General features: G+C 36.8%; 1 protein-coding gene across 1 annotated transcript; it reads left to right on the top strand.

The window, feature by feature from the left end:
- The first annotated feature begins 32,043 nt into the window (after positions 1–32,043).
- Positions 32,044–131,911, top strand: LOC131155228 (myosin-9). The gene is made up of 26 exons (XM_058108219.1): positions 32,044–32,061; positions 52,226–52,369; positions 52,492–52,637; positions 52,728–52,884; positions 54,374–54,432; positions 54,954–55,113; positions 55,229–55,378; positions 55,515–55,651; positions 55,732–55,878; positions 56,021–56,122; positions 56,227–56,284; positions 56,385–56,486; positions 78,389–78,426; positions 78,560–78,686; positions 78,769–78,939; positions 84,302–84,433; positions 84,548–84,657; positions 84,803–84,863; positions 85,138–85,315; positions 85,570–85,781; positions 85,875–85,994; positions 89,921–90,019; positions 99,537–99,755; positions 128,514–128,653; positions 131,056–131,297; positions 131,605–131,911. The coding sequence occupies exons 1-26, from the start codon at positions 32,059–32,061 to the stop codon at positions 131,655–131,657; spliced, it is 3,267 nt and encodes a 1,088-aa protein (XP_057964202.1). The 5' UTR covers positions 32,044–32,058; the 3' UTR covers positions 131,658–131,911.
- Positions 131,912–144,179: the final 12,268 nt, after the last annotated feature.

The following is a 144,179-nucleotide window of genomic DNA, read 5'->3' as shown; positions in this document are numbered from 1 at the left end:
CGAAGGAGTTGAAAGATACTCAGTTTATCAGAGGCTTTAAATAGCCAGAGGCACGATTCCGTTTCTAGTAAGGTACAGTGCAACCACACATGTGAATTAGTGTGGGTATCGAGATAGTCGGCTTGCAGGAGTGAATGGGGCCACTGGTGAAATAATGGACCAGGTGGGGCAATCGGACTATATATGTGATACTTGACAGTGCCTAGACGAACAGGGACCTATCAGAGTTATCAGTACACAACCCGTGCCATGGGGTAATTTGGCATATTACGGAAGTTTCAAAGCTGGTCATTGTCCTAAATTTTCATATACATTATTTAAAAACTGAAATGGGTAAACTCACAAGGTTAAGTATCGTGTGGAGGGAACCATACAGCGTATGAGCCTGTACCCTACCCTAACTTCGGGGACTGTCGCTTGTAATGATATTGTATTATGCTTATATATCTCTAATAGTATTGTACTGTGTATGTAATACTGTGCAACTATTTTTAACTGGAATAAACTCATATAGTCACGTGCTGTTGTAATATCTTCCACTTTACTGAGAAGTGTCTCACCCCAATCTTACAACCTTTGTTTCAGGTCCTACAGGACGTCGGACCTAGTTCTCCTAGAGGGACTTTGGTGCGTATAGTCTTGTCAGTGGACGTAAGTTTTTGTAATAGTACTGGGTTGTTAGCTTGGTAGAATATAGGAGGATGTAATGTGTTTATGTTTTAAACATGGATCTTATGTATTGAGAAATATAGTTAAAACTATGGTATATGTCTAATAGAACCCCATAGAATATTTATGTTTTCCATTGTGCATGAATACAAACATGTATGAGTTACACCCGTTTGTCCCTATTTAGGGTGGGTTGTTTATGTATGTTTATTAGATACATGTATTTCGTATATGTAGTAGCACTCTGGATTCGTATAACGGACTGAGGCGTTACAAAGGTCCTGTTTTGCGAATTCAAGATCAGAGGGTGGAGGAAAAAAAGAATGAAGATGTAAGTGGTCCTTTGAATGTGAATAAGAAAAATAAAGAAGTTGTGAATGAGGTTAGTGATACGGGACCACATAAAGTGGATGAAGTGAAGTCAGTAGAGAAGATTAGTGGAGAGAAATCCAAATTTTTTCAAGATCATAAGTCAAGGGTGTTAGGGGTGCAGATAGAATTGGGTGGTTGTTCTAGGGCTGCCTAGGAAATCAGAGTTTTTGATGAAGGGGGGGAGAAGTTGAAAATGATATGGATGGGGAGGCATTTATTTTGGAGGATGTGGATAAGAGAGAGAGGGAAGAGTAGGGTGTGGTGTGTAGGGATAATTATGATGTGTTATCTGAGGGAGATATGGAGGTTTGCATTGATACTCAAAAAGAATATTGTTCTTATCCAAGTAATGTGCCCGTGGGTGTATCAGAAGGAAGAAATAAAGAAGATGTGTGAGTGAGAAAGTCTAAGAGGGCTAAGGCAGTGCCTCAAAAATTGAACTTATGATTGACAAAGTTATGTTTTGGAATATAAGAGGGTTGGGCACGTCGAAGAGAAGATTAAAACAAATTGTGAAAGATCAGAAAGTTTTGATTTTGGTTGATTCTGAACCTTTCCAAGATGTGGAGAAGATACGAAGGTGGGTGGTGTATTTGCAATTTACTAATTTTTTTTCTAATGTAGAGGAAGGTGTGAAGATTTGGTTGTTCTAGAAAGATGATGTTTAAGTTGATTGGGTGGGTGCTTCAAATCATTGTTTGATAGTTTTGTTAACAGTTAAAGGCTCTTTGCTTTTTACCTTTGTGTATGCTAAATGTTATCATATTGAGAGAAGAGAATTATGGGAACAACTTCAGGGGATTTCGAATTTTTATATGACTTGAGTTGTTATGGGAGATTTTAATGTAATTCGGACAAATGAGGAAAGGGTGGGAGGTCGACCTCACTTGGGTTCGTCTATGGCTGAATTCAATGATTGTATTAATAGATGTGGTTTATTGGATATCAGATTCGAAGGAAGTCAATTTTCCTGGTGTAATGGCCATCAAGGATTGATGTGAAGTTTGGTGAAACTTAATAGGGTGCTGATTAATAATGGTTGTTTTATAAAATACAATGAAACTAAAACATCATTGTTGAAAAGAAATACTTCAGATCATTCTCCTATCATATTACGGTTGGGTGCGAGTATGGAGAGGCATGGGCCAGTGCCTTTTAGATTTCAAAACATGTGGACGTCGTATGGGGATTTTTTGAAAATGGTTGAAACATCTTAGAGAGAACATATAGTGGCGGATTCAGCGTTTTGTAAATTGGCAGGTAAATTGAAAAGGCTAAAACAAAGGCTTGGGGTGTGGAATAAATAAACTTTTGGTCGTGTTGGTGGTATCATACAAGAGTTGGAGGAAAGGGTGGAAAAATATAAGAATTTACTGTAGACAGAGCACTCAAAATCAGTTGAAAAAGAGTTCCTTGTTTCTAAGGCTGAATTGGAGGTATGGTATAGAAGGGAAGAGACAAGGCTAGCGTAGCAAACAAAGAAGAAATGGCTAACTGATGGTGACCAAAATTCAAAAGTTTTTCCATGCGGGGATTGTGCAAAGAAGGTGCAACTCTTGTATGAATTCAATGGTGCTTCCTGATGGTTTGGTGCTGGAAAATATGTAGATGGTTCATGATGAGGTTTTGAATTATTTTAAGCGATTCTTAGGGTAGAATAGTTCTGTGCAAAGGCCAAATCTAGAAAGTATTATCTAATCGGTGGTTTCTAAGGATTCTATAAGACAGCTAAAGGAAGAACCAGCTAAGGAGGAGGTATATGCAACTATTTCTTCTATTTTTGTGGACAGTAGCCCAAGACCATATGGTTTTGGGTCTTCTTTCTATCTTACCTTCTAGAAGATTATTAAAAATGATGTGATGGAAGCGGTAAGGGCGTTCTTCAAAGGTGATATGTTGCCTCGGTATTTTTGTTCCTCTTATATAGTTCTTATTCCAAAAGTAAAGGATCCTCGGTCTTTTGATAAATTTCGCCCGATAAGCCTTTGTAATGTAATCTATAAATTTTTCTCCAAAATCCTTGTTGGTAAGATATCATTGGTGATGGGTGATTTAATATCAGTTGAGCAATGTGTTTTTGTGAAAGGGAAGAGTATTTTTGAAAATATAATATTTGCTCAAAAGATGACAAAATTATTACATAGGCAGGTGAGAGGAGGTAATATGATGTTAAAACTTGACATGAGCAAAGCGTAAGATCGAGTAGAGTGGCAGGTGGTAAATCAGATTTTCCATGCTCTTGGTTTTCCAGATTGTTTTTGTAACTTGATTCAGAATTGTATTTCTACTCCATGGTTTTCTATTATGATGCATGACATTTACAGGGGTTTCTTCAAGTCAAAAAGGGGTTTGAGGCAAGGGGATCTGTTGTCTCCGTATATTTTCATCATCATGGAAGAAGTTTTTTTTAGATTAATTCAAAAAAAGATGACTGAGAAGCGGATTTTACCATTTGCGCATCCGAGTGGTGCTCTTATTATATCGCATTTAATGTACGCGAATGATGTTGTTATATTTGCTAATGCTGCTAAAAAATCTATTAGAAAGTTAATGGAGGTGTTCAAGGAGTATGAAAGGTGGATTGGCCAAAGGACGAATAAAGATAAATCAGTTATTTTTTTCTCAAAGAAGTTAGGTACTCAGAGGAAGGGAGAAATTCTACAAGAAACTGGTTTTATTGAAGGTAAATTTCCTTTTACGTGTTTGGGAGTGCCGATCGTAGATGGTAAATTGAAGGGCTATCATTTTGACCATTTTATTCAAAAATTAGTAAGAAAATTGAGGGTTAGAAAAGTAGACTGTTGTTTCAAGGAGGTCGTCTACTTTTGTTGAGACATTTACTTTCGAGCATGTCACTGCATCTATTAGCTGTTCAAAATGCCCCGAAGCTGGTGATAAAAAAGATACAAGGTATGTTTGCCTCTTTTTTCTGAGGATTTAAGGATGGGAAAGAAAAAATGAAATGGAGGGTTTGGAAGAAATTGTGTATTCTTGTGGATGAGGGGGGTATAGGAGTAAGGGACATTTCGGAGGTGCAACGGTCATTGTTTATGAAGTTTGGTTGGCAGTTATTAGCACAAAATTCTTTATGGGTTAGATTTTTTAAAACTAAATATGTTAAAGGATGACATATTGCGAAAATGACATCAAGTTTTTTGTTTATTGATTTGATTTTCAATTATGCTTGATATTTTCATTTTAACAACAAATTTAACTTGTACATGCCATGTGGAGAAACACTCCCCCTTGTACATGCCATGTGGAGAAACACTCCAACCCCCCCCCCCCCCAGGGGGCGGCGGGCACCCCCCAAAATAATAAAAGTGACTCAAGTACAATTGTTCACTGAGTTTCGACAAGAAAAGGGAGTGCTTCACTACAAAGTTTCACTGAGTTTCGACGAGAAAAGGGAGTGCTTCACTACAAAGTTGCCATGTTAGAAAATATGCATGTAAGGAAGAAGATGCGTACAAATAGAAATATGGATCATGTATTGTTATCTTTATTCATTAGAAATACGGATCATGTATTGTTATCTTTATTCATTTTTATAAAGTTTCAATTTAAGTATTGGTTCTAAAGAATGAGCATATGTTGAATTGTTTTTCTTTCTTCTTAATAGTTGTTGGCTAGTTAAAGAAGATAATGATCATTATGTTTAAATGTAATACTAGATAGTGTTATCTTTTAAACTTTAGTTAATGCACATATTTTTTTTACAAACCTCAACACAGTTCAAAGACTCATTGCGGTTGGGAGCAGCATTAATTTGAACGTTAAAATTGAATTTATGTTGATTTGCATGAAATTCAATTGAAATTTGACACCAAAAAAAATCTAAATTCAAGTTCTAAATCCCAAGTTTCCAAAACATTATGTTTTATGTTTAAATTCAATCTATTTTGCCTATAACTAAAATGACTTCTCTTTCTGATTTGGTTTCAATAGTAAGGAGTTTTTAGTTTTTAGAAATGCAGGTCTTACCTCAAATAGGTCCAACTTTTGGGGAAATTATAAGAGGAGTCGGCCCCTCCATGTGGAGCTGCGCCTCTCCTATAATATTTTGACATATGGCATGTGGGTTGTGTGAAAAAAAAAAATTTAGAAGAATGTTTTAGAATAGGAAAGCCCAGTCGTTACTCTTCTTCGCTGCTCTCTCCCATATCTCCCTCTTTCTTGGTTCTTCGCCGGTGAAGCAGATGCGACGACGTGGAGATGCGATGACGTGAAGCAGATGCGAGAACGTGGGGGTTGGAATTGGCGGCGAGATAGGCCGCCGGCGATCTAGGTTTGATGGCGAATGTTTATCTGCGTTCGAGGGCGAACAAAAGACCTTGTTCTTTTGAATTTTTTTTTTTTTCTGTTCTAATTTATGGGATTTGGGTTTGTAATCGAAGTGATTTCACCAAACAGGGTGTAATCGAAGTTATTTCTTCAATTCTAGTGTTGTCTCTACATCGTATTCCTAGAATTCAAGTCCAATGATCGATCACGCCAGACCGATGCAGAGTTCTTGATTTTCTTCAATTTGAAGCTGATTTGCTTTCTTCTTTCTCGCTTTCGGTTGAGTATTACTTCGTGTTTGGATCGAACTAAATTTGGAAGTTGTGGCTTTGATTTTTATTTTTTGGAATATTAAGGCAATCAAGTTTTGATTTCTTTGTGCTAACTCTTCGATGGAATAAATGATTTGACCTTTTGAAAATTTTGAAAATTTGGACGGTTCTGTAGTTTTTCTTTGTAATACTAGTTATCATTTCTTAAAGTCATGGTTGAAATTTTGGGTTGGATTTCCTTTTGTAATTGCAGCAACAAGTATGGGTGTGGAAAAAACAATTTCATGGAGGAGGAGACGCTGGCGGTCGGCATGGATAAGTTTTTCATTACGTTCATTGTCCTTCAAAATGTCTAGGTTTGTTTAGTGGCATTTGAAAATAAAAGGTGTGTAAATACAAATACCTATATTTTGGGGTCGAGATGCACGTTAAAATGGTTTGAAATTATTGACATGTTAATCAAGGGAACAAATCAAGTTGGAACAGGTTACAAACTTCGATTACAAACCCAAATCCCATAAATTAGAATAGAAAAAAAAATTTAGAAGAACAAGGTCTTCTGTTCGCCGTCGAACACAGGTAAACATTTGCCATTGAACCCAGATTGCCGGCAGCCTATCTCGCTGCCAATTCCGACCCCCACGTTGTCGCATCTCCCCGTCATCGCATCTGCTTCATCGGGCGCCAGTGCAAGCGAGGACCACCGTTGTCGCATCTACTTCACTGGCAAAGAACAGGGAAAAAGGGTGATATGGGAGAGAGCAGCGAAGAAGAAGAACCAACTGGGCTTTCCTATTCTAAAACATTCCTTTTTTTAAAATAAATTTCACACAAGCCACATGCCACGTGTCAAAATATTATAGGAGAGGCGCAGCTCCACATGGAGGGGCCGACTCCTCTTATAATTTCCCCAACTTTTGCTACAACTAGAATGCAACACTTTAGGTCTTCTCCTTGATATGTTTTAACAAGGAAATTATATTCTTCTTCTTCTTTCTTTTTTATTTTTCTTTTTTCATTTTTTATTTTTTATTTTTACAGAGTCAATAGACTCAATGGTCTTGTTCATTTATAAAAGATATTTTTTTGTTTATGTATTTTTAAAACTATTTAGATCTGCTATACAATAAATATTTATGTATTTTTTATATCTACAAACAATTAAAATAATTGGTTATAATTGAAAAAAAATATTTGGCTAATTAAGTTAAATATAGACATTTGTATTTTTTAATGCCTACAAACATATCAAAACATGCATTAGGTTTCATGTTTAGATCAAATCAAACCTTTGATCAAGCTAAAGCGCACTCGACAATGAGGCCCAGAGATATCTTTTATAAAATGTCATTGACACTTGGCAAAGATTGATTGCTCTTTCTAAAATGACAATAGAGAAACTCAATTAACAATGGTAATATTGAAAATATTGATCCAATGTAAATGTCAAGCTAGGCTAGTGGTGAAGAAACAAACCTTAGATTTTTTTTATTTTTTTGGCATGCTTACTTATCATTTCTAGGTTAGGACCTAATCTATCAATATTTAAAGGTTGCTAATCCGTCAAATAAGATTTAATTGCATGAGAAACATCAATATTAATCCGAAAAAGAAAATTTGAAGAAGGACAGTGTGTTTGTTCGAATTGCCTAGGTAAGATGAACTCAAACCCTTGAATGGATTCCTAGATAGGTTATGAGGGGGTTTGATATTTAAAGTTTGGCAATTCACTAATTAAGAATCTAATTGCATGAAAACATCGATAATTAATCTAAATATGATAATTTGAAGAAGGACACTCGTGTTTCTACAAATTGCTTAGGTGAGATGAAGCTCAAACTCTTGAACGGAATTCTAGATAAGGTGTGAAGGGATTCCGTATTTAAAGGTTGGCAATTCATTATTTATGAAGCTAAATGCATTAAAACATCGAATTAATCCGAATAGGGTAACTTGAAGAGGGCCAATTGTGTTTCTTCAGATTGTCTAGGTGAGACAAAGCTTATACCTTTGAACAAAATCCAAGTAAGACGTGGGTGGATTCAATATTTAAAGGTTGTTAATAACAATAATTAGGAGTTAATTTCATGTCATTTGGCTTGACTTGAAACAATTCAAGATTAATTTGGTACGTTTTGAAGAATGGGTTAGGGTGCACATACCTTTTCCTCGCTTACTACACTCCCAAACCTAGCTCTAGTAGCACATACCTTGTCTATCGGTTTTTTTGGACTTAGGTTTAACTTAGAGACCAACAAAGTTATAGTAATTAATTAGGTGTTCTAACCTCACCTAAGATGAAATAGGTTAGTAGCGACCCCATGGATTACGTATTGTACCCGAATCTCATTCCATTCTTTATTGTCTTTCCTATCAAGATTGCCACTCGGTTGAGACGACATAAGGATTCACCCCATCCTGTAGGAGATGGTCATTTTGGGCATTGCGATACCTTAAGCATAACACAGGCAATAAGGAATCATCTACGACTGCACTAGAAGTAAACAAAACATAATAGCACTTATCCTAAAACTTTCTAGAATGAACACAAGAAAATTACATTTGCCAATTAAACTATTTCTACATTTCGAATTCCAAATGTTAATATAATAGGACATTGTAATAAGGATGACAATCTCCAAAATAAAAAAATCTAATTTGCTTATTGTATGTAACTTATACTTCCTCATATACCATATGCTAACAAAAGAAGACTTCATACATCAAAGTTCAATTGTAATCATGGATTTGGACGTTAGTATAAATGGATTAGGATGTTGGTTTCATTTTCAATATAAGAGAATTAAATAAATACATTGAATCGTATAGAACACTTTGCAAAAAGGAAAAGAAATCACTCATTATTCACATGCTTCCATGGGAAAAGAAAACCACACAAAATCATTAAAGACAAAAATAAAAAGAAAGGAAAGCTTGGACTATGAAAATAGAAAAAATAAATGGTTAACTACCTTAACTACAATCAATCCTAGAAAGCACATTTTGTTAAAAAGACAACATCCATAAATGGTTCTAATTTTCCCATACATAAAGATTAAATAAAAGACTATTCTTGAGATAGAAAATACACAAATAATAGAGAAATTTGCTAAATTTAGTAAAACTATGATAATAACAAGAAGCTACAAGGGCTTAAACTAGATGTGACCAACTATAATGAGTTATAACTTACAATCTAATACATAGTAGATTTGACCATTATCAAAATTAAGATAATTAATTATATAATAGATCTAATGCACTCATGGTTCTTTGAAGTATAAAATTTCTTTTCTTTTATAGTGAAATTTAATTATCTTTTTTCCATGTCTAGACTTTGCATGATTACACTCCAAAGCCTATATTCAATACAAAATCGTTTATTCAAATAGGAGAAAAGGTTAGATGTCAATGTTGTGAAAATGAACTTGTTGACCTTATAGGTCACACCCAGTTTTGATAATGACATACTGATATTTGATGATTGACAAGTGCTTGTGCAGGTTCAAATTAATATTCCAAGGAATGAGACTTGAGGAAACAAGAAGACGTGAAGATTTGCAATTTGTAATTGAATCTGTAATAATATGAGTCTGTAATAGTAACTTAGGCATGTGGATGTATGCTTATCACATGTACATCATGCACACAAGATATAGTGTGAGCTCAACTAAAACCATAGCAAGACCCTAGGCTCCAACACTCACACACACATTGCATAAAATATGAGTGTGAAATAATTGTGCTGAAATTGATCATATCTAAGTAAGCTAAGAGGGGTCGGGCGACTGAACATTTGGAGTACAAAGCTCCTCGGGAGCCCGAACCTTGAGGGTCAAAATGTTGACCTACCCTCGGGTGACCGAACCTTAATTGTGCATATTTTCCTCAGGCACTCGAATGCCTCAAGTAGAACATCCCACCAACTCGGGCAATCGACCACCTCAGTTCAAAAAGTGGCTCGGGTGATCGAATGGCCTAGATCAGTTAACCAAACCCATGACCAAACACCCGAACCTAAGAACAAATGTTTCTAACTTTTGTTTGGGCTATCAAACCAAGACACGGGCGACCGAATTAGCTTAGAACACTTTCATTGTTGTGTCTGTTCAGGCGACCGAACCCCGGTTCAGCCTCTCAAAAATCCAGCCGATTAAAATAAATTAACCATTGTAAAACAGGGTTATTTCGGGCTAATTGAATTTTAATCTTTTGAGACTTTTTAATAATACCCATCATATCCCAAACGGTAATAATTTTTTACCTAGCTATAAATATGAGTCAATTTGCTCAATTAAGGAGTGATTTAAGAAAAGTGATTAGCAAAAATTCTCTCTCTCTTGAAAATCCATTTTGTGCCCTAACACTTTCAAACTTGCATCCCTTTGATAAAATCCGAGAGTGTGAGAGTTCCACCTTTGTTTATGTGATTGTTGCTCTGTGCTAATACTCCCATTGTTGTGTGTGCTTGAAATTCATTTTATTGGGAGCATGGCTTAGGTTTATCCCATGGATTTCTCATTTATAAATCTCGTGTAGGATTAAACCAAGAAAGTTTAGGATATTTGCATTCCATTGCAAGTGTCCAAGAGCTTTGTTTTTGGTGTGCAAAGAATTTTTCAAACAAGCAGGCAATTTTTCAAAGTAGCTTGTGCTTATTTCATTGAAGAAAACCATTCTGAAACTAGTTTGATTATCTACCTAGTATACTTGGAATATTGATGTTTTGTTCTGTTTAGATTCCAAGCCACTGCTTGTGTTGATTATTCTTGAGCATCATACTGATCGTATTGTGTTGAATACTCTTGAGCTTTATATTGATTGTATTGTGTTGAGTATTGATAGAACAAATCTTGCATCATTGAGCTTACACTATATCCATGCTATTGATGCGTATTTGAATTAGCGTATTATTTGGGTACAAATCTGCTTTACGTGAAAGCACTATTTCATTGTACCATTTGTTTGAAAATCTGAGTGTTTCCAGGTGTGGTCTGAGGGAGCGGTAATCCAGCCCGGTAAGAATTGTTGTAGAGGTTGAGGTTAGCCCTGTGCTAATTGACCTGATTTGTAGGCAATTGGCTGAACCTCGATAACATCTCTATGTGTCACCCTTACTTTACTGCTTTATGGTGCATGTTCGGTTGATTAAATTGCTTTATCTGCTTTCTGGTATACATTTACACTACTTGTACTAGATTAACCATAGGGTTGTGAATGCTGGTGTTAGGTGATTGACCTAGAGCTTAAAAATTAAAAATACCAATTTACCCCCCCTCTTAGGATCACGATAAAGCTAACAGAACTCACACATGTCCAAAACATTATTCCAAAAAATTCTTAACACACTAACAGACCAAAGATTCCATATACAAATTGAAGAATCACTACTTAAAGATTTAATAGATGATGCACAAGTAGAAACTGTTGGCCTTACAAGGCTTAGAATCTTATTCTGATGATAACAAACTAAAGGAACTTAACATATTTTTCTAAGATAAGTTTCAGTGCTCAAAAAGCTTTTATAAAGAGATCAAGCTCAAAAGTTCTTATAAAAGATCAAGTTCCTAAAAGATCAAACCCAAGTGGTTAAATAAGATCACATATGCTTACAGACATGGTTTATGATAAAGAAAAAGTCAATTGAAAGAAGAAGCTCAAGAGAGATACAAAGAATGGAAGCCAATACATGAAGACTTATTGCTTAGAAAGTTACAGTCTTTTAAGAAGTCTCATGTAAATACTTCAAACGATTTCAATATGGATGCTTTGAAGCTCATTAGGATTGATTATTGACTTAGAGGCCAAATTTTGAAAACCCCAAAAAAACATTTTCAAAAGTCTCAAAATAATTTGGGTAAAGTTTTTGGAAAACAAAATTAAAAGCATGATCTTTTACCTATCCAGGCGACTGACCCATTATGGTCAGGCGACTAACATTTATGCTGAAGCAATTTTGGAAGACAGAATAGGCCTAGTCAACTAACCCTTGTGAGTCCACGCGATTGACCCCATTCTGACTTTGATTTTTCGCTGATTTTCAAAGTCTAGGCGATTGACCCCGATAAGTACAGTTGACTGAACTTCGTAATGGCTATTTTTAAACAATGAAGAAAAACTTCCAAATTAGATTTCTTGGACCCCAAACTTTGTAACAACTTGGGAAACACTCCAAGCAACTTGGGGAACACAAAATAGAAGCTTTTTAACTTTATAAATACATGAAAAACCAAAAGATTTCATACACCAAGAATTATAATAAGCAAATCAAAGCTATATTGCTCTCACTTTTCAAAACCTCTCTTGCTCACATATTCTTGCTAAAGTATTACCAAGTTTCAGCTGATACAACCACACGATTTTTGTGCTCATACTAAAATTTTTCAATCCAAAGAAGAACTCAGTGATTAATTTCATAAGCTTCAAATTCATTCTTTATTGATATTTAAAATTGAAGTATATTAGTGTGCTTAATCCTGTACTAATCAACTATGTTAAGAGAGTGTCTTTGTAAACAAGAATTGTTCTTGTTCTTGTTCTTGTTGTTTTGACGGTCCAGGATTGTTGAATTGTTGGATTACCTAGCGTGGGGTATTGCTTTGAGAGGAGGGCTCCATCCTACTTAAAAGAGTGTGTAAACGATTTGCTCCACCCGATTAAAGGAGTGGTATAATGTAATCCTTGGGAGGTGTACCTAAGGTAAGGACATAGGCGAGTATAACCGAACCTCGTAAAAATCTCAGTGTCACTCTCTTCCCTATTCTCTTTAAATTTTAGCACATATAGACTGCGTGGATGCTTATTTAAATTGCTGGAAATTTTTTTGTGATTGGGAATTGCAGAAACCTTAAAAAAGGGGAGTATATTGATTGAATCTTATAGAAACCTTCTAATGGAGTACATTCATTATACAGGTCATTCATTAGCTACAGCTCAATATCAAAAGACTAAATCTTGGAAGCTTGCTGGAATTGTTATACTATTGTCAAGCTTATCTTGATTGATTGAATTGACTTATTGAGTTTTAATTTTGATTGTTGAAAGAAGCATTAAATTGCAAAGCATTAAAGTTCATTCATAAATTTTTAAGTTAAATTGTGTTTTGGCTGAACTTATGATTTAAAATCTAACCTACTAAAACTAAAAAGAGTTGAGAAAGCATTAATAAAAGGAGTTCAAAAAAAGTTTTAAAACCCAATTCACCCCCCTCTTGGGAGTACACTTTAACTTTTCAGAAACAAAGTATAAATTTGTATAATATTCTAATATAATAGAAAAAAATTTCAAAGCACAAAACTACATAAATATTAAAACAAAGCAACAACACAAAGAAAATATCATTTAAAGCATCAAATATTTGCTCTTTATGGATATATTTGAGAAAAAATATGACAATATTCGATCACACATGCACATACACACATAACAAGAGAGAGAGAGAGAGAGAGAGAGAGTAATGTTGGTGGAGAAGAATGATAGGTAGTTGGAGATGGTGAGCTACTAAAAAGTTGCATCATTGATGGAGGATGCATTGCACATGAGGGTGTGTCAAGGTAAAGGGGAAAATCAGAGCAAATATAACCAACATAGCCTAGCCAACGTTAGCCAATTGGAAAGGACTAGTTACCCCTATCTTATATAAATGGACTAAGACCATTTTTTGTCCAAACCTATTCTACTATAAGTTGCATCAAACAAGGGCTAAAAATACTTAGCCTAGCTAGCCATAGAATGAAACAGAGCCCAATGGCATGATGTGAGGATACTTTTGCAGGTGTAGCTTAAAACTAATTAATGTGCAAATTTACTCAATTATACCACTCTTAAAGAGTAGGGTAAACCTTTTGGTTGATGTCTCTTGTGTTTTGTGGCTTATATCTTTAAGTGGTGGATATACACAAAGGTGTTAGAAATGGTGTAGTCCCAAAAGGGGGGGTGAATTGGGTATTAAACAAATTTAAGCAAATACTTAAACAATTTTAACCACGGTTTCAGCAAGTGATTTAAATATGCAAATGCAATCAATATTCACAACAAATATGAACAAATATAAATATGCTCAAATTAAAGAGATTAGGGAAGAGAAAATAAAACCCATATTTTACAAAGTTCGGCTATACCCGCCTATGTCCTTGCCTCAAGAAAACCACTTGAAGATTCCACTATCCACTTCTTTAACAGGCAAAGCCACCTCCCTTATTCACTTGGCAAAGATGCCTTTACAACCCCTCCTTATAGGCATATATGCCTTTACAATCCCTTTTTATAGGCAGAGATACCTCTCCAAGCAATATCCCCTTGCTTGGCATGAATCACACCCAAACCGTGAAAGTAGAATGAAGATACAAATGGTGTACAAAGAATGCTCCTCAAATGAGTGAATAAGTACAACAATAATATCACACTAATACGCTCTCAAAAGATAGTGAATGACGCTCAAGAAGTATCTAGAAGGTGAGCACTTGAAAGGTAAGCAAGGAATTTGCAAAGTGCTTGAAAAAGATTTTCAACAAAAGATCAAAAACTTGGATTTTTATGATGGATGAGTATCTCTTTTATTCTTCTTGCTAAAACAAGTTAGAACCCTTGTATTTATAGGCAAAATGCTCTACTAGCCATTGTATGACCATTGTGGTTTGAAAATAATTAAATATTTTGAAAACTAGCCGTTTTATGGCTGTTACACCACTTTTCCCGAGAGTTTCGGTCACCCGACGCCAAGATTCGGTTGCCTGGATTCTTGGTATTTCGGCCACGAACACCTTTTTCTATTACAGGTATAAATTTTTCTATAAAACTCCATAGGGCGATCTTGGTATCAAAAGAAATCTAAGAGAAAATCCCACAACTTTTGTGTTACACCTTTTAATATGAGAAGTGATTGCTTGAGAAAATTGCTCATCAATGCAATGGCAAAAACATGAAGGGGACTTGCTTAGGAGTTTTTTCATTCAAAAAATGATTTTTACACTTGAAATAACTTTGCACATCTGTAAAATAATTTTCAACACTTTGAAACAATTTTTGGACAACTTAAAAATGATTTTCCATGAAATATAGAGCCCCTAGGGTCCAACTAAGGTCACCTATGAGTTTCTTCACATAATCAATATAAGTGTACTTACATAGGCCCTATTTACAAAATACATGAAATGGATTCATTAATCTTCAGGCTTGGATTTCATGAGCTCCATAAATATCTTCATAGTCTTCAAGCTTGATCTTAATATGCTCCATGTTCATAGCCAAATGTCATTGTCTTGTATGCTTCATGGCTTTCCAATTTGCATATGTTATTATGCTTAATACCTTAATACCCATGTACGCACTTAGTATCACAATTAGATGCCTTGATTTGTCATTATCAAAACGAGATGAAACCTAGAAAAGCTAACAATCTCCCTATTTTTTATGATGGCAAACAAAGAGCAAACTGAGGTAGCCTTGACAAGACCCCCCCTCACAATATGCATAAATATTAGAATAAATAATATAAAACAAGTTAGGCATATTGAGATTAATACTTAGAATTTTTCAAGTTGTTGACCTTATAGGTCATATCCGGTTTTGATAATGACAAATACTTAGGTATTTGATGGTTGTCAAGTGTTTGTATAGGCTTAAATGAGCATCTCAAGGAATAACACTTGAAGCAACATGAAGACCTTGAAGACTTTAATTTGTATTGCCAATTCAATTCATGTAATATGGGTCCGTAATAGTAACTTAGGAATATGCCCTGTATTACTTACCTGCATATCATGCATATAGGATATATGGTAAGTTCAGTAAGACCTTAATGAGACTTTAAGTCCCAACACTCTCGCATATATCATACAAAATTGAGGAGTGTTAAAAATGCACTTAAATTGAATATTATTAGGGAAATTGAGAGAGTTCGGACGAACGAACCCTAGGAGTTCAGAACTCCTCAGGTGCTCGAACCGTTGAGAAGCCAATAGTTGACTTAGGCTCTCGGGCGACCAAACATATTTGTACATACTGTCCACGAGCGCCCGAACCCTTTGAAAGGGGACGTTCCTCCAACTCGGGCTACAGAGAGATATAGTTCAAATAGAGCCCCGGCAACCGAACACACGAGTTCGGGCTACCGAACCTATGACTAGGCACCCAAAGTTACGAAGAAATCTTTCTGACTTTGTTTTGGGCCACCGAACTCAAACTCCAGCTGCCAAACTGAATTTAAAGACTTTTATTATTGTGTTTGTTCGGGCGACCGAACCACGGTTCAGCCACCCGAACCATGGCGGGTTAAAAATTATTTTAACTGTGGTAAAATTAGGTTAAGTTGGGTTAATGGTGTTTTAACTATTTGAAACTTTTTTAATAATTCCCAACAAGTCCCAAACGGTTATATTTTTTACCTTGCCTATAAATATAGGCTCATTTGTGAGGATTAGCAAGAATTAGCAATTTGATTAGCGAAAAAATCCTCTCTTTTCAAAATACACTCTTTGTCCAAATACTCTCAAATCTTTACTTAATATATTTTGAGATTATGAGAGCATACTTAGAGTGCTTGTGATTGCTACACTTTGCTAGAAACTCCCATTTGTGTGATTGATTGTGATATTATTTTTGGGGAGTTTAACTTAGGTTTATACCACAGATTTTCATATTACAAAATCTTGTGTTGGGATAAACTAAGTGAGCTTAGATATTTGCATTGTTATTGCAAGTGTCCAATAGCTTTGGGTTTTGTTGTGCAAAGATTTTTTTTTAACAAGCAAAATATTTTCAAACTAGTATTGTGCTTATTTCATTGAAGAAAATCTTCTTGAACAAGTTTGAATATCTTATTCATATATTTGGAATATTGATTTTCTACTGAACTTTGTCTTACTTAAATTCCAAGATATTGCTTGTATTGAACACTCGTGAGCATTTCACTGATTACACTATATTGAGTGTTGATAGCACGAATATTTGCATCACTGAGCTTACACTATATCCATATCATTGATGTGTATGTGATTGCGTGTATTGGGTACATATCTATTTTACATGAAAGCATAATCACTATACCATTTGATTGAGAGAATACTATTGTATTTTCAGGCGTGGCCTGAGGGGGCGGTAATCCAGTCCGGTAAGGATTGTGTAAAGGTTGAGGTCAGCCCTGTTCTAATTGACCTGGTTGCTTAGGTGCCGCTCCACCCATTTAAGTGAGCATTATAATGGTAATCTTTGTGTTTGTTAGCCAAGGCGGGGACGTAGGCAATTTGCCAAACTTCGATAACACATCTATGTGTCACTTCTCTTTACTGCTTTATGGTGTATGCTTAGTTAATTAAATTGCGTTATTTAAAATCTAGTACATATTACAATTGATTTACTTTACTTGCACTAGATTGACTTTAGGGTTGTGAATATACTACTGTTAAGATACTAACCTAGGGCATTAATTTTAAAAATACTAATTCACCCCCCCTCTTGGGATGACGATAAATCTAACAATTGGTATCAGAGACACGTAGAATAGACTAATAGTTATTTTGCAAAAGATCTTATATGGCTCATAGCTCTGTGACCCCTTTCCCTAAGGGACCATCTTCCACACGACCTCCGGTTTTCAGTGGTATTAATTACACCTTCTGGAAACAAAGGATGCGCATCTACCTTCAAAATATAGATTGGAAAGTGTGGAGGATCGTCTTTAAGGGAAATTATGTTCCTATGAAAACAGAGGGTACAATGAGAGTTCCTAAAACTAAGGAAGAATATGATGATGATGATATGAAAGCTGTTAGTTTGAATGCCACTACTATGAACATTCTGTATTGTAGTCTTAATGTGAATGAATTTAATGGGATAATGGCATGTGCTACTGCAAAGGAAATCTAGGATAAGTTAATAGTCACATATGAGGGTACTAGGGATGTAAAAGATAGTAGGATAGATATGCTAACTAGTGAATATAAGGCCTTTAGGATAAATGTAGGTGAGTTCATTCAGAGCATGTACACTAGATTCACACACATTGTAAACTCATTGCATATATTAGGTAAGACCTATCCCATATATGAGATGATTAGGAAGATCCTTAAAGGCTTACCTCCTATTTGGGAAGCTAAGGCTACGACAATTTCTGAGGGTAGAGACCTTAAGGCCATGACTCTAGATGAATTGATAGGTTCCCTGATCACATATGAATAGCCATAAATGAGAGAGTCAATGAATAGGGCGAAGAAAGTGACTGCATTGAAAACCTCCACTAACACATCTAGTGAATGCAGTGAACCTGACACTGATGATGATATTGCCACACTAACTAGAAAATTTAGCAAATTCTTCAGGAAGAATAGGGAGTCTGCGTCTGAGAAGGGAGAGTCTAGCAAAAGAAAAGAAAAATCAAATGTTCCCACGTGTTACAATGGCAACAAAGTTGGGCACATCAAGCCGAACTGCCCACTACTAAAAAAGGAGGCTAAGAAAAAGAAGAAAGCCATGAAAGTAGGCACTTCATGGGATAAATTAAGTAGCGGTGACTTAGAATCAGACTGCAGCGAATCAGAGGTTGCTAATATGTGCTTGATGGCACATGGTGATGAGGTATCGTCCTCTTGTTCTTTATCTTCATATACTCATCTGATGATTGTGATTCTAATTGCATGCCTACGTTTAGAGAATTACGTTTGAATTTATTCATGTATCTAAACTATTGAATAAAATGACCAAAGAAAATGATGATTTGAAAAAGAAATGTGAAAATTGGTCAAAATTGTTTGGAATTGCAAAAACCTCTCATGCTTCTATTTTAAAAGAAAAAGATGTGACTATTGCTGAACTTGAGAGGAAATTGGATGATAGCTCCAAAATTATTTGTAAATTCACCGGGGGCAAACACAATTTTGAAAAACTACTTGGTGCCCAAAGAAATTCTCTAAATAAAGAGGGTCTAGGTTTTAATGATGTTGAAAATGTTAGACGACCTAATCTTTACTTGGGACATTTCACACATGAATCAAAATCTCAAGTTCCACCTAAAGATCCTAAGTGTATAATGAAATGATTTAAATGCAAACAAATCGGTCATATTCAATTTGGTTGTCCACTTAGGAATAAGAATGCAAAAATTAGAAAAGTATGGGTAGTTAAGGGTGATCCAGCTACTAACCCCCGTGGACCCAACAAAATTTGGGGACCAGCATCAATTATTTAGTCTATTTTGTAGGTATGTTTATGATCGTTCTCCTCCAAGGATAGGTGGTACCTAGACAGCGGGTGCTCATGGCACATGACCAGCAACAAGGAAAATTTTGCCTCAATCATTTCCAATGATGGAGGATATGTGATGTTCGGCAACAACGCAAAGGGATGCATCATCAGCATAGGTAAGGTTGGTAAGGATCCTTCCCTTGTAATTGATAATGTTTTATTAGTTGATGGACTGAAGCATAATTTGTTGAGTATATGTCAATTGTGTGATAAAGGATATAAGGTATCATTTGAAAATGATAAATGCATAGTTGAGAGTAAAACAGATCATAAAGCTCTTTTTACTGCAGATCACCATGAAAATGTGTACACTACCACTTTTGATAACTTAGTTTCATAACAAGTAACTTGTTTTTCTGCAATAAATGAAGTTAGTTGGTTATGTCATTGGCGCTTAGGACCCGCTAACATGGACTTATTATCAAAACTAGTAAGAAAAGAATTAGTAAAAGGCTTGCCTAAAATGTCATTTGTAAAAGATAAAATTTGTGATGCATGTCAAATGAGTAAGCAAACAAAATCTAGTTTTAAGAAAAAAAAATTTATATCTACCTCTAGACCACTTGAAATGCTTCACTTGGATTTGATTGGTCCTAATTTTGTGTAAAGTCTTGGTTGTAAATCATATGCTTTTTTTTTTTATTGTTGATGACTTTTCTAGGTTCACATGGGTGCTATTTCTCTCACAGAAAAATGAATCATATGAACAATTTACTAAGCTTTGTAGGAGAATCCAAAATGAAAAGGCTATAAGATAACTCGTATAAGAAGTGATAGAGGCATTAAATTTAAAAATGAAGGTATAGAAAATTATTATGACCTAGAGGGCATATCACATAACTTTTCTGCACCTAAGACCCCTCAACAATAGTGTGGTAGAAAGAAAAAATAGGTCATTACAAGAAATGGGTAGAACTATGCTGAATGAACATAACTTACCTAAATATTTTTGGACCGAGGCCATAAATACTGCTTGTTATGTCATGAATATGGTGTTGATTAGACCGTCACTTAATAAAACCCCTTATGAATTGTGGAATAACCATAAACCTAATATTTCCTATTTTCATGTTTTTGGTTGTAAATGCTTTGTGCTTAGGGATAATGAACATCTAGGGAAAATTGACTCTAAATCTGATAAAGGCTTTTTCCTAGGCTATGCTATAAATAGTAAAGCATATAGGGTTTTCAATAAAAGAACATTGACTGTCATTAAATCTATCCATGTCATGTTTGATGAATCTAATCCATTTTCTAAGAAAGATGATGAAGATGATATTGACATTAGAAAATGCTCAGACAAGCTATCTATTGAAAACAATGCAAGTGAAAATTCAGAAGTGAATGATAAATCATCTGAAGATAATGACAATGAAAATGAAATTCAAAAGTTGCCTAGAGATTGGAAATTCATTAAGAACCATCATGTAGATCAAATCATAGGTGAACTATCCCGTGGTGTAGCCACGAGATCCTCCTTAAAGAACCTAGTGAGCCATTTTGCTTTCTTGTCCTAAGAAGAACCTAAAAATATTAAAGAAGCAATAGAGGATGAGTCTTGAGTGATGTCCATGCAAGAAGAACTTAATCAAATTGAAAGAAGTAGAGTATGGACCCTAGTTCCTAGGCCTAATAATCATACCATTATTGGAACTAAATGGGTATATAGAAATAAGAAAGATGAGAATGGGGTAGTAACTAGGAACAGGGCTAGACTAGTTGCCCAAAGTTATAATCAGGAAGATGGAATAGACTTTGATGAAACATATGCTCCTGTTGCTAGGTTAGAAGCCATTCATATGCTACTTGCTTATGCTGCTTTTAAAGATTTTAAATTGTTTCAAATGGAAGTTAAAAGCGCTTTTCTAAATGGCTATATTAATAAGGAAGTATATGTAGAACAACCACTTGGTTTTTAAAATCATAAATATCTAGATCATGTTTACCGGTTGTCTAAAACCTTGTATGGATTGAAACAAGTTCCTAGAGTTTGGTATGAGAGACTTAATGGTTTTCTGCTAGAAAATGGGTACCCATGGCAAGATTGACACTACACTTTTCATCAAATCCAAAAATGATGATATGCTCTTTGTTCAAATTTATGTTGACGATATCATTTTTGGAGCAACCAATGATGAGTTGTGTAATGAGTTTGCCAAATGCATGCAAAGTGAATTTGAAATAAGCATGATGGGTGAAGTTAGTTTCTTCTTAGGGTTGCAAATTAAATAAGCTGAATATGGAACTTTCATATGCCAATGTAAATATGTCAGGGACTTGCTAAAAAAATTTAATATGGAAGATTGTAAAATTCTTGGTACCCCTATAAGTTCTTCCATTAAATTTGATAAAGATGTGCAAGGGATCCCTGTTGACGTGAAATTGTATCATGGCATGATTGGGAGTCTTCTATATCTCACTACTAGTGGGTCTGATATTATGTTTAGTGTGTGCATATGTGCTAGGTTTCAGGCTGCTCCTAAGGGATCTCATCTAATAACAGTTAAACGAATTCATAGGTATCTAGTTGGAACTATAGAGTTAGGACTATGGTACCCTAAGCATACTACCTTTGAGATTGTGAGTTATACTAATGCTAACTTTTCCGGAAGTAAGGTTGATAGAAAGAGTACCGGCAGCACTTGTCACTATTTAGGACAATCTTTTGTTTCTTGGTTCTCCAAGAAACAAAACTCAGTTGCCTTATCCACAGCCAAAGCAGAATATATTGCGGCTGGAAGTTGTTGTGCTCAAAATCTTTATATGAAATAACAACTTATGGATATTGAATTGCACTATGATACAGTACCGATTAAATGTGATAATACTAGCGCAATCAACATCTCTAAAAATCATAGCTCACATTCACGAACTAAACACATTGAAATTAGACATCACTTCCTTTGTGATCATGTGCAGAAAGGAGATGTGGCTCTTGAGTTTGTATGCACTAATGAGCAGTGGGCGGACATTTTCACTAAACTACTTCCAGAAGATAGGTTTATGCAAATTAGACATGAATTAGGTCTCATGCATAGTAGAGATGCTTCTTAGATATTTCATAGTTTGCATAAATTTAGGGGGAGTATTCAAATAAATTTTAAAAGTCTAACATCTAATATAACTGTTGATATCTTTTATTGGTTTACACTTTGTGAAAATTGATTATGGTTTGCAATGCATAATTCTCATGTTTGCTACATGATGATGATTACACTTATGTTTTATATCTTGATCATACTGGAACTGTTTGAGTTGCCTAGTTGTGGATAAACTGTTAAGTCTTATAAACTCAAAACATGTCATTTTTATACAGGAATTTTTGGAAAATGTCTTATTTTCAAATGGCATGCTGTTGAAATTTTTCAAAAATTCTCAAACTTCTCTTGTATACTAATGATTCATACCCACTACCTAAGGTTATTACTTTCATGGCCCTTTTTGCTGTTGCCAAAAGGGGGGGATGGATAAGAGAGGGCAAAATTTGGGTTAACTTATTGAAAATTGGATTGACTGGAACTTACATGAAAAATTATTTAAATTTTTACATAATGCACATTGTTAGGAGGAGCCTTCTAAGGCTATACCAATTTTTGCATGATGTATTTGTCATCATCAAAAAAGGGAGAATGTTGACCTTATAAGTCACACCCGGTTTTGATAATGACAAATACTTAGGTATTTGATGGTTGTCAAGTGTTTGTGCAGGCTTAAATGAGCATCTCAAGGAATGACACTTGAAGCAACATGAAGACTCTGAAGACTTTAATTTGTATTGCCAATTCAATTCATGTAATATGGGTCTGTAATAGTAACTTAGGAATATGGTCTGTATTACTTACCTGCATATCATGCATATAGGATATATGGTAAGCTCAGTAAGACCTTAGTGAGACTTTAGGTCCCAACACTCTTGCATATATCATAAAAAATTGAGGAGTGTTAAAACTACACTTAAATTGAATATTATTAGGGAAATTAAGAGAGCTTGGGCGACCGAACCCCAGGAGTTCAGAACTCCTTGGGTGCCCGAACTGTTGAGAAGTCAACAGTTGACTTAGCCTCTCAGGCGACCGAACATATTTGTGCATACTGTCCACGGGCCCCGGACAACTGAACATATGAGTTCGAGCTACTGAACCTATGACTGAGCACCTGAAGTTACGAAGAAATCTTTCTGACTTTGTTTCAGGCCACTGAACTCAAACTCGGGCTGCTGAACTGAATTTAAAGACTTTTATTATTGTGTCTGTTCCGACAACCGAACCACTGTTCAGCCACCCGAACCTCGACAGGTTAAAATTATTTTAACTGTGGTAAAATTAGGTTAAGTTGGGTTAATGGTGTTTTAACTATTTGAAACTTTTTTAATAATTCCCAACAAGTCCCAAACGGTTATATTTTTTACCTTGCCTATAAATATAGGCTCATTTGTGAGGATTAGCAAGAATTAGAAATTTGATTAGCGAAAAAATCCCCTCTTTTCAAAATACACTTTGTCCAAATACTCTCAAATCTTCACTTCCTTAATATATTCTGAGATTGTGAGAGCATACTTAGAGTGCTTGTGATTGCTATACTTTGTTAGAAACTCCCATTTGTGTGATTGATAGTGATATTATTTTTGGGGAGTTTAGTTTAGGTTTATCCCAGAGATTTTCATATTATAAATCTTGTATTGGGATAAACTAAGTGAGTTTAGGATATTTGCATTGTTATTACTAGTGTCAAATTGCTTTGGTTTTTGTTGTACAAAGATTTTTTTTTTTAACAAGCAAAATATTTTCAAACTAGTATTGTGTTTATTTCATTGAAAAAAATCTTCTTGAACAAGTTTGAATATATGATTCATATCTTTGGAATATTGATTTGCTACTAAACTTTGCCTAACTTAAATTTCAAGATTTTGCTTGTATTGAACACTCGTGAGCATTTCACTGATTATACTATATTGAGTGTTGATAGAACAAATATTTGGATCACTGAGCTTACACTATATCCATATCATTGATGTATATGTGATTGTGCGTGTTTGGTACACATCTGCTTTACATGAAAACATAATCACTGTACCATTTGATTGAGAGAATACCGTTGTATTTTCAGGCGTGGCTTGAGGGTGCGGTAATCCAGCCCAGTAAGGATTGTGTAAAGGTTGAGGTCAATCCTGTGCTAATTGACCTGGTTGTTTAGGTGTCACTCTACCCGTTTAAGTGAGCATTATAGTGATAATTCTCGTACTTGTTAGCCAAGGCGGGGACGTAGGCAATTTGTCGAACCTTGATAACACTTTTGTGTGTCACTTCTCTTTATTGCTTTCTGATGCATGCTTAGTTAATTAAATTGCATTATTTAATTTATGGTCTATATTACAATTGATTTACTTTACTTGCACTAGATTGACTTTAGGGTTGTGAATATACTGCTGTTAGGATACTGACCTAGAACATTAATTTTAAAAATACCAATTTACCCCCCTTTTGGGATCACGGTAAAGCTAACACAAGTTATAGTTGTTTAAACTCAATTTTAACTAGCTTTCAAAATGTATTTTGCTCATAGTTCTCCCAAAAATTTAACCATTAAAAATTTAACCATATACTCATAATTTTCCCCTTTTTGATTTGGAATTTAAAAATATTTTTGCTCATGGTTCTTCTAAATTTAATCATATAATTATTTTACTCAAAATTCTCCCCCTTTTGACATCAACAAAAGGGGTCATCTAAACATGATATCTTCAAAAATTACAATATGACATTAGAAGAATTTTCAAATATTTCTTATATATTTAAACTATTGATTTTCCATCTTTCGATTAGAATTTTTCTTCTGACATAAATATAATCATTTTGTTCTAAGTTCTTTTCTTGCCATAAAATTTTCATTTTGTTTTATGCTCACTCAGGTTTTGATTTCAAAGCATATGATTTCAATTTTAATTACGTGATCTTCCAAAGATTATAATATTGTTCTAAAATAATTTTCAATCATGCTTTGGAGTAATGAAGTCATTTTCATTTAAAGATTTATTCATGCATTTTTCATCAATTCATAAACATGAATTTCATCCATCCAGTATAACCATGGATATAGAACATAAAATTCAATAATATGCCATATCTATAAGAAACTTAACAACAATCCATATATATTAGCTATATCCATAAAACAATTCTATCACAAGCCATATATATGATGCTTATGATTTTCAGAGTAACCTCAACACTCAAAACAAAACTAGTATAAAGCATATGAATCCATAAGTAATTCAATCTGAAGTTCTTGATCCTAGGATGGAGCTTATGCTCCCTTGTATATTTTCTTGCACACATATATTCATTTTCTATCAAGGATGAAGTTCATTTATTCATCCATCATTTAGCATCTTGCATAATATAACTCAACCAGCATGCATCAACCTATTCAACTATTCAACATGCAATTCCCATCATAATAGTATCCATTCAAATACTATCCATCTAGTATGTAATAGTTTTCATATGACTATCATTCAGGATATTGTAACTTGCATGTGATGCTATAACCATTATGCAATAGCTATCATGTCCATATTCAATTAGTATGCAATAACTATGTAGTAACCTGCATATCATTAACTATTCAGCATGCAATAACCATGTCGTAACCTGCATTAACTGTCCAGCATGCAATATTATCCATAAAAATGATCTGCATCCATCATGCAGTAACTGTAAGTATTCGATAGTGACAATATTCATACAATTGTTTGCATCCAGCATGCAGAAGCTTTCTTATACCTATCCAACCAGCATGCAGAGGCTTACATTAACTATTTAATCAGAATGTACTACTCATTAGGTAGCATCCATTAACATGCAATATTCAGAAAATTAATATCCCATTATTATGCAATATTTTTGCTATCAACCATATTCCATAAGCAATGCCATTCCTAGAATGTGTTAAACAAGTATAAAAAATATATACAATAATAGCATATTATTTTTTAGAACAACACATACAAACAACAATTTTCCCACTTTATATTAGTTATCCCTCAACCTAATCAGCATAACATTCCTAGTATACAAACATCAACTAACATAATTTTGTCAATATAAAAATAATTTTAGGAAAAAAAAAAAAAAAACGCTTAGGAATGATATTATGAATGTCCATTTTAGAGCATGTATTGATTGAGAATGTATACATAATTTTGATGACATATATGGGTGCTATATTATGATATGTTTTGTTTCATCATGAAATGACTCTGAATTATTATCTTATGTGCGCAAATGTTGAATATTTTACAAACCCTAAAAATATTTGATTAATCTGATGATGGATCCCCGAAGAATGTGTTGTTGTGCTTCGTGCTATTCTTGAGGTGAAGGAAGCCTTACAACACTGACAAGCTGCACAATGGTTGTAAAGTGGAACAATATTTAATGGCATGGTAAATAAACTCGCTACACACTCCTTTTTGATTATAGCCTTGTGTTATGTCATATGAATGTGATTGCGTGTACTTAGTATCAATTTGATATTAAACATGATGTGATGTGTCGTATAATCCATATGATAAAACTATATTTCCTGATGTCATAAAATTTAATTAATGAATTCGATGATAGATCTCTGAGGAATATGTTGTTCTTTGTGCAGTTCTTGGGTAAGGGAAGCTTTGCAACATTGATGGATTGCCTGGTGGTTATAAATTGGAACAATATTTAAAGGAAAGGTAACCTAACTAAATAAAGATTCAAAAACTGATCTTGGTTAATGTTTGAACATCTTGAACTTATCGTGGTCCCATTCGAAATGATGAGTGCGTAAGGAGTGTCTAATACCTTCCCATCACATAATTGAACTTTTGAACATAACTTTGAAACATAGACTAGAGACTTTTAGTTCCTTGGATCCTAAGATTAGTTAGAGACCAATTAATCAACAGTAATTAGGTGAACTTTACCATACCTAAGTAAAAAAGGGTTAGTGGTGATTCTGTGAATCTATATAATGCAAAAAAAAGTAATTTAACAACATTATTTGGACAACCATCACCTTTAAGGCATTAGATCTCGACTTGCATATGTTGACAAATGCTTTTTGTTGTTAAGTGGAGAGTAAATATGGACCAATGCAAATTTAGATAAGTAACAAATATATTAGCAACGTTCAAGTAGTGTAAGTTGATGTAATATTACCAAAAGGTCCTTGCTCTGATTTTGTAGTTTCAAGATCTTCTTCAAATATTTCACTTCAAATTCTAGTAGATACTCCAAGAAAACTCCACTAGGAAAAGGTATTGGTACACTGAATTTCTCCTCCAAAAATATGTACTAAATAATCAAAGATGAGTTTCTTCAAATCAACATCAAAATATCAAGGAGGAAAGCCTATTTGTCACAATAAAAATCTCGAAACACATCAGTTGGACCTCAATCTAGATGCTAGTAGACATTCAAAACTCTGAAATATGTGTTCACAATCCACTATCTCAAGTTAACTTCCCAATTTCTCAAGTCTCCAAAAAATAAAATCTTGCAAAATGCTACCAATGAAGTTTAAAACAGTGTTGATGCTAAAATTATCCTTCAAACTTTTAACTTTCCCTAGATCTTGAATTTTCATCAATCCCGCTTCATAATCTAAGGGAAAAACCCAATTTTATCATGACTATAAGCAATTTCTTATAAGCATGGAAGTAGGAAAAAACATAGGTAGTTTCCTACTTGCAAGTCACCGCGTGCATAGGGTGTGTGCGCTGCTAGGAATAGTTTCCAACTAATGGAAGATGAGGGGGTGGTGGTTTTAGTGATGGTTGTGGTGCATGAAGAACATATTGGCAAATCCGAGATTTAAGAAAGTGGTCAATCGGAACATCTTCAAGTGGCACGTGGGCCCATACCCCTCGTCGAGTGAAAGTGAAATTGTGGGAGAGGCCTTTTAATAGTGTTTGTTTGCCTATAATTTTTTGGGAAATTTATAGGTGAATAGTTCTTCAATTCTCTGAGGATTTCCTGCGACTTTTGATCCTTGAATGCTTTGTAGGGCTTATAGTTGTGAAAGAAATACTTATAACAATTGAAATTAAATCAAATTAACCATAAACTCTTTTGGTCTATGACAACAATGACAATGCTCTGTTCTTTGGTTTTGATGGCTACAAGGTTGTGGCTAGTCTGATTATGGCATGGTGATTTGTGGTTGGCTTTGATACCAATTTGCTGGAGGACAAGTTTTAGAATTTGGATATAGAGAGAATTGAAAGAATTAGAAGAAGAAGAGAAGCAACAACAATAGTAGCAAGGCAAAACATATAAAGAAGAGAAGGAAAATTAGAAAAGAACATAGTACATGTGAGAGAGGAAGAAGAAGAAAAAGGAAGTAGAATGCAAGAACCTATGAGAGAGAGAGAGAGAGAGAGAGAGAGAGAGAGAGAGAGAGGGGAACTATCTGAATTCAAATCAGTAACAGTAGAATAACTGACATAATCAACACTTATACTCACTACTAACTAAAACACATATTTACACAAAAGCCCAAATAAAATAAGAAATTAAAAAATAACCACAAAGTACTTAAATGCACAAAATAAACCTATATTGACTAAACTTCTAAAATAAAAAGAGTGTTCTCAAACTAAAATATAAAAAACTAAATACAATATTAAGATCTAAAATTCTCCGTTGGTGGTTCTTTATCACTATATTATTGGTTAACAATTTAAAATGAATACTTACACTGTCAACGTTCAATCAATCCCCACATGAACATCCCCTAGAAAATTTAAATGGAGGGTGGGATTACATACAATTTTTGGCCATTATACATTGATTCATCCAAAAAAACCCATAGATTTGAGGTCTTTTTGGAATGAGAATAGTTGAGGAACTCAATGCTTGGTTTCCCGTGTATGAGTTGGAAGTAAATGTGGCTTTTGTCCAAAAGCCCTGACCCTATATTTAGTTTGCAGAATGTTTATTCCTAAAAATAGATTAGTTATAATATTTCAGTTACAATTAGTCATATAAAAAATTTATGTTGATACAAAAAAGTTATAATGTGAAACTTTTAATGAATTCAGAACAATAAATATACAGGGAATAACTATTATCCAATTTCACAATGAGAATATTTATTTTCTACTTATTGCATGTTGGATGAAATAGTTAAGAAAATATAAGAAATTTTTATTTTTATTTTTTTACTATATCTCGTTTTATTCTAAGGAATAGGTATCTCGCGAACCAAATGATTTGTATTATGAGACTGATTGGAAACAAAATTAAAAGGTTAGAAATGACGGTATAAAAAACTAAATGCCACAACCAAACACTCCTTCCCCTAGGGACCTCCAAAGGCCAAAACCTAAAAGTCTCCTATGGATTTTCTACATGGGGCTAGCATAGACGTGAGGACAAAACCACCGTGGCGAAGCGGGGGTTCCATTCCAAACATAATTAATTTGCTTCCAATGACGCGGGCACCAAAGCACACACGAACCGAGCGCACGTACGGGAAGGCTAGAGTACTGAATAGTTTCCCGCCAACTCTCGCCGTCTCTGCGCCATAAGCGCGACAGAGAGAAATCGAGACAACCACATGAACATCCAACAAACATGCGAATTCCCAGAGTTCAACTGCCCGAGTCCCATGGGTCTTCAAACAATGTCATCATTCCCCACGAATCAAGGGAGAGAAGCACCATCTGCATCTGCACTCAATTCACAAACAGCTGCAACAATAACAACAACCAGATTGAGTCGGCTACGTGAATCATCTTCCGCCATTCCCTATGATCCAGGGAAGCATCCAATCCATCCGCAAGAAAACTTTTTTTTGGTGTGTCACAGCCTTTGTTTTCAGTCAAATCTCTGTCGATTCACGGCTTTTTCTCGCCAAATTCGTCATATCACATTCCAAGATTCAATGTCTATTCCACGATTCGCAGTTTCCATGCGAATTAATGCCTCTATGAAATTTCCTCCAATTGTTGATGAATTCTGTACAGGCTGGTCATTTATCCGAGATACTAGTCTTTGAATTTTCGAATTGGTATGGAACATAAGTCATTCTGCGCGAGCACGTAAAATTTAGAATGGTACGTGATATTGGGATAGTGGTTTACACTATATTTTTGCTTTTGTATTACTCTCCTGGTGTATAGTTTAGCTTCACAACGCATGCATTCTTTATTGACAATTTAGATTTACATATTTTATGGATATGATACGATGAAGTCTGTTGTCTGCCCATACAGTATGGAGCTTCATTTTATGTATATACCTTTACATACTGCATTGTTGTCATTAGAATCAGAGTGTACGAACTGGGATTTTTTTCTTTTTTGCGATGGATAATTTTTTTTCTATGGTACCTATATTAATTATCACAACGGGATTCCCTTTAGTTGGTTTATTTTTAACGTCAGCTTGCCCCTGTAACTGACCCTATAACCACTCCTCTTCTCTTTGAAAAAAAGAAGCCAACGAGGATACTACAGTTTATCTTTTTTAAACTAAAAAGAAGTCAGTTTGGGAGTCATGGAGCAGACACTTATTGTGCATTTGTCTTAGCAGTTTGATATTTTTCGTGGAGATTGCAGTTAGTATTTTAGTAGTTTGACTCTTTAGCATTTGGTTATCCTTGGAGTTATCAAGCACTAAACTTTGCTTTTCTCTAAGTGCGTGGCAATGTTCTAGCTTTCGAGGTTGGCAATTGTCAAAAGCTAATAAAATATAAAAATGACCTCTTGGAAAAAGCTCTAGTTGTAATTGTCCATAATAGCCTGCAAAATTGAAACCTTTCCATTGAAAGACCTTTTCTTCCTTTCCTTCCAACTGCTCAAAATATAGCAAGGGGAGTGAGGGAAAGGGCCCTCCTTTTGACCTTGTAGGAGCGGATCCTTTTCCAAGCCAAATTCTTGCCCTCTACTGGAGCTGCAATGACCCACTTCCAAGGAGGACATCTTAATAACATTGTCAAAAACAACCTAGAAATAAAATAAAATTGATATGCACAATGTATTGAAATGCCATGTTTGATTTCCAAAGAACTTGATTACAAAATTTATAATTTATATGCAAACAAAGTATCATTTGCTTGGTTTAAGAGAATAAATCCATTAGGGAGACAGAGAGGCAAAAAAGAAAATCAGCTATGTACCAGTATTTATTGTTGCTTGCAAAAAACGTATTGTAAATATAAATTCTACAACAACTTGGTTTTACTGCATCTTGTTCAACACCTCTAAAGATTTCCCTAGACATTATTTTATAAATAAAGTTACAATATGAACTATGTATTTATGTTTATTCCTAACGAGTTTTGGAATTTCATATTTTATTTCAATATTTTCATCTTAATTTTTTTTTAAAAGGTAAATATTAAAACAAGAATGGAAGAAGCAAAGATAGAAACTTAGAAAGAAAAATTATAAAAAGAGAAATTATATGATGATTTTGAGAGACATTTCATTTTTTTATCTCAAGATAATTTTACTTATCAAAATCATAAGTGATTCATTTGGCACTGTTGATTGTAGATTTTTCAAAATTTTAAATCATGCTAGGTCCCTAGCCCCAAAGTTCTCTTGCCACTGAGCAATGTCCAAGAAGGTGGTTTGCTAACTCCTCATCCTGCTTAAACATGCAGCGCCAGGTAAAAAGCATGTCTTCTCTTGATGAGGTTGTCAATAGTGAAAATTTTGCTGTGCGCATCCATCCAATTGTAAAGGACCCAACCAAAGCCCATTTCCAAACCAAAATATCATCCCCAATGCCACCACCAAGGCTTGAATAATACAACCCAAAATATGCATCTTTACTTCCAAATTCCAGTCATTTACACCTCTACGCAAATTGTGAATGGATCTTAATTGGCATTTAAGGCAATACCTGCAAGTTTTGTGGTTTGCTATAACTAAGAGCTAAAGTATGAATTTCTCTTGAGCTTCTTGCTTGTTGGATGTCTATATATTGTGCAGTCTATTGCAAGCATTAGTATATCCATGCCGATTCTTTTTCAATTGCCTTTAGAAATATACTTTCAATACACCAATTTCAGAGTATAAGCTCTGGAAAGTGAATTTCAACTGCTGCAGGGCACTCCAGCAAACATCATTGTAGAATCTCATGTTTGGGTTGAAGATTCAGCATTTTCTTGGATTGATGGAAAAGTATTAGAGGTCAATGGAGAGGAAGCCAAGATCCAAACCAGTGATGGGAGGATGGTAAATATAGCCTTTTGTTTTGTTGCACTTATTATTATTTATTGTTTTTTTATTTTAATATTTTTAAAATAGTGTGTTGTTTTGACTTTCATGCTTAATCCATTGTAATTTAGAGTCTTGCTTCTGTCTTTTGGTAGAGGATGCGTTTTTATCTTCAAGGAGCCAACCTAGGCTCCCCATGCATCACTCAGGGCCCCACCAATTTATGGGGTGGGTGTGAGTGGATGGCTCAACTTTAGAAAAGGATGTGTCATTAAAACAAAACACTTAAATTTAATGGTCCTGCAGTTTGTAATAGATTCAAATTATGATCCTTGATTGTTTTTTATTTTTATTTTTACTGGAACAGAAAAACATCCTTTTTGATAGTGTCGTCAAATTGTGATACTTGGTTGTTTTTTATTTTTTGTTTTTTCTTTTACTAGAGCAGCAAAACATCCTTTTGGATGGTTCCCAAAGTAGCCCTAACACTTCAGAATATGATCTATTTCTCCTCTGATACTTATCAATGTGTGTTAGATGCTTGGATGAGTGCTTGAAATAAGGTTCCCCCCCTCGCATTGCCATTTGTGGGAACATTGGACATATTGGGACAGCTAGAAATTATTTATTTTCAATACTGTAACTGTTTGACCTGTGTGCCTGGATCTTGGACTTGGCTCTAGGACGTGTGCTAGATAACTTTGAAGGACACATGTTAGAGAAGGAACAGATAACTTAAATTTACGGTTTGGGTTTCTTGTTTCCATGCTTTGAATTTGTATAATAGTTTGCATCAACCACTTTTTGACTTTCAAACTAGCATCATTTATGCTGAAATCTAAATTATCCAATACAACTTGAGAATTGAACTTTCAAATTCCAAGAATACTATAATTTCAAGTTGAACTTGGTTATTTTAACAACATCCTAATTTTGAAAACCAACTAGCTTTCATTTTGATTTCTAGTTCAAAGCATGCAAAGTCTATGTTTTCCAGTTGTCTTTTTTTACACCCTGGATTTTTTTAAAAACAAAAGCATATGCATATGCTTCGTGTCTAATTCTCAATACATGGCTACAAATTTTATTTACTAAATTTTATCTTTCTTTCATCAGTCGATACTTTGTCCTAAGTATCCCTACAGACAACCGGTCCCAAGCCCGGATAAAGGAGGAGGATTGTGTTAGGTAGCTGATAGCTAGTGTAAAACTTGCTAGTTCTTATGATATGAATCCTTACAAAAGGTTCATTGGGGGGGTCCTCTACGAGTGACGTGTTGCACTTATTCCACCCAAGTGTAGCAAAAAATGGACAAAAGTAGGCTAGGCCAAGCCATTCTAGACGGAAGAGGGTCAAGAAGGTAGCATAGGAAAACCAGGGTTAGATTAGCAACTTGGATCATAGGGACACTTACAGGAAAAAACATGTAGTTGATACAATGATTAGAAGAAAAACTAATGAAATTTGCCTCCAAGTGATTGATTAGGTAGGGGAGAAAGCTAGAGAAATTGGAAAATTAGGATTTAAACTTTGGTACTTGAAAGGAAAACATAACAATGGGGTGGGAATCATTGTAGAAAAAGACTGAAAAGATAATTTGCTAGATGTTAAAAGAATAGGGGATAGGATCATAAAAATCAAGGTAACTTTAGGCCATTAGATAATCAATGTAGTGCAGATGCTCTGGAAGATAAAGATTGTATTATACAAAGGATAATAGGATTTGAAAAAACATTCATTGCTGATTCGAATGGACATGTTGGAAAGGATAATGGTAAAACTCTTAAGGCTTTATTGTAGGGAAATTGGGAAAATTGAAAGGATGGAAAATAGATAGAGAAAATGAGGTTGATCACTTTGAGGGAATTTGCCTCCAAATCTACCAAAGGCTCTGAATTATGTTATTGCTCGAATGAAAGAGCCCCATAGAGTTATACATAGGGTAGGGAACCCTACTCATATTAAGAATGCAAAAAATCTCAATCCAAGTCCTTAATGGACTCAATCCTAATTAATTGGGAAATCCTAACACATTAAATAAAATTCCCAATTTATTTGGGAATCAATGAATCATAGAATTAAATAGAAATCCTAATTGATTTGGGAATCCTAACACATTTATCAGAAATCTCATTGGTTTTGGAAATTCTAACATTTATGCCTCCTTCAAATCAACCTTGTCTTCAAGGCTAAGTAGCAATAAACTCCAGGAATCTCTCCTCTAAGGATTGATAAGTGTCCCAAGTTGCGTCTTCAGCTAGTAATTGAAGCTAGTGAACTAAAACTTTTGTGATGTCTTGACTTCTATGTTTGACCACTTGACGATCTAAAATTGCTTGTGGCTACACGTCAACCTCACCAATAGGTGCAATATCTGGAAAGTGGCGTTGCACAGCAACTTGCTCCCCTTACTTCTTGAGGCAAGAGACATGAAAAATTGGATGTGCCTTAGAACTTGTTGGTCAGTCAAGACGATAAGCAACTAGGCCTATACATTCCAGGATCTTATAAGGCCCATGAACCGAGGAGAAAACTTCCTAAGGAACGAATAGTCATAGATATTTGTCTATAGGGTTGTAGCCTGAGAAAAACCCAATCTTCCATTGAGAATTCTCTTTCACTACGACAGTTATTAGCTTGCTGTTTGATACAAGCTTGAGCTACAACAAAATTTTTCCTTAGGAGTTGAATCACTTTGTCTCGATCATGTAACTCCTTGTCATTTTGATCAATTAAGGAGGATCCAGCTGAATATCTAGCAAAGGCAGGAGGAGCTTGACCATAAACAACCTTGAATGGAGTCAACTTGATAGAGGAATGACAAGTGGTATTATACCACCATTCAGCCCATGGAAGCCATTGCACCCTATCTTTTGGTTTGTCGCTAGAAAAGCAACGAAGATAAGTCTCCAAGCACCTGTTGACAACTTTAGTCTGCCCATCTGATTGTGGATGATATGCTTTACTCATATTCAATAGCATTCCATGCAAGCGGAAAAGCTCCTTCCAAATTTTTTTGGTAAAGACTTTATCACAATCACTAACAATAGACAGAGGAATTCCATGCAACTTGACAATGTTCTCTACGAAAGTATGAGCAATACTTCTAGCAGAATAAAGGTGAGTTATAGCACAAAAATATGCTTATTTTGTAAGACGGTTAACAAAAATAGTAGATTTACCATGAGAATATGGCAGTCCTTCAATGAAATCCGTGGAGATATTAGTCCAAGATTCTTATGGAATAGGAAGAGGCTGTAGAAGGCCTAGACTTGCCATTATTTCAATTTTTTTTTTCATTGACAAACATCACATGTTGCCACAAACTTCTTTATTTCAGCCTTCATTCCCTTCGAGTAAAACTCCTTAGAAATGCGCTTGTAGGTTTTAGCATATAAGAAATCCAGAGTAACCTGCAACCAGTGATTCGTGTAATTCTTGGAGTATGGTTTGCTTGTTGGCTGATTAGGCACTAATAAAATCCTTCCTTTATACGTTAAGTTTAAAGAGTCTCAAAAGTAAGGAGGGACTGTAGTTGGCTCTTCTTGTTGCCTTTGGATGATAACTCTAGTCTCCATATTTGCCACCATTCCTTCTTGATTTGGTCAAGAGTACATAAATAGCCACAAGTTCAACTTGCTCAGGAAGTCGTGAGAGTGCATTTGCCACAAGGCCACCACATTTTCGGTCCCTTTCTTGTAAATAATCAGTCATGGCCTAACAACTTTGTGATCCACTTCTATTGTTCCATGAAAGAGATTCGTTGCTCCAAAAAACACTTGAGACTCTTGGGATTAGTTTGGATTTGGAAATGCTGGCCAATTAAATATGGTCCCTACTTTGTAACTACATACACAATGGCTAGCATCTCTTTGTTATAAACATACTTGTTGATGTGAGATGGAGAAAGAGCCTTATTTGTAAAAGCAATGGGGCGTCTGTCTTGCATTGAACTGCACCAATGCCAACTCCCGACGCATCGAACTCAATGATGAACACCTTGTTGAAATATGGCGAGTCAAGAATTGATGTGGTGGAGACTATGTAACGATTTGAAAATTATGCTATATATTTTTTTACATATAAAATAAGTCTGCTCTAAAATCACAACTGTAGTGCTCTGAACTCAGTGGAGCTCAGAGTGCTAATATTCCGTAGATAATTTAAACATACAACCAACGAAAGCAAACTATACTTTTACAACCATGCATACCAGAGTACTACCTCTCAACCTTAATATAAACATCTCCCTAAAAACATATTACAACCCCGGTTAACCAAAACAACTAGATATAAACAAAATATTGTCCCAACACTACTCACTCTCAGCTAGCTCATTTAGGTCCCGCCCTGAAGCTCCTAGACTTGGTTTCCTAAAGGTCCTAAAAAATTTGTATATTTAAAGGGGTGAGACACTTCTTAGTAAGACGGAATAGATTATTGTCAGTGTGTGGCTAATATGAGTTCTCATGAATTTAAACACATTCTTTAATTTAATTTATTTGACAGATATGACATTTGTACAATATAACTCACACCTATATAGTTGAAAATACACATTTCTTTCAGAATATAAAACAGTTCGTTTAAATAACCTCATTTACATAAATTCACATATATGCGTAGAAGAAACCCCCTTTTGGACATTCAACATCATCATGTATAAACCCCCATGATTAGGTTGTGCGGTCTGAAGACTGAACCTAGTTCTGGCTGGCCTACCACCAAGCTAAGTCAAACCTCATGTCTGCAAGTCCGATTTGCCTACCCAGCCTGGTCTAGACTCTAGGGGGTACGCACCCCTTCCGTGGGCAAATCGACTTTTCATTACCAACACTTTATCCAGAACAGTGTGGTTGCACTATCTCAAATACTAGCTACGGTACTGTGCTCTCATCACAACTGGTCCTCAGGGTTCTTAAATCATATAATGCAATTTAAGTAATAAAACTATAATAAAATTCTCATTTTCGTATTTCAGTATAACTGTCAAATCAAACCTGGCACTCAACCGTTATATCAAACCCGGCTCTCAGCCATCATATCAAACTCGACTCTCAGCCGTTATATCTCATTTCACAAATTCCACCACATTTCCAATATTTCCATCAAATAGTCCAAATCACATTTTTATGATAATACCATAAAAATACTCAGATTCAAATATGCAGTAAAATATAATTAAATCTCATACCACACGATTTATTCAATAATTATAATTTCACCAATTACTTGTAGAATTTTCAATATGTATAATTGGTAAATTTAATTATAACATAGGTATGATCAATTCCCCATTTTTAAATTTAATCCCCAATATATTTTAAAAACTCGAATATGATCGAATCCCCGCAATTTAATTTAATTCCAAAATATTCCTAAAAAATCTGATTTGATCAAATCCCTGGAGTTTAACTTAATTAGAATATATTCCCAAAAATCCCGATCTGATCAAAATCCCGTAGTTTAATTTAATTAAAATTTATTCCTCAAAACATACGTATAATAATTCAAAATTACCATTCCCATAAGCCTAAATACTCAGAAAATCATGTATATTATTCTTGAAACCAATTACTACAATTTAATCGGGAATATTTTCAAAATAAACTGACATAATCTATTCCCCTTACCTCACCCCAGGAGTGGTGTCTACGACAAATCCCTCCGGTTAAAAATGTTGGTGGTTGAGATAGGAACCCAGTGACATTTTTTGTTTTTCAATCGGCGCACTTATCGCCGAGAAATTGAGGAGAGAGAGTTGGCGAGAGAGAGAAGGGGGGCGTTCTCTGAATCAGGAAAACATTTCTTGAAGCTTAAGGAAGCTTCAGATTATGTTTATATAAATATATATATATATATAATATTATTATATTATATATATTATATTATTAAGTTAATAATAAATATTATTTATTTATTATTTTATTTTTGGAATCACTACATTCTCCCCTTTTTATAAAAAATTTCCTCGAAATTTGCTAATCAACATTCTTTCCATTTAAAAACCAAGCGCTTACCTAAACAGTTAGACTCATTTGACTAGTGTTGGGCCTCGTTAGATAGGTGTGGGTACCTCTGACATATTTCCTTTTCTAATATCTCGAATGATCTAATATATCTACGGCTCAGTTTACCTTTCTTCCCAAATCTTATAACTCCTTTCATCGGCGCAATTTTCAAGAATACGTTATCTTCTACACCAAACTCCAGCTTCTGACGGCGGGTATCTGCATAGGTTTTTTGTCTACTCTAAGCTGCCTTGATTCTACCTCAAATCAGCTTGATTTTCTCAAATGTTTCTTGAATCAATTCTGGCCCCAAAATCTTTCGTTCTCCAACCTCGTCCCAATGCAGCAGAGTTCGGCACCTTCGACCATATAACGCTTCATATGGTGCCATCTTGATACTAGTCTAACAATTATTATTGTAGGCGAATCCCACTAGTGGCAAAAATCGGATCCAGCTACCTTCGAAATCCAGCACACAAGCCCTCAGCATATCCTCTAAGATCTGAATCGTTTGCTTCGACTGTCCGTCAGCCTATCGGTGAAATGCAGTACTACAAATTAGTTGAGATCCCAAAGCTTCCTGCAAACTCTTCCAGAATCGAGAGGTGAATCATGGATCTCGATCTAAAACAATGGACACAGGCACGCCGTGGAGTCTAACTATCTCCTGAACATAAAGTTTTGCTAGCTTATTTAATGGAGTAACTGACTCTGATCGGAACAAAATGTGTATTCTTTGTTAGCCAATCCACAATTACCCAGATGGCGTTCTGTCCATACAATGCTAACAGTAACCCCGTGACAAAGTTCATGGAGATGTGCTCCCACTTCCACTCAAGAATGTAAATTGGTTGCAGTCGTCCCGCTGGTCTCTGATGTTCTGCTTTCACTCGTTGGCATATTAGACATTGTTCCACAAATCAGGCAATCTCCCTTTTCATATTGCTCTACCAGAAGGATTCTCGCAGATCTCTATATATCTTTGTACTCCTAGGATGTACGGTATAAAGAGAGCGATGAGCTTCCTCCAGAATTGCCCTTTTTATCTCTGCGTCGCTAGGTACACATAGTCTGGTGTGAAATTTGAGAACCCCATCATTTGAGATATTGAAATCTGTTTGTTGCCCACTTCGTACTTTCTCCACAATTTTCACCAATTTTGCATTTTTCATTTGAGTAGCTTTAATCCTTTCCTACAAGGTCGGCTGGATTACCAGACTTGCGATAAACATCGAGTGATTCCCTTCCACCATTTCCATGCCAAACCTCTCCAGGACCATCTTGATCTGGTGTTGGGCCACTACTGCCGAAACTGATGCATCCACTGACTTTCGATTCAAAGCATCAGCTACCACATTAGCTTTTCCTGGGTGATAATTGATGGTGCAGTCATAGTCTTTTATGAGTTCAAGCCATCCTCTCTATCTCATATTCAACTCCTTTTTGTGTGAAAATATACTTAAGGCTTTTATGATTTGTGAAAATTTCACACCTTTCACCGTACAAATAGTGCCTCCAGACTTTTAGTGTAAAGACCACCGCTACCAACTCCAAGTTGTGTGTAGGATAATTCTTCTTGTACTCCTTGAGTTGTCGAGAAGCATATGCAATAACCTTTCCTCGTTGCATCAGTATGCACCTGAGCCCCTTTCGAGACGCATCGCTGTAGATTACAAAACCCCATTCTCCTGAAGGGATTGTCAGCACTGGCGCAGTGATCAGTCACTGCTTTAACTCTTGAAAACTCTGCTCACACTTATCTGTCCACTCATATCTCATATTCTTCCTGATCAATTTTGTCAGAGGACCTGATAACTTGGAGAAACCCTCCACGAATCGGCGGCAGTATCCTGCCAATCCCAAGAAACTCCTGACCTTGTGGAAGTTTTTTGGTCTTGCCCAGTCCACTACAACCTCTATCTTGCTCGGATTCACAGAAATACCATCCTTGGATATCACGTGCCCCAGGAATGCCACCTGTTCCAGTCAGAGCTCACATTTCTTGAATTTAGCATGCAACCTTCTCTCCCTCAACACCTAAAGTACTATTCTCAAATGATCCTCGTGCTCTTTGGGACTCTTTGAATACACCAATATGTCGTCAGTAAATACCACTACGAACTGATCCAGATACTGATGGAAGACCCTATTCATCAGGTCCATGAATACAGCAGGAGCATTGGTAAGTCCGAATGGCATAACCAAAAATTCATAATGGCCATACCTGGTTCGGAAAGCGGTCTTCGGTACATCCTATGATTTAACTATCACCTGATGATACCCGGACTGGAGATCGATTTTTGAGAAAACTTGCGTTCCCTGAAGTTGGTCAAATAGATCATCGATACTGGGTAGTGGGTACTTATTCTTTATCATCATTATTTATCTCCCGATAGTCGATGCACATCCTCATCAACTCATCTTTCTTTTTAATAAATAAAACCGGTGTGCCCCACGGAGATACACTTGGCCTGATGAACCCCTTATCCAACAACTTCTGTAATTGCTCCTTTAATTCTTTCAACTCGGCTGGAGTCATTCTGTATGGAGCCTTAGAGATCGGCGTTGTTCCCGGTGATAGATAAATAGCGAACTCCACCTCACGCTCAGGAGGTAACCCTGGCAAATCCTCCAAAAATACGTCAGGAAACTCTTTTACTATCGGAATATCCTCCAGCTTAATTTTCCCCTCTGGTTTATCCTTTACCTAAGCTAGGTACCCCTGACACCCATTCAGGAGTAACCTTTTAGCTCGCATGGCTAACAAAATCGATGGCGAGGCGCGCACATGCGACCCCACAAATCTAAACTCCTACTCTCTTAGAGGTCTAAACACCACCTCTTTCTTGTAGCAATCGATACTGGCATATCCGGAAGCTAGCCAGTCCATCCCCAAAATCACCTCAAATCCGTGCATGTTGAGAACTATAAGATTAGTAGGCAACGTCTTCCCCTGAATACTAATCGGAAAATTTTCAAGTATCCTCCTACACATTACTACGGTCCCTGTCTGTGTAGTCACTGATAAATCGACTCCTAGTGGCTAAGCCTCTATCCCACACAATTTAATGAACTCCCAAGCCACGAATGAATGTGTCGCCCTTGAATCAAACAACACAACAGTTTTATGCGACAAAAATAAAATAGTACCTGTCACCACGTCACTGGTGTCCTTTGCATCTCTCGGCGTAAGCGAATACACCCACGCTTGAGCAGTGCCCCTCTGGTGGCCACCTCGGGGTGCCTGATTATGTTTGTGGAACTGATGAGGTGCGGGCGCATCACTGAATGGTGCATGACAGTCTCGTGCTATGTGGCCGGGTCTACCACATTAGTAATAGCCAGCTGATCTACCTAGGCACTCGCCCCAATGCCTTTGATGACACCTGGGGCAAGGAGGACGTGACTGAGTTCCCTGAGGAGCTCAGGGTCCCACCTCATGTTGCTGACCCGCGTAATCACCAGGCCTCTTCCATGCACTCCGACTGGTGCCGGTCTGAAACCCATGAGGCATGGATCTCTTCCTTTTGTTCACTACCCCCTCACACTCCTGTATACTAGCCTCCACTACCATGTCCTTGTCCACTAGTTCAGAGAAACTCTGCGCCTGCAACGCCACCACCTCCGCGCGTATTCCCGGCCTCAGATCTCTCTCAAACCTTTGGACCTTCTTCGTCTCATTCGGGACCATGTAAGGGGCGACACGAACTTGGCCACGTATTGCTGTATGGTCAAGTGCCCCTGTGTTAGATTCATAAACTCCTCCACCACCTTAACTTCCCTGATGAAAGCGGGGAAATATTTGTCGAAGAAGATCCCCCGAAAACGGCTCTAGGTGATAGTGGCAAGTCCTGGGCTTTGTTCCTCCATCAGCCTTACTGTTCTCCACCATTGTTTAGCCTCTCCTATCAATTTGAAAGTGGTGTACTACACCCTCTGCTCATTGGTGCAATGTAAAATAGCCAGAAGCTCCTCAATCTCTTGAACCCAATCCTCAGCCGCGAGTGGGTCCGCTCTTTCTGCAAATGTTGGTGGACTCATACGGGTGAATTGCTCGATCGTGTAGCCTCGATCTACCCACGGGTGATTCTGACCTATGGGGTCCCGCCGAATTTCCTTCCTAACTTGCTGGGCTAAACCTCGCAGCGCCACCGAGGTATCTACATCTTCCTCGCTAGAAGTATCCACATAATTATTACCTCCAGCGTCTACGCCCTTATCCCTGGGATCCATCCTGAAAACAGAGCAAAGAATAGTTTCTTAGAATCCTATTGCTGGGACTCGACCAGTACAATAAATTAGGTAAAACTATAGAATTCCCTACATTCTCGTACTGAAATACTTAGACTTCCCTGATGCACTTTTCTCGCACAAATAAATAATCTAACTTCCAACTCTCCAATTCAAGGGTTAGCCTTACCGCTTAGAAATAAAATTGTCGATGGTTTGCCATGATTTTTCTGAGACCGTCGCCTTAGGGAAACCATAGAAGACCGTCAAGGGAATTCTACCTCCAAGCTACAAGACAAACCCCAACATCTCAGGTACTCTGATCCACTATCTACTCTATACCTGACCCACTTTACCTTACGTAGGCTACCCCTTTCCTACTCTTATCACCACTCATTCCACTACTCTGGTAGTATAATTCCTCTAAAGTCTGCAGAACCTAGCAACATAGGCTCTGATACCACAATTGTAATGACTCGAAAATTATGCTATATATTTTTTTACATATAAAATAAGTCTGCATTGAAATCACAATTGTAGTGTCCTAAACTTAGTGGGGCCTGGAGTGCTCATATTCTGTAGATAATTTAAACATACAACCAACGGAAGCAAAATATAATTTTACAACCATGCATACCAGAGTACTACCTCTCAACCTTAATATCAACATCTACCCAAAAACATATTACAACCCCAAATGATCAAAACAACTAGATATAAACAAAATATTGTCCCAACACTACTCACTCTCAGCTAGCTTGTCTAGGTCCCGCCCTGAAGCTCCTAGACTCGGTTTCCTGAAGGTCCTGAAAAATTTATCTATTTAATAGGGTGAGACACTTCTCAGTAAGATGGAATAGATTATTGTCAGTGTGTGACTAATATGAGTTCTCGTGAATTTAAATACATTCTTTTATTTAATTTATTTGACATATGGAATTTGTACAACAAAACTCACACCTATACAGTTGAAAATACACATTTCTTTCAGAATATAAAACAGTTCGTTTAAATAACCCCATTTATATAAATTCACATATATGCATAGAAGAAACCCCCTTTTGGACATACAACATCATCATATATAAACCCCCATGATCGGGTTGTGCAGTCCGAAGACTAGACCTAGCCCTCGCTGGCCTACCACCAGGTTAAGTCAAACTTCATGTCTGCAAGTTCGATTTGTCTACCCAGCCTAGTCTAGACTCCAAGGGGTATACAACCCTTCCGTGGCCAAATCGACTTTTCATTACCAACACTTTATCCAGAACAGTGTGGTTGCACTATCTCAAATACTAGCTACGGTACCGTGCTCTCATCACAACTGATCCTCAGGGTTCTTAAATCATATAATGCAATTTAAGTAATAAAATTGTAATAAAATTCTCATTTTCGTATTTCAGTATAATTGTCAAATCAAACTCGGCACTCAACCGTCATTTCAAATCCGGCTCTCAGCTGTCATATCAAACTCGACTCTCAACCATCATATCAAATCCGGCTCTCGGCCATCATATCAAACTTGGCTCTCAGCAGTCATATCTCATTTCACAAATTCCACCACATTTCCAGTATTTCCATCAAATAGTCGAAATCACATTTTTACGATAATACCACAAAAATACTCAGATTCAAATATGCAGTAAAATATAATTAAATCTCATGCCACACGATTTATTCAATAATTATAATTTCACCAGTTGCCTACAGAATTTTCAAAATATATAATTGGTAAATTTAATTATAACGTAGGTATGATCAAATCCTCATTTTTAAATTTAATCCCCAATATATTTTGAAAACCCGAATATGATCAAATCTCTGCAATTTAATTTAACTCCAAAATATTCCCAAAAAATTTGATTTGATCAAATCCTTGGAGTTTAACTTAATTAGAATATATTCCCAAAAATCCTGATCTGATCAAAACCCTGCAGTTTAATTTAATTAAAATTTATTCCCCAAAACATGCATATAATAATTCAAAATTACCATTCTCGTAAGCCTATATACTTAGAAAATCATGTATATTATTCTTGAAACCAATTACTACAATTTAATCGGGAATATTTTTAAAATAAACTGACATAATCTATTCCCCTTACCTCACCTGAGGAGTGGTGCGTACGACGTTCTTACGACAAATCCACTCTGGTTAAAAATGTTGGTGGCCGGGATAGGAACTCTGTGGTATTTTTTGTTTTTTAATTGACACACTTATAGGTGAGAAATTAAGGAGAGAGAGAGAGAGTGAGGAGAGAGAGTTGGCGAGAGAGAGAAGGGGGGCGTTCTCTAGATCGGGAAAACATTTCCTAAAGCTTCCTTATGTGTGTATATATATATATATAGATAATATTATATTATTATATTATATTATATTAATATATTATTATATTATATTATATTATTAAATTAATAATAATAATTTAATTAATTATTGTTATTATTTATTTTAGAATCACTACAGACTATGTGCTTAAGCTTGACAAAGGCTTGTTCAGCTGCCTTATTTGAATGCATCCTTTTTTAGTAGAGTGGTTAATGGAGCACTAATATTTCCATAATCCTTGACAAACTTGCCATAGTAACTAGTCAACCCCAAAAGTCCTCGCAACATCTTGACTATTTGTGGAATAGGCTAGTTTGTCATCGCTTGTATTTTAGAAGGATCAACTGAAACACCTTCTTGGGAAAAAATATGCCCAAGGTATTCCACATGCGGTTCAGCAAAGCTGCATTTATATTTCTTGACAAAAATATGATGCTCATGAAGAGTGGTGAGTACAATTAGCAAATGACATAAATGATCTTCGAGAGATGAGCTGTATTTTAGGATATCATAAATAAAATATGAGAAAAAAATTTCATAGGTAAGGTTGGGAAATGTCATTTATGGGACAGTAGGTGAAAGGCGCATTAGTTAACCCAAAAGGCATAACCAAAAACTCTTAAATTACCATCATGAGTTCCGAACATTGTCTTCTGAATGTCATTGTTATGTACCCGAATTCGGTGATAGCATGACCTCAAGTCGAGTTTGGTGAAATATTGGGCACCTCCCAACTCATCAAACAATTTATCCACAATAGGAATAAGATATTTATCCTTCACATTGCTGTTGTTTGGTGCTTGATAGTCAACACACATCTGCCAAGAACCATCCTTCTTTACCAATAGGACAAAAGAGGAATATGGATTGACACTTTGTTGACTTATGCCAACATCTAACATTTCTTTCACTATCTTTTCTATTTTTGCTTTCTGAAAATAGGGATAGGGATAAGGACAAATATTATTAGGGACGCTACTTGGCAATAAAGGAATGCAGTGATCATGTGTTTGCTGGGATGGCAATCCCTAGGACTCCATAAACAAGTTTGAAAATTTTGAAATAAGAGATTCTAGCCCTTCATCCTGGCTAGAATCATATTGTAACTCCTTTGGTGCTCAAAGTTGTTCTAGGAAGTCATATCGCTCCTTTTTAAGGAGCTTCTCCAAACGATGGCTTGAAAATGTTGTGCCATTACCACAATGTTTGCCTTTAAGGGTCACTCTTTGGTCGTTCATGATGAACTTTATAATGAGTTTAGGAAAATTCCAAGCTATATCACCAAAAGTCTGTAACCGTTCAATAGCCAAAACCACTTAATAATCTTCTAGTGGCAATGGAAAGAAATCAACATACAACTTATAATTTTGCATAGTAAGTTTAACCTTTAGACACTTGCTTCGGCATGTCAAAGTCCTTCCATCTGCAACCTTCACATCAAAATTTTCACATTGCTCCATAGGATAGGCTAGTCATTTAGCAATTTTAGTATTCATGAAATTATTAGTGCTACTCGTATCAATTAAGATAGTGACATGTTGGAGTTTTAGGAAGCCATTTATTTTCATGGTTTGAGGATTAGCATTCCCAGCTAAAGCATGAACTAAAGAAGTTATAGATTCATCATTATTATTAGATTCTATACCTTCTTAATTTGAATCAACACAATCATCCTTAACCTCTTCTAGCTTCTCTATTGGTTCAATCATCAAGAGTCGTCCTATTTTGCAATTGCAACAATGTCCCTTATGCCACTTCTCTTCACAATGTCCTCACAAACCCTTTGTCATTCGCTTTTTAGGTATCTCTTGAGTCAATCATTTGGTAGGAGGATTGCGAGTATGTGGTGTGATAGTGTTGTTGACATTTGGTTGCTAATGGTTTTTGTTGGAGTAATGTCATTCTTTTCCCAACTTATCTCCTTTTAATCATGCAAAGGAAATTGCAGCGGTCATAGTTCGTGGCTAACGCACTTTGACCTCACGCCGAATGTCAGGTAGGCGACCTTTAATAAAAGTATTGACGAGTTGGCTTTCATTCCAATCTTTAGTTCTGTTTGATAGCTGCTTAAATCGTGTTTGCTACCCCAGGACAGTGCTAGTTTGGTGTGTTTTGGCAATCTCTCTATCAATTTTCTCATATCTAGTGGGCTCAAATTGGACAAGTGATCTAGAAAAAAAATTCACCCTATGAAGGCATTCCAAAACAAGCTTCAACCAATCACCCCATTGAATAGCAAACCCAACTAGTAGGATCATCACTATCTCACTGAGGAAATACCACCTTCATATGGGAAGGACCACGATCACACTCTTTTTGGTAACCTCCTTCGTGCATGTATGGCTGCTCCTTGCAATTAGTTGACTTAGCGGAATTATCTTCTCTCTCTTTATGAGATAATGCACTGAGTAGTTTAAAGAGGGATGGTTGGATCTCTTTAATTGAGTCTTATATGTATTGCTAAGTTCAACCTTTAGCATAGCTTCCATTTGGGTCTTTGCTAAATTTTTTGAGGCCATTGCATACAAGTGAAGATCAATAATTCCAAGATCTTGCTTTTTTCAATAGGTTTAATGGCATCCAAAAGAATGTCTACTCTGGTACCAAATGATAAAAACCCTAGGGTTTTATCATAGGGAATTAGGGAAATTGAAAAGATGGAAAATCTAAAGAGAAAATAGGGTTGATCTCTTTGAGGGGATCTACCTCCAAGTTGGGCAAAGGCTCTGAATTACGTAAGTGCTTGAATGCTAAAAGCCCCATAGGATTCCATTTATAGGGTAGGGAACCCTACTCATATTAGACAACAAAACCAAGCCTTAGTCCCACTAAGTGGGGTCGGCTATATGAATCCTTTTCCGCCAATTTATGCGATCATGGATCAAACCCTACTCATATTAGGAATGCAAAAAAATCCCAATCCAAGTCCTTAATGGACTTAATCCTAATTGATGTGGGAATCTGAACACATTAATAAAAATCCTTATTGATTTGGGAATCATAACACTAAATAGAAATCTCAATTGATTTGAGAATCCTAACACATCAATTAGAAATTCTAATTGATTTGGGAATCCTCTAACGAATAATAAAGGTTATGAGAGGATACATGGAGGCCATGGATGGAGATAAAAATGAGTTTGGTGATCTGATTTTAGATTTTGGCATGTCAATTTTTTTTTTTTGGTTGTAATAAAAGAGATTTTTGCATCTCATTCAATCTCGTTATAATGAATACATTCTTTAAGGAAAGAAAAGAGCACTTTATCACCTTCAAGAGTGGATAAAATAAAAGCCAAATAGATTTTTTCTTAACTAGGAGGGGAGATTGTTTATCTTGTAAGGATTGTAAAGTTTTCCAAGGGGAAAGCTTGACTACACAACCTCTAGTTTTAGTATTAGATATTTGTACAAAGAATTGGAAGAGAAAGAGCAGCATGGATTAATGTAAGATGATTAGGTCATGGTGTTTGAAGGGAGAAAATATGGTAAAATTTGAAGATAAAATTATCAAAGAGGGTGATTGGACAATAGGGGATAAAGTAGATGTAGACACTTTATAGGATATAATGGCTAGCTCTATTAAAAGGGTAGCAAAAGAGGTTTTAGATGAATCCAAAGGAAGACTCTTGAGCAGCAAAGAAAGCTGGTGGAGGGATCAAGATGTCCAAGTTGCTGTAAAGACAAGAAGAATTTGATATAGAACATGGCAAAATTGTAGATATATAGAAATTTTTGAATAGTATAAAGATGCAAGAAAAGAGACAAAAAAGGCCACTAATGAAGCTAAACATAAAGCTTATGATATTTTATATGCTACATAGATACCAAAGAAGAGGAAAGATACATATATAAAGTAGCTAGAGCTAGAGAAAGAAAGTGCAAAGATTTAGGTAATGTAAAATGTATAAAGGATGAGAATGATAAAGTCTACGCAAAAGAAGAAGACATAAAAAAAAAAAAAAGGTGGTATAGATACTTTATAAGTTGTTTAATGAAAACCAAATTGAAAGCTTAAACCTAGAAGTGGCAAATGAGGAAAAGACTAAAAATCTGAGATTTATTAAAATTAGAGTCACTGAAGTTAAGATGACCTTAAAAAAGATGAAAAGTGGGAAATCTATAGGATAAGATAACATCCCAATTGAAGTTTGGAAATATCTAGGAAATAAAGGAAGTATATGGTTAACTAATTTAGTCAACACTATTTTAAAAAATAAAGACCAAGAAAATGTTAGAGGATTGGAGAAAGAGCATGTTAATACCTATATACAAAAACAAAGGTGATATTCAAAATTATAAGAACTATCACGAAATTAAACTTATTAGTTATACGATGAAATTGTAGGAAAGGTTATTGAACAAAGAATTAGAATAGTAATGAGGGTCTTAGAGAATTAATTTGGTTTTATGCCTAGGATATCAACTACAAAAGATATTTATCTTCTAAGAAGTTTAATCGAAAGTTTAGGGAAAAGAAGAGGGACTTGCATATGGTTTTTGTTGACTTGAAAAAAGCATATGATAAAGTACTTAGGAAAATTCTATAGTGGCTTCAAGAAAAGAAGGGATGCAGTAGATATATTGATGCCATTAAGGATATGTATAATAGAGCAACGATTGGCGTTGGGATTGTAGGAGGAGAGTCTAGTGAATTTCCAATCACACTAGGTGTACCCCAAGGATCTACTTTGAGCCCCTATTTGTTTGATTTAATGACTGATGAACTTACTAGGAATATCTAGAATGAGGTCCCATGGTGTGTGTTGTTTGCAAATAATATTGTTTTGATTGATGAAAGTAGGAGTAGGGTAGAATCTAAGTTAGAACTATGGAGAACATCCTTAGAGTCTAGAGCTTTTAGGAAAAGTAAAAATAAAATAGAATATATGAAATGTAATTTAAGCCATGCAAAGAGGAATTTTGAAGATAAGACTAAACTTGATAATCAAGAAATCAACAACACTAGTAGATTTCAATATCTTGGTTCTAGTATGCAAGCAGAAGGAGAAATTGAAGAGGATGTAGTGCATAGAGTTAAAATTGGGACGTTGGGTAAAGTAGAGGAGTGCGTCCGGTGTCCTATGTGATTGTAGAATACCATTAAAATTAAAAGGAAAGTTCTATAGGACGAGTATAAGACGAGCCATGCTATATGTTAATGTTGGGCAACTAAGAAACAACAAAAAAGTAAAAGTTGTCAAAATGCAAAGACTAAGATGGATGAGTGGTATAACATTAAAGGATAAATTAAGGAATGAACATATTCGCAATAAATTAGGCATTGAATAGATAGAAGATAAGCTAAGGGAGGGGTGGCTTTGATGGTTTGGGCTTTTGAAACTTAGTCCAAGTAGTGTGGTAGCGAGGAGGAGCTAGCTAGTTATTGTAATGGTGCTAGAAGAGGTAGGGGTAGACCTTAATTAGGCATTGAATAGATAGAAGATAAGCTAAGGGAGGGGTGGCTTTGATGGTTTGGGCATTTGAAACTTAGTCCAAGTAGTGTGGTAGCGAGGAGGAGCTAGCTAGTTATTGTAATGGTGCTAGAAGAGGTAGGGGTAGACCTTAAATAACTTGGAATGAGGTTGTGAGGAAGGATTTAATAGCTCTTAAGTTAGTCAAGGAAAATGCCCTTGATCTTGTGAATTGGTGGAAAATGATTCATATAGCTGACCCCACATAGTGGGACTCAAGGCTTGTTTTTTTGTTGTTGTACTGAATAGTGTTGACTGTCTTGAATTCCCATCCTCATGCACATAGATATGGGTCCTTTCCCTACCAAGGTGGAGCCTCTATCTACAAATTTGAATTGACTTGGCAATTCATTTTTGTATATGCAGGTCACACATATGAATGTTATGTTTATAGTGTTTGAAATAGTTCTTTGATCATCTATGTGGGTTGGGTGTATATGAGTTTAGGGTGAGCATTTAGAGATTTTTTATCTCTTTTGGTACCTCCATTTTTATTCATGCTGAAACTTTCGTCCCTCGCCTTGTGGATATAGACTTCAAAGGTGAACCTCTTCAATCTTGGTGTTTGTTTTGTGTTGTTCTTAGTTTTTCTTTGTTTACAAATCTCATAGTTTGCATTTGATTTGGGTTTGTTCATAACAAATTTCATTGTAAAAAAATTTGAAAGAATTTTCTCTTAACTATGTGCAAATGTGCAATGCATATTGTAAAATAAAAGATGCTGTAAATTGAGGGCTTTGATAAGTGGTGGTAGGAGGATGAGGGAGGGTTGGAGAAGGAACAGTAGTTCTTGTTATCTAGAAGAAGTTTTACTGTATAACTAGTAGTAGTAGCTGCCATGTCTGCGTCTGTAGGTGGTAGCAGCTGTAATGATAAAAGAGGATGATGGGGGGCAGGAGGAGGAAAATATCATTATATGAATGGATTTGTAATTAAATACTTCAAATAAAAATGTATTATGTGGCTGTAATTAGAAATGTGTAATAGCTTGTGGCCTTACCTATGTCCTATATTGTAATGGAAATAAGTAAATATGTTGTTATTTTCTTTCATTTTTATAAATATTATATATAGTTTTGTTTTCCTTTGATAAGATGAATAGAGTTTTAAATATGTACTCTATATTCATTCTTTTCTCTGATCATCAAAACAAATAAATTGTATTGTTTAAATTAACTAGTCCTTGAGTTGTAAAACATGGACTTTTGCAGGCAATGCAGAGTTGGGTTTGGCTTCAAAAGTTAAATGACCCTCTGAATATGATTATTTCCAGCTCATTTATTTCATTAACAATCTCAAGAAAGCTTCTATGCCAGCAGATCTTGAGCCAAGTTCCAGCATCTTATTTTGTCTTTACTGCTTTGTTGAGGATGCTAACCAAACTATGGTTTAAGTATACCCCCTTAACTTGATGTTAATGATTCTTTGCAATAATTGAAACACACTTAGAAGCAAAAATCCCGCTTTATCAGGCATAGCTGAAATCTATGAATTATGGTCATGTTATGTCAAATGTCCAATCATTTGTTAAGTATTATATGTTTGTTACACTTTTTCACAGATAGAATTTTATTATTTGGCTGTAAAGTGTTTTCAAGATTTTGAATACACTTAGTTCTGTAATTACAGTGTTACACTTACCTTTTCCCCTTTTCTTTAGCATAAACACTAGAAATGAGTCAAACCTAGAATGGGTGCCCTATGGCTCCAAGCCTTTGTAATTGAAGTCCTCCACCTTCCTTCTTGTATGTTTTTGCTGTTTTTGAAGGCTCCTGCCTTCCCTCTTGTATTTTTTCTTGTTCTAATAAATTTTTCTTGCCTTTTTTGAAAAAAAAAAGAAAAAAATAAAAATGCTGCTCTAATTGGCACAGCTGAAATCTCTGACTTGTGCTGATGTTGTGTGAAATATCCACTTGTTTGTTGTGAATTATTATTAATGTTACTCTTTTTTCATACAGGTTAGTTTATTAGTTGGCTGTAAAGTGTTTTTTTTTTTTTTTTATTAAAATTTTGAATGCACTTGGGTAATTAGATGTGGCTTCTTTTTTCCCCCTTTTCTTTGTTTGGTTGGTGAGGTGAGGGAGTAGTTTGGAGATTTTCTACCAGTTGAGATGTTAACTACATTTATACTGACCAGGTTGTTGCAAATTTATCAAAAATATATCCCAAGGATATGGAGGCTCCTATTGGTGGAGTAGATGACATGACCAACCTATCATATTTGCATGAGCCCAGTGTTTTACAGAATTTGGCAACTAGATATGAGCTTAATGATATATATGTGAGTTTATCTCTACACTCAACTTAAATTTGTCCATTAATATTCACCCTGGTGAGAGTAAATCGCCAAGCCACTGGTAGCTCTGTTATAATAAGGATTCACATTCCTTGGATTAACTGCAGACATATACTGGAAGCATTCTTATTGCCATCAATCCATTCCAAAATTTGTCTCATCTGTATGATGCTGACATGATGGAGCAATACAAAGGGGCACAATTTGGGAAGCTCGGGCCTCATGTTTTTGCAATCGCTGATGTTGCTTATAGGTGATCAGCCTTACTATGTTCTGGAAATAAATGTTTCTTTCTCAAAAAAATTGCATTCATAGGTTATTGAATTGCTTAAATTTGAATCAGGGCAATGGTCAATGAAGGGAAAAGCAACTCCATTCTGGTCAGCGGTGAAAGTGGGGCTGGTAAGACTGAAACCACGAAGATGCTTATGCGATACCTTGTCTATTTGGCTGGCCATACTGCCATCGAAGGACGGTCAGTGGAACAGCAAGTTCTTGAAGTAAGATGATTGTCTGACTCCTGTTCTATATCAACCAATCTTTTGGATGTGTGATGGCTAAAGATGACGTTTAAGTAAATGCTTTGAGGGTCAGCAGTTAAGGCTCTAAATTTTACTGCTCTAACAAGCTGAGTAAACAGGACATATACAGGTGCAGGTGTGACATGTAGGTATTTTTTTTTTTTACCTGGAGATGTAGGGCTCCTATATTTGAGGATTAACTATCAAGGGACACAAAAGGATACTTTTACAAAAATTATGGCTACAACCAAGTAATTGATATCTGGAGCTCTTCAAAATTTAGATAAATGAAACCACTATGGCATGGATACCATTTGAATAGATAGTCTTAACTGCAAAATTGTTGAGTGCTTTATATTTTCTTATAAAATTTCCCCCACTTAAATTCTTTGAAAGGGACAGTCAAATGGAAAGAAGAGAAATTTTCTGACAAACATGATCCTTGGCACCCATTTCCTACAAAGTTATCTCCCTGATGTATCTGTGATAAGGTTATCTGGAAACTACTCATAACCTTGGTCCAAATGAAGGGCTACAAATTGGGAGATGGTTGAGAGATTTGGGATCTGCCCTTCATAAACACACTTGTTGGTGGTTGTTTGTGTACCCCAAAAAAAAAAGGTGATCCACTATAGATTTTACTTTCCCTTTCTCAAGTCCACTATCCAGAGGCCATTTTGAGGCCAGAGGCCCTATTTAATATTAGGACATGTTCAAATCAGAAACTGACAGAATTTAAAGATGTTTATTTATAAGTTGATTTTCCCAGATGTTCTTCGACTTATCAATAAACCTTTATGCTATTTTGTTGAATCACCCATTAAGTCCTTCTGTGATAAGACAGTCAAATGGAAAGAAGAGAAATTTTCTGACAAACATGATCCTTGGCACCCATTTCCTACAAAGTTATCTCCCTGATGTATCTGTGATAAGGTTATCTGGAAACTACTCATAACCTTGGTCCAAATGAAGGGCTACAAATTGGGAGATGGTTGAGAGATTTGGGATCTGCCTTTCATAAACACACTTGTTGGTGGTTGTTTGTGTACCCCAAAAAAAAAAAGGTGATCCACTATAGATTTTACTTTCCCTTTCTCAAGTCCACTATCCAGAGGCCATTTTGAGGCCAGAGGCCCTATTTAATATTAGGAAATTTTCAAATCAGAAACTGACAGAATTTAAAGATGTTTATTTGTAAGTTGATTTTCCCAGATGTTCTTCGAATTATCAATAAACCTTTATGCTATTTTGTTGAATCACCCATTAAGTCCTTCTATGATAAGATGAGCCCCTGTATCACTCCAAATTTGTAGAAGCTGTAATTTAAGATGCATGCTTCATTGGCCCCTCACTTTTTTTTCCCAGGCCTATTTCATTGCTTTTTATTTTTATTTTTTTTTTGTAATTTTTTTTTTATAACTTGAACCAGTCTGAATTTCTTTTTGGGTACTAACTGATGTGAATGCAGTCAAATCCTGTTCTTGAAGCATTTGGCAATGCAAAGACGGTTCGAAATAACAATTCTAGGTGAGAAACTGCTATATTCATGCAATGAGTATACTGTGGTGTCTTTGTTCATTTTCTGCATCCCCCTCTGGACCTCATATTGCGCATCTGATTTGCGTGAATGGGAACTGTTACCTCCTTCCAATTACACCTAGTATTTTTGTGGGACCTTTCAGCGTTAATTTGCAACTCCATACTACTTTGAGTTGTAGGGGTTATTTTCAAAGGATGGATTCACACCAAATAAATGCGGGATGTTTGTATTGTTACAATCTGTCGTAATTCTAGGATTACTAGTTAGGTTGCTGCACATTTGCTAAATATGTTAAATTGTTTATGTTTTTGGAGATTGGAGATGGAGACTGGGGATATCTTGTAGTATAAATTTTCACCACTGATAGAAACATTGATTTGACACAATATCTAACCTGCTCACTTGTATATGTTCAAATAGTGCATACCTTAACTCAAAAAAATAGTGCGTAGCTAAAAATTTTTGTTGGTCTGTCTTCATTTATATTCTTTTGAATTTATTAGCACAGCCGTTTTGGTAAATTTGTGGAGATTCAATTTGATAAGCATGGAAGGATATCAGGAGCTGCTATTAGAACTTATCTTCTTGAGAGATCTCGTGTTTGCCAAGTTTCAGATCCTGAGCGCAACTATCACTGTTTTTATCTTCTTTGTGCAGCACCACCAGAGGTAGGTATCTGAATTTATCTCCTGTTTTTGTACTGCATACGCTCTGATTGAGAATTGAGATTGGACAAAAGTTTTATCTAGAGAGTGTTATTTAGAAGTTTACAAATCTTATCAGGAAATTGAGAAATATAAGTTGGGAAATCCTAAATCGTTTCATTATCTCAATCAATCAAGTTGCTATGAATTGGCTGGTGTGAATGATGCCTACGATTATCTTGCGACTAGGAGAGCTATGGATATTGTTGGAATAAGTGAGAATGAACAGGTATAGCCTTATCCATTGGTCTATTTTATTTTTCTAGTTCTTTTTGATCTGACAGTGTGATCTCTGAAAAAATCAATATCATTACACAGAAACTGGTGGTAACCATTTCATTCACTTTGTTCTCTCTCTTTTTCAGGATGCAATTTTCAGAGTTGTTGCTGCAATTCTTCATCTTGGTAATATTGATTTTGATACAGGGGAAGAAATTGATTCATCAGTACTAAAAGATGACCAATCCAAATTTCATCTTCAAATGACCGCTGAACTTCTTATGTGAGACTTTTTAATCTGTTTATTTATTGATACCTTTTAATTTGTTTGTCATGGTATTAGTTGATTTAATTTTATTTCAGGTGTGATCCTCATGCATTAGAGGATGCACTTTGTAAGCGTGTGATGATCACCCCAGAGGAAGTTATCAAGAGGAGTCTTAATCCTGTTGCTGCAACAGTTAGTCGAGATGGTTTAGCTAAGACAATTTATTCACGGTTATTTGACTGGTATGGTGTTAGATTCTGAGTCAATTTTTCACTATGCATCATGATTTACTGTAAACCATGTGGTGTCTTATTTTCCTTAATAACAGAGAATAAACTTAGTTGTGCATATGATACTTAGGGTGCATGATTTTTTTGTAAACAGGTTGGTTGATAAAATCAATGTCTCAATTGGGCAAGATCCTGATTCAAAGTCTCTGATTGGGGTTCTTGATATCTATGGTTTTGAAAGCTTTAAGACTAATAGGTAATGATCAATAAATTGAAAAGCAAAGTTCTGATACCAGATTTAGTTACTTATTTGGCTATTCAATTGTTGTGAATTGAATTACAATGTTTCATGCTATACAGTTTTGAGCAGTTCTGTATTAATTTTACAAATGAGAAGCTGCAACAACACTTCAATGAGGTATGGTTTTAGTTACTTTTGACAACAAAAGCTTGAAGTCCTTTTTTTTTTTTTCCAGGTTTCCCTAAATTCTTAATTCCTGTTCAACTGTTTAATTCAGCATGTGTTCAAGATGGAGCAAGATGAGTACTCTAAAGAGGAAATTGATTGGAGTTACATTGAATTTGTTGACAATCAAGATGTGTTAGATCTCATTGAAAAGGTTCTCTTCCCTTTGCACTTATTCTAGTACTTTGTTCTCTCACCAGAACTAATCATTAAGTTTGATTAGCCAGTGCACACATTTTCCCAGAAGTAATTGTTCTGACAGTGCATGTAAGCTTTTCTCCCTTTCACCAAATGGAGTCTTCCTATTTGCTAGCTTTTACGTTACCGTTGGTTCATTGTAATGTCTATTCAAGGAATAGAGTGCCTATAATACAAGGATTTTATAGTTTACACAAAAAGAATGCAAAATTTTTTTGAGTGCATAACATGGGATAGAGTAGGAATAATGATTGCCAAATTTTATCTTATCATACTGGGTATGGGAATCATATTTGATTTTGGAAAGATGTTTGGGTGGGTGAGGTTTCACTGGAATCTTTGTTCCCTCATCTTTTCAGATTGTCTATCTTGTATAATGCCTTGATTAATGCTTTTTATTCTTTTGAGGTGGGTTCTCTTTCTTGGGATTTTCATTTTTTTAGAAATCTCAATGAGAGAGGCTGGGGATATGACCATGTTGTTCTGGGTGCTGGATTCTTTTGTTCCTCAAATGGTTGGTGACTCAAGAATTTGGATTTGGGATTCTTCTGGTTCATTTTTCACAAAATCTTTTCTTGCCCAGTTGTTGAAAGGAGAACTCATTTTCCCTTGAACCATTTTATGTGGAAGGCTAAGATTGCTTGTAAGATCATGGCTTTTATGTGTACTTTGGTTCTTAATAGGCTTAATACTAATGATTTGCTGCGAATGAGGAGATCTTATGAAGCCATAAGTCCTGATATTTGTATCATGTGTTTGGAGGCAAGAGAGATCAGCATCATTTGTTTCTCCACTTTCGGGTGGCTAGGCAGCTTTGGGTTTTTCTTTTCTCAGTTTTAAGGAGGCTTTGGTGCTCCCCCAGACTGTTGATGTTTTTGTGCTGGTGCAGTACATTCTTTGGGAAGAGTAAAAGGGGAATAGTTTTATGGATGTGTGCAGTTTTTGGAATTTTTTGGACCTTGTGGATTGAAATGAATGAAAGGATTTTCAATGTAAGGAAAATTCCTTTCATTTTCTTTGGGATAGAGTTACTTTCATGGCTTCCTATTTGGCTCACTCTTTGGGTTTCTTTCAGGGAATTTTATTGTCAGATCTTCAGAGGGACTGGAAAGAGGCTTTGATGTAATTGTTTTTGTTTATGTTTGTCTTTAAAAGGATATCTTATCCTCCTTTCTCTGTAATATTCTCTCTTTTATTTTTCTCTATAAAATAAAATATCTATTCTCATCCCTTTCCATGTTGGATGGAATAAAACAAACTTTTGCATGGGTGACTTGTTTTAAAATCATTACATCAATATACAATTTTTATTACATTTCCCATTTTATTCCATCCTTTTCCTAAGAATAAATATTCCAGGAACCAAATGCAGCTTTAGATAATTAACCAAAGCTTAAGCTGTTACAAAATGGGGTAACAATGTATATCAAGCACCCATGCTCTCTTAACACTCCAATTCGCATCAGCCCCTGCAAGAGCCAGCCTCGTGGTAGGTTGGGGGACCAGCCTCATGGAAGCCGGCCCTTGCAGCCGCAGGGTGAACCCTCATGAAAGCTAGTTCTCTCAGGATGGAGTCTCTGCTACCAGCCCCACAAGGCTGACCTCCCTGAGAGCCAGCCCTATGCAGTAGCCAATCCCAGCGAAGGCCTGCTCTGTGGAAGCCAAGCCCTTTGCATGATGGTTGGACCCTGCTACCGTTGATATGCTTGGGCAAAAGATTTTAAAAAAATAAACACGTGCAGTTTTTTTTTCAAAGATTAAATCAAAATGAGATTTTGTTAGTCTTATGAGATGCTGAAGATGAGTTGATCTCCAGTTTTGGCTCCTTACTCTTTTTCTTTTATTAGGAAAACAAAAAACTAGGGAGAACATGATATCCTCCCATTACAAAGGAAAGCAGTAAAACAAAAGGAAAGTAAATACAAGACAAATCAACAGAGTAATGCCAGTGCCAACCAATCCTGCTGCATGTCTTCCAAAAAAACATGCTGAAAGAATCCATTTTCCAAGCACCAAAGGAACTGCCAGGAAGACCTCTCTGCTGCAAAGCGTATTACTGGAAGTGGAAACACCTTAAAGAATCCTAGCATTTCTTTCCGACCAAATGCACCAAACAATAGCCAAAACAGTGCATCACCACAAAATTTCCCTCTCTTTCCTCTGATCTAACCTCCAAACATAATAACACAAAAACGGTCCAAAGAAGCTGGGTGCACCCAATATTCACCAAATAGTCAAATACCCAAACAAAATTTTCCAAGATCTCCAAGAGAGGGGACGATGTGAAAACAAGTGAGAGCAATAGTCTTGGTAGATAGGGCCTTGCTAGGTCTTCACTTCTGAAGTAAATCATTAATATTGATTTCTCAGGGATGGAGCCCAAGAAAAGCCCTTAATTTTTTAAAGAACTTAGCTTTCCAGATTACAGAATGTGGTGACATTGGCTCCTTGCTCCTTTATCACTCCTTCTCCTTTACCGTCCTTGTAATTTACTCCCAAATTGGGGTATAGGATTGGAGTCGAATGCTTGGAGAGGATGGTCTAGAGATCTCTCCTCTCCCTTCCCGATGCCTTTTATATCTTTCTTGCCATATCTTAACTTTTGTGCACTACATTGTCTTTCATGAATGTGGTGATATCCTCTTTCTGGAAACTCGAGGCTGCCTTGCTTTTGCTAAATATCCTAGTTTTCATTGCCCTGTCTTGTACATTTGACAGATTTTATTACATGGGGAACTTCTTCACGGTATTTGAAAGATTTCTAGGGGCTAAATGCTTGAAATTACCATTTTGCTCTATCGGACATCCATTACTGGTGCACAACATAGACTTCCTCCCCTTTCAATCATGCAAGCTATCCCAAATGTTTCGATATGCAACTTTTACATAGGTTTTTTCCCTAAAATTAAGGAAACAAAATTTGGCAACAATATCAAATTCCTGAAAAATGAAAATTACAAAATAAAATTCAATAAACAAGACCGTGAACTATGCCTACTCCAATGATAAACACAAAAATCCTGTCCAATGTAATCTCCCTTGTCTGAATTTTCTGTGGAGTTTTCCTTTTTCTATACCATCTCTTCCTCTTGCTCTCCCTAGAAATAAGGTTTTATCGCAGCAACTAAAGTATTTACCATAAGTAAATGAAATAGATGGAAATTTATGGAAAAGTTATAAGCATGAGCTGCGGTTGTGCCGCCAAATCTGTCTCTTGAAACTTTCCAAGTGTCTACTGCTAGCTTTTTTTATATTTCGCCCCCAAATAATTCGTTTGTTACTTTGACCCCAAACCTTACTCTTATTCCATTTTTAGACTCCTTCATATTCTGATTTCATCCAAGCCTCTCTTTGCACAGATGAAATTTAGTCACATTCAGTCACATTCATGGGCATACTGACTTGAAGAATGAACATTATTTTCCTCTTAAAACTAATACATATTGACGCTTAACACAAACTAATCAAAAGGACAGATTGTTAACCACACAAGTTATGCAATTTGATCATGTTAGAGTACTACTTTACCTAAAAGCTGAAGCTGCTAGGTTGTGGACCAATAATGCATATCAAGCTTTAACACTCCCCTGCGCATGCAGCCCAACAGCACAAGGAGGGATAAACACACAATAAATAACGCCCATAATAGCTGTAAATTTTTAAACACCACTCAATAAATGTGGGCAACAATACTAGAACCTAGGACCTACTAGTAACTAGCTCTGATACCATGTTAAATTATCAATTTGCCTAAAAGCTTAAGTTGTTAGGTTGTGGGCCAGCAATGTATATCAAGCCTCAACACTCCTCCACACGTGCAGCCTGACAGCATGTTGGAAGATAAATAGAAGATAGAGTATTGACAAAACAGTAACACGAGGGTGACAAGAAATCATAACAAACAAAATTAGATATTGGATGTTGGGTACAAGTGCATTTACCTTTCTGAACAACTATGGATGGATCAATGTATCGGAAATAAGATCTGATGAGGGGACTATAGGCGTAGTAGAGCTGGAGGAGGCTTTCCTTCCTTGAGTTTCTCTATGTATACCTGCAAATTGGGATGACCAAGTGACGAGAAGGACTGAAATTGGGTGAAGATGTTGGAGGATTGGGGACAATTAATAGGTTTAGATTTGGAAGGCAAGGCAGAGGAAGGGACTCATCAAAGTCAACAGAACCAAAGGAATTATAGTAGTATGGTGTAGACTCAAAAAAGGTGACATCAGCAGAAACAAAGAATAGATTTAATGTAGGGCTATAATATCGATATCCCTTTTAAGTATAGTAGTAGCCTAGAAAAATACATTTGATAGCATGAGGATCCAACTTATTCGTTCTTGGAGTTAACTAGTGGACAGAGGACACACAATTGAATATATAAGAAGGAAGGGAGAACAAAGGAGCCTAAGGGAAGATAATTGAATATAAGATTTTACCACCAAGGATAGAGGATGACATTTTATTGATGAGGGAGCAAGTTATGAGCACAACATCACTCCAAAAAACTTTGGGGGCATTCATTTGATAATATAGGGTACAAGTGACTTCAAGAATATGTTTGTTTTTCTATTTTGCAACTCCATTTTATTATGGAGTGTGGGCACAAGAGGACTGATGGATCATACCAGAATTAGTCATATAGGTAGTGAATTGGGTACTGAATTACTCCTTAGTATTATCACTATGAAGTATCTTGCCTGGCATATCAAATCGAGCCTTTATTTGAGAATAGAAGACACAAAAGATATTAAACAACTTAGAGTGATCTTTCATTAAATACGACCAAGCCATCCTAGAGTAGTTAGCAATGAACGTAACAGAGTATCGAAGCCCCAACTTTGATGTGACACGACTAGGACCCCAAACATTAGAATGGACTAGCACGAAAGGACTAACTGTCCTAAGGGAACACGATGATGTTTTCCCAATTGACAAGATTCACACTCAAGATTAGGCAGGAACTAGCTGTTTCAACTTGTTCAATGACGGATGACCAAGGAGACAATGTATTTTTTAAGTGGTGTAGCAGTGGATGTGTAGGCAATGGGAGGAGAGTGCGACTCAAAGTGGTAAAGCCTATGAGCCTCACGTCCTATGCCAATCATTTTCCTCTTCTTTAGATCTTGAATAACCACAAAATCAGGAAAGAAGGTTACAAAACAATTTAGTGACTTTATAAACTTACTAACTGACACGAGCTTGAAAGGGGATTTAAGAATGTATAAAACGAGATGGAGGGAGTAGGATTTATTGTTCCTATCCCCTTAATTGTAGTAGTGAACCCATTAGCATGGGTAACTCGAGGTAGATTTTTAGGATACTGGAGTGCAGAAAGAAGTTTGTTGCACCTGTCATATGGTCAGTGGCAGCAAAATAGATAACCCAAGAACAAGTGATAGACATATCAGATGACATACAGACTGTAGGATTACCTTTCTAGGCAAAAGATGCAATGTGATAAGATGCTTGTTGAGACGATTGATACTGTAGAAACCTTGAATACTTCTCCTCTGATATAGTTAGTATCCAGTTCACTCAAACAAGTGACCAATGAGGGAACCATACTTTTGGGATTTGTGAACTCCATCCCAAAATTCACAAACTTAGACCAATGATAACAAGATTAATTGCTGGAACAATTGGAACAACCACGAACAAGGTGACCCACCATGAATGAATCACCAATAAATCAGCACAAGGCTACCACATCGCCAAGAAACTTAGACACAGCCCCAAGAAACCAGCACACAGCAGTGGAACTATTGGAACAACCACAAACAAGGTGACCCACCATGAATGAATCATAAATAAATCAGCACAAGGCTGCCACAGCACCAAGAAACTTAGACACAGCCCCAAGAAACCAACACATGTCACTAGAACAATTGGAGCAACCACGAACAAGGTGAACCACTGAAACTACCATGGACAAGTTGCCAACAAACTAATATAACACTGCCACAGCCTCACAAAAACAGCTTATGAACACTATTGCTGCTCCAAGAGAATCACCAATGGCGTTTACATTGTACACCCAGCGACAACCAACCACAGACTTATTAGGAGGAAGAGGTACCAAATCTCAAGTATCATTATCATGTTGCGTATGCATCTCCTCAACCATTGTAGTCCTCCACCCAGAATGGGATAGATACATTGTTGGCTCACAACCTAACAACTTAAGCTTTTAGGTAAAGTGGTATTTTAACATGGTATCAGAGCCTTAACAGATCATGTTTAGCTTGAATAAATTTTAGGGTTGTTGTGTACTCATTCTTTCTTTCATCTCTACTTCTGCATGTTTTCCTTTCTCTCCAATCACGCATTAAAATGTGTATTTGTGTGCATATATGTGCCTCTGTGCATGTCATCTAAAGTCTAAATTTCTAATAGAGTAGAAAAGAATTAATAATTTTCAGCATGCCAAAAGCAGAATGAAAAGTTCTATTAAAAGCTTTGGATTTGATTATTTGTATTAGAAAATGGCAATGAGCTTTGTATGACAAATGATCAGGCTATAATTTTCTCTTAATGTGATCTTTTTTACATTCTTTCTTGCTAGTAGAATGGGTATCTGCATCATTAAATACTTCTAATTCAAAAAAATATTTTGGGTTTATTAACTATTTTCCACTGCAAAATGTTTTGAGTTTCTGGTAAACTGAAATCTTATCATGTTAACGTGTGATGCTCCTTTAATAGAATTATGATTCCATCATAGGAGAATGTTCTACAAGTTTTAGCAGGAAGCAATGGTGGATTGGATAGGTCCAAATTAGTGAAATTCAACTTTTATCTTATGAGTAGTCTGTAGAAGTCAAAATTGCAAACACTAGACAGGGCTCATAATCATTCTCAAACGGGGGTCAAGTTAATTATGGCTTAATTCTTCACTTTGAAGAAGGAAAAGAAAAAAAGGAAACATAGTAAAGAAGGGAAAAGAGAAACAATAGATTTGGAAAAAAAAAAAATTTAAAGAGGCAGTCTTCTTGAAGTTTTCTGCCCTGTCTTCCTCAGTCAAGATAGATAGGAATCATCTCTCCTTTGATTGGTGAAGGATTTTTTGGAAGAAGAATAACCATTCTTATTAAATTTCAAGAGACAGGATTACAAGATAAATAGTAGAGGAAGACCACCAAATTAGGAAGGCCACAAAATCAGCAAATCAAATCACCACAAAATCAGCAAATCAAATCAGCAGATCTCTAGGCTAGAGAATAGGAAATTGAAACTACTAGAATCTGAAATAGTAATTTCAGATTTTATTCAAAAAATAGAATTTCCTAATTTATAACCTAGAAATCTGACACCCCCCCTCATATTGGAGCGTAGATATCTATCATGCCCAACTGTCTTACAAAGAGCTCAAAACTAGGTCTGAAAAGTCCTTTGGTGAAGATATCAACTATTTGTTGAGTGTAGGGACAAAAGGCATGCAAACAGCTCCACTATCGATCTTCTCTTTTATGAAGAGTCTGTCAATCTCCACATGCTTTGTGCGATCATGTTGTACTAGATTTTGAGTAATACTTATGGCAGCTTTGTTGTCACATTACAACTTCATTGGCATGTTCACCAGCATCCGCAGCTCGTCAAGAATTTTCTTCAGCCATAGCATCTCACAAACTCCGTTAGCCATAGCCCTATATTTTGCCTCGTCACTGGTCCTTGCAACCACATTCTATTTCTTGCTTCGCCTTGGGACCATATTTCCACAGACATAAGTACATAACTTGACATGGATCTCCTATCAATAACTGAGCCTGCCCAATCTGCATCAGTGTATGCCTCTATGTTCTGCTGTGTGGTCTTCTAGAAGAGTAAACCCTTGCTTGATGTACTTTTGAAGTATATAAGAATCCAATAAACTGCTTCAAGATGTTTCTCGTAGGGTGAATGCATAAGCTAGCTTACCAAACTTACAACAAAAGCAATATTGGGCCGTGTATGTGATAAGTAAATTAACTTTCCCACCAACTTTTGATACCGAGTTGTATTCACTGGATCACCTTCCTTGTCATCTCCAAGTTTCTGATTGGGATCTATTGGAGTGTTTGCTGGCCTACAACCGCTCATCACAGTCTCCTTAAGGAGGTCAAGGACATACTTCCGTTGGGAGACAACAATTTCTTTCTTCGACCGAGCAACCTCCATTCCAAGGAAATACCTCTGAGATCCTAAGTCATTGATCTCAAATGTTGATGAGAGGGAAGTCTTCAATTGGTTCATCTCAAGTACGTCATCTCCAGTGAGAATTATATTATGTACGTACACAATCAGTATCGCTATCTTCCCATCTTGTGAAATTCTTATAAACATCATATGATCACCTTGCCCTTGAGTATACGCCTGACTTTTAACAAACTGAATGAATTTCTCAAACCAAGCTCTTGGTGACTATTTTAACCCATATAAGGACTTCTTCAGTTTACACACCTTTGTGCCAAACTTTTCACCAAATCTTGGAGGTGCATCCATGTACATTTCTTCCTCTAGGTATTCACTAAGAAATGCATTTTTTACGTCTAATAGTTGTAGAGGCCACTCACAATTAGATGCAAGTGACAAAAGAACTCTTACAGGGTTTAGCTTTGCAATTGGGGCGAATGTCTCCAAGTAATCAATGCCATAGGTCTGAGTGAACCCCTTGGCGACCAATCGAGCTTTATACTATTCTAGAGAACCATCAGATTTATACTTGACTGTGAACACCCATTTGCACCCTACAATTGTCTTTCCTCTTGGTAGATCAACTAACTCCCATGTGCCATTTTTTTCAAGAGCTTTCATCTCCTCGAAGATAGCCTCCTTCCACTCAGGAGCTTTTAGAGCATCCTGCACAGTATTAGGAATCTCTGTACAAGAAAATTGTGAGGTAAAAGCATGAATAACAAGTGAGAGATTTTCATATGACACATAATTGGACAATGGATGTTGGGTGCAAGACCTTACACCCTTTTGGACAGCAATGGGAAGTTCAGAATCATCGAACTCGGGATTGGAACCAGACTCGGGTTCAGAACTAGAGGACTTAGGAGTTAGGACTCAAAGATGAAATGGACTGAACATGAGGTAAAGGCTCGGTGAGGACATTACTTGGAGGGTTTACGGATTCTGGACAGTGTAAAGGATTGGAAGACCCTTTCTTTCGAGTTGTCCTCTGTCGCGAGTAGACAATGTCAAATGGTACCAACGCTGTGGTGTTTTTTTTTCTGTTTCTCTTTTGTTAGTCATTGTAGGATCATGAACATCATGAGATGGCACTGTGGGAAGACCTACCTTTCAGTACCTAAAAAACTCGACTCACTTTCTCCTGGTATAATAAAGCTTAGGTTTTTAGGTTGAATAATCAAAGTTGGAGAAGGATCATTTTGCGAATCTTCAGTTTGGAAAAAAATCATGAAACAGCTGGATTTTGTTTTGGTCCCCCCCCCCCCCGGTTCCCCCCCGAAGATGAGGTGTAGCATAGGGATGTAATTCAAAGAATGTAACATCCATGGTAACAAACATTTTTTTGAAAATGGGGTCAAAACATTTATACCCCTTTTGAGTGGGAGCAAAACCAACAAACACACATTTTGTGGCTCGGGGTTCAAGTTTTCCTCGATTATGACTATGAATTGGAACAAAAGCAATACAACCAAATATTTTTAGTGGTAAATAAGAAGACAACTAATTTGTTGGATAAAACTTATGAAAAACATCAAAAGGTGTTTCAAAGCTTAAAACCTTATTAGGTGTTCTATTTATGATATATGTAGCAGTAAGAATAGCTTCACCCCAAAGATATTTAGGTACCTGATTAGTAAAAAGCAATGCTCGAGCTATTTCCAACGAGTGTTTGTTTTTTCTTTCAGCCAAACCATTTTGTTGTGGAGTGTCGACACAAGAGCTTTGATGAACAATTCCTTTTTCAAGAAAAAATTGGCCCAAAATGTTATTGAAATATTCTCAACTATTATCACTCCACAATATTTGAATATTTTTTTGAAATTGTGTTTGTACCATGGTGTAAAAATTTTTGAAAATTGTTTCCACTTCGGATTTTTCCTTTATCAAATAAACCCAACTTAATCTCGTGTGAACATCAATCAAGGTCACAAACCATTTTTTTTTTCAGAATACGTAGATGTTCTACATGGGCCCCAGATATCACTATCAATCACAGTAAATGGTGTAGTTGGTTTGTAGGGTTGGGTGGAAAAGGATGCACAATGATGTTTAGCAAACTAACAAACTTCACATTGAAAAGAAGATGGACTTTTATTCCGAAATAAATTGGGAAACAAGTATTTTAAATATTGAAAACTAGGATGGCATGACCTATAATGCCATAACATGATATCATTATCTTTGAAAACAGAAACAGAATTTAAACAAGTACTTTAACATTGTCTACTCGAGTTAGGTCCATCGTCAAAATAATAGAGTCCATCTTTTTCTTTAGCACTACCAATTATCCTCCCTCTGGTTGATTCCTGAAACTCACAATAAGAAGAGTAGAAATTAGCTTGACATTGATGATCAGAGGTAATTTTACTGATGGACAACAAATTGCAAGAGAAATTTGGAACGTGGAGCACATCATGGAGAGTTAACAACGAAGCAAGTTTGATAGTTCCTATCCCGGCAATTACTGAGAGTGAACCATCTGCAATTTTGACCTTTTTATTGCCTGCACATGGACTATAGGATGAGAACAATTTGGAGCAACCAATCATATGATCAGTTGCGCCAGAATCAATTATCCAAGAATGAATAGAATTAGGAATAACACCTAAAAACGCAGTAGCAAGAGAGTTATTCTTCTGTACCAAAGAACAAGACAGAGTTAAGGACAGTTTTGGAGATTGAAACAACTTGTACAGGTGCTTTAATTGCTCCTTGGTAAAAGGGACTGCATCCGAGTTGGTAGAAGGCTCCTGTGTCTCTTCAGCAATGGCTTGGTAGGCATGACTGTCACGTTTGGATTTTGGCTTCCAATTTGCTGCTTTACCATGAAGCTTCCAACACATCTCCTTCGTATGCCACAGTTTTTTGCAATGCTCGCACCATGGTTTCTTACGCCCATTGAGTTTTGTAATCGTGAGATAAAGGGCTGAATTCTGGGAATAGTAATCAGCAGATACAGACTTGGGAGGAATAGTGGGATTGGGCAGAATGGTTTCAGAAGTACCAGAAGAGCCGGTAGGATTTCTTTGGGCGCCGGTCATCGCTGACTTATATGACGTCATTAGAAGGAAGAACAAAATAGAAAAAGAGCACAAGGCTCTGATACCATTAAGGATTTTTTAGAAGAAGAATAATCATTCTTATTGAATTTCAAGAGACACAATTACAAGATAAATAGTAGAGGAAGACCACCAAATTAGGAAGGCCAAAAAATCAGCAAATCAAATCACCACAAAATCAGCAGATCTCTAGGCTAGAAAACAGGAAACTAAAACTACTAGAATTTGAAATAGTAATTTCAGATTTTATTCAAACAATAGAATTTCCTAATTTATTCCCTAGAAATCCGACAATAAGGTTCCTACATTGCGAGCTCTTAGAATACTGGAAAAATCTGGGAACAGAGAATCTTGTTGCCTATTGCTAAATAATGAAGTTAAATGGACGCAGGAACAATTCTGTGAATTTTGGACAGAATTCCATTTAATCAGGGTTAAAATGACTAGAAACCCAGGAGGGTCTTTGATCATTTGCTTGGTGTCAAACAAACTCGGACGCATGATTCTAATTGAGAAACTACTGTATTCTGGGGGAAGATTTTCTCTGCGAGTTCTAGAGGGAAAAAAGGCTTCAGGGTGGTGGATTTCCTGAAAATCACTGAAAGAAGATGAATGCATATTACAACAAAATGTGCAGAAAATACTGGGGTTTTTTTGTGTAGAAATTGTGGTTCCCCAGGATATAGAGAAGTATGAGGGAGAGAGCCTTGTGTATAATGGGCTTCCCAACGAGCCTAGTTATGAAGGGGTGGTGAAGAATGGAGTTTCTGTTGATCAGAAATGGAGGAATTCTGGTGATTCCAGTCTGAAAATTCAAGCAAGGAAATTTGTTGAGTTTTGGAAAGTGTGGATTTGGGAGGGAGAGATTTTTGGGCAGTATCTAAGCACAAATCTGTTTCAAAATTTTAAAAATTTCCCCTTAATGCTGCTGGTTTCACAGGAAATTCGTTGAGTTTGGAAAGTGTGGATTTGGGATGGAGAGATTTTCAGGCAGTATCTAGGCCCAAATCTGTTCCAAATTTTAAAAAATTTCCTCCTAAGGTTGCTGGATTCACAGGAATGTCATTGAGTTTGGAAAGTGAGGATTTTTCAAAATTTTAAAATATCCTCCTGAGGCTGATGCTTTGAAAGTGTAGCTGAAGGTAATTGAAGTGGAATTACGTATTTTGGGCTTGGAGAACTTACTCTAAAGCCTGTTTATCCAATAGGCCCAAGAAAGAAAAAATGGGCTGGCTTAGTAGGTTTAGTCTGGGTGCAAAAAGAGAAGCACAACTTAACTAAAAAAATGGGATACTTTAAGGGGCCTTCTTTGAATAATGGGGGCCTGGTTTACTGCCTTTGTGGGAGACAGACAAAATCATGAGGGTTGCTGAAGCTGCCAGAGAGATCAAAGAGAGGGTTGGAGATGCTTGAGAAATCAAAGAGGGAGGAGAAACCTGTGAAGGTGGCTCAATGCATCCCAGCCTGTTGAAATTGGCATTTTGATACCAATTTGTTGATGCGAATGCGCAGCAGAGACCTCGTAAAGTTGAATCAAACCGGAACAAGTAATGCAAGCACTCAACGATGAATATACGGAACAAGCAATCACTCACAATGAGAATAAGGAAAGCAAACAAAATCAAACACGACACAAGAATTTATGTGTTTCCGAAATTTGCCTACGTCCACAGGAGCAAGTGGCTGGATTTTCACTGTCACATGTGAAGCTTACATCAAGCTTATCAAACTAGGGTTACAAATATTGATTAAATACTAACCCTATGCATACAGAAGACTTCTACAATAACTAAAACGCTTTTGTAGCAATCCCCCGAAGGAAAATCCTCCAAAATCTCCCAATCTATTGATCACCAATTCAAAAATTCGTGACTTGCGCCAAACGAAACCTTCAACAGTTTCAGCAAACCATCGACGATTTGATGTTGAGACTGTTCTTGCTGCAAACTAAACCGTTGATGGTTTGATACTGAGAGCATATTGTCTCTCATACCGTCAACCAATCTGTTTACGGTTTGATCCTGGAACTAGCCTCCTTGTTCTTTGCATCACTATGCTTTCCCCAGTGCATGCGTTCCACTCAAATATGAGCCACATCTCCAACAATCTCCACATTGGCGAATATTCACCACTTAGGAGAAAAACTGAAAGCATAACCCCGCTACTCCACTTGGGCCAGTAGATTGGGACCACTTCCCGTCTAGCATCTGGAGACGTAAACCAAGTCCAAGTGACGCTTGAACTTGTCCATGGTAATAGGAACTCCACCTAGTTGAATGCCTAACTCCTTGAACGATCCTCTAAACCACAATGCTACCTTAACAACCTCAGCCATTGCCAAGTACTCCGACTCAGTTGTTAAAAATGCAACCTGAGACTGTACCCTGGACTTTCAAAAATTAGGCCTTCCCACAACATACCTTGTTGTAGACCTCCTGTCATCCAAGTCCCCTGTGTAGTCTGCATTCACGAATCTCACAACTGACGGATCACTTTGTTGCCCGCCGAAGCACCCCATTGCATTGGTGTAGGAAACCTTTGATATGTCTTGAACATCACCGTCCATCCTTGAGTACTGAGTGGTAGACAAATTAAATTGATTCGCCAACGGTGTACGGGTGACCAGTTTAACATTAACTATGCTAAACCTCTCCAACACTTCCTCCACAAAACTACCTTGAGATAACCACAATCTCCCTGCAGTTTCGTTCTCAAAGCTACCCTGAGATAACCACAATCTCCTTGTAGCTTTATCCTTGCAAATCTCCAACCCAAGAATCCTCTTGGCAGCACCCAAAACCTTCATGTCAAATTCCTTTCTCAACAGAGTTTTCGATTAATTAACCTTAATCGAAATCTTCCCAGCAATTGGCATGTCATTCACATAAAACAACAAGAATAATTACCCACTTGCATCCTATCACCCTCTTCCCCTCTCGAAGCTCCACCAACTCCCACACCTGATTCCTATGTAGTAACTCCATCTCCTCTACCATAACACTCGTCCATTTATTTTTCCCTTTGCTGTGCACCGCATTTTGAAAAATAGAAGGAACCTTGCTGGTAGTGATGAACACATAAGGCATCAGGTCATCAAACTCATACCTGAGGAGTGGCCTGATAGTGCACCTGGGCCTGTTGTAATTCTACTGGTCTCTCGAGCAAAAACTCCCTGCAATATGAACTATGTCATCTCTATCCTGAGACTGTAAATCCACTTGCATCACAATCTCCTTTCCGCTCCAATTTATACTGTGATACTGCTGGTCTCTTGAGCTAGAGCTCCTTGCACTTTTGCCCTAAGTCTCCAACTCCACCTGCACAACATGGTTGTTTGCTGGTGCAGTTTTCTAGCACCCACTTCTCTTCATCTACCTGAGTATGCTGCACCATGGCTTTAATCTCAAAACCCATGTCTCCACTGATCACCACGCCGTTTGCCATTGGATCGCCCAACTTGAACCCACCTTTCTTATACACCAGAAAGATGTACCATCCAGACATTACACCAAGTTTAGATCCCACCTCATTAGAAACGTGCATGGCTAAATATCCAAATTCTTTCACATCGGAGTGGTCTACCGCATAACATATCCACACCTCTCTTGCAACTCTCCCATCTAGTGATACCTTTGGCGATCGATTAATCGAGAAACAAGCCATACTCGCTGACTTTACCAAGAAGTTCCTTGCAAGCCCTGCATACAACCTTCCTTGATTTCAAAACTCCTTGAACACCAGCGTACTCAGCTTTAATGTCTGACCTGAGGAATTCTCTCTTGGTCTGATTTTCCACTTCAACCACAAGTTAAACCTGACAAACATCTCCAACTTGTGCTGCATGAGGTACCCCCAGACCTTTTCTAAAAAACTCACGAAGTATCCATGTCCAACCCATGATGCTACCCTCACCGGTCCCCAAACATCCAAAACAATGTAGTTAAGAATATCTTCCATTTTGTGTGTGGTTTTTTTTACACAAAACGACATTATCTGACTCAGAACTCTCAGCTACAGCTCCACCTACTAGGCTACAACTGTGTTACCTAGAAGTGTATAGAGGTTCCCTGCTAACCTCTGTCCCTTCATCACCATCAAGACGCCTTTACACACCTTAATTGTCCCACTTTTAGACTTGTAACTATACCTGTTACAATCCAAAGTGCCTAATGAAATCACATTCTTCCGTAGATCAAGTACATGCCTTACACCACATAATGTCCTTACCACACCATCATACATCTTGATTCTGATATCCCCCATTCCGACAACTTTGCAGATCGCATCGTTTCTCATCAGAACGGAACCAGAACTCACCAATCTGTAAGTGGTGAACCAGACTTTGTTGGGCGTCATGTGAAAAGAACATCCCAAGTCTAGGATCCAAGAATCTGTGAGGTGTTCTAAACCCGATAAAACAGAAACCATGTCACAATCACTGCTCCCCGAGTCTCCTTCTTTCACTACTTTCGCAGATTTTGACGAACCTTTTTGAGTTTCTGCATTCCCTTTCCCATTCTGGACACTTCGGTTTATGTGCCCAATTTTCCTACACTTGAAACAGCGAACATTCTTCCTCCTCCTGGACTGCGACTGAGTTTTATTACCACTTGATCTGCTCCAGAACATGGCTCTCCCACGATCCTAATTACCCTTCGCCACGAACCCTTCACCTTGTGAACTCTCATCTTCGGTCTTCCTCCTTTGATGGAACCCCAACAATGCACTCATGATATCCTCCAACTCCAGGGTTTCTTTCGCCCATGTCAGAGTCGTAACCAGATTCTCGTACGTAGGGGACGTAGGTAAGGAATTGAGCAGCATCAACGCTTTGTCTCCTTCCTTGAACTTCACATCAACTCACTTCAGATCACTAATGATCTAATTGAATACGTTGATGTACTAAGTCAGGTCTGAACCCTCTGCCATCTTAAAGCCAATATAGTTTTTGCTTAAGATGCAACTTGTTCGTCAATGATTTGGGCATGTATCGGCTCTCCAGTTTTAGCCAAATTGCTGCCGGCGATTCCTCATCTATGACGTGATACATCACGTCATCGGCTAGACAATGTCTGATAGTAGACGCAACTTTTGCTTCCAACTCGTGTTGTCCATGCCTTCCGGCTTCTTTCCGTATAGTGCCTTCACCATACCTTATTGCACCAGCAAGTCCTTAACCCTTCTCTGCCAAAGGTCGAAATTTACCATTCCATCGAACTTACTAACATCGAATTCAGCGAAGAGATCCTAGCCATTGCAACCAATAGCTCTGATACCAATTGTTGGTACAATTGGCACTCTGATACCAATTTGTTGATGCGAATGCGCAGCGGAAACCTCGCAAACTCGAATCAAACCGGAACAAGTAATGCAAACACTCAACGATGAATATACAGAACAAGTAATCACTCACAATGAGAATGAGGAAAGCAAACAAAATCAAACACGACACAAAAATTTACGTGGTTTGGCAATTTGCCTACGTCCACAGGAGCAAGCGGTTGGATTTTCACTATCACATATGAAGCTTACATCAAGCTTTTGAAACTAGGGTTACAAATATTGATTAAATACTAACCCTATGCATACAGAAAACTTCTACTATAACCATAACACTTCTGTATCAATCCCCTGGAGGAAAATCCTCCAAAATCTCCCAATCTACTGATCACCAATTCAAAAATCCGTGACTTGTGCCGAACGAAATCGTCAACGGTTTCAGCAAATTGTCAACTGTTTGATTCTGAGACTGTTCTTGCTGCAGACTAAACTGTCGATGGTTTGATACTGAGAGCAAACCGTCTCTTATACTGTCGTACAATCCGTCGATGGTTTGATCCTGCAAATAGCCTCCTTGTTCTTCGCAGCATCACTATGCTTTCCCCCGATTTGATACCAAGAGCAAAGCGTCTCTCATACCGTCGACCACTCCGTCGACGGTTTGATCCTGCAACTAGCCTCCTTGTTCCTTGCATCACTATGCTTTCCTCATTGTATGCGTTCCTCTCAAATATGAGCCACATCTCCAACACAACCAGTATGGAAGAATTGCAGTAAGAATCTGAGGAATCTCAGAAAGTATTGAAAAACATGAAAGGGAAATCTGTTAGTCCCTCTTTCCAACGGATCAGAAGTGAAGTTATCAAGGTTTCAGAAGAATATTCAGTTCATGCAAATAGGAAGATTTTACAAAGAAGGCTGGATTCTTAGAGAAATTTGTGGAAAATACGGGAAAATCAAGTATTGAGATTTCCTTATTTTGATACTGAATTGGAAGATTGGTATGAAGATGACAACAACTTGTTGCTGGAATAGATTTTGGAATACGAGGATGTTTGTCTGATTTAATTTCAGAGGAATGATGCGGAAAATTCAAAGTCTACTGAGGAACAAAAAAAAGTTATGGATGAAGATGAAAATGAAAATCCAAAGCAAGAGGTTGTTTTGAAGAAGGTAGGGAATTATAACAGGTTTGCGTTTTCTGATCAATCTGTTAAGGTTTTTGCAAGATTTTCTATAGGTTCAAGGAATCTTTTTGATGAGGAAGCTTTGGCTGCTAATACTTTCAATGATAATTCCTTTTGTTCCCAGCCTTTATTCCATCCTGTGATTGATTCTAAATCTGGTCCTATAACTTGCAGTGAGTCAACTAAATCTGGCAAAGGTATCCTTCGTACACCTATGGTTGACCTAATCGGAATGAATTACCTTTCTTGCCAAAGGGAATTAGGTTATGTAGGAGATACATTAACCCTTGATCAATTGGAAGATGAGAGGGACAGTTGGGACCCACAGGAGCTTATAGACAGATTGGGTTGCTCTCTAGTTAATTATTTAGGCCAAACTGTTAAGGTTGTTGTCTCCCTTAGAACCAATGAGGGGAAAAAGAATAGAGTGGAAAAAGAATTGCAAAACTTACCCTCTACCATTGGCTATGGAGGGGGGAAGCTTAAAAGAAATAGGGGCAATAAGGTGGTAGAATGAAGATTTTGAGCTGGGATATTAAGGTTTGGGCTGCCCTTGTAAATGTCGTCAAATTAAGGATATCGTTGTTAAGGTAGCTCGAGACCTAGTTATGCTTCAAGAATCTAAATAACCCTTGTTTGAGGGGCATCTTTTGGGATGAATTAGCTGCAATTTTGGATTTTATTCCCCCCATTGGTGTTTCGGGGGTGATTTAATGTTATTAGGACTACTAATGAGAAGTTGAGAGGTTCTAGAAATCACCTCAAGCATGTGGGGTTTCGATACCTCAATTAGGGAGTGTGATTGAGGGATATTCCACTCTCGAATGTCCAGTTTACTTGGTTTGCAAATGGCAATAGGATAGTGGTTACTAGGATTGATAGATTATGTTTACCATTGAATGGTAAGATACTTTTCCCACCTTTACTCAAGAAGTACTCCTTAGAGTGATCTTTGATCATTGCCCTTTGGTTCTTGAATCTAATCCTGTTAAGTGGGGCCCTACTCCATTTAGATTTGAAAACATGTGGTTGAATCATCCAGATTTTCGGAGCTTGGTTAGGAATTGGGGGGTGAGTGCACTATTTAAGGTGGGGAAGGTTTATGTTTTATGAAAAGATTGAGATATATGAAAGATAAGTTAAAAAAAACTAGAATAAGGAGCCTTTTGGTGATGTTTGGTCTTGAAAAAAAAAAATGTATTCTTGAGGAACTGGGTGCAATTGCTAGATTGGCTGAGGGGCCTCGTTTTGAGGACATTATGGGTAGATGAGTTCAATTTTCTAATGAGTTTGAACAAGTTGTTTTTAAAGAAGAGATGAGTTGGAGACATAAATCTCTAATTAGTTGGGTTAGGAATAGAGATTGTAATTCTAGGTTTTTTCATATGGTGGCGACTAGTAGGAGAAGAAGGAACTTTATTAAAAAACTTGAGAATGATAGAGGAGAGGTTATTAGGGATCCTAACCTCATTGCTGGCTTGATTATTGAATTTTACAAGAATTTATTTCTAGAGGATGAGGGTAGAGTTATGATTGAGGGGCTGGATTGGTGTCCTATATCAACTATTAAAGCTACTTGACTAAAGAGACCTTTTGAGAAAGATGAGATTAGAAGCCCGATTTTTGAGATGGATAGATAAAAAGCTCCTGGGCCAAATGGTTTTACTATGGCCTTCTTTCAAGATAGTTGGGAGACCTTGAAGGTAGACCTTCTCAAAATTTTTCTTGAATTCTTTCACAATGGAGTGGTGGGAGGAGTTTGAATTCCACTTTTATTACCTTGGTCCCCAAGATAGATGGTGCGGTTAAAGCCAAGGACTTTAGACATATTAGCTTGTTAACTAGTGTCTATAAGATTTTGACTAAGGTGTTATTGAAGAGGTTGGCTACTGTCTTGGGGGACACTATCTCTCTTAGCCAAAGTGCTTATGCTGCCTTTTTTAGCTGATGAGGTGGTTGAAGATGTTGTTCCTAGGAATAATAGGGGTCTGGTATTGAAATTGGATTTTGAGAAAACTTATGATAGGGTGAGGTGGAGCTTCTTAGATAAGATTATGGCTAGAAAAGATTTCTGTCTGAGGTGGAGGAAATGGATTAGAGAGTGTCTTTTTTTTGTGATCTTTTCTATCTTAGTAAACAATGAGGTCAAGTCTTGGTTATGTGCATCTAGAGGTCTAAGGTAGGGAGATCCTCTTTCTCCCTTTCTCTTTACTATCGTTGTTGATGTCTTGAGTAGTATGATTGAGAGAATGGTAGATATAGGGTTGGTGGAGGGGATTAAGGTAGGTTATGAGAATTGCATCATTGCTTATCTTTAGTTTGCAGATGATACTATTCTCTTCCTGTCAGATAATGTAAGCTGCTTCTCTAATTTGTTGACTATCTTACAAGTGTTTGAGAAAGTGTCGGGGCTGAAAATTAATTTCTTTAAGAATGCTTTGGTGGGTCTTGGAATTAATGTTGATTCTTTTGCTAGGCTAGCTAGCCGTGCCATTTTGACTAGGCCTTATTACTTGTTTAAGTGTCCCCCTTGGTGGTAATCCCAATGTAGACTCTTTCTGGGAACCTATTTTGGAGAGTGGATAGGAGACTGGACAAGTGGAAAGGAGCATTCTTCACTTTCGGGGGTCGTATTATCCTTATCCATGCTTGTCTATATTCTATCCCTTTGTATTACCTATCTCCTTTTAGAATCACTGTGTGATTAGCGAGGAGGATCGAGAAATTAAGGACGGATTTCTTATGGTCTATTGGGGAAGAGGGTAGTAGAGATCATCTTGTAGGTTGGAAGACTGTTTGTAGGCCTAGAAGGGAGGAGGTTTGGGTCTTGTTAACTTGGTGTCCAAAAACATCTCTTTGGGTGGGGAAATGGTTATGGTGCTTTCCTTTAGAGCCTAATTCTCTTTGGCATAAGGTAATTTGCAGTAAATTTGGAATGCTACAAAATGGGTCGAATGCTAAAGTGGGAATTAACATTACTTATTTGAGTCCTTGGAGGTTTGTATCTCAGATTTATGATTATTTCCTTCCTAAACTGTGTTAAATAGTGGGTAATGGGGAGTGCGTTATATAGTGGGTTATGGGGAGCGTATTTGCTTTTGGGAGGATCATTGGGTGTCCATTTTGGGAGAAATATAAATGAGAGAGAGATTAATGAGATGGTTTTTTTGACTGGGTTCCTTGATTCTTTTCATGTTCATTTGGGGAGTGATAATAGGGTTTGGAGTTTAGATACTTCTGGGGAGTTCTCTTGTAAAACCTTTTTCACCTAGTTGACTTGTGATTCTACTGCAGATGGTTTTGCTTTCTATCCTCTGATTTGGAAAGCTAAAGCTCCCTCATAAATAAAAGCTTTCATTTGAGCTCCGATACTTGAAAGAATTAATGCCAATGATTTGCTTTAGAAGAGAAGACCTAATAAGGCCAGGTCCCCCGACAATTGTGTCCTTTGCATGAAGAGTGAATAGACTTGGGCACATCTCTTTCTTCATTGCCCTTTCACATTGGCTATTTGGAATGAAGTTATTTGGTATAAATGGTTAAAATTTGGTCTGCCCATACATTTTGAAGGCCTTTTATACCGTAACGTTTTAGGGGTTTTGGCAAAGGGAAAGATAGGAAAGCTCTATGGTGTTGCACTGTTATGGCTATTATTTGGTGTTTGGTTGGAAAGGAACACTAGAATATTCAAAGGTGTGGCTACTACTAACAATTGCTTTGGAGTGGAGTGGTATATCCTGCATTGCTGTGGGTGTCAGCAAATGGTTTTTTTGTCATGTTTCTCTAGAAGACATGCAGCGGGATTGGTTGGCTCTGTTACATTGAGTTTAATTCTCTGTTTAGGTTGCATTCCTTGTAACTAGTTTTTATTGATTTAAAGGGGGGATTTCTTATTCTCCCTGTCTTTTCTTTTTTCTTTTCCTTTCTCTTTCTATTTTTCTGATGTACATTCTTCTCTCTTTTAATACAATTCTTTGTTTATTAAAAAAAAATCATTTGCAAGCCATGATTACAGTTGTTACATTTCTTGATAATATCTGATTCTAATGAGAATTCCTGTACCAGTAATAGTTATAATGTTCATTCACCTTGATTTGTACATGAACTTCTGAATTTCATGCGTGGATCTTTAACATTTCTTATTACTTTTCCAGAAACCTGGAGGGATCCTAGCTCTGCTTGATGAAGCATGGTATGGTAATATAATTTATTTATTTTTACTCTCTGTGATACTCTTCCCCTTTTGAGGGAAGTTTATCTTATTTCAGTTGAATTGTTTCCTTTTTTTCTTCCCACTGGTTTATTTGGCGGAATCCTGTTTCCAGTATGTTTCCAAAGTCAACTCATGAGACGTTTTCACAAAAGCTTTATCAGACATTCAAAGTCCACAAACGCTTTATCAAGCCAAAATTGTCTAGCACAGGTTTCACGATCGCTCATTATGCTGGAGAGGTGCGTTGATGCCTGATGTTCACTGTAAGATTTACTGCATAATGTATTGTGTTTTTTTTTACATATTTTCATTTTATCTCAGGTTCAATATCAATCTGACCAATTTCTTGACAAAAACAAAGACTATGTTGTTTTGGAACATCAAGGCCTATTGAGTGCCTCTAATTGTTGCTTTGTAACAAGCCTTTTCCCCCAAATTCTGGAGGAAACAACCAAATTTTCCAAGTTCTCATCTATAGGTTCTCGTTTTAAGGTATCTTCACATCTGTCAGTTAATTAGAATAGCAGTGGATTTTTTCCATGTATGCATATATGTGTGTAATTTTTATGGTAGAAACAAAATTATTGGTTATGAACAAATATTATTTGTCATTAATTTAAGATATAATTGAGCAAATAAAATTCCTTCATTCTGTGATGTTCATATTATATGTAAATATTTACTACAAATACCACTTATGACAGATTTTATACCAAAAAAGTTGATACAGATAAAAGAAACTTTAAACCAATGGTTTTTTGTTTTGTTGTTCTTTTTCAAGTGTCACTTCTTTGTGAACTTTTAATAATTAGAATTTCTTTATTTGCATCAAATTCATTCTCCAATTTTCATGTAACTATAGAAAGTGCTGCAAACATCATTTTGTTGTTGTATATTTGAGTTTCTTTACCTTTTTATTTTTAAATTAATTATTAGACTTTTTAAAATATTATTAGGTGCCTTATTAATCAAATAATTGATATTCTAAATAATTTTAAATTTTTTCTTAATTAATAAATATTAGGAGGTACTAAGCATAAGCCTTAGTGTTTCCTAAGAGGCAACCCAAGAGGGGAAAGCAAATTAGTTGCGATATCAAATTAATGCATGCCCCTCATGAAACTAGCTTTGATACAATATAAGCAAAGAAGAAACCACATGTACAAATAACAATTGATAGGCTATCCCTTATTTACTCACATTAAATTTATGGTGAGGAGAGGTTCTTGAATTTGTTTCTCGAAAAACTCGTGGTTGGGCAATGGTGTTCTATCCACATCTTTATCTCTTCTCTTTTGGTTGAGCTGAAGGTGGAATAGTATGATTTCCTTCTTTGTGGTTGATTCAGTTAGTCGTACGGTTTTTTGGAGCTTACATTTCAGAAGATCTCTAAATGATAGAGGGCTGGTGGAACTTTCCCCCTTGTTGTCATTATTGAACAATTGTCACCTTTCTTCAGGTAGGGATACTTGGTATTGGGCTTTGGATCATTTGGGGTGTATTCTTCTAAATCATTTTTTTTTTTTTAGTTTTTGACTCGTTCCTACTCTTGGTTTTCTTTATATTAATCTGCTCAAAAGGCCAAAGCTCCCCCAAAATTTAAGGCTTTCATTTGGCTGATTGTGCTTAATAGAATCAATACTAACAACCTGTTGCAGGTTAGGAGATCTTTGAAGGTCTTATGTCCAGATGTTTGTGTGCTCTGTTACTTGAATTCTCAAATGGTATCTTATCTGTTTTTACACCATGATTATGCTTGGAGAATCTGGAATAATATATTTGGTGTGATGGGTGAAACTTGGGTTTACTTGGCCTCGGTGGAGGGAATGTTGGCTATTTATTTTGAGCGTTTTGGAAGAAGGAAGGATAAGGCTGCACTTTGGAAATGCAGTGTTTTTGCAGTGTTGTGGGGATTATGGTTGGAGTGTAATGCACGGATTTTTTCAGGGCAAAAAATCGAATTGGCAGCTGGTTTGGGAAAAGATTCAATACTTGGCCTCTTTATGGTATGTTAGCTTTGGCTGCTTTAAGGGAGTTAGCTTTACGGAAGTTCAGCGAGAATGGAGGAATCTTTTGCTTTGATTTTCCCTAGTATTTATTTGTTTTTTAGTTAATTTCTTTTGGTTTAGTCCAGAATTTGACCTGAGATGTATTGTTCTCCTCTTGGTAAATTCTTCTCTTCTTTCACTATAAAAAAAAATAAAAATAAATAAATGATAGGTGAAGAGAATAGGAAGGGGGTGTAAATACCCATTTTTATAGAACTATGGCTCCTTTGACATACCTCTTCTGCCCATTGATTACATTCCTCAACCGTTCTCTGCTATCAACTTTGATACAATGCCACTTGCTTCAATCAAGCAAGCTCCTTCAAGTCTCTTTGCACAGTTTTTTGATAATCACTAATAAGGGTATCTCACCCCAAGTCAAACAAAGGGTAGGCACTAGGGAACCCAATTTGTCTAACCAGGGAGGTGCTCTCACTTCAATTTGTAGATTTGAGAATTTTGATCAAGTTCATAGAAAACTAGTCAATTATTATTTTAGAGCGCTCGAACTATGCTTTAGAAAACATACTAAGTTTGAATTACTTTTACAAATGCAAGAATTATGGTTTTATATGGGAAAAACTATCAAAAATCACAAAACATCATTTTTTTTTTTTTGTTGGATAACAAAAGAATTTCATTGATAGAATAGGAATGTACAAGCGGGAGAGTAAGGCATCTCTTTCAAAACTCTGGCTTACCCCAGAAAAACTAAAAGTCGAAAAACCAGAAAGAACACTTGAAACAACCCCAAATAATCAGCAGGCCCTATCATCTATACAAAACATCATTCTTTTATATATATGAAATCATGTCATTTTATTATCTTTCCTAGAAAATAACGTCGTACTATGTAAAGGAAAGGACATAATTTTATAATAAATTTGCCAAAAGATAAAAATTAGAATTTAACGCTCAAAATTTTAATTTTTTTTTTTAAAGGTTGAGTACCATTAGAAAATGACCAGGAGGTTAGATGTTGAGCACTAAAATTGGAGTACAACGAGAATCTTAGAGCTTGGAATTGAAAGTTAGAAGGAGAAAAGGAAGTAGAGATAGTGAGATCAATCATTAACTCTAATTTGTATTTGCAAAATGAGCATGGCCACATGATGATTCCCAATGGAATTTAATCTTTTTGTTGTTTCTAATTTTATGAAGAAAAGATATACTTTAATATAATTTTAAGTTTATTATATTTTGGAGTATCTAAAATGAATAGAATATTCAATGAAGAAAATACAAAACTTGGTACGCGTTTGGTACATATGAATGGAATGGAATTTATCACATGATTTCTTCTTATTCTCTATTTAAATTTTCATTCCATTCCATTCCTAACCCATTCCATTCCACGAAGTAAGCATGATGTTTCATTTGGAGAAGAAGAAGAGAATAAGAGAATGGGGGAAACAAGGGAGACACAGATGAGAGGTAGCACTTGGCTGTCCTGGAGGGATTTGTACAGTTCCAGGCTTGCCTTTTTTATATATTAATAATAAAAATATATGGAGGACAAGAATACCCCAACCTACACCACCTAATTACTAAAAGAATATATTCCCTTCTAATAGTAGTCATGCTAGGATAAGGTAAATTACAAATTATACATTTATTGTCAAGAATAGGGTATATATTTTATAAATCTTTTATTTTTTTTATTTATGTGAGTGATATCAAGATCCTTGGAAAGAAGGATGATGAATGCACTCTATTTTAATCATATGAAGTTGTATCCATCTGTAAGAGAAAGAAGACATTGAAATTGTTTGTATTTTTAACCATGCAATTACATAAGTAGTTGATAGTTGATTTAATATGGACCATAGTTGACTTGTTGTTTGTGTAATTCTGCATTAATTATTATTTTCAACAAAATATACCAACTTATATAATTTTACAAAATGATGTAAAAATAGGCACTCTAGAGGCATTCTTAATATCATAGAGTTTTGGAAATAGGTGATGTCACGCTCTAGTTGTCGCGCTTGCACCATGAATTTTTTACTTAGGGTTGAAGAATGACTACAAATGAAGCACTATCACAAGCATGGTTTTAAATCGCGGTAGCGGGTAGCGTAATGTAGCAGTAATGGGTGTAACGGGAAGCGTGAGTAGCGGATGTTACATAACAGGAAGCGGGTGTAATGGCCGTGAATATTTTTGAAGCACGCACAACCTTATGCATATTAGCGTACTTGCATGTTTTAAGCTTTTAGCCCTTCCTAGAAAGAGTTTTAGTGTGTTTTGGATCCTTTAGTTCGTGTAACTAAGTTATTTGGTAAGGGTAACAAGTTTACATTTGTTTTAAACCACCATTGATAGAAAAATTACGTGTGTGTGCGTATTTATACTTCTAATTGTTCTTATCTGTGATAAATTCTTATGTGTGCTAAATTAATTAATAAAAAAAAATACATTATACACTCCATTAATCTATTAGACACATAAGACATAAGAATAATGCAAATATAAAATAGCTAGAGAAGAAAGAAGGTTGAAGTTGAAAAATATAGAACATAAATATCACATTACTAATATTATCAAAATAAAATATTTTCCTAACAAGTTAGTATTTTGAAATTGTTAATTAATGCATCTATTGTTAGTATTTAAAGAAATAATAAATTTTGTATCATTGTCATCCTCATTATAATCTTTTCCCACTCTTACCACTAGGTATATTGAGAATGATATATGAAAGAGAGGGAAAAAGTGAGAAGAAAAAGTAAAAAATAAAACAATTTTTTGGTGTAACAGTCCTGTAGCGGTTACGTAACGGCCGTAGCGGCCTTTACGTAATGGTCGCAGTCTGTAACGGCCACTACGGCTGTGCTTTTTCTTCCCACCGATTTCGCAGTGTGTAACGATATCGGTAACCCAAAAAACCATTACGTAACGGCGTTACATAATGGTTGCGGCCTTTATTTAAAACCATGATCACTAGAGTCAATTTACAATGATCAAGCACTCAAATAATAGAAAAATTATTCTAGTTCAAGCCGCCATTGAAAAATATTTTTTATGCTTCATGGATCGGATAATCCTAGCTCTCTTACTTTCTGTTTGTACTTGGTACAAATGTGCAGGGATTTGTCCAACCTTTGAGGATTAGTTCTCTACTCCTTTACTAGTAGTGAAGGGCCAATGGATATGTTGATCAGACATCCTACCTGAAATAATGGATATCTGGTCCAACACCATAGGCTTGTTTTTGACTCCAAATTTACTTAAAATACTTTCTAAGGCCAAAATTGAATATGTTGGGCTTGAAGGCCAAAATGGAGCCACATGATTAACCCGAACTCAAGACTAGTTGCAGAAAGAAATACAAGAATCAAAGTCTTAAGTCCTAACTCTTTAAGTGTCAGTTTGCTGGATTGAACTGCTTGAGTATGCATCCCTTTCATCCAAAGGCCTCTTTTTCCCCAAGAAATTTATTCTCAAGCCTTTGATATTGAGTCCTATCACCCTTCAAATTTACAACATCCTTCCTTTCCTTTCCAAATATGATGCTACAGGAGCTCGAAAGATATTCGTTAGTTGTGATAATTAACACATTGTTATGATAAAAGACTAATATTTTTAAAGCTTTTGGGTCTGGCACTTAGAGCAAAGTTGGTTTGTGAAAATATAATTAATAATTGGGAATTACTATAATACTACATTAAAGAATACTATTTATTTAAATATTTTTGTGTGTGTGTGTGTGGGAGGGGGGGGGGGGGGGGGGGAGGAGTGTATATCTTGTAACTATTATTGGCAAGTCATTCTTCTCCACTTGATGTTTGGCCTAACTGGTGCAGCTACAACTACAACAACTGATGGACACACTAAATTCGACAGAACCACACTATATTAGATGTGTGAAGCCTAATAATCTTCTAAGACCTGCCATATTTGAGAATCTCAATGTCATGCAACAGTTACGCTCTGGTGTGAGTACAATTTGAAACTGTATGCCGATGTCTTTTTCTTCTTCCTTTTTTAAAGGTAATGTGTGCTAATGTCATCCATGATTTGGAATTTCATGCTCATTATTGTCTGTTTAGGGTGTTCTAGAGGCAATTAGGATCAGTTGTGCTGGATACCCTACTCGCAAGACATTTCTTGAATTCCTAAGACGATTTGGTATTCTTGCCCCAGAGGTTTTGGAAGGAAAGTAAGTTATAGTCTATGTTCTAGACTATGGGAAAATTTGTTGTATCCTATTAACCATTCTTGGCATTTGCTCAACTTGAAGTTCCTGATGGGATCGGATGATTTTACATAATTTGGTTTTTTATTTCAGATTTTATTTATTGCAGATATGATGACAAGGTTGCATGCAAAATTATTTTGGAAAAGATGGCAATTATAGGGTTTCAGGTAATATGACTACTGTCTTTGCTTTTTCAACAAGTTAGTTGCTACTAGTAAATTCTTGATGTTGTAGTTATAATATATATATATATATATATATATATATATGTATGTATGTATATACATATTTTTTATCATCAGATGTTAATTTCATATTGGTCTATTTTCTAATTGACCACACAGGCACAACTGCACATGCATAAGACTTCTCATGTATTTTGACATATTCTCTCTGCAAGATTTATTTATCTGTACGATAGATCCCTAAATGGTAATGCAGATAGGAAATACAAAAATTTTCCTCAGAGCCGGTCAAATAGCTGAGTTAGATGCACAAAGAACTGTAGTGCTCAGCAGCGCAGTGAAGATTATTCAAAGGCAGTTCAGAGCTCATGTTTCCCATAAAGAGTTCATTGCTTTACGGAAGGCTGCTATTTATGTACAATCTTTGTGGAGAGGTTAGTCCAACTGAAAAACCTTGAAATATATAGCAGGTTCCTTGTGAAATCTAAGGTTATTCAGAAAGTGCATTGGACAAAATTCTGGAATTTTTTTAGCTTATGCACTCATTGGATCACAAACATGCTCTTCGTTTTCTTTTGTTTCCTTTTTTTCTAATTCACTCACTCTAAAGTTTCAATTCAGTGCTTATTCTCTATCTTACATGTTGCATATTATCACATGTTTTATTCCTTTTTGTTGCGATTTCTAGGAAGACTAGCTTGCAAATTGTATGAGGATGTCAAGAGGGAGGAAGCTGCTGTAACAATTCAGAAAAATTTGCGGACACATCTGGTCAGATATGCCTATTGCAAGCTAAAGTTCTCGGTGGTTGTCATGCAGACAAGTCTACGGGCGATGGCTGCTCATGATGAATTCAATTATAGAAAAAGAACCACATCCCGTGCAGTGATCAGTATCCAGGTTAATGCTTGGTTAATATATGGCTGCAAGAAAATATGCATCATTGAATCCTTCTGCTTTTCCTCAAGAATTGTAATATGAGATATCTTGCAGACCTGTTGGCGCTGTCATTTAGCTTTGAAATCTTACAATCAGCTTAGAAGGGCAGCAGTGGTTTCACAGTGTAGATGGAGAGTGGTGATTGGCAGGAGAGAGCTTAAGAAATTAAAGAAGGTAAGCATCACCGTCCTTATGCTATTACTTATTTAGAAAAATTTTCTTGTGCTATTGAAATTGTATTAGGTAATTTGAACCTCTGCTTTTCTTTTTGTTATTTTTTTGGGATACCAATTCCAAGATGCCCACCCAACAATTTTACTCAGAATCTGAAAAACACCTACATTGCACATGAGGCCATGCAGCATACTTAATTCTGTTAGTCATCATTTTTAAGGTTGCTTTTACTTGATAGATTTCTAGACACCAAATATGTAATGAATTTATTTTATTTTTAATGACACAATTGTCCACAAAGTACTGTCTGTAAGTATATCTGTATTAGTTATAGTTTTCAGTTTTAGTCTAAATCATCTACACATTTTCAGAACTATGATTATATCCTCATTGAATAGACCAGCCATCTTTGATTGTACCAATCAAGCATTTGGTTGTTTCCATGTTGAAATTGGTAGAAATAGAATCTGCAAATCAACTTTGATTGCTGGATGCATGTCATACTGAGTAGATTGGAAGACCTGATCACAGCCATATGCCTCCCTGTCTATTTATAATAAATGTCTAGTATATCAGAATAACCATAAAAGCTTAAGCTGTTATGTTGTGGGCCAACAGTATATGCCAAGCTTTAATACTTTCTCTCATGTGCAGCTTTATTGAATGCATAAAGACAAAACAAACGATGAATAACACTCATTACAGGGAATAAGATAATAATTAAACCACCACACAATAAATGCAGGTAACAAAACTAGAACCCAGAACCTCCTGGCAATCATAGCCCTGATACCATGTTAACAGTATTGTGTAAATTGCAAGACCAGATGATAGCCATAGGTCTTCCCTCTATTTATACTATATGTCAAGTACATCGGCATGGCCATAATACCCTCCCCTCAATCATTCTTATCTACTAACAATGGTTCTACGTAACCGATAACATGATCCATTACAGATTGAAAGATGAAGGAGTCTGAATTTTGTGCTCAATCTCTCTCTATCTCCCTCTCTGTGTGTTTGGTTGGGGATACTGTTATTTCTGGAGACAGCTAATGAGTTTTTTCACTTTTTTGGTGCCGGGGGGGGGGGGGGGGAGGGTGGAGTGATGCACCATTAGTTCTCTTGTTTCAGAAAATAATTTTGCATTCCTTAGTTCTGATGCCATAGGCACTTAAGGGCACTGATGAAAACTACATGAATAGGCAGGCAAAAGGTTTGCCAAGAAACTGGCGAAGTGCCAGAACAGAAGTGACTTAATTGGTTTTCTAAATTTTAGTATGTATTGAAACTGGGGCTGGATCAAATACTGGTGTAATTGAACTGAGCAACACACTAGAGTTGGGTTGGTCTTGCTCTTCAGTTAACCATTGTGCTTATCTTGATATTTATAGGTTTTTATGTCTTAAATACTGTGGTTGGTTATAGGGGTGTACACGGTTCGGTTCGGTTCGGTTTTTGCCAAAACCGCCAACCGAACCGAAGTCCTCGGTTTTCAAAATAACTGAACCGAAACCGAACCGTATACCGTCGGTTTATGAACAAACCAAACCGTGAACTTCCCGGTTCGGTTCGGTTATTTTCGGTTTTACCGAATTTTAAAATATCAAAATAATATTAATACTCGGGCCTGGGAGCCACAGCCCATCACGACACAGAACTCCTGGGCCAAGGCTTTAGTTGCAAAGCCCAAACCTTGATACATGTTCAAAGAAGGATCCATATAAAATATATAAGGTGGGATCCTAGTTCATTTCCCATTTCCAAACGATGTGGGATGGCTAGCAGGTTCCTGCAGCTGCATGTTCCTTCGCAGATCTGCTTGCCCTTTTTGCAGTTCACCGGTGGCCACCGGCCTCTCTCTCTCTCTCTCTCTCTCTCTCGCAAACACACACACACAAACAGAGATGGAGGTGCGCACTGTGCACTGCACACCAAGACGGTGAAGAAATCTTCTCGGCAGCCGGCAGGTGATCGAGAAATCTTCTCGGCAGTCGCATGACCCTGGATTTCCACGGCAAGTTCTGGATCCGTTTCACCAACAAGAAGATCATCCAAGAAGTGGCCATTATCCCCTCCAAGCGCCTCCGAAACAAGATCGCCGGCTTCTCCTGTTCTCCACCCACCTCATGAAACGGATCCAGAAGGCAGAAGGGTTCTGTGTTGATTGTGTTCTGTCCGTCGTGTCCATCGTGTCCGAGGCATCTCTCTTAAGCTCGAAGAAGAGGAGCGCAAGCGTCGCATGGAGCCATGGACTTCGTCCCAGAAATCTCCGCCATCTAGACCGACCAGAGGTGGATTTGGAGGTGGTTTCTCGCCGGCGACTGGCGATCCAACACGGCAACACCAGCAGCACCTATAATATATAATTATATAATTATTTTTATTAATTCGGTTTTCGGTTTTTTCGGTTCGGTTTTGGTCCCAAACCGAAACCGAAACCGAAACCGAAATTTTTTATATTCCAAAACCGAAACCGAAACCGCAAACCGAAAAACCGAACCGAAATGTGTTTCGGTCCGGTTTCGGTCCGGTTTTCGGTTTTTCGGTAAATTTTGTACACCCCTAGTTGGTTATAGTGTGAGGTAAAATATATAATCTCATGATTTTGATGTGTAAAAGGAACAGCTCTGCATCCTCATAACTTTATGGTACTCTATCCTGAATTCTTGTTTTTTTGCAACAAGGTAAGAGACGTTTTATTGCACCAATGGAAGTTTCAGGATACATGATATGATACACATGTACAGCAAACAAAGGGTAAGATTGAGCTCTTCTGTCTCTTACATCAAGAAGGCTCAGCATTTGAGGGGATACTCTCGCACAACAAGCTGTTTTTCCCTATCTAAGTGTAGTATATGGTTGCATTCCAAGCTAGTTTTTGCATATAGGCAGTTTGTGGGGACCCGAGTGAGGTAAGCCAACTAGCAGTCTGCTCCCAGCGTAGAACTTGTCTATTTGAGCCTAGTTGATGAAGGACTGCTTTGTGGATGTGCTTGGTGGTTGGGAGTTACAGAGCCTGCATACTGCATTTTGTGCTTTTCCTCCATGCTAGAAGCTTGTCCAGAGTAGTTAGCTAACCAAGATATGAAGGAATGCCTGGGGATTTTGTGTTTGAACCAAATGCAGTGAGCCCAGGAGAATGTTGGGGGGGGGGGGGGGGGTTAAGGTTGTGGAGCCAGGCTTGCCAGAGGACTGTGTCCTGTTGAGTAGAAGTTTAGAGGGCCCTGGATCTAGCATGTGTTTGCTATTTTCCTCCTTGGCCAGCTCCAAGTGTGTTCTTCATCACTGCAACTGATTTGAAATTCAATATAATGCTGAATTTAATTTTTTTTCTTGCCAATTTTTGGATATCTGTAAACAAAATACGTTAACTTATTTATTTATATTTCTGTTGTTGTTTTAGCTTGCATGAATGTAACTGAATAGTTAGTCCTAATTCGTATAAATGGATAGTTAGTCCTAAGCGTCACTTGACCTAGGCCATTAGGTTGTTGGCTGTTCAGTGTTTCAAAGTCTTAGCAGTTTCCCTTACGTAGCTTAGTCGCACTTGGAGATGGATGGGCATAATGAATATGGAAAAATACCCATTTAACACTTTTTTCCTGACTACCAATGCTGAATTATAGTATTACACATAATCCACAATAAATTTATGGCATTTGAATGACTTGAAACTTCATTGCTCATGTGCTACCATGTCATGTATTGCCATTATGCATCATGGTCCCTATTTCTGTCAAAAAAAAAAAAAAACAAATAAACAAAAAAAACAAAAATTTAGTCTAGAGGGTTTCAGGCTGGTTCTTACTTGTATTCAAAAGGATTGTTTTATATTCAATGCGCTTTCTGAATAATTTATGAATGGTACACTGCCTTTACATGCAGTAGGATAGGCATTAATTTGCAATTTTAATCTTTTTCAGGCTGCGAGTGAAGTAGATGCACTCAAAGAAGCAAAGGAAATGCTTGAAAAAAAAGTGGAGGAACTCAAATGGCATATTCAACGAGAGAAACAATTGAGGGTAATACATATGTTATGCAGCTAAGCGTTTCTTACAAGTTGATTTATGGCTCTTGTGCAAGACACTTTAGGTGCCTAAAGATTCTTGCAGGATTTTTGCTGAGAACTAACCCACGTTTGGTTTGTGGAATGGAGTGGAACAAAAAATTGAATGAAAATTAAGTGACAAGTTTGATTCCACTCCATTCCTATGTACCAAATTTACGGTAAGAGAAGAGAGACAATTGAGGGCAATACCGTAACAGATAAGTTCTGCAGAGAGGCATTTTTGTCCTTTACATGGATAAGCTAAAAGTTGATTTATGGCCCTTCTGCAGGATACTTTAGGTGCCTGAAAGAAGCTTGGATGTTTTTGACTGAGAACTAATGTCACATTAGGTTTGTGGAATGGAATGACTAAAAAATTGAATAAAGAACTTGTATAAGTTGACTAAAATTTTTTTTTCTATTACATTCCTACTTACTACATACCAAATGTGTGGTAAGAGGAGATAAAACCTCCTTTTTGATGATCAAGTTTGTTACAAAAACAAGGATTATTGTTTGCAGAGCTTTGCAAGCTGCGAGTGGATTTTATCTCACAATTTATTTTGTGTGGTTTTCTTAATATTAAATCACACTTCATCAGTAAGGCATTGATGAATGGTAATAATAATAGTAGCATCATCCATTATTATTAATGAATTTTGTTAAGATGTCTCTTCTGCTGATTGTACATTCTCTCTATCTAATGATTTTTTTTTTCTATTAAAAGAACAATAATGACATCATCATGAATAAGGAAACTCAGCATGGGCTTGGGTACTTACCAGTTTTAAGATGCAAAATTAGAACTGCTGCTGTTGTTGTAAATCATCTTGATCATCCATGTAGACTGGAGATAAAAGCTTAAAATGTACTTAAACCATTCTCTATGACAAACCTAGACCTTTGCCACCCTGCACAACCTTAACACATGGAAATTATCGAAGGGCTCCTTTATCCTTCATTTGAATTTACATCTGAAGTCAATACTTTGAAATTGCTTTCTCTAATGTCACTGCCATTAATAGATGCCATCAATATAAACCACGAGAAGCACTGCAACTTTCTCCTCTTTATTTTATTTTATTTTTTTTTTATTTTTTTTTTACAAGGACATATCTGAATAACACCGTGCCTGGCCAAAACAGATACTCTTTCCTAAATTTGTCAACCAAGGTCCCAAGGAGATTGCTAAAGACAATAAATAGCGTTCTGCAACTTGCAAACTTTGTGATGCTTCTTCCAAGCAACATAACATGGAGATTGCTCCATGTACGACTCTTTCTCCATATTCTATACAAGAATGCATTTTTAACATCTAAATGATATGAAAGCCACTTGAAATCAACTGCCAAGGAATTCAGAACTTGAATTGAAGTTAGCCAAGGTACTAGAGAGAACATCTAAAGTAATCAAAACCTTCCTAAGTCCCAAGTATTCTGCTTGGCCACCAACCTAGCTTTCTGCTGTTCAAAACATTCCCATCAGGATTAAAATTAGTAGGATATACCTAGCTACGCAACCACTATTCATTATCAATAGGGAGATTCACAAAATCCCTTGTCTCCCAAGGCCTTCGAATCTGATTAGTTCTAGCAAGTTACTTTGCATGAAGCAAAAGCAGCATTTTAAGATCACCAGCAAATGATGGGATCACCAAGGCCTTCGGATCTGATTAGTTCTAGCAAGTTACTTTGTGTGAAGCCAAAACAGCATTTTAGGATCACCAGCCAATGGGTGGGATCACCCTCTTGACTCGAGGAGAGACAAATATTCTATCAGTGGAATATCTTGAAGCCAATGCCATTGCCGCCGCCACCCCTGCCATCTCCACCCCCCAATTTGTTGCTGCCATCTGTAATGCCATCATCACCACCTGTCATTGCAACCACTGCCTATTGCTAAACCAGAAACTATCCACCAGTGCTTTTGCACCCTCTCCCTCACAACCTTTACCACTGCCTGCTGCCATATGTGATCTGTTGTCCCCCTGCTAGCAACCCCCATCACCACCAAAATTGCAAGCCTTTGACATCATCTCCAACCTCACCACCACCATGCATCACCATAACCACTATTTTCAAGCAGCCCACAGTTCTGTTTCTCATCCATTGGTGGCATCGGCAGTGAGTGTTCTATTGCTCCATTTAAAAAGAGGGAGTTATAAAATAATTTTCATCTTGGTCTTCACCATGAAAGCAGACCAAAAGTCCTTTTCACTTGAGTGGGCCATTGGTTCACGATTGTTCAAAGTGGTGGAGCAGTCCGGTAGGAAAGTCTCTATTTGTATGTTTTTGAAACTGAATATAATGGGGTTAGGCAACAATTGCATGAATGCAGGTTGAAGAAATCTGTATATTGATGGCTTAAATCTCTCAAAAATCCAGGAGGGGTTTTATTCATGTGGTTTGTGTCTAACAACTTTGGATGATTAATTGTGGTTGAGAAATTCTTGCACACTAGGGGGGAGTTCATCACTAAGAATTCCAGATGGTAAGGAAGTTTCGGGATGGTGGTTGTTTGTTAAAGCCTAGGAGGATTTTGTGTGGGGAACAGATTAGTGATAACATCAAGCAGCAATCTCTGCAAGAGGGCAAGCGTGTTGTGGGTCAATAAATTTGGTGAAAGAAGACGAGAGGATTCCCATGTTCACTGGAGGTGAAGCGTAGACATTACTGGTGGTTTACTTCTATTTTCACACCCTAAGGTACATTCTCAAGCCACTCTAATGAAATTAACAAACTCTTTTATGCTAGAAGTTACCCAAGAAACCCCAAGCTTTTCATGAGCATATAATTGGTGATGACATTAAAATCACCACCTAGACACAAATTTGGGGAACAAAGACAATAAATGACTGAAGTCTATTCCCAAAAGACCCTCAAGTCTAGGGGAATTAGGGTCATGGGACTTCGAAGGGTCGAAGAGGACTAAGACTCCTGTTTATTCAAGTTGAATGAGGCCTAGGGCTCTGGCCTTTGGCTATTTCTTCATTTAACAGGCTCAAAATTTTCAAGGCACGCCTCATTGCACCTCTTGCAGGTTGCCTCGCCTCGCATGGTATGAGGTGCTGGCCTCCTCGCCTCTATGCGCCTCGCTTTTAACTACTATGTGAAGAAGTTAGTGTTTGTTAAAGAAAATCTGGATGTTTGTAGTTAAGGAAGGCGATTGTAACACTAAGGTTTTCTTGTATGTTGGCTAATGGCAGGTAAAGGAAAATTTGCATTAAAGAATAATAGGTTGAGGCAGGTTATATGTTTAAAGATTATGTGGTTTGTTGAGGATAGTTGAATGTTCCATGGTACTCTATTGTGAGTAGTATGGTAGACTTATTCTTAAAGGGTTGGACTGGTGTCAAATTTGCGAGGATCATGCTATTTGGTTTGTGATGCTTTTTGAGGATGAGTTGAGAAGGGTAGTGTTTGATATGGAAGGGGAGAGGATGTGATTGATGACTTCCCCTTGGGATTTTTTCAGGGTTGTTGAGATGTAGTGAATGATGATCTTGTGAAGTGTTTATTTAGTTTTCTTGCAAAAGATGTGGTTGGGGGAGCATTAATTCTACTTTTATTACTCTAGTATCATTCTATTGAGATTAGGGATTTTAGGTCCATGAGTTTTGTTACTTGAGTTTACAAAACAATTAAGGTTCTTTCTATTAGGCTCTGTAGTGTGTTGGTTGACACCATCTCTGATACTTGAAGTGCTTCTATTGAAGGTTGTCAAATTTTGGATACAACTGGCTGATGAAGTAGTGGATGATCTAGAAGGAGAGTTAGAAAAGGAATAATTTTGATTTTGGAGTTTAAAAAGGCTTTTGATCATGTTTGTTGGAGGTTCTTTGACAAGGTAGTAGAGAGGAAGGATATTGGGTGTAGGTGGAGGAATTGGATTATAGGTCAGCTTTCATCAAGCAGTATTTTCTCTTATAGTGAGTGAGGAGCATAATTCTTGCTTTGAGTCGGGGTGTTAGCAAAAGAGATTTTTTCTCTCTTTCTTTTCAATTTAGTTGTGGTTGTAGTAAGTAGAATGATAGGAAATTGTTTGTAATGCAAGGTATTGAGATGGACTCTGAAGACATGCCTATCTTGCATTTGCAGTTGAATAGATGACACCTTTATTCCTCTTTGACCATTTTGCTAGTTTTTGTAATGCGTTCTTTGTTTATGGATCGAAGATTTGTTTAAACAAAGAAAGAAATTTATTGAGAAGAAGAAGAAGAAGAAAGAATTACCATTAAATATAGGATTAGATCAATGGAAATTCTAAAAAAAATCAACAAAAGAAAATAACACCTATCACCACTAATTCAAAAATCCACTTCTGAATCCTTTTCCATCATCAGTTTATAGACTATTTGGCTATTTGGAATAAATTATTTGGTATATTTGGTGAAAACTAGGTTTTGTCCCTCCACATTGAAGGTTTTTTGTACCATTACATTAAGGGGTTTGAGCAAAGGAAAGGATAGGAAAGCTTTCATGCCCTTTTATGACTATTATTTGGTGTGTTTGGTTGGAGAGGGATGCTAGAACATTCAAAGGTGTGTGTACTGCCAACAAATAGCATTGGAGTATAGTGGTTTATCTTGTGTTGCTGTGGGTCTTAGATCTTTATTATGATGGTTGAGGGTTTAGAGTGGGATCCCATATCTAGAGATCAAATGCTTTGGTTAGAGAGACTTTTGCAGGAGGAGGTGAGGGGGTAATTTTAGGGATGGAAAGGGATAAGGTTCCAAGTCTGGATGGTTTAATCTAGTTTTTTCCAAGATTGCTTGGATACTATTAAGGATAACTTGCTTAAAGTGTTTGATGAACTTTATGGGAATTGAGATTCTGTATAAGAGCAATAACTCCACTTTTATTACCCTTGTGCCTAAGAAATCATGGTCCATTAAGATAGAGGACTTCAAACCAATTAGTCTAGTCTCTAGTATATAAGATTATCACTGAAGTTCTAGCTAATAGGTTAAGAGCAGTGCTTGATAAGACCATTTTTACGCTCAGAGTGCTTTTGTGGGGGGTAGAAAGATAGTGAATGCCGTTTTGGTGACTAATGAGGTGGTGGAGGATATTAAAAGGAGGAAGAAGAGGTGATTCATCTTCGAACTAGATTTTGAGAAGGCTTATGATAGAGTTAGTTGGAGTCGTTTGGACAAAATTTTTGCAAGTAAGGGTCTTGGTGAGCGTTGACTCCGATTGTTAAGGGGTTGTTTATCAAATGCACGGTTCTCAATTTTGTGAATTGGGAACCTAAGACTTGGTTTAAGGCTTCAAGAGGCATTAGACAAGGAGATCCATTCTCCCTTTTTCTGTTTGTTCTAGTAGTTGATACATTGAGTAGAATGGTAGATAGGGCTGTGGATTGGGAGTGAAAGGTTTGGAAGTGGGGAAGACGATGTAGTGGTTTTTCATGTTCAATTTGCAGATGATACTATTTTTTTCTTGAGGATCATAGACCTTCTTTCAGACGTGTTATGGGTATCATCCATGTCTTTGAAAGGGTGTTAGAGCTTAAAATAAAATTTGGGAGAAGTGGTCTAGCTAATATTAATGTGCTACTTAAGCATGCTAAGGAGCGGGCTTTTGAGATGGGGTGTGGTCTTTTAGAGTGGCCTTTGACTTTCTTAGGGATCCCTTTAGGGGACAATTTTTTGGAACCTAGTGGTGGACAGAGTGGCCAAGAGGTTGGATGGTTGGAAGGGGGGCACTCTTTTCCCTTGGGGGCAGAATCACCCTTCCTCAGGCTTGTTTATCTAGTATCCCCTTGTTTTATTTGTCAATTTTTAAAACACAAATGGGGATTGCAAATAAGATTGAGAAATAATGAGAGATTTCTTATGGTCTGCAGTTGGGGGTTTTCAGGATCATTTAGTTAGGTGGGAGGAGGTCTGCAGGTCTAAAATGAAGGGAGGGCTGGTTCTTGGAAATTTGATGTCTAAAATCATTGCTCTCCTAGCTAAATGGTTATGGTGTTTTCCTTTAGAAGATCATTCCCTTTGGCATAAAGTGATTAGAACTAAGCATGGGTTGTGTGTGAATGGGTGGGATTCCACTGTTAGTTTGCTATGTTCTTCAGAGAGTCCATGGAGATCTATTTGTCAGATTATCCCTTATTCACTCCTAGCATCAATTTTGTGGTGGGGAGGGGTTCTTGGATTTATTTTTGGAAAGATCTGTGGTTGGGCAATAACGTTCTCTCCAAATCTTATCATTGCCTCTTTCAATTAAGCTTAGGGTAAGATAATATGATTTCTTTCTTTGTGGTTGATTCGGTTAGCCCTCTAGGCTCTTGGAACTTCCATTTCAAAAGATCTCTAAATGATAGAGAGTTGATGAAACTCACCTCCTTGTATTGAATAATAGTCATCTTTCTTCAGCTAGGGATACTCAGTCTTAGACTTTGGATCATTTGGGCGTATATTCTTGTAAATCTTTTTGTGTTTTTGACCTGTTCAAGCTCTTGTTTTCCTCAATTTTCATGTATTTGGGAGGTGAAAGCTCCTCCAAAGATTAAGACTTTCATTTGGATGATTGTGCTCCAGATGTTTGTGTGGTTTGTTATTTGAATTCTGATCCGGCACCTCATTTGTTCTTGCATTGATTTTTCTTGGAGCATCTGGAATAAATTATATGGCGTGTTGGGAGAAGCTTGGGTTTGTTCAGCATCGGTGAAGGAATGTTGACTATTTCTTTTGAGGGTTTTGAAAGGAAGGAAGGATAGGGCTGCTTTTTGGAAATGTGGAATACTTGCAGTTCTGTGGGGTTTATGCTTGGAGCAGAATGCATGGATCTTTCAGGGAAAAAATTGAATAGATAGCTGGTTTCAGAGAAGATTCATTACTTGGCCTCTTTATGGTGTGTTGGCTTTGAATGCTTTAAGGGAGCGAGCTTTTCGGAAATTCAGCGAGATTGGAAGAAATTTTTGCTTTGATATTTCAAAGTATTGTTTTTTTTTTTTTTCTGTGTTTTTAGTTCCTTTTTCTGGATTTTTCCAGAATTTTGATTGGAGGTGTAAATTCTTCTCTTTTTAATGAAATCTCTTCTTTTGTTATATTAAAAAAATGGTTTTTTTTTTTTGGTCATGTTTCTTTGGAAGGCCTTTGTGGCGTTGGTGGGCTCTGCTACATTTAGTTGGTTTTCAGTTTATTCTGTGATCTTTGTAACTAGTTTCTCTTGATGTAAGGGAGGGTTCTTATTCTCCTTGTTTTTCCCTCTCTTTTCTTTTCTCTTTTTCTTTTTCTAATTTACATTCTTCTCTCTTTTAATACAATTTTTTGTTTTTATATATATATATATAAAGAATATTGGAATTTTTCTTTTCGTCTTTCTTTTATCACCATACATTCAAACTTCATGTCCTCTGGATGCAAACTACCAGCACAAACCTATCCCATCCAACAATTGCTAAGCTTCAATATCCTTCTCACTTACCACTTTTCTAGAAATAGGAATGGGTAAAATATGCTCACCTTTATCCATCCCATCTTCCTCAAAGATATGAAATCCTTCCAAACCTATTAAAGGAGTCATAGATACAAGGGACTTGTTGACCACTAAATCTAGGAATCCAAACATAGCCATATTGTTCATAAAATGCGGCCAAGAATAAATGTTCGCAATTTCACTCTAATAGTCAGGCTTATTAGAATCGTTACCCTCTCCGTTGTTTGCTGTCAACAAGCCTTCTTCACTTTCTCTTCTGACCCACCAGTCAAGCAAGCATAAAAATAGAAATTTATTGACAATGAGAAAAAGGAATTGCCATTAAAAAGAGGATTAGAATTCCTAAAAAAAAAAGCCAATAAATAAAATAGAACCTATCAGTACTAAGGGCATGTCTGATAAAATTTAGTGTTAAGTGCTAAACACTTAATTCAAATATGATTTTGTGAGCCAGTTTTGAATTGAGCTTGAACCCTGAATCTAAATATTGAATTATTTTAACTGTTTGGTATCTAATATCTAAAAAAAAATTATTTTTTCAATTTTAACCTTCTCAACTTTTAGTAGCATAAATATTTGATAAAGTTAGCAAACAATTATATAAAATAAAGTTTTTAATTTAATATAAATAATATTTTCTTGTCATATATTTAATCAATAATTATAAATAAAATTAATATAATATATTTAGACAAAAAAAATTATTATTTTAATTTTTTACTACTTAGGTGTTATGCTTCTTTTTTTTTTTTTGTCATTTTCATGTTTAGAGGGGATAAAATTTGGAAAACAGACCTCTGAGTTCCGTCTTACTGAATCAGACAGGTTTCCAAGCCCAATTCTGTCAAACGAATTTAAAGAAACAGATCTGTCGCCAAACTGTCTGATGTCTGACCAGTTACTTATTTAGTGAACCAGTTTAGACATTGCCTCTATATAGAGACAATTCAAATTAAACAAATGCCCCCTAGCTCAAAAAGTCACTTCTCAATCCTTTTCTGTTATAATTTATAGATCACTTCTAGTTCATGTGGACATTTTCTTTAGTCTTACTTTTACCAGCGTCAATTCAAACTTCATCTCTATGGGAGTAGACTGCCACCAAAAACCCATCTCATCCAGCAATGTTGAGCTTCAATATCCTTCTCAGTTACCTCTTTCTTAGAGGAAATGGGAATAGGTGAAAAATATCCTCACCTTTAAGACCAGTCACCTGAATCTCTTTACCCACCTCATCTCCCTCAAAGATATGAACTCCTTCCAAACCTTCTAAAACAATCGCAAATACAAGGGACATATTGCCTACTCAATCTGAGGAATCCAAAACATATCCATATGGTTCATGAAAACATCCAAGAGCAAATGTTCATCACCTGCAAACTCACTTTCATAATCAGACTTATCAGAATCATTACCCTATTTGTTGTTTGCTGTTGAGAAGCCTTTTGTCACTAACTTTCTCTCCTGATCCACCCCCATCAAGTAAGACAAACTCTCCAAGTAGTAAAACTGCCATCATTATTTCTCTTTAAAGTTTATGGAGGTGTAACTATTTCAGATTAATCAGGTTCAGAAAAGTTTAGTGCTCTGATACCATGTTGTATATCTGAAATAAGTAGAAGATTCAATGAAGAAAATACAACACTTAGGATTAGAGGTGGAGATGAGATATAGATGGGAGTAGGCCCAGTTGGCAGTCTCCTGGAGCTTACATACTGTTCTAGGCCTCCCCTCTTATATATTAATAATAAAAGAAAAACATGAAGGACAAAAATAACCCTTGCTCATACCATCTAATTACTAAAATAACATATTCTCCTCTAACAATTGTTTAAATTACTTAATATTTTTTTAGTGTGTCCCCATCAAGATAATTATTTTAGAATTTTATCTATTTTTGTTAAAATAATTTTTTTAAGAAATTTTTTCCATACTTATAATAGATGAGGATACTCTTTCTCCATCAGTGGGTTAACAACATTCATGCTTTAATATATGGTGCAGATATAGCTGAAGCTGCTGAGCTAATTCTTAAGATCATGTGTGCAGATTGAGCTGGAAGAAGCAAAAGCCAAGGAGATAACAGAGTTGCAGAATTCTTTGCATGTTATGGAAAAATATATTGATGAAACAAATGCAATGTTCTTCACTGAACATGAGGCAGCGCAGGGGACACTTCAAGAGGCCCCTCTTATTACTGCAGAAGTCCCTGTGGCCCAAGATGCTGAAAGGATTGAATCTCTTACTACTGATATTGAAAGCTTGATGGTAATGCTGATTAATACAATTAATGTTACCTCCAAAATTTCTGAATTTACAACATGATAAAAGATGCAATACCTCCTCCAATGATCATTTCTGCAGAGTATCTGCCAGACTGCCAATAAATGTTATAACATACAAACAAGATGCCAGACATTTTAATCTGAGTAAAAATGTAATTTTGGTGAGGAAGGTGCATTTTGAGTTCAACATACATAAATGTAATGTTATGAGTATAAGATGATACAATTCCTTAATTGCACATGTTCATCAGTTGCATTAGGATTAATCAATATGAGAACCCTAATTAAAAAATTGGTAGATTGTAGCTTTTGACCTGGATATGGGATTCAGTACAAGGACAAAACAAAGTCCATTATTTTTCTTGATATCCTGCCATTTTACTCAAGTTGAAGGTGTGATAACGCTATCATTTAATTCACAGTAAATCTTATATGCATTTAATTCACAGTAAATCTTAAATTGCATATTTTGCATGGTTGCTTTTGTTACCCATTATGTTAAATAACTCATGCTAAGCATATCTATTTATTTGTTTTAGGAGGAAATAAGTGAGGTACTCTTTTTAGTTAATATTAATAAGAGTATTATTGAATTAATATGTAGTAGGGGCGCTTGGATGAGATCAAAATAAGAAGGAACTGGTTAAAAATAGAACAATATGGAGACTTGGGGTCAAAATATAAAAACCAAAGAGTTGGATGCTTGGAAACTAGGAAAGCGGCACCTGGAGGCACACTTGCACCCCTGCCTAATACTTTTCCAGCATTGTTATCTAGTCTTGTTACTTCCAGCAGGCACTCTAGCATGTTGCTGTAAACCCTATCCTATAGAGAGGAGGAAGAGGCGGAACAAAGATAAACTCTACAGAAATTTCAGAAAAATTAGGAAAAACACAGAAAAATTAGAGAAAGTGTCAGCATAAATCGGAAAAGCTGGTAATCAAGGTAGGATTCTTTAGTCAGTACATTATTCATTTAGGGATTTTGGTAAGAATGGAATTCAATAGGAAAAAGGGATTGACTTGCCTTTAACTCAGTCCTTGTGGAAAAGATTGGTAAGTTGTGTTATGCTGCTTTAATAAACGCCAAAACTATTATTTTCCTTTTGTTATTCTTGGGATAAATTTTGTTGCTATCTTTATTTGGTCTTGCTAAGGGAAACGCTTATGCTGCAGATGTCTGTCGGAGATGGGAAATGACAGTACAACATCTTAAGTTGATTAAGTTTTAAAATGATGGATTGTAAGTTCAAATGATAATGGTTTTAAACTCAATATGACTAACAATAAACCATGACTTGGGTTGCATCTTGCATGTAGCTGTTATTGTTGTGTGAAAATTTGAAATTTTGGGAGTTATGCAATGACTACGTGTGCTGATTGCACTTTGAAATGATGTGGAATTCAAGCAATTGTGGCTCCCCTAGGCGAAAAGACCCTAAACCTTTAGACGGCATTTACTCGTTTTTTAGCCAAGTTGGAAATTTGTGCTTCATTGGAATGTTTCATTGCTATGTTCAAATGGGTTTTGCTTGAAAAAAACTTGTCATGATAATTCTAGCTAGGAAGATTCCTTGGAATGATTACCATCCCATGATCTAATACACACACCCTAGTATGGTTACTTAAATTGGTGAAAAGTGAAAACCTAAATGAGAAAGGGTAGATCAATGTGTTTGATTTATGCTTGGAGTGTTTGGAATAAGTTATTTGGTATTTTCGGTGAATGCGGTGTGAGTTCTAAGACAGTGGAGGATTTTTTGGCAGCGTCTTTTGCTGGATTTGGAAGGAAAAAGGAAAGGCAGTGCTTTGGAAATGTGCTTCATTTGCAATTTTGGGGGATGTGGATGGGGCTTGATGCACACATCTTTTGAGGGAAGAAGTCGTCTCAGTTTCTGGTTTGGGAAAGGATACATTATTTGGCTTCTCTTTGGTGTGTGGGACAAGGGAATTTTAAGGGGGTGAGCTTTTCTGATATTCACTGTGATGGGCGTCATGTGTTGGGAGTGTTAGTTCGTGCTGGTTTCTCTTTTGTTCTTTAGTCTTTAGGTTGTTCCTTTGTGTTTTCTATCTGGATTTTCTGGACTTTGTTAATGAGATGTCTTATTCTCCTAGCTTTATATTCTTATTCTATTAATGAATTCTTCTTTTATTATCAAAAAAAGGGTAGATCGATGATATGAGCTTGTGGTTGCTCACCTATTTTTAAACAATATTAGGTTCTTTATAAATATGTACTACAGGTTGGCATGAACAGACAGTGGGTGTGTTTTGCTATGTTGCTTGTTCCAGAGATTTGTAATAGAAGTAGTGTGAGTATGTATAAATTAAGTTGTAGTAAGGATGCTGTGTATGTAAAGTGAGAAAAGAATCCAATGTAAATGAACTTGGTGAAGGCAAACTTTCTCTAGTTGTATTATCAAGCATAATTGGAAATTTACATGAACAACCCATTCTGTTTTCTCCTTTGACCTTGTTAGAAGAAATGGTCTTTTTTAGTAATTATGTGGTGTAAGTAGGGTATTTTTGTCTTTCAAGCTTTTTATATTAATATATAAAAGGGCAAACCTGGAGCTGAACATAACTCCAGGAATTTTCCCCCTCCTCTGTCACATCCCTAGTTTTTTTGGCATGTGACTGGCCATGACTCCTAAAATCCAATGGGGTCACTAGGCCTAGGCAAGAATTTGTTTTACAAATCATCATTTGGAACCAAGTTAAAAGCCAATTTAGAGTGAACATTTGTTGAAAACACAAAACATATATATATATTCCATAAGCAACTAAAAACGTTTTTTTTTTCATTTAGTAACAAGCTCTTTACATTGGACTGTACTTTTCTTACAACATTTTTCTCACTCCCTAATCTACATACATAACAGCCCAAAACTGAACACACGCTTAGTATCCTTATTGCCTTCCTGCCAACCTGTAATACATGTCAAAATGGTAGTTTCTTGGAGAACCTAACAAGTGAAGTTCTCCTTCAGTTTGAACTTGAAATCATTAAGGAATAGGGTGAGCAACCTCAAGCTCAGTAGACATTCTTAACTTCCCCTTATTCAAATAAGGATAACACATGATTTCTTACATGTATGCATGATCATAAGGTGCATGAACACAATCTTTATTCAAAGCAATTTGTTTATCTAAACTGACCAATGCAAAACATTCAAATAACAGGCATTTACGCATTTTTTTTTTCCAACATAACAGTGCTGTCCCAACAAGTACACGTTTTATCTCAAAAAAGTGCCAAATTCCAGCTTGACCAACCACCGGTTAACGTGGACATACTAACATGTGCCAAATTCCAGCTTGGCCAACCGCATCTTAACACGGAAATACTAACAAGTGCCAAATTCCAGCTTGGCCAACTGCCGCTTAACACGGAAATACTAACGAGTGCCAAATTCCAGCTTGGCCAACCACCGCTTAACACAGAAATACCCTCCGGAGGTTTAGGGCTTTTCACCTTAGGGAGACACATTCCCTACTTGCTCAAACTTCCACAATATCACAGCCACAACAACACATGGTGCCATCTATTTCACCAAATAACAATTCAACAAGTGCATACACAAGCTTTTCCATAGCAAGTAAAACCATCATCCTTACAAGAGGAACGTTTATCACATGAAAAATTTCCAACCATACAAGATGTGCAATTATGATAACCAAAGAAATACATGCATTATGCAGCCATACCAAGTAATTAGTGATAACAAACTTAAATCTTCCTTATTAGGATTCAATTTTATACAAGTTTCTACCCTTGTTTCCTTTAAATCAGCTTCTTCAACTTAGTCTAAGTTCCCCTCTGAATTTCCTGTGTTTTCTCTGAATTTCCCTGATTTTCTGCAGAGTTGTCTTTCCCTTTCTCTCTCCTCTTTCTCTCTCTCTCTCTAGAACTAGGGTTTTCAGCAAGAGTTTTGGGGTATTCTTTTCTATGTTCAGGCTGTTCTGCAGGCTACGAAAGTCAAGACAGTAGCTGGACACCTGGCAGGACCATAGCAGCTGGTGGCAAAAGGGGTCCTGCAGTGCTGACAGCTGTGCACTAGGGGTCTGTTGCTGGTTTTTCAGAACTGACAAGTGACGGCTGCTGGTTTGTAGTGCTTCCAGGTGTCGCACCTGGTTTCAGCTTGCCCTATTTTTTTTTCCTCTCTGCCCCAACTCCTATGCTATTTATGTTTTAGCTTGACCCTCATAACTTGCTTTCATTTAAGCCCCTCCTACCACTAATAAGTCAAAAGGAATTTCCAATATCAGTTAACACAACTCAAATAAATGAATAATATGGCTAGTATGAACTTATTTATTGAAAAACAAACCAAGTCATGCTAATTTATCAAAGTAGTTTAAATTTACCATGGTGTTAGGGGTTGACCATGTGACCTCGGTTAAATGGGAAGGAGAGATGTCTTCACTTGCCCTTTCCAGGGATTTTTTTATACTAGATGTTGATTAATTCGGATGATGGCTTGTGTGGTTGTCTTGTTAATTGAATATAACAACTAGTTCCACATGTCATTGAGTATGAAGGTCGCTTGTCTTCATGTATCCATTATTGTTGGAACTGATATTTCATGCCTATGATGGCTTTCAGAAACCTCTCAAGTGTTCATGACAGCCAGATTGAACGTAGTTATTGGCTGACTCTGTTGAGGGAGAGCCTCGACGAGTGCTGCGCGGCCCGTTAATTGGGTGGAAATTGGTGATCCGTAATAGTTGGTATCAGAGCACGGTGCGCGTGAGCCCGGTGGGCGTGAACACTAAGAGTTGGAAAATGAGAATTTAAAATTTTATAAAACAGAATAATGTGGAGGCATGTAAGGCAAGAGATGACTCAAAAAGAAAGGCGTGCCAATAGAATTTGAGGCCGCCAAAGACAAAATAGAATTGTGGGACTTGAGAGTAAATCACGCCATGTATGAAAATCCCTGGTATGGAGCAGTTGAAAGCCTCGAGAATAGGTTGAAATACATTGAGGGTAGGATGCCATCTCCCAACTCATGAAGGAGAAAGACAAACAGTGCTTGCGGTATTTGAAATGAGGATTGAGCAATCGGAAACTCATCGAGGGCGCGATGACATAATAATCCCATAGGGTAGTGCCATTGGAGCTTCAGGCCTCCCTACGGGAAGCAGACCAAAAGAGCTTGAGGTCTTCCAGAAAGTATTAAGCTGCAGTTTCGAGTAGGTTAAAACACATTGCAGGCGTGAGGCCATCCATCATCCCAAGGGGTAGAGCCAATAGAGCTTGAGGTCTCCCTACGGGAAGCAGACCAATAGAGCTTGAGGTCTGCTAGAGAATATTGAGTTATTGGAAGCCTTGAGTAGGCTGAAACATATCGAGGGTGTGGTGCCATTCATTGTCCCAAAGGGTAGAGCCAATAGAGCTTGAGGCCTCCCTACGGGAAATAGACTAATAGAGTTTGAGGTCTGTCAGAGTATGTTGAGCTCTCGGAAGCCTTGAATAGGCTGAAAGACATCGAGGTTGGATGCAATCCAGAATCCCATGGGTTTGTGCCAATAGAGCTTGAGGCCGCCCTACGGGAGTTAATTGAGATCGTTGCTTATATGGCACGAATAGAGGATGGGAAAAGCATCCATGACAATTTGTGGGGTAAGTGAGCAGAGGACTTCTGGTGAGACTACAGAGAGAAGGTAATGGTTCACACCAAGCATGCAGGAAAGTAGGCAAGGTGCCACACAAAAGTGCAAAAGGGAAGGCAATGTGAATGCTACACACTATGTGAGTCAACATGGTAGAGAAAGGCTAATGGTTCACACCAAGAGCCCAAGAAAGTAGGTAGGGTGTCAAACCAAGCGCAAAAAGGTTGGCAGACAAAATGATGCATGCTTCGGTTGGTATGGCAGAGATAGGATAATGGTCCCCACCAAGTACCTAAGAAAGTAGCCAGGGTGACACGCCAAATGCACAAAAAGAGGTAGGCAAAGTGAACGCTGCACGCTCTGACCAAGTTAAGATAGATAATTGCAAGCCTCTGATGACTTGAACGATGCTACAATGAGAGTTTCGGTAGATTTCAATACGCAAAAGACAACCAACTGGAATGGATGAGTCGTATGTCTTTTCGGTTTTTTACATGTCTGGTGTCGTAGTTACCTCACATAGCCGATGAGTTGTATCCTTTTTCAGAACCTTACTTGTTAGTTGTCGTTGCTATCCCACATAGTCGATGAGTTGTACCCCTTTTTAGCTCTTTACCAGTCAGTAGTCGTAGTTAACTCACACGGTGGATGAGTCGTTTATCTCTTCAGCTCTTTGCAAGTTTGTAGTCATCGTAATCTCACACAGTGGATGAATCAGTGTCCCTTTTCAGCTCTTTGCAAGTGAGTACTCATGGTTCCCTCATACCGTGGATGAGTCATATAGAGTAGATACTAAATATGTAAAGTATAACCTGGTAGACATGTAGTCAATGACGATGGTCATCAACAGCAAGAGTGTGAAGTCTTTTTACAAATACATAGACGAGGTCGTCGATAGAGTGAGTGGGGGAGAATGTTAGGGGTTGACAATGTGACCTTGGTTAAATGGGGAGGAGAGATGTCTTCACTTGCCCTCGCTAGGGATTTTTTTATACTGGATGTTGATTAACTCAGATGATGGCTTGTGTGGTTGTCTTGTTAATTGAATATAACAACTAGTTCCAAATGTCAATGAGTATGAAGGTCGCTTGTGTTCATGAATTCATTATTGTTGGAACTGATATTTCATGCCTATGATGACTTTTGGAAACCTCTCGAGTGTTCATGACAGCCAGATTGAACTTGTAGTTATTGGTTGACTCTGTCGAGGGATAGCCTCGACAAGTGCCGCACGGCCCATTAATTGAGTGAAAATTGCCGGTCCGTGACACGTGGCCTAAAGGGTATGGTTATCGCAACTCTTTCCCCCTTAAAAAATTTTGTCCTCGAAATTTCTTCTGATCTTAGGTTGTAAAAAAATGAGGATATCTTTCAGCCATGTCAATTTTTGATTCCCAGGTTGCTTCTTCGATGCCACGGTATTGCCATAGTACCTTGACCTAAGGAATAACCTTTATCCTTAAGAACCTTTCCTTCTTTTCAAGAATCTGGATAGGATTTTCTTTATAACTGACATCCTCCTTCAATGGAATATTGGACCATTTAAGAGCATGACTCAGATATGTTTCATACTTTTGAAGCATCGAGACATGGAAACATTATGAATATAAGTTAATTCAAACAACAACCTCAATTTATATGTTGCTTTCCCAACTCGTTTGACAATTTGAAATGGTCAAACATAACGAGGTTGTAGTTTCCCTTTCTTCCAAATCTAAATATCCTCTTTTGAGGTGACACCCTTAGGAATACAAAATTTCCAACTTCAAATTCTAGTGATCATCTTCTTTTGTCAACATAACTCTTTTGTCGGCTTTGGGCTGTAAGGAGATGATTTCGTACTTGCTTAATTTTCTTGGCCATTTCTTGAATTAAACATGGACCAAGCATTTGATTTTCCCTTATCTCTGCCATCACATCAGTGATCTACAAGGTCTCCTATATAGAGCTTCATAAGGTGCCATATTTATACTCGATTGGAAATTGTTGTTGTAGGCAAATTCTACTAAGGGTAGATGCTCACTCCAACTCCCTTTGAAGTCTAGAATGCAAGTCCTCAACATATCCTCTAAAATTTGAATAACCCTTTCAGATTGGCCATCTGTTACAGGATGATAGGCAGTGCTAAATTTTAATTGTATGCCCAACTACCCATAGCCTTTTGGAAACTTTGCCAAAATTGAGTGGTAAATCTTGGATCTCTATCTGAGATGATGGATAATGGAATCCCATGTAGCCATACAATTTCTTTTATATACAATTGACTTAGCCTTCCGAGTGAATATAAAATCTTGATGGGTAAAAATGAGCTGATTTTGTCAATCTATCCACAATAACCCACATGACATCATGACGAAGGGTAGTCTTTGACAACCCTGAAACAAAATCCATTGTTATCTCGTCCCACTTCCATTGTGCTATTGGTAATGGTTGTAATAAACCCGCAAGTTTTTTATGTTCAGCTTTTACTTGTTGACAAGTTAAAATTTTGACACAAATTCTCTCATGTATTTCTTCATACCTGCCCACCAAAATTGCCTTTTCAGATCTATATAAATCTTAGTGCAACCGGGATGGATTATATATCTAGAACAATATGCTTCCCGCAAGACTTCCTTTTTCAAATCATGTGGAACACAGAGCCTACCCAAATAACAAAGTCCTCCATCAAAAGATTTTGTCCATCCTTCAGAGTGTGTACCCTCTTCTGTACCCCTCAATATTTTCTGAAATTGAGGATCTTGCTCGTCCTATGATAATTTGTTCCAATAGAGTTGGTATGCCCTTAAGTTATATATACAAACCTTAATCTCCTTGGGATTGTCTGCAAAGAATCTATTGTCTCCAACATCTTCCACCTTTGAATTTTCAAGTTTGCCAATGTATGTCGAGACTTCCTGCTTAGTGCATCTACCACAACCTTACTTGGATGATAATAGAATTCAAAGTCATAATCTTCCAAATACTCCACCCATTGCCTTTTCCTTTTCAATTCCTTCCGAGTAAAGAGATATTTAAGTCTTTTATGGTCTACACTTCAAATTTGTTTCCATACAAGTATGAACGCCATAATTTTAATGCAAATACAATAGTAGCCAATTCCAAGTCATGCGTTGTGGCTTTATTTGTCGTGATCCATACGCAACCACATTTTCTTTTTGCATCAACACACATCCCAATCCGTTCAAGGAAGCATTTTTATATACTACATAACAATCCTCGTTGTTTGGAAGAGCTATTGGGGCTGTTATTAACCGATGCTTTAATTCTTGAAATGCTGTTTCACATTCTTCGCTCCACACAAAATTCTTTCCTTTCCTTGTCAGTTCAGTCAATGGCATAGCTATTCTGGAAAAATTCTGCGCAAACCTGTGATAATACCCTGCCAAACCCAGGAAACTACATATTTCGGCCACATTTTTAGGGGTCTCCAAACTTAGTATAGCCTCAACTTTAGAATGATCAACAAATAACCCATCCTTGGTTATGAAATGACGCAAAAAATTCACACTCGTTGTCCAAAACTCGCATTTCTCCCATTTAGCATATAATTGATGTTTTCGTAATGTCTGTAAAACTATAATAAATTGATCTAGGTATGGTTGAAAAACTTGATTCATCATATCCATAAAGACGGAAGGTGCATTGGTAACCCCAAATGGTAACACAAGAACTCATAATGACCATATCATGTACGATATGTCGTCTTTGGGATATCTGATTCTTGAATTCTTAGTTGATGATAACCTGATCAAGTCAATATTTGAAAAATATTGGGATCCTTCTAATTGATCAAAAAGTTCATTAATTCTTGGAAGTCGATACCGATTTTTGATAGTAACCTTATTCGACTTCTTATAATCAATGCATAGCCTCAAGGACACATCATGTTTCTTAGCGAATAATACAGATGCACCTCATGGTGATACACTGGGTTGAATAAATCCCTTGTTGAGGAGATCTTGTAGCTGCAACCTTAAGTTCCCTTAGTTCGGCTGGAACCATTCTATATGGGGAGTTGATATAGGTTCCGTCCTTGACACTAAATCAATAGTAAACTCAATCTCTGGCTTTAAAGGCAGTCCTAGCAAAATCATCTGCAAAAATATCTGGAAATTCATCAACTATGGCAAAGCAGCTCGAGTTTTATTAACTTGTGTACTTTCTTTCATTGCTGCTATATATCCCAGACATTTGCCGAAATTCCATCCTTTGACAAGAAACCCAGATATCAAACATGAGAGCTTCTTAGTTTGGTATCCATGGAAGGAAATTATCACTCCATTTGGATCTTTGAGTACTATCTTTTGAAACAATCAAAAAGTGCATATGAAGGATTTTTTAGAAGAAGAATAACCAATCTAATTGAATTTCAAGAGAGACGATTACAAGATAAATAGTAGAGGAAGGCCACCAAATTAGGAAAGCCACAAAATCTGCAAATCAAATCACCACGAAATCAGCAAATCAAATCAGCAGATCTCTAGGCTAGAAAACAAAAAAACTGAAACTACTAGAAACTGAAATAGTAATTTCAGATTTTAAAAAATAGAATTTCCTAATTTATTCCCTAGAAATTCGACCCCCCCCCCCCCTCAAGTTGGAGCGTAGATATCTATCATGCCCAACTTGCTTACAAAGAGCTCAGAACTAAGTCTGAAAAGTCCTTTGGTGAAGATATCGGCAATTTGTTGAGTAGTAGGAACAAAAGGCATGCAAACAGCTTCACTATCAATCTTCTCTTTTATGAAGTGTCTGTCAATCTCAACATGCTTCTTGCGATCATGTTGTACTAGATTTTGAGCAATAATTATGGCAGCTTTGTTGTCACAATACAACTTCATTGGCATGCTCATCGGCATCCACAGCTCTTCAAGAATTCTCTTCAGCACCAATTTTTGATACCTAGTTGTATTCACTGGATCACCTTCCTTGTCATCTCCAAGTTTCTGATTAGGATCTATTGGAGTGTCTGCTGACCTACAACCGCTCATCCCAGTCTCCTTAAGGAGGTCAAGGACATACTTCCGTTGGGAGACAACAATCCCTTTCTTCGACTGAGCAACCTCCCTTCCAAGAAATACCTTAGAAATCCTAAGTCCTTGATCTCAAATGTTGATGAGAGGAAGTCTTCAATCAGTTCATCTCAAGTACATCATCTCCAATGAGAATTATATCCTCTACATACACAATCAGCATCGCTATCTTCCCATCTTGGTGAATGTCTTATAGACATCATATGATCACTTTGCCCTTGAGTATACCCTTGACTTTTAACAAACTGAGTGAATTTCTCAAACGAGGCTCTTGGTGACTATTTTAACCCATATAAGGACTTCTTCAATTTACATACCCTTGTGCCAAACTTTTCACCAAATCCTGGAGGTGCATCCATGTACACTTCTTCTTCCAGGTCTCCATTAAGAAATGCATTTTTTACATTCAACTTTTGCATAGGCCAGTCATGATTAGCTGCAAGTGACAAAAGAACTCTTACAAAGTTTAGCTTTGTGACTGGAGCAAATGTCTCCAAGTAATCAATGCCATAGGTCTAGGTGAATCCCTTGCAGACCAATCGAGCTTTGTACCGTTCTAGAGAGCCATCAGATTTACACTTGACTGTAAAAACCCATTTGCACCCTACAGTTTTCTTTCCTCTTGGTAGATCAACTAACTCCCGCGTGCCATTTTTTCCAAGAGATTTCATCTCCTCGAAGACAGCCTCCTTCCACTCAAGAACTTTCAGAGCATCCTACATAGTATTAGGAATCTCCATACAAGACAATTGTGAGGTAAAAGCACGAAAAGCAGGTGAGAGATTTTCATATGACACATAATTGGACAATGGATGTTGGGTGCAAGACCTCACACCCTTTTGGACAGCAATGGGAAGTTTAGAATCATCGAACTCAAGATTGGAACCAGACATGGGTTTAGAACTAGAGGACTCAGAACTCGAAGATGAAATAGACTGAACAGGAGGTAAAGGCTCGGTGAGGACATTACCTGGAGGGTTTATGTATTTTGGACAGTGTAAAGGATTGGAAGACACTTTCTTTCGAGCTGTCCTTTGTCGCAATCACCAATTTTACGAACTGAGCCCACTCGAGATAGTTGTGCCCATTGAGTTTTGTAACTGTGAGATAAAGGGCTGAATTATTGGAATAGTGATCAGCAGACACAGACCCGGGAGGAATAGTGGGATTGGGCGGAATGGTTTTGGAAGTACCGGAAGAGCCGGTAGGATTTCTTTAGGCGCTGGTCATCGCCGACTTATACGACATCATCAGAAGAAAGAACAAAATATAAAAAGAGCACGAGGCTCTGATACCATGAAGGATTTTTTAGAAGAAGAATAATCATTCTTATTGAATTTCAAGACACAATTACAAGATACATAGTAGAGGAAGGCCACCAAATTAGGAAGGCCACAAAATCAGGAAATAAAATCAGCAGGTCTCCAAGCTAGAAAACAGGAAACTGAAACTACTAGAAACTGAAATAGTAATTTCAGATTTTAAAAAATAGAATTTCCTAATTTATTCCCTAGAAATCCGACAGCATGATAAATGGATAACCACTCCATTCCTAAGATTACGTCATAATCCATAATATCCATGATTAATAAGTCAACTGGGAAGTCATGTTCATCAATATGTAAAATGCAATTTCGGCATATTTTGTTCACATTTATAGTTTTCCCCACAGGTGAAACAACACATAGGACACTACACAAATGTTCAAATTCTAAACACAACATATTAGCAAAGGATGTAGCAATGTAGGAGTGTGTAGAGTCAGAATCAAATAAAACTCTTGCCCAAGTGTTCTCTAATAGAATCATACCTTCCACCATAGCATTATTTGCCGCCTCATTTGGTTGCTCTCCATGATGCCCACGTTGGGATGGTGCAACGGCATAAAATCTTCCTTGCACCTTATTCCCTAACCCCTTCCTCTTTCCTCTATATGAAGCTTCAACCTTAAATGGATTTGCAGGAGTATCCAACTGGTTGGTTGCACTGAATTTCGAGGAAAACTCAAACCTGGGGATGGATATGGTTGATATGGTCGAGGAAGAGAGAACTGAGTTGCTGGTTGTTGTTGTCTTTGTAGTATCACAGGAGATTGAGTGGTAGGAACACTTCCTCCATATTCCCTTCTTGTCCACACCCATAACACTTTATAACCCTACCGAAGGGGCCACTGATTTGAGCACTTTTCTGTGTTGTTGGAGAGACTTTTGGCTTCTTTCCAGCTGATCTAGATTGGCTAAATGAAGACCTCTTCTTCTGATCATAAATTTTTTGAGTGTCTTCAATGTCTTGCTCCACCAAGGCAGCTCTTTCCAGTTTTTCTCCAAAACTCTCAATCCTCAGAGCCACAAGTTTAGACCTAATAGTAGGTCGCAGTCCCCTTTCAAACTTTCGAACCTTCAATTCCTCAGTGCTGACAAGTTCTGGTCCAAACCGTGATAATTCAGCGAATTTGCTTTCATATTGGCTAACAGACAAGTTCGTTTGAGTCAACTGCATAAATTCCTGTAATTTGGCTTCTTGGAATGCCTTTCGAAAATATTTCTCATTGAAAATTGCTTTAAAGTCAGCCCAGCACATAGCCTCAACATCTCTTACCTGTTACATAGATTCCCACCATTGGTCAGCCTCACCCTCAAATAAGGAACTTGCAATGATGACTCTATACTCATCTGGCATTCTAAGCATATCAAAGAGTTTCTGTACTTTCCGCAGCCAATTCTCTGACGCCAGGGGTTCTATGTTCCTTGCAAATCTGGGAGGGTTTAATTTCTTAAACTCCTTCAGCATATGCATTCGTTTTTCGGCAATTGTTTCTTATGGCATTTGTTCCATCATTGGCTGTTGATTCAGCTGAATTTCATGGTTATTTTGCTGAATTGGTTGATTATTTTGATTCATTGTAGCTATGGCTCAATTAATACTCCATAAGGCTGCATAAATTCCTTCTAAACTCTCAGATTCTCTTTGAATGTTCTGCTCCGAATTGATATTTTGTTGTGGTGGGGTTGAAGAACTTGGACCGCCCCTTTGTCTCATTCTCCTTGAAGAAACTAAAAATATCGAGTGTTTTCATGAAATCATTAAATATTTCCATTGACACGTAGTCATTGATTAAGCTACACAGCTAGCTGTATTCATTATACTTATGCATATGCCTAAATCCACTTAACATAATCTATAAATGACCTAACCAAATGCAAGTCAAAGGACCCACCCACGTGCTACTCGAGTTAGTATTCTCTTGCCGTCTCTCTCTAATGCCCAATGTAACCAAAGCTTTGATACCTCATCATTTAGAACAAAGTTAAAACCCAATTAAGAGTGAACATTTGTTGAAAACACAAAACATATATATATATATATATTCCATAAGCAACTAAAAACGTTTTTTCCTTTTGCAACAAGCTCTTTACATTGGGTTGTACTTTTCATAAGACATTTTTCTTACTCCCTAGTCTACATACATATATATATATATTCCATAAGCTAAAAACGTTTTTTCATTTAGTAACAAGCTCTTTACATTGGGTTGTATTTTTCATACGACATTTTTCTTACTCCCTAGTCTACCTACATAACAGCCCAAAACTGAACACACCTTCCTGCCAACCTATAATACATTTCGAAATGGTAGTATCTTGGAGAACCTAACAAGTGGAGTTCTCCTTCAGTTTGAACCTGAAATCACTAAGGAATAGGGTGAGCAACCACAAGATCAGTACACATTCTTAACTTCCCCTTATTCAAATAAGGATAACACATGATTTCTTACATGTATGCATGATCATAAGGTGCATGAACACAATCTTTATTCAAAACAATCTGTTCATCTAAAGTAACAAATGCAAAACATTCAAATAGCAGGCATTATACACTTTTTTTTTTTCCAACGTAACAGTTCTGTCCCAACAAGTACATGGCTTGGCCAAATTCCAGCTTGGCCAACCACCGCTTCGTGCGGAAATACTAACATGTGCCAAATTATGGCTTGGCCAACCACCACTTAACACGGAAATACTAACAAGTGCCAAATTCCAACTTGGCCAACTACCGCTTAACACGGAAATACTAACAAGTGCCAAATTCCAGTTTGGCCAACCACCGCTTAACATGGAAATACTAACAAGTACCAAATTCCAGCTTGGCCAACCACCACATAACACGGAAATACCCTCCGGAGGTTTAGGGCTTTTCACCCAAGGAAAACACAATCCCTACTTGCTCAAAATTCCACAATATCACAGCCACAACAGCACATGGTGCCATCTATTTCACCAAATAACAATTCAACAAGCTCATACACAGGCTTTGCCATAGCAAGTAAAACCATCATCCTTACATGAGGAATATTTTTTATCACATGAAAATTTTCCAACCATTCAAGATATGCAACTATGATAACCAAAGAAACACATGCATTATGCAGCCATATCAAGTAATTAGAGATAACAAACTTAAATCTTCCTTATTAGGGCTCAACTTTATACAAGTTTCTACCCTTTTTTCCTTTGAATACCTAAAATCCCTAGGTGAATAAATGAAAATTAAGAACACCTACCTTGATTTTCAGCTTCTTCAACTTAAGTTCCCCACCGAATTTCCTGTATTTTCTCTTGATTTTCTCTGAATTTCCCTGATTTTCTGCCAAGTTATCTTTCCCTTTCTCTGTCCCCTCCCTCTCTCTAGAACTAGGGTTTTCAACAAGAGTTTTGGGGTATTCTTTTCTATGTTCATGCTGTTCTACTGGCTGGAAAATTCAAGACAGCAGCTGGACACCTGGCAGGACCATAGCAGCTGGTGGCAACAGGGGTCCTGCAGTGCTGACAGCTGTGCACTAGGTGTCTGTTGCTGGTTTTACAGAACTCCCAAGTGGCAGCTGCTGGTTTGTTGTGCTGCCAGGTGTCACAGCTCAAATGAATTAATATTATGGCTAATATGACTTTATTTATTGAAAAACAAAGCAAGTCATTCTAATTTATCTAAGGGGTATGGTTATCACTGTCAAAGTATTGTGTGAATGGCCGGATGGTTTGGCCTTGAGTTCTGTATATTATATATAGACTTTACAAGAATCCTGTACATGGAAAGTAAATAAGTTCTAGCATGATTCTAGCCCTATACATGTAAACTAAATATATGCTCACTGTACAAAATATTGAATTGAGAAATAAGGAAATAATTGTGGGCTGAAGGAAAGAAATCTTTTGCTGTTCGCTGTTCCGTTGACAGCCCCCCTCAAATTGATATGGTTTGATCAACAAGCATCAATTTGCTACTTAGGAAGCAATGTCGATGACGAGTGAGAGCCTTGGTGAAGATATCCGCAATTTGTAATTTAGTGGAAATTTGTGGAAGAGTGATAACACGAGCTTCAAATGCTTCACGGATAGAGTGACGATCGACTTCAATATTCTTCGTGCACTCATGATAGACAGGATTGGCCGTGATCTGGATAGCACTCGTATTATCAGCATGTAAAGGTGTAGGATCGATCTCAAAAAAATCTAGCTTAGCAAGCAAACCTCAAAGCCAAATAATTTAAGAACAAGCAAGAGACATCGCTCGATATTCAGATTTTGTCGATGACTTAGAAACTCTGTCTGGCTTCTTACTCTTCCAAGAGATCAATGCATCACCTAAGAACACACACCAACTAGTGATAGAGTGACATGTATCCGCACAACCAGCCCAATCAGCATCGCTATAAGCAGCAAGTCAAGTAGAATTGCCTGCGGGGAAGAATAAACCACAGGCAGAAGTGCCCTGAACATAGCGTATGATCCTACAGACAGTTGCCAAATGAAGATGACGAGGAGTTTGAAGAAACTGGTTGACTTGTTGTATAGCAAAAGAAATGTCTGGTCTAGTAATGGTGAGATAGAGAAGACTACCCACCAACTTCCGGTATAAACTAGGATCAGCAAGTAAGTCACCCTCCTCTTTGCGAAGCTTGACATTTAATTCCATGGGAGTATCAACAGAAGTACCCTTCTGAAGGCTAGCTGTAGCCACCAAGTCACTAGCATACTTATGTTAATTGAGTGAAATACTAGAGGGACTACGATTCACCTCAAGACCAAGAAAATATGTGAGAGACCCAAGATCTTTCATATGAAAGGACTCTGACAAATGAGTCTTGAGCTGAGCAAGTAAAGCATAATTGGAACCAATAATCACAATATCATCAGCATAAACCAAAAGAACAACAATACCCATGTCTAATTTTCGAAGAAACAATGAAGTGTCATACTTGCTATGCTTGAATGAAAATTGTAATAAAGTGGTGCAGAATTTATCAAACTAGACCCTCGGAGCTTGTTTGAGACCATAAAGAGAGCAACGAATCTTACACACATGTGAAGTTGGAAAGGGAAACAAGTCTGGGGGTGGCTTCATATAAATACACTCTTTAAGAACCTTGTGAAGAAAAACATTCTTGACATCCATTTGATGTATTGGCCAATCACTGGAAGCAACAATAGCCAGAATCGTATGAACAATAGTCATCTTAGCCACAGGAGCAAAGGTCTCTTCATAATTGACACCATATTCCTGATTATTCCCAAGTGCAATAAGGCGAGCTTTGTAACAATCCAGACTTCCATCAAATCAGACCTTGATTGAGTAAACCCATTTACAACCCAGAGGAACAATGGTGGGAGGACTAGGCTCAATGTCCCAAGTGTGATTGGCCTCTAAGCGGCAATTTCTTCCTGCATAGCTTGTCACCAACAATCATGCTTGGCAACATGTGACTAGGATGTGGGAATATCTAAATTGGACAATGTAGCAGTAAGAGCCGAAACAGAATTGCCAAAACTGGAAGAGGGAAACTCATACCTATCCAGGGGTACAGACACTCGAGAAAAGCAACATGCCAAATGCTTTGGAGGTGCTGCAACTGACTAAATCTAGAGCGTGGTAGGATCAGATATCGGATAAGCTACCGAAAGAGACTGTGGGCGGGAGTGTCGCGTATACACAATACTTGGTTTAAAACAAGAACTGACTTGATGAGGATTCGAGAACTGCTCCTCAAAGGAGGGGAGAATCACAGTAGAAGAGGAGGGTACAAAGGACACAGGAAATAAATGTTGATTTTCAAAGAAAATAACATTCCTAGAAATGCATGCACGATGTAATGTAGGATCATAGCAAAAAAATCCCTTTCAACACACATTATATCCCAAGAATGCAAGTCGAACAGATTGAGCAGATAATTTATGTCACTTATAAGGAGGTAAATGAACAAAATATACACAACCAAAGGTACGGAGGTTATAGTAACTAGGTTGCTTAGCAAATAAGTGGAAATAGGGAAACTCCATGAGTAGGACTTGAGAAGGTAAACGATTAATCAAATAAGTAGCAGTTTTCAGAGCCTCAACCCAGAACAAGGATGGAACAGAGGATTCTAGCAAGAGAGTACGTACCACATCTATGAGATGATGATTTTTGCGTTCGGCTACTCCATTCTGTTGGGGAGTAGCGGGACATGAACGTTGATGAATAATACCTTTAGAAGCCAAAAATGCCTGAAACTCAATAGACACATATTCACCACTTGAATCTGTGCATAATGTCTTAATAGAAGTAGAAAATAGAGTGTCAACATCCGCTAAAAACTGAATGAAAGTACGAAAAACCTCAGATTAAAGTGAAGAAAGTTGACCCAAGTAAATCTGCTATGAACTAACTAGGGAAGGTCCTCAAACATCACTATGGATAAGATCAAAGCACTAAGAAGCTCTACTAATATGCAAAGGGAAGGGAAGAGTTTTGCTTTTACCAAGTTTGCAAGAGGCACACTCAAGAGATAAAGAAGAACGTTCTTTATTACCAAGTAAACCAGAGTTCTATACATGAGAAAAGATTTGAGTATTGGGATGGCCTAAACAACGATGCCACACCATACTAAGATCTGAAACATTATTACAAGCAAAAGACTTAATAGAAGAAACTGGAGAACGTGCTAGAACAAGCAAAAGTAGTGGAAACAAGTGCCCCACTTTAGGTCCCATCGCGATCGGCTCCCCCGTTACCTAGTCCTGCACAACACAACCATTACTAGAAAAATTAACAGCACAATTTTTATCAACTAATTGACCAACCGAAATAAGATTCATGGAAAGCTGGGGAGCAAGAAACACGTCAGTGAACTTAGAAGAGGCATCTCCGACAACAGCTATTAGCAAAGAACTGCCATTGGCAGTCTGAATAGCAGATTGACTAGCGTAGGGCCGAACATGACATAGGGTAGTGGGATTATTCCTCATATGATTAGAGGCACCCGAGTCCACATACTAGAGTTTAGTAAAATTGTTACCTTGGAGCCCCATTGCTTATAATGCCAAAATTAGCATATGTTGCACCATTTCGAGTGTGCAATAATTCGTTGTAGGAGGTGCATGAACAGAGTCACCTGAAGAAGAGCCAGGGACCGCAAAAGTCACTATGGGGGGTACAATAACAGAAGTCTGTAATGCTTGGGCCTAACGATTTTGTGGGCGAATATGATAGTCTTTGATAATGTGACCCTTCTTGCAATAAGAGCAGAATTTCTCAGAACAATTAGCAGCGATATGCCCAAATTCTTTGTAGCAAAAACACTACGAGGTGCTAGAATGCGCAGGCGGTCCTTGTCGTTGAGCAGCATAAGCCATAGGGACAGACCCTGAACTACCATGAGATTGTGCCAGAGTAACTTGAGTACTAAGTTGTTGTTCTTCACGAAGTAACTCACCAAAACAAACATCAAGAGAAGGAATAGGAGAGCAATTCAGCAGAGACGAGCAAACAGATTCATACTCGGGGTGGAGTTTCATAAGAAACTGATCATGACGACTAGTCTCGTGAAGACGTTGAATAATGGGAAGAGAGGCAACAGTAACATCCGCAGTAACCAGATCAGAATATTTGTTCCAAAGAGTTAGAAACCCCGAATAATAGTCTTGGATAGAACGATTGTCATGTTTAAACATGGCAATCGCATGCTCTAATTGAAAACAACGGGCACCATTATCTTGATGCTATATTGCTTTTAAATAAGTCCACATGGATTGAGCGGTGCGATAAGGTCGTAAGTTGGGGACAATATGTGGCTCAACCGAGCCAAGAAGCCAAGACATAATCCGAACATCAAGTACAGCTCATGAAAGACAAGCCGCTGAATCCTTGGCACCAAGCACAGCCCATGAAGGACAAGACGCCGACTCCTTGGATTTATCAGGATTGGGTGCACAATCTGTGCCATCTATATGACCCCAAAGATCTTTTCCCTTCAGGAAAAGTTCAAATTGAAAAGCCCATGTAGAATAATTGTTGCCCGTAAACTTGGCACACACAGGTGCGGAGTCCATGCTAAATAAAGGAGAAAATCATGAAGCACAAAAAAACAGACTGTGCCAAAAGAAAAACACTACCAGTAAATCTAGAAGCCCAAAAAATAAATCAACGCATGTGCAAAGAAAACCAAGAACAACCTGCCTGCACTAAAAAATAAATCGTGAACCAAAAAACCTGCTGTACCGAGAATCACAAGGACAAAGAAGCGCCAGAAACAGCAACAGAGTGAACCAAGACCAACCTTCCTGTTCTAAAAAATAAATCTTAAACCAAGAAACCTGCTGTGCCGAGAATCCCAAGGACAGAAACCTGTCGTGCCGAGACAGAGAAGCACCAGAAACAGCAACAGAAAGCTGTTGCCTGCACGAAAATAAATGGCAAACCAGAAAACCTGCTGTGCCAACAGCCACTCAGCCACAGAAATACCGAAAGAACAGAGAACAAAAAAATTCCAGAAGAGAAAAAAAAAAAAAAAAAAAAACCACAAAAGCCCCAGAAACGAGAGACACCTTTGAAACCAAGATAAAAAATTTTGAAGGGGAAAAAAAATGTAGCAGTCGGCTGGCTCTGATACCATGTCAAAGTATTGTGTGAATGGCCGAATGGTTTGGCCTTGAGTTCTGTATATTATATATAGACTTTACAAGAATGCTTTACATGAAAAGTAAATAAGTTCCAGCACGATTCTAGCCCTATACATGTAAACTATAATCTGTCAAGTCCCATACATGTAAACTAAATATATGCTAACTGTACAAAATAATGAATTGAGAAATAAGGAAATAATTGTGGGCTGAAGTAAGGAAAGAAATCTTTTTCTGTTTGCTGTTCCGTTGACAAGCACATGCTCCTTTCTCTTTCTTCTTTTTTTTCTTCTCTTCTTCTCTTCTCACGTCCATCTCTAACTTTACAACGTGGTTTCAGAGCATTAATCTCCTCAAAATCTGATTTTTCTGTGTTTTTTCCTTGATACGAAGTTTTTTTTTGTTTTCTGTCTTTTCTTCCCCTGATCAGCTCTCAAATATGATTTTCTGGTTGGTTTGAGAGTTGTTTAAGGTGGCTTTTCATCTTGGTTCCACTGTGCAGACCCCCTGGCAGGCTGCTGTGTGTGTCTATGGTGATTTGCTGATGTGAAGTTACGCTCTGTTTAGTATCTGCTGTTGCTGTGCTGCTGTTCGCTGGATGGTTGTAGCATAGTGATGCTGTATGTTTGTGATTGATTGCTGCAATCTTGTCTCAGTTTCTGGTGTTTTTATTGGTGTTCAAAAATTTTATTTCCTGCTCTTGGCAGCACTCAGTTCTAGTTGCTGCCAGCCATCATACCTGTAGCTGCTGTGCTACCACTACCAGGTTGTTTGTCAAGTGTCTGCGGTGCTTGTTAAGGGCTGCCCACTCCCCATGGTAACGTAATTTTTTGTAGGATGCTGTAACGTATGTTCCGTAGTTAGAGTAGCCCTTTGAAGTTCTGAAGTTCTGCTCTCTGCTTGTGCCTGCTGCCTGATTTCGCATTGTTGCTGTGTTGTTCATTCCAGCACTGGTGTGCACTTATTGTAGCATATTGGGGGTGGATTTGATGGCCTCTACAGAGAGCGCTTCAACTGATACTGTTAACGTACAGATCACAGCCATCAAGTTGGTTGGATCCTCCAACTACTGAAGTGGTCTTAGGCAGTACGCATGTATATTAATGCAGAAGGAAAGTCCAAATATTTGTTGCATTCGCTCCATCTCCAGACTCCAAGGATTATGAAGATTGGATGAAAAATAGAATGAAATTACTTGTTTTCTTGTGGAATAGCATGGAGCCATGAATTGCCGTGAGCGTGATGTTTCATCAAACAGAGAAGGCCATATGGATTGATCTTTGTGAAAGCCTCTCACAAGATAAAAATCAAACTCGTGTTTTTGACCTATATCAGAAGTTTTTTCAAATATGACCAAGATGGGAAACCTATTAGTGAGTTTAATCACACTCTAAAGGGTACATGGGAGGAACTCAACATTTATCAAGCAATTAAGATCTAACATTGGCATGATTAAGAGGCAACAGGCAGAGCTCTTGGCTAAGTTTTTAGCTGGATTAAGTCCAAAGCTTCAACCCATCTACAATCAGATTCTTGCTAGTGAATCCATTCCATCTATGAATGAAGCATATGCTAGAATCCAAAGGATCACAAAAGATGCTTTCAGTCTTCTTCTCAGGCTTCTGCATGTCATAGATGCAACCATGGTTAGCAGTACGTTTAATCGTGGTCAGGGAAGTGTTAGAGGACGAGGACAAGGTTTGGCTGGCAGTTGTGGCAAAAGTAGTGTAGCAGGATGAGGAGTTAGTCATGGCAACCCTTGCATTTGCACACATTGTGACAAGGAAAACCATACTATTGATTGGTGTTGGGATATCCATAAGAAACCTACTTAGGCCAATCAGTCTCTTGTCAAGGGTGAATCTACAGTTGACACTTCTAGTGCACTTGACCATTCCACTAAGGAGTTGAATACATCATCTACCATATCCTGAGAGGAGTGTAACAATCTTCTCCATATGATTCAAAAACTTCAAACCCAACCTTTATATCTAGTGCTACTGTGGCCCATTTAGGTACAATTAGGCTTCTTGCCTCTTCATTCTCCTCACCATGGGTTATTAATTATGTTGCTTCCTCTTATATGACAGATAGTCCTAATTTATTTCAATCCAAAAATACCCTTGCTTACACCACATGATTTCTAAAATAGCTTATGGTATTGATTATTTTGAGATCTTCTCTTCTGTTGCTAGACTCAATTCTGTTTGTGTATTAATCTCATTCACAGTTAATTTTGATTGGCCCCTTGGATGTGAGGAATGCCTTTTTGTATGGAGATTTGTAGGAAGAGGTATGCATAGAGCAACCTCTTGGGTACGTTGCTCAGGGGGTGTATGGTAAGGTATATGGGTTGCATAAGGCCATTTATGGTCTTAAGTAATCTTCTCGAGCTTGGTTTGACAAATCTAGTAAGGTGGTCTCTACATTTGGTTTCATCCAATGCTACATTGATCATTTGGTCTTTTTTCGCCAAAACAAAACAGGTGTGGTGCTTCTAGTAGTTTATGTTGTTGACATCATCATCACTGGCAGTGATCAAAGTGGATTGCAGATGTCAAGCAATGGCTTCATGAAAAATTTCAAATCTTGGGTACTCTATGTTACTTTCTTTGCATTGAGATTGTATGGTGCAACAAGGGGTTGAATCTATTTCGGTGAAAATACACCTTCAACTTACTAAGTAAGAGTGGTTAGTTGGGAGCTAAACCAGTTGATACCCCCAAGGATCCCAATGTGAAGCTGTCTAGGGATCGGATTTTGAAGATAAACGTCAACATAGGCAGTTAGTTAGCAAATTGGTCTACCTAACTATCACTAGACCTAACATATCCTTTAGTGTGGGGGCGGTGAGTTACTTTATGGAAAATCCCAAACTAGACTGAGATGTTGCTTGTAGGATTCTAGGGTATCTCAAAGGCTCTTATGGTAGAGGTTTGATATATAAATGTAATAAAAATTGTGAGACCATGGGATACTCTAATGCAGATTAGGCTTGCTCAATTGATGATTGAAGGTCTACTACTAGATATTTTGCATTTATGGAAGGTAATTTTGTTACTTGGCATAGCAAGAAAACTACTATAGCTAGATCTAGTGCTGAAGTAGAATATCGAGCTATGGCTCATTTGTGAGCAACATTATATGGTTGAAGTCTCCCATATCATATATGGGATTCTTGGTCAAGAAACCCGTAGATATGTTTTGTGATAATCAAGCTGCCATTTATATTGCTAGCAACCTAGTGTTCCATGAGATGACAAAGCACATTTAAGTTAACTGTCATTTTGTGAAGAACATTGTGTTGAAGAAGGTTATAAGAACTTCATTTGTGAAATCTATGGATTAGTTAGGCAATGTTTTCACGAAGCTTTTATTTAAGTTTGTCTTGTCTAATGGTAGTAGCAGGTTGGGGTAGGTGATATTTATACGCCTTCAGCTTGAGGGGGAGTTTTAAAAAAAGTAGGCTATTTTAGTAATTATGTGGTGTTAGTAGGGGTGGATGAGTGGTTTAACATTAAAAGATAAAGTAAGAAATGAACATATACATAAGAAGTAAGCTATTTTAGTATAAAAGTTGTTGAGATGTGAATGGTAAAGTGGATGAGTAGTTTAATATTAAAAGATAAAGTAAGAAATGAACATATACATAATAATTTAGGCATAGCACTAGTTGAAAACAAGATAAGGGAGGGGCGGCTTAGATGGTTTGGGCATTAGAAACACACGCCCCTAGTAGAGCACTTGTGAGGAGGAGTGAGTTTATTATTGTTTCTGGCAATGTTTTGAAAGGCAAAGGCTTAAGGTGAGGCGTTTTACCCTTCACGGGGTGAGGCGTAAGCCTCAAGGCATTGAGTCGTAAGCATTTTGGGAGTGTATCTTTTAAAATAATTAATAAATAAATAAAAATTATATATAGTATAAAAATGAGAAAAATGTTATAATAATGGTGAAACAAATAAAAACATAACTCTTAAGAGAGCGTAGAGGCTTCGTCGGAGAGAGCATAGGCTTCGTTGAGCTTCTTCGGAGAGAGCAAAGGCTTCTTCGAGCTTCGTCGAAGAGATCAGAGGCTTCATTGAGGCTTCAATAGAGAGCAAAGGCTTCGTCGACCTTCATCAAGCTTTGTCAAGGCTTCGAAAGAGAGAGCAGAGACTTCGTCGAGGCTTCAAAGAGAGAGCAGAGGCTTTGTCAGGCTTCGTCGACAGAGCAAAGGAGAAAAAGCTTCGCGGGAGAGAGGGGGAGGATAAGATTTCAATGCGTTATGAGAAAGGCGTACGCCTTGAATCTGAGGCGTAAAAAGGCAAGGTTTTTTGCCTGATGCACACGCCTTCTCGCCTGAGGCGTATGCTTTTATGGACTCACGCTTTTTAACTTGTGCCTCAGTGCGTTTTTGGCCTAAAACGCCTCAAGGTGTGCCTCAATTACGCCTTTCAAAACACTGGATTCTGGCATAAAAAGGGGTAGGCCTAAAATAACTTAGAATGAGGTAGTGAGGAAGGATTTAACAGCTCTTAATCTAATAGAGGAAAATACTCTTGATGGGATGAATTAGCGGAATAGGATTCATGTAGCTGACCCCACCTAGTGGAACTTAAGGCTTGTTGTTGTTGTTGTTGTTTTATGTGGTGTAAATAGTGGAGCTTACGGTGTAAAGTTTGTTTTTCAATATTTTTTTATTATTAATAATATATAAAAGGGCAGACCTTGAGCTAAATGTAACTCTAGGATACTGCCGCTCCCTCCTTTCTCTTTCTTTCTTCTTCTTTCTTCTCTTCTTCTCTTCTTCTGTTCTTTCCTTTTTCTCGCCTCCATCTCTTCACTTTTCAATAGACCTATTATTCTCTTCTTGGACTTTTTGCATTGATTCAAGAAACCAAAGGTTGTATTCTATACAGAAAGGACTTCCAGGAAACAACTTTTTTTACATTTGCAATTAAAGAGGATGACTTTCAATTTTATCTTCTTCCTAGGCCTAGTGCCTCTATTGGATCTAATGTGGATGGAGTCACGACTTTCTAAGTATTAGAAATTGGAACGTGACAAAGGGTGCCCTATATGATATTGGTTTGTCTTTGCATGCCATTAACATGTAGAGAATTTTGGTCTAGAATTTCATCTTTCTTGGTATTTCTTATATCAACAAATCATCCTCCTTGCACAAAACTTTACTATGGCAACCGTCCTCCAATAGCAACAATGGACAGTGGATAGGTTGGGATAGGAAGTCGAATGTTCAGAATAGGTTCACTTCCAATATATTGTATAATGATGCATATAAAGGTTCTATCTTTCTGAAATGTTTTAGCCACCTTTAGGTAGAATATATAGATATCTTCTGCATTCTTCTCAAGGTTCATTGTGTTCTCATCTAATGGTTCTGTTGACTTTTTGAGTTCGATCTCTGTTTTGATGCTGACAAAGCACGTGTAACTTATGTGTGCATTTAGTGTGTGAACAGGTTTTCATTTCAACACGAACATAAGATACAGGAAAATGGAAGTCAGCAGGGACATAAAGCTCACACACTCCTAGCGAATTTCATGGAAAATGAAAAGCAAAAGAAGAAGATATTTTGATGTTATCTGTATTGCATTTAATTTTTTTTTATTGGTCTGTAATAATGCATGCATTTGCATGAAATGGATTGATTACTCAGATGACCTTAGATTGACCTTCGAGACCTAACCATTCACATAAAACCTTTTTTCAAAATTGCCTAAATCACACAAAGGTTTTCAAAATAAATTAAGGACAAAAAAATTAGGGCTTACAAAGACTTCGGTCGACCTTCGGTTGACCAACATTGGATTTTTGGCTTAATTAAAAAGCCTTGGTCGACCGACCCATTCAGTTATAAACATCTCGATCAACCAAACACACTGTACGCCCAAAGTCAACTTGTTGACCATGCCTCGAGTGACCGACCGTAAAATGAGCTTACGGTCGACCGAACCCTGATATTGACTTTTCCAGCATCCTTGAGCGACCGAACTTGTAGTTCAAAAATGCCTCAGTCAACCGAACCAACAAAGGTTTGAAAAGTCACCTTTGGCTCAGCCAACTAGCCATTTGCTCAGCAGCCTGAAATTTTAAATTGTTTTAAATGCTTTAGAGGGCTCAGTCGACTGAAGCATTCGCTCAACAAACCGAACTGCATGATCAGTCAACCGAACCTTATTTCAGTCGACCGAACCTTATTTCAGTCGACCGAACCTTATTTCGGTTAACCGAACCTTTCTGTTTGGCCACATAACTAAGTGCTTAAACTTAAAAAATTTGTCATTAAACTTTTTCAAAAATACCAAGTGTGTCCCTAATGATCATAATTTCCTGAAAAACTATAAATACCCCTTCATTTGCTTTGATTAGCAACTTTGATTAGCTAATTTTTCTCACAAATTTTTTTCTAAATTAAAGTTCCCCCACTTACATTTTTAATTGCAAAATCATTTTGGGGTAAAATTTTACACTCTCCAACTCTCTTTATTACTCTTTGGAAAATTTTTTGAAAGAGAGCACTTTATTTTGTTTGGGCATTTCGTTTTTCAAAATCACTTACTCTCTTTGACTTTTAGTTTGAAAATTATTTTTGAGAGTAGGTTTAGAGTTCTTCCCATATTATTTTCTTTAATAAATATATTGTGGAAAAACTCTTCGTAGCCTTTGAATCTTTGCACTTCAATTGCAAGATTCAAATGCTCAAATAGTATTCATTGCACAAACATTTTCGAGCTTAACTCCTAGCTTCTCCAAACATTTTCATTGCAAGATTTTTATTGGAGAACATACTCATCACATTTAGATATTTGAAAATGCTGATTGCATATTTCATTTTTGAAATCAAAGATCATATAAACTTTTGTGTGCAAAAATTGTTTTTAAGAAAAACACTCTACTGAGCATTATTTCATATCATATTAGAGAATGCATGGAGCTTTAATGTGTACATTTCTTCTTGTATTCAGAAGCATTGTATTATGTACCAAAATGATTTTTAATGTATAGGTTGGGTTCAGCCCGGAATTGAACTGGGGAGTCTCTGCTCCGTAAGAGAGATTGGTTCGGTTCGGTTCAGGTCAAAAATTGATCTGAGGAGTCTCCGCCCTATAAGGGAGGTCAGTTGGGCTTAACTTGGTAATTTTGCTGGGGTTTTCCTCGCCCCGTAAGGAGAGGATGTAAACAACTTCTGCTCCGCCCGTTTAAGTGAGCAAGGATAGTGCAATCCTTGGGGGGTATGCCCAAGGCAAGGACGTAGGCTGGTTTGGCCGAACCTCGATAACAAATATTGTGTGTCGCTCACTCTATTTCATTTAATTTCAGCACGTTAAATTCAGTATGTGTATGCCTATTCATTTACAGTTACAATTATTTGCATGCACACATTTAAATTAAATGAGTTATGTTGCACACATGTATGTTCGCATATTCGTAAATCATTTTACATACACGCCTTAATATTGAATGAGATATGAACTGTGGTGAATCAGCGAAAAATGTCTTAATTAGCCGAAAAGCTTTTAAATCTCCAATTCACCCCCCCCCCCCTCTTTGGAATACACCAATTCCAACAGGTTCCAAATCAGCTGAAGCAGATTATTTCATCAAATTAGATAGGGCCACACGAATTTTTCTGTTGTTTGGTTCTATTTGGGTCACGACCTGATAAATCATTAGTCTCTAGTTCGTTGACCTACCTCAACTTGCACCTTTCAATACCTTGAACTTGAACCACTGTGCTTGTTTTTAATGCAGCAATAATGGTGTTACTCACACATGGTCATGCCATCTTAGTCAATTTTAGTTCATTGTCTTGTATTAGCTTCCCTTCAAGATATCAATAATGTAGTCACTTCAATTGAAGAAAATGTACTAAATTCTTATTATTTTATTTTGGACATGGTATTGACTTCCTTTTGATTTCATTTTGTTTATTGTCCAACAGTAAGTAATCAAATTTTCTGTTCCTGTAGCCTCCTTATAACCATTCCCTTGAGTTTTATCGATGTATATTGATCACAAAAGCTTCTATGATGCGACATTGAATCATGACTTATATCCAGTTGTGGCCTGGAATTTGAGTTGATATGTCTCATCTTACATGTACAAAACTCTAACCTAATTTTTGGGAGGTGTACCTTGATTTAATATTAAACAGGCCTTGCTGCGGTCAGAAAAACAAAGAGCTGATTATTTTGAAAGGAAATACGCAGAAGCTCAAAGGTCAAGTGAAGATAGACATGAGAAGTTAGAAGAAACTGAAAGAAGAGTTCATCAGCTTCAGGAATCTTTGAACAGGTGGTATTAGCTTATTTTTGCATCTCTTATATCTGTTTTTGTTTTGTATATTTCAATTATTAACATACTGCATTGTTGAACAAGATTATTATTTTTGGGAAGTGTGAATGTTAAAGAGATCGAACAAATTCGAAGAACAGAAAAACAAACAGGGTCAAAGTCCTTCAACTTGACATCACTAAAGGACAATGCAACAGAACACAGATTACAAAGACCTAAATGAAATAGGGATCCCCAAATTTCTAAAGAAAAATCTTGAATTGGTGTCATCAGGAACTTGTCCTCCCTCAGCAACTTTCAGCTCGATGATTTCACAAGTTAAAAATGCTAAATATGACTTGTCTGCCATGTTTTCCCCCCAAGTCTTTTGTCTTTCTTTCCAAATAGTATAAATTGTAGCTGCAAAAGCTACTCTCATAATATCGACATCAAATTTCTGAGTCAAATTACTTACTGCCCATCATCAAATTTCCATATTTCCATAGCATAAAATGATATTTGTTAAATGTTAGTGGTTATTTAGTCATTTAGCATTGTTATTGTGTTAGAGTTTTTTTAGTAGTAAGTATGAGTTAGTAAGGATATTATGGTCATTGGTATGTATATATTATAAATAAAGGGAGAGGCCTATCACTGAAGTTAGGTCTTCCATTTTACCCAATTATTCAACATGGTATCAGAGCATGATTCTGAAACCTAAACCCTAATTGTTACCACCACCATCAAAACCGAAGCCTAAAACCCTAAATCTACTGCATGCCTACCACCATAGGAAAATTTCCAGAAACACTATAGCCCTAGAAAACAGCCAGCAGCTGCCAGAAGTCAGACCAGTAGCTGGAAATCAGAGACTTGTTGCCCAACCCAGGTCAGTGTCGGAGACTGATTGGAAAGTTGAATTTTCCCAGTCACTCAATTAGATATATCTTTCACAATAAGTGTTGTGAGTTAGTTTCTCGATTTCCTAAGAATAAGTCACTGAAATGCGGTAATTCGCATTTTGAAATATATCAAAGGTGCACTAGGGAGAGGTCTATTATATCAGGATTAGGGTCACACTCATATTCAGGGATATACAGATGCAGATTGAGCCGGGTCACCTTCCGACCGAAGATCCACTACTGGGTATTGTATCTTTGTCGGTGGTAATATTGTGTCTTGGAATAGTAAGAAACAAACTGCAGTGGCCAAGTCAAGTGTTGAGTCAAAGTATAGGGCTGTGGCGCACTCTACATGTGAACTTGTTTGGTTGAAGAACATGTTGAAAGAACTAGGTTTTCCACATTCTCAGCCTATGGGGTTTATGTGTGATAATCAAGCTGCTATTTATATTGCCTCCGACCCGGTCTTCCATGAGCGGACAAAGCACATTGAAGTTGATTATCATTTTATTTGGGAGAAACTTGTATAGAAGCTCATTACAACTACTCATGTGAAGTCTGAGTTTCAGCTTGCTGATTTGTTCACTAAAGCATTGGGAGGTGCTCGTGTGAAATTCATTTGTAACAAGTTAGGAGCATACGATATATATGCTCCAACTTGAGGGGGGAGGGTTAATGGTTATTTTGTCATTTAGCATTATTTTTATGCGTTAAGAGTTTTGTTAGTAATAATTGTGAATTAGTAACGGTATTATGGTCATTGATATTGTACTTGACATATATTATAAATAGAGGGAGAGACCTATCATTGAAGTTAGGTCTTCCATTTTACCAATTACCAACAGTATTCAAGAAATAGGAGTGTAATGCTCTCCGACTAAGCGGCAGGAATCTTGTACCGATGACTGATTTTGGGCAGGAAACTTTTATTTCATCTCAGGCCATTGAAATGAAGCTGCATTTTAGGATATTGTTGTTTTCCCAAACCAGCCATACACACCCAACTTTCTGTTGGTTAGATGGGTGAATTGGTCAAATACAATGGATTGAGTAGCCCTGTGCCTGGATAAATCAGGCTGGTTTACAACCCCAAATGAGAAAATAAAACAATAACATGGAGAAAAAGAAGAAAAAGATAAGAAATGAGGAGAATATGGTGCACAACAACCTCAAACTCTTCTCAAAATATGACAATTGCACTGGGAGTGAGCTTTATATGATGTTTATCTGCTGATGGATCACAAAACATAAAAATAATGAAAGTAAGGGCAGATTTTTTAATATTAAGATCAGCTGTAAATTTTTAATAGGAGGAAATTGGAAGTTGCTTCTAAATATTGAAACTAAGAACTACTTTCCAATTATAAGCACCTGTTAATTTTGTGAACTACTCTTAATTTTAAAAGGAACTTGCCTCTCAATTACAGTTGATAACCAGTCATGATCATCTAAGTAACTAAACCTAATTAAAGTTCCTACTTCATAATTTACTGATACTGACTACAATTTATTGTGTTCCAGGATGATATACTGCATGTCAGGCCAATTCAAAGAGTTGAAAATGGTCTTGTGTGCGTCATCCAGCTTGAATTCAACTTCTGGACCTATGGTCAGAGAATATCAAGTTGATGCTAGTTCCACTGCTTCTGATGATACATCTACGGACTCTGATTTCACTTTTCCAGCTCCTGGTGCAACTACAGTAAACTTCTCGGACAATGTGCACCTTGTAGTTGAGGATCTTTCAGTCACTGAAACAATAGGTAAGTCAAGATTTCTTAGCCCCCGTTTACTGTATTCACCAGGGTCCTGCTTCAACCAAGCAGTAGAGTGATCAGCTTAATTACTTTGGCCTGAGGGTTTAACATAAGTGATATAGCACTGTATGTATCAGAAAATTCTCACTATTTTGAAGCATAAACTTCCCAATTCAGAAATTCATTCCATTTATGTTAACTTCTCTCGATTGTGCCGTTGGTCAAATTCTAAGTTATTTCGTGGTCTTGTTATCCTAGGATGTATTAAATTTGACCATACTATTTGTTCTTTCTCCGTGGTTGCTTTGTGCAGGATCTAAAAGCTGGGAACGTGACCAGGAAGGGGCATTTGATGACTATTTCTGATGAACTTAAAATTTCTGTATGTTGTAGTACTATGTCCCTGATAGCATAGATATTAGCTTCATAAAATGTTGGTCTTTTGGTCTGCAGTTACTCAAATAGATGACTTTTGTTCATACAAGATGTGTGTAAAATATCAATGGTAGTTTCATTGTTCATTTTGTTGTTTACTATCATTTTGCCTTAAAAATGTTCATCATATGGTCTCTTTTATTGAGAGCCAAATCCAGTGAAGCTCTTGAGTTTATGCGTGGTTATTTGTGGACTTCTACTTTCATTTGGAATGGATATTCTACGTATTCTATATGCAAGTGATGTTAATATCGGGCATGGTTGTATTGTGTTTCGATTTCGCATTCTCGGCAAAATGTACGAGGCTCTTTCTGCAAATAGGCAGGATGATATATTAGTCTTAGGGTGTTGCAGTTTCTCATATGCATCATTTTCTCTGCTGTTTTTTTTTTTTTTTGAAAAGAAAGTCCAAAATTTCTGGAAATTTGTAATGGATAAGTCAGAATGTCAAAATTATGGCTTGGACGAGCAGACCATCCCACGCCCTGGGCAGACAACATGATCCTAGGCGGCTGGGCCAAGTGCTAGTTAATAACTATATGCAAGCGTGCACCCTCACACGCACAAACAGGAGCCTTTGAAGGGTGAGCTGCCTGCAAAATCCATCCCTACGTGCTGCATACTGGAACTGTAGCTTTATTCAAATGTCAATCAGCCAATGCCATGAAGGGATTTCTTTCAAGCCCACTTTTTTCCACCTGCACAAAATGTGAAATGATTTCTCTCCTCTTCTATTATACTTTCCCTCTTTCCCATCGATCAACATATTCCTTTTCATCTTTCCATTCTTTTTCCTTCCTTTCTATGATCTGCCTTCCCTCTTTCCCATCAGTTAACATATTCTTTTCATCTCTGCATTCTTCCACAACTCAACTACATGGCCATACTGCTCCTGTCCTTCAACAAATTCTTTTCCATGTCTCTATTCCTCATATATTCAGCACTTTCTGAAATGTCAGTCCACTGTGGTGCCATCACAATTGTTAGCATCTATCGAGGTTTGATATGCATTGTTTGCCCATAACTACTTAAAAAGTGGTGATCCAAGATGCTATTAGAGTCCTGGTTATTTAGGAGATCTTAAGTTCTAGTCTAATTGCCTGTGTTTATTGTAAGTTTCATAAAAGTTATTTCCTTCTCAACAATTAACTTCACTGTCTTCTGATGCCACCATTGCATGTAATTAATTAATGTTCCTTGATATTACAATATTATTCATGCTTGATCCATTACCAAGGTGTATTTCTTTTATACATTTTTTGTTTTGGAATTTGCTTAGCCATTTATTTCATAATTACAATGTTAGTGGGTAAAGGGGATTTTTTTTATTATTATTATTATTTTAATGTGAACAAGATGCCTATGGACATAAGATAAGTTGCAATGAGTTTTTTTTTTTTTTTTAGGGTAAAAAATAGCTTTGATGAGAAGAAATATTTTTGAGGTGATGGGGCATGCGATCGGTAAAAAATTGGCATTACTCGTCCCTTTCTTTTTGCACCTATACAAAATTATGACCAAACATGTTTTTTTGACTTATCAATGTTTACTATTTCAAAATTGTTAGGATTTAGAGACTTCATGAGTAGGCTTGATGTACATGGATGAGAATCAACTTTTTTTTTTTTTTTTAAAGAAGGGCGGGACCTCCATTTATTTATTGATAAACCCACACTTTTGGCGGAGGAATACCGTGGTTACAAAATATTTAAAGAGAGGGACAAAAAACAAACCTTTAAAGACCTTCCAAAAACAACATCAACATCCAGCCAAAAAAAAAGATTACAAAACAAAAACAAAAGCAAAACAAGGACCTACAAGCCAAATATCACGCAACAAAACAAACAAAAGATAAATAACATAAAGCATAGACCAAAACCAACAGGAAATCAGCTAAACATACCTCAAATAAGCCGTACTCATCTTCTCCAATTTATATAACCCCTTGATAACTCTAGGAAGATGACTACTATTTGTAAACACCCTATTCCTCCCCCTAGCACCTTGACGAGCCAAGGTATCTGCCACTTTATTTCCTTCTCTATACCAATGTTTAATCGAAAAGTCTACTCCCTCCAATATATACCTATTAGATCTTGGGTCCAACCATATATATAAACATTCATTTTTCACTCTATTTTTCTAATATTGGACAAATAAGTGAAGTTCTTAACAATCTCCTCTCACTTGTGAGTTCCAACGACTTGCCCTCAAATGGAAGCATTCTTGATTTTTTATGTTCCTGATTCAACCTCTCTCCCCTTTGAGTGGAAATTATTTCCCTTCGTGAGTGTAAGTGTAATTCTCCAATAGTTGTTCGAGTCTTACCCTCGCGCCTTATATGCTTCAGATTGTGCATTCCACGTGCCTCCAAATCAATTCTACCTTCTGCATCCTGACCCTATTTGGGTTTACCTATCAAGTCTAGATGATTCTTATTGGTCTTAGTCACACATTTGGTCCTCCAACAGTTAGCGCATTAATAGAATTAGTTTCACGTCTCAACTTTACGATGTCGCTTGCCTAGAGTTACAGACTGTTGACTCTGATATCACTTGTTAGCACTATAGGAGTCCATGGGTGGGTTTGATACACATGGGTGAGTACTAATTTGACCTAATAACTTAAGCCTAGTGCATCTTAGATCTAACCATGTATACAAGCACCTATTTTTTAATTTATTTTTTTGAATATGAGACAAACTCACAAGTAGAATTCTTACCAAAAGTTAATTGGTTCATGAATTATATTTAAAAAGTTTATAGAGTACAAAAGTAGACATTCAGCGGAAGTAGTTCCAACCTTGTCTTTTCCTTTTACATCAGAGCACTATAAATTCACTACCTACAAATTCAATTGGGATTATGCCCATAGCTACAAGAGAACTAAAGCCTTGTGTTGGGATGGCCTTAAGACAATGGAAGAGGAAGTTAAGGTTTATTAAAGGTATGCTAATGTAATGGGAATTTGTCCTAGAAGATTATTACCAAGAAGCCTATAACAACCAAGAAATTGTATGAAGATTTCCCCGCACCAAATATTTAAGCTAGTAATTTTATGTCTTACATGGAGCATATATTAGAGGATAAGATTGGATTTTCTATTTGAGTTGTTTATAATTCAAGTGAATGTCTGAGAAGTAGTGAAGAGCAAGATCTCAAATTTTGATTAACCTACAAAGGTGATAAACTTCAAAGATTTCTCCCAAGATGAAGAGAATAAGCTTGCTTGTGTGTCTTAGGTTGATGTGTTGGACATTAAAAAAATTTTAAAAAGGCAGTTTGGTGCACAAAGCTCCCACGTATGCGAGGTCCAAGAAAAGGGCGAACTACAATGGGTCTATAGTACGCAACCTTACCTTACATATTTGCAAGAGACAGTTTGCACGCCTTGAACCCATGATAGCATAAGTTGGTAAATATTTTTAGAAAGTGGAATAAATAAAGAAAAGGGCATCAATATTAGGTGGAGTGTAAAAAGAAGTGTATGTCAAAAGGCTTATGAACAATCTCCTTTTATACACATTGTAGGAAGGTGTAAGGAGCATATTTAATTTATTATTTTAAATAGGGTAAAATCTAACAACACCTCCGGACTTTTCTGAAAATGACACTCCACCACTTGAATTCCTAAAAACAACCAAAACTCCTATGAGATAAATTTTATGGACAAAAAGAACCTTCCTCTAGTCAACAGTTAGCCAACACCTATTAAGTTTAGTAAAAAAATGAAAATTTACCCTTAATAAAATGACAATTTAACCTTTTTCACTCAATGGTGATAAGATAAATTAAGAAAATGGAATTGATTTAGTAAATTAAGTTGGAAAAATTGTTCTATTAAAAACAATATGTTTTGAAAATTGAACATGTAAATGAATTAGAAATGGAAACTCAGTTCTCAAGTTAACCAATCTCACTAGTCCAACTGATTCAAGTCAATCTATTGACATATGCATCACAATATAATTAAATTATTATTTTAAAAAAATTAAAAATATGTAAAAAAATAAATAAAAATAATTTTAAAAAAATAATTAGATAATTATGTTGTTTTAAAATATTTATTATATACGATTTTAATTCAATTCAGTGACAAAATATATCTTTAAAAAATAAAATATAATTTAAAAATTGGGTCGAATCGACCAATTCATCAAATTGTGGCTCGCTTTCTAGGTCTGGTTGAATTCCATTAGGTTTGTTAAATTTCATATCTAATAACATAGCAATTTGGATAAAATCAGGAAAAAAGAATAGTTAATTGATTTGAACAAAGGTCAACCAATCAATATAAAGTTGAGTATTTTGTATCCATTTATCATTCATATTTTATACATAAAGGAACTTCAACTTTATAATTTTAATTTATGAAGTATAAATATTGAAATTTTAGTTTACATTTTTTTTAACAGTACGTTTGATGGGTTACTTGAATTTAAAATATTTAACTATGTTTTTTATTTGTTTTATGATAAGTTTAGTCATTAAATTTTAATGAAAATATCATCTAACAAGATCTTTAAGATTTCTCATTCCGATAAGATGAACTAATTTCTTAAATGTTGTAGTAGGCAAAGTTTTGGTGAACAAATCTACTAGATTATCACTTGATCGGATCTGCTGAACATCTATATCATCATTCTTCTAGAATTCATGTGTATAGAAGAATTTTGGAGAGATATATTTTATCTTCATATAAAACTGTTGGAATTCTTGATTAATTGAAGACCACAATTTGCTTGGATATGAGAAATCATTGATCTAAGTCACACACATTCTCTACTAGCTTCATGGATAAGTAGCATTTCAGAATGATTGGAGGATGTTGCTATAATCGTCTGTTTTACTGATTTCCAAAATATAGTAGTTTTTTCGTAAAGAAATTAAAGAAATTGGTGTGATCCCAAAATGGGGGGTGAATTAGGTATTTAAAAACTTCGTAGGTTAAATTCAAATCACACATAGTATTTCGCAACCTAGGGTTGTTGGCCTAACATGACTTTCGAATCTCCTTTTGATGATAACAAATGAAGGTTGATTTAACATGTGTTGTTAAGTGATGATGTTTCAGGAATACTTAATTGACAAAAATCAAAATATCAAAGAAAATGCAAGTTCAACATCACCAAGAACCATAAAGTCATACTCATCTTCAAAGTAATCCAAAGGAAGCTCAAGTTGACTCAAAATGATCAAAGCATGTGGAAACATAAAGTTGACTCAAGCTCAAAGTCTAGGAGGATTCAAAGCATTATTCATATGAAGACTTCAAAGCTTAGATTGTTTAAGGATTTAGGATGAATTTTTGTAAGTACTTCATATTCAAATATCATGTGAAATGGTTTGAAGCTCTTTAGGGTTTGTCATGGACTTAGAGACCTTATTTTAAAACCCTAGCAAATGTTTTTATAAAGTAACAAAACAAGAGAGCCAAGTGTTTTTGAAAAATAACCTGAAAAAACAGAAAATTTGTCTGTTCATGCGACTCAAGTGTAAGCTCAGGAGCCTGAAGAATTTCCTCACGCACCTAAAGATTTTCCTGATGAATTTCTGAAGAGGCAGTGTAACCTCATGCTACTGACCCTTGTCACCTCAGGCACCTGATCCTGTTTTCAGTTTTAAATTTTCAGTTTTAAAGAACTTCAGGTGACTGACCTGGAGACTTCAGGCGCCAGAACACTGTTAACGGTTATATTTTTTAAAACGTTTTAAATTTTAAAATTAAGTTTCTTGTGGCTCAAATTTTGTCAAAACTTGGGAAATACTCCAAGTAAACTTGGGCAACACGAATTAAGCTTTATGAGCTTATAAATACATGTTTTCATGAATCAAACATATACCAAGTATTGAAAAATCTACTCTAAAGCTGAAAGCACTCTTATTCTCTCAAAGTTCTCTCTTGCTCAATCAAATCATTCTGAATTGCTGAGATATTCTGAAGCACTGATCACTCTTCTCTGAGCTATACATTCTGAAATACTCATCTCCATCTAGCGAAGTATTCCGGTGATATTGTTCTTGAGCTTCAACTCTATTTCATTTGGTATTTGTTATTGAAGTATATATATTTCAATTGTACTAACCAGCTCTATCTGAGAGCATTCTTTGTACAAAAGAATTTGTTTTCTTGTTTCTTATTTCTCGATGATTTAGGTATTTGGATCGCTGTAACCAAGCGTGGGGTATTGCTTGGAGAGGGAGTTCTACCCTAAAGAAGGATTGTAATCGGTTTGTTTCGCTCAAAAAGGATCGAGTTAGTGAAATCCTTAGGTGGTCTTGCCTAAGGCGAGGACATAGACTTGGGATAAGCCGAACCTCATAAAAACTCTCAGTCTCACTCTCTCTACTATTTTCTATTTAAATTTCAGCATATATACAAATGGTGTTTCAAAGTGTAAGGTTGCTGAAACTGAGTTTGAAGAAGACCTTTTAAATCTAAGAAAGTACGTTGGTTAATATTTTGCAGAAACCTTTAAGGGAGTACGTTGTTTAATGGCTTGCAGAAATCTTGTTTAAAAGGAGCACATAAAAATCACACATACAGGGCTATAAGCTGAAAGTTGGCAAACGCTGAAAATAAAGAAAGTGCAACAAGCTTTCTCAAATCTTGGTTAAGTATTTGGTTGATTGATTGGTTACTATTTTTGTTTGTGATTGATTTTTGGTTTATGTTTGAATGGTGGTTGATTTAAAATTAAGTCATTCTTGTGTGTTTGCTTAAATATACAAATAATAACACTTAAAATAATTTTTATAAATGCAATTCACCCCCTCCCCCTCTTGGGATAACACCTTAACTTTCAATTGGTATCAGAGCCTAGTTATAGAAAATCCTAATCAGAAGCTATATAAAGGTCTAAATAGCACACCTAGGTATTTCTCCTTTTGCTGAAGGTCAATCCTCTACTAGACCACCTATCTTTTGTGATTTAAATTATACATTTTGGAAACAAAGAATGAGGATATATATATATATTCAAATCATGGATTGGAAAGCATGGAAGGTTGTCACACATGGTGACTACATTCCTATCAAACTCATAGATGGTAAATAAGTTCCTAAAGAAGAAAAAGACTTGACCGATAATGATTATAAAATGATGCAAGTAAACTCTAGTGCCATGAATGCACTATATTGTGCTTTAGACGTAAATGAGTTTAATAGGGTCATGGCATGTTAGTCAGCCAAAGAAATTTGGGACAAGTTAGAAGTAACCTATGAAGAAACTATAGATGTTAGAGATAGTAGAATCAACATACTCACTAGCGAGTATGAGACCTTTAAGAAGAATCCGGAAGAAATTATCACTAGCATATATACTAGGTTGACTCACATAATAAATTCTTCAAATGCATTAGGGAAAAATTATACAATATATGAAATGATTAGAAAAATCCTTAAAGGACTTCCTTCAATTTGGGAACCAAAGGCCACAACAATAACGTAAGGTAGAAATCTGAAAAACACCTCCCTTAATGAATTAATCGAATCCCTTCTCACTTATAAGATGGCAATAAATGAAAGAAGTGGAAAATCTAAAGCCCGTGAATCTATTACATTTAAAGCCTCAAACGAAAGCTCTAGTGATGAAGATGAAATAAAAAGAGATGGATACAAATGAAATAGCCTTCATATCCAAGAAACATGCAAAAATACTTAGAAGAAAGAATAAATTTAAAAGAAAAATTTGGAACTCAAAATTAGATGAAGAATAAACTAATAAAAAAGAAACAAAGAAAGAACCTCCTACATGCTATAATTGCAAGAAAGTTGGACACATAAAACCGGATTGTCCATAACTTAAGAAAGATTCAAAAAAGAAAAATAACAGGGCAATGAAAGCCACTACATTGGATAATATTAGTACAAGTAGTTCAGATAGTAAATCAAGTGAGCAAGAGGTTGCTTGCTTTATGGCATGGGACGATGATGAAGAACAAAGCTTCTCATCCAAATCATTTAATGATTATAGTAGTGATTCATCTAATTAATCCAATGATGAGAGTATGTCATCTTATGAAAAACTACAAAGTGAATTATTCAAAGTTCATAAGATTCTAGTTAAAATGACTAAAAGATACACATTATTGAAAAATAAGAATAAAGTTGTAATGAAAGAATCAGAATCTCAAAAACTTGCTGAAAAAGAAAAAATTTGAAAATCAAGAGATTAGAAAGAAAGAATGAAAAGATGATGAAGGAAATAGAAGACATACGATCCCAAACTTCCATTGATAATAAGAAATATCAATATATTTCTGAACTAGAGAACAAAATCAGTAAGATGTCTCAAGACCAAGTAAACCTACAAGAAAAGAGTAAGAATACACAAGACTCAAAAATCTATGATCTTAAAAGAAAAATTGAGGACCAAGCCAAAATTATCTATAATTTTACTAGAGGAAAGGAGAACTTTGATAAAATGATTGGCGCACAACGAATGTCCTTGAATAAAGAAGGCATAGGATTCAATGGAGTTGAAAATATAAGGAAAAAGAATCTTTACATGGGATACTTCACAAAAACCTCTAATGATTATGCTAGCACCTCCTCAAATGCTTACACTCACACCACATACTTTCTATGTAAGAAGAAAGGACATATTAAGTTTGAATGTCCATTAAAGAGAAAGGATGTGAAAACTAGACAAGTTTGGAGAATAAAAGAAACATCGCTTACTAATCCATCCGGACCCAAGAGAGTATGAGTAACTTGATAAAATGGACTCCAAATATATTAGGATGTTTTAATAAGGAAACTACTTAATCCAATCTAAAGAACATTGAACTAGTTGAAATATAGAAATCTAAAAGAAAAGCTTATGAGATATAACAAATAAATACAAAATGTCATTGTTGGCCAAACATCAAGAAGACTTGGAGTGTTCAAAGCTTATCTTCAAAGATCAAGGAAGTCATGTCCCTCAAAAGACAATTTGAAAAGACAATTGAAGCTTGATAATATGATATATCAAAAGAAGGAAGAGTTCATGTTAAGAGAAAAGAAAATATTTAGAAAGTTAAGGACTTTAGGCGACTGAGCCTGGAAGCTCAGACGACTGAACACTGTATATTAAAGGCTCGGGCGCCTGAGCCATCACACCTCAAGCGACTGAGGTGTTACTGCTTGTTGAGATTTAAGTTCTGTAAATCTTCAGATGACTGAACTTAATCTTTAGGTGCTTGAAGTCGCGGGACCTATATATTTTAAAGCACGAAACCCTAACTTCAGGCTACTGCCTCTTGCTCCATCACTCACTTGAAGTTCCACCCTTTTATCTTCCTTGCTTCCTCACTCAAAAAACCTTCGAATCAAAGCTCCAAACTACTTCTCCTACACTCTCTCACTCGATTTCTAGGGTTCCTCTTGGCTTGTTTCCTCCAATATACAATGATGCCTTGCACCAATACCACGAAAAACTGAGGTTCTTCTTCCGGGAGGGACGAAAACAACATCGAGCAATGGCTAATCACTCCCCAATCTAAGCTCCGTTATCATTCTACTCTCCGTTCTACAAACCCCTTCTTTGCTAAGGTGATCGACACCACCTTTTTTGGTTCTGAATTCCCTGAAATACTACCTATGTCTAGAAACATTGGTTTGAAAAATTTTGTTGTCTATCAAGCCAAAGGCATGTACCCCAACCTTGTCAAAATCTTTTATGCCAACATGATTTCTAGAGAAAGTGTTCTCACTATTGAGGTTAGAGGCAAGAAAATCATTTTAACTCCTCAAATTCTAGCTCCTATTTTGTATATCACCCCAGGAGAATTCGAATGTCCCGCCTTTGCTCAATCATGGATTCTTGAGCAAGGCTTCACTCCCGAAGAGTTTTTGCCTCTAATAATGGTCAACAAACCTGTATATTTTGGCCATCCACCCATGTATAAGCAATTGAACCTCCAGGCCCAAATACTTCACAAAATCATATCCAACAACATCCTACCTAAGGTCGGATCTTACTATCATCTTTCCTACGTCGACTACTTTGTTTTATGGTGTTTACGTAAGGGCAAGAAACTTGATATGTCTAGCCTTATCTTGAAATGGATGTGGGCCAAGTTGGAAGCCACTCGTTTCACTCTTCCTTATGGCGGTGTGTTGAATCTTATCTTTGCTCAGCTTGATATAACCACACCTTCTAAGTTGTTCATAAAACGTACCTAATATGATCTCTTCACCTCTACAACCCTTAAGAAGATGGGCTATAAAAAGCAAGAATTAGGGTTGGTTCTTGAAAGAAGGAAGCCCTCAAAGAGCACTAGCAGCTGTACCTCCTCCTCCTCTAGTTCAAGATCAAGGACCTCCTGCTGATACGCATTCATGTTTCATTGCCTTTCATCATGAATTCTTCACCTTCAACAGCAACATGAGATCGGGACTTCAATCCCTTCAAGAGGATGTATCTTCACTTCACTCTACCTATTCCTTACTCAATTAGCGCCTCACTCATATTGAAAAATATCATGCTAGCTCATCCCACGGTTTTGATCCTATGGACACTAGTTCTGCTCCTTAGAGTGAAGATGAAGAATCAGAGGAAGGAGATGAAAGAAGAAGATGAAGAGGAAGGTGATGAAGAGGAAGGAGATGAAGAAGAAGCTGAAGATGAAGATGATGATGCTGATAATTGATTTAGTTTGTCAGTTTGGGTTGTATTAAAGCACTTTCTATGTATTAGTTATGTCTTATGTTGCTTTGTTTCTTTTTATTTTCAGTTTGGATTGTACCCTCTATTACTTGTGACTTTTTGTAAAATGACTATGCTCATAGTATGACTATGCTTTTAATGTGCTAAATCACTTCGTGTCTATGCCCCTCAATTCCTTTTACATGATGTCAAAGGGGGAGAAATTTTGAGAGCAAACATGAGCAAACATGAATGAAAAGTAAGAATATGGCGAATATGTAAAGCATATAAAAATTTGGCATATAGCAAAGGGGAGTAAAAGGTAGAATGAACATGAAAACTTAACAAAAGAATATGAGCACTTTTTGATTGTGACTTATTTTTGAACTTTCTCATACTTGAATTAATTATTTTTCATATTTATTAAAAAGGCATGCTTATTGTAAGGGGGATCCTTTTTCAAAGGATCTCTCATCTTTGCTCCTTATTTGTCATCATCAAAAAGGGGGAGATTGTTGGCCTAACATGGCTTCGAATCTCGTTTTAATGATAACAAATGAAGGTTGATTTAACATGTGTTGTTAAATGATGATGTTTCAGGAATACTTAATTGACAAAAGTCATAATATCAAAGGAAATACAAGTTCAACATCACCAAGGACCATAAAGTCATACTTATCTTCAAAGTAATCCAAAGGAAGCTCAAGTGGACTCAAAATGATCAAAACATGTGGAAACCTAAAGTTGACTCAAGCTCAAAGTCTGATAGGATTCAAAGCATTATTCATATGAACACTTCAAAGCTTAGAGTGTTTAAGGCTTCAGGATGAATTTTTGTAAGTACTTCATATTCAAATATCATGTGAAATGGTTTGAAGCTCTTTAGGGTTAGTCATGGACTTAGAGACCTTGTTTTAAAACCTTGAAAATGTTTTTATAAAGTAACAAAGCAAGAGAGTCAAGCGTTTTTGAAAAATAACCTAAAAAACAGAAAATTTGTCTGTTCAAACGACTAAAGTGTAAGCTCAGGCACCTAAAGAATTTCCTCAAGCGACTGAAGAATAAGTTTAGGCGCCTGAAGATTTTCTTGATGAATTTTTGAAGAGGCAGTGTAGCCTCAGGCGACTGACCCTTGTCACCCCACGCGCCTGACCCTGTTTTCAATTCAAAATTTCAGTTTTAAAGAACTTTAGATGATTGACCCCGAGACTTTAGGCACCTGAACACTATTAACGGCTATATTTTTTAAAAGTTTTAAAATTTAAAATTAAGTTTCTTGTGCCCAAATTTTATAAAAACTTGGGAAATACTCCAAGTAAACTTAGGCAACATGAATTAAGCTTTATGAGCCTATAAATACATGTTTTCATGAATCAAATATACACCAAGTATTGAAAAATCTGCTCTAAAGCTAAAGGCACTTTTATTCTCTTAAAGTTCTCTCTTGCTCAATCAATCATTCTAAATTGCTGGGATATTCTGAAGCACAGATCACTCTTCTCTGAGCTATACATTTTGAAATACTCATCTCCATCTAGAGAAGTATTCCGTTGATATTGTTCTTGAGCTTTAACTCTATTTCATTCGGTATTTGTTATTGAAGTATATAGATTTCAATTGTACTAACCAGCTTTATCTGAGAGCATTTTTTGTACAAAAGAATTTGTTTTCTTGTTTCTTGTTTCTTGTTTCTTGAAGGTTCAGGTATTTGGATCGTTGTAACCAAGCGTGGGGTATCGCTTGGAGAGGGGGCTCTACCCTAAAGGAGGATTGTAACCTAGAAAGGAACAAGTTAGTGGAATCCTTAGGTGATCTTGCCT

Source organism: Malania oleifera, chromosome 5 (assembly GCF_029873635.1).
Source record: "Malania oleifera isolate guangnan ecotype guangnan chromosome 5, ASM2987363v1, whole genome shotgun sequence".
Taxonomy (NCBI): Eukaryota; Viridiplantae; Streptophyta; class Magnoliopsida; order Santalales; family Ximeniaceae; genus Malania; species Malania oleifera.
Note: the sequence above shows the minus strand (reverse complement) of the source record. Positions and strands in the feature narration are given on the sequence as shown.

Bases quoted from the DNA above. Each gene is read 5' to 3' on its own strand.
- LOC131155228 (XM_058108219.1), top strand. The intron at 52,370-52,491 runs GTGAGTTTATCT...GATTAACTGCAG, and splicing joins ATGAGCTTAATGATATATAT to ACATATACTGGAAGCATTCT. The intron at 78,427-78,559 runs GTATGGTAATAT...TCCTGTTTCCAG, and splicing joins GCTCTGCTTGATGAAGCATG to TATGTTTCCAAAGTCAACTC.